This window comes from Epinephelus fuscoguttatus, linkage group LG17, assembly GCF_011397635.1.
Source record: "Epinephelus fuscoguttatus linkage group LG17, E.fuscoguttatus.final_Chr_v1".
NCBI lineage: Eukaryota > Metazoa > Chordata > Actinopteri > Perciformes > Serranidae > Epinephelus > Epinephelus fuscoguttatus.
In genome coordinates, this window is record NC_064768.1 from 34,428,299 (window position 1) to 34,572,477 (window position 144,179).

Genomic DNA, 144,179 nt, shown 5'->3' on the forward strand with positions numbered 1-144,179 from the left:
ATAGCCTGGGTGTACCCCACCTCTCGCCCAATGTCAGTTGGGATAGGCTCCAGCCCCCGAGAAGAACAGAGCCCAGTCCATAGTCCAAATAACCTGTAATAACCCTCTGTGATGTTACAACAGCAGGAGTGACCCACGACATTACACTTCAATAATGCTCTCTATGCATCAGGGCTCTGATCATTATTGATACACACAGCATGAAAGGACTAAATGTTAAACACGCACAGCGTTAACTCCACATAGTGTGATGTTTAAAGGCGCTGTATGTAAGAATGTGGCCAAAACGGTTACTGCACTCAAATTCAAAATACTGCCATGAGTCGTGTCTGCCCCCCCTCCCCTACAGATGCAAGGTTGCTGGACACGCTGGAGACTGATTTGTTTGCCCACAGCGGCTGCCGTGGCAGGGCCGCGTCGCCGCCTCCTTGATCTTTGGTTTTCCAGTGGACCGTTCAAGCAAGTCCGGCTTCTCTGCTGCTAACGCTGCTGCCGGGATACAGCTGAGAAGACTGCTAATGCTGCTTGCCGTGCTGCTGTAGCTCAGTCGTAACTGTAACCAATATGCTGAGACTCTACTGACTGTGTGACTGGTAGACGGCGGTGGGTGGCGCAACAGGCCAAAACACAAATTCTAAACATAAACATGATTTGCGGACCGCAAAAATTTTTTTTAGATGCAAATATTCTGGCTGTACTATTGTTGTCAGTGAGATCAGTATGTTATATGAACATTATTCCTTAGTCTCTGTGACATATTAGGAGGATTTTATGACTATTTGCTTTAGATTTCTTACATATAGCTCCTTTAACTAGCTGTAACTGGCACGACACTGCAGGTCTACACTCTGAATGATTTTACTCAGTTGAGCAGTGGGTTGACAGTATAGGCGCTCATCATGACTCATTTCTTACTAGTGCACAGCCGGTAGAGTACTTATCACACACATTTACTTCAGTCAATGCTTGTTATACTTCGCTGTGCTTATCTTGAAACAAAATACAGAGCAATTCACTCTCTGAAGCAGAGTCCTCATTGTGGTTTGCTTTTACGCAGTGGTTCCCATTCTTTTGGGCTTGTGATCACTCTTACAGGGCTTCTGCAGTTATTTTACACTACAAGGAATAGCTCAGTTTTAAAAAGGGGTTTTATGAGGTACTTATCCATACATAGTGTATTACATGAAGTAGATGTCAGACAGCAAGCCCACAGTTCAGAGAAGCAGGCTGGGGTCCGACATGGAAGCTGAGCAAATGTACTACTATGGACGGAGTCAGCTACAAAACATATTTTGCCACCTAAAAAAAAATCAATATCAGTTTAAGTGTTTGCTACATGTAGAATGTTTTCACTGCGTTACCTTACCGTTACACAGTGATTTCTAGTGGGAGAATAAAGCTGTTATATCGCTCTTTTCAAAGCCAGACTCCATTGAGAAAAACAATGATTTAACATTGCATTTAAACAGTTATTTTGTTTGTATTGTTGCGTGACCCTGGGATTTAAAAGGTTTGGTCTAGATTTATTAAAGTCACACAATAACACAAACAAACTAAAGTTACACAATAACAGACAACAAAAGTTAAAATGACTGTTTGTCAATGGAGTCTGGTGGCTTTAATGAGAGAACAGGCTTCCCCGTTGGAACATTCTGTCTGACAGAAAATCCAAACACCTAAAATACTCCCAATATAGCATACACTTACACTGATATTGATTTTTCTTTTTACGTAGGACTAGCTGGCTAGAATTAGTTTTGTTGCTGACCCCCATCCATAGCAGTACAGTGATTAGCTTCTGTGTGGGACTCCAGCCTGCTTCTCTAAACTATGGATTACTATAGACAATTACCCCATTAAAAATATATATAAACTATCCCTTTAATGCTTACAAGTCATGTTTAGCTGTCCGCTGCAGAGGTGTGGACTCGAGTCACGTGACTCAGACTGAAGTCCAACTCAAAAATCTGTTGACATTGGACTTGACAAAATCAAAAAAGAACTGCAACTCGACTTGGACTATAACACTAAATCCTTGTGACTATACTTGGACTTGAGCCTTTTAACTTAAAAATATAAAACGTATTTAAAAAGTGTGCCCATTTCCTGAATCGGCTAACATTAATGCTATTTGTTTCCAGCAAATCTACTATTACATCCCCAGATGATCCACTTTGTTCTGACCAATCTGACAGCATCCAATCAAGCTGGAGGAGACGCTTGTGTGCAAAAACTGCAGCTGGTCAACCAAATCAAAATTGCCGTGTGCAAAACATGCAGGTTGAAAATTACAAACGGAGACACACTAACTTCAAACAAACTGTGTATGTGTAAGTGTATGCAGTTCAGTGCAGCCAGGAATGCACAGATTTATACATTGGGGAGACAAAACAAGCTCCTTGGGTCAAGACTCGGCTGTCCACTTACACCTACAGGAGAAGGGACACTCCTTTGAGGACAGCAATGTGCACATCTTGGCCAGGGAGGAAAGATGGTTTGAAAGAGGAGTAAAAGAAGCCATCTACGTCAAGCTGGAACGACCATTGTTAAACAGAGGGGATGGCTTACGACACTACTTATCCCCCACCAACAATGCAGTCTTGGGATCCCTCCCCAGACGACTTCAAACCCATTCACCCCTGGTCCCACCTGACCCTAACGACTCACATGGTGACCTGAACGACTCTGAAACTAAGGGCTCACGTGACCCCTACGACTCTGCAAGGGTCCCCATGCACACAGGGTTTAAAGCCTGTAACTTCGTACCAGCCATTTAGAACAGAAGAAGCTTCTTGGATGAGAGGCGAAACATCTTCAAGAAATACAAGCAAGTCCAGTTGTCTACAGTATTAGCACTTATGATTACCATGACCTGGATGACTGAGAATCTTCACCGACAAGTTCAAACAAACTTGTTTTCACAAATAAATGCAAAATCTAAAAAGCATTCATGATTTTTGTTTATTTAATATATCAATTTTTTGTTGTTAAAATGGCATTAGATTTGGTGAAGAATGCATTATGACTTGAATGGACTTGAAACTCAAAGTTTAGGACTTAGGACTTGGCTAACCCTTGAATTGGATCTCAACTTGTGAATTGACTGCAAAGACTTGAGACTTAACTTACGACTTGCAAAACAATGACTTGGTCTTAGATCTGGTCTTCCGTGGTTCTGAGGGAGTATTGTAAAATAACTCAAGATGAAGTTATCAACATCAACACACTTAAAATGTTGCACAACCAACAGTTGCTAGAATGCTATTTGACCTGTACCGTCAGTGTGGTGTGTGCAACCTTTTGGCTGACTGTCCATCCAATCACAGCACTGGATGCTGAGCATTCATTATCAGTAATATAATTGCCAAAGATATCAACATGACTATAAGAGTTTCTGTGCGAATAAAGATATTTATTTCTCTAGCCATCACTTTAATCATCCTGTGATCCATCAGATGTACCTTGCCCCCATATTACTCTTGTCAAATAGACATTTGTGTCACTATCTTATGTTAAAATTCTGCATTTTAAACACAACATTCTTACAAATCCATAATGTACGGGACTTGACAATCATTTCTCTGCCACATTCTCATTTTATCTTGCTGCATTTGATTTTTTTTTTGCCCGGTGGGATCTCAACAAAGACGAAATACGTTGCAGACTGTATCTCCTTGAGTAAACATAATGCAGAATGAGTTGTGTCTATCCTGACATCATCTTAATGAAAATGTCTGTAGGGAAACAACAAATAGGGGCAGGCTAAGGCTAGGACTCTAGGAGGAGTAGACGGTGTGCAGATAGGCTGAGGCAGGGAAGGATAAGGCGAGCAGAGCTGAGCAGGGTCAGTGGAGGCGGTGTACAAGGCACATTAAGGCAGAGAAACACAGATCGACAGAGATGATGAGTAAGAGTGAGATAAAGCCAGGACGGGGAGGAACGGGAGGAGGAATGATGATCTCGTATGTGAAAATACTATTACAGGGCCGACCGAGCTTTTAATGTAGCAAAGAGATGCTGTTAATAAAAAAAGTAGCAGGTGGTTGAACATGCGTACTGATAATGTTAGGCTGCTCAGTGATATCAGCCAGGGCTCCACCAACGATGGGTTTTTAAGGCAAATTCTGATACAGAGCAGAAAATAACTGATGTTTTCTTCTGTCATTTTCTAGAAATATCTTGTTTCCCTGGAGTTTATTTGATCTCAGCCAGGGGCGATTCTAGGATCAGAGGTTTGGGGTGCTGAGCACCCAGAGAGCTGCCCGGCCAGGCAAGATAAATTTCACTGTTTTGTACATTTTAATTCAATTTCATTCCCACATTTGTGAAAGAAAAGCACAACACTTTTGGGAAAGTCTGTGACTAAACCATCAAATCTGATAAAGGTTATTTAAATGCTGAGCCACAGCAAAAGAGGAATGGATTGGAATCATAAAAGAAACATATCGTAACCCTAATTTCTGGGGGAAGACAACTCATTTTGATACAGCAGCTCCTCAACACACACATAAACAGTATGTATGTTTCTGGAGTAACCAGCCCCCTATAGTGAGTACCAAAAATACCAAAAACGGACCTTGGACTTATTTTTTGGACTTTTATTTAAAATGCAATGCACAACATGTAACATTAACACATTAACAGTAATTGACTTTTTCAGTGTTTGTCTCTGCCTTTTTCCTTCTTGTCTGTATTATAAATACATAAATAAAAATACACTTCAAAAAAGAAAAGTGCTTGAAATCTACAAAATAATAATAATAAATACACACAATAGGAGTTATAATGTTAACGGGCATCCAGTCAGTTAAGTAGTCAGCAGCACCTTGGCTTTAATATTAACCATAGACTGTATGATATTAACACATGCACATGACACAACAGCCAGCTTCTCTCATTCCAATTCAAACAGAGGACAGTGGTACTGACCACCTGTAACGTTTCCTAGCTAGAAAAAACATCAGCTAACTCCTACCTAACAACATAAACAGTGACCTACGATTAAATGCAGCAAAAATGAGGACTGGTAATGATAATAATGTGTTGGTATTGAGTGGTAGAAGTTAGGAAATGTGCCACATGTCCTGGTTTCAGCCAGGTACTTACACCACTACTGCACATGAAAGGCAGCGCATTGCTCTGTGCAGATAGAGCGCTCAGAGCCCAAGTCAGGGAAAGGTGGGAGGGATGGGGTGGATCAAACCATTTTTGAGGCAAGGGGGGGTGCTGTATTTTTGTTGTTAAAATATTACGTTGCAAACAGGTACTGTATGGTTTTGACACTTTTCTAGCTTGTTAAAAAGGGACATACAAAAAAAAAATAAAAAAATAAAATTTTAGGGGTGCTGGGATTCAATTTAGGGGTGCTTCACCCCCCAAAATGGTCTAGAAACGCCTATGTTCTCAGCAGTAGGTGATGTGAGAGCGGACACAAGGGTACGCCATCCGTCTTATTAGCAAAATGACCAAAATGTGTCTCCCTTGTCAACCTTCCATCAATGTCTGTTTGCAGGGTCTGGACCCAGACCTATAACCTATTAATCATTTAGAATTTTTACATTTTGAAGAAGCATATCAATTTTACCGGCACAGAGGCTGCACGGTGACATTTTCGGTACAAAATAGAACAGGCTGCAGTGAGAGTCTCTCTCCATGGGATATTTAAAAATAGCAGGTTTGTGCATTTAGTCCTTCTCAGGCAAGCTCAGGGGTTTAGTGTTGCTGTAGCCCACAGGAACAACACTCTACGATGCTTATTTGTCTCCAAGTGAGGATTAGAATATATACAGAGTTCACATAACCCTCTCAAAATTAATATATAAACGCTTAAAGATCCACTCATTACTAAATGTGTCTGTCATATGAAAAACTAAAGTGATGGTCAAAGTTGTCACAGTGAAATTTAAGGTGTGCTGATGGATTTACGTCGTCAACTAGTAACCAGTAACATTACAAGTTAACGTTCCACCTTAAAAGTCACCAGCAGTCGGCCCAGTGAATGAAGTTATTTTTTCTCAGACTCCAGCTGCTGTGAGAGGCAGCAAAACATCCTTTCATTTTATAGTTACAGTTTACTAATAAAACTCTCCACAGTATGAACAGTGGTTACATGAGCCTCAAAACCAGACACAACTCAGCCCTGAGCAGAGTGACCGTCCTCTATTGACCAATCAGACTGCAGTGTTCACAGCTCCACCTTTTAGTACCAGATCTGTGTGCTAGGTACCCCAACAGAGGGGGGACCAAACATGGGGACGGTACAGAACGTTCCATTGGTACCAGGGGCAGAAATCCCAGGGGGGACAGGGGGGACATGACTCCCCCTTCACTAAAGCTGTTCCCCCCTAGAATAATTTGAGACACAATTAATAATTTTTGAACAATGCAGTAGTATTTATTGAAAGCACAATGTAAGCGGTGCTCATTATAATAGCGCAATAATGTGCTATTTAAATCCTAAAAGATTTAGTTCCCCCCTCCCATTCCTAGTAGTGGTATATCCCACACTCTTTCCAACGGGCGGGGCTGCTTGGCAGCAGTAGCAGTGTGTGGCTGGACCCGCTGCCCACATCGCGCATCGCAGGGTAAGATGTTCACTCACACAGACACAGTTTAACTTACACAAGTTACAACACATCCCATTTACTGTTACAACAAGCCCCAGGCCCAGGCTGATCATATAAACTGTCTGCAACATTTCTCCTGCATTGTTCAAAAAGCCTACTCAATTACGAGTGCTGCTAAGCTAAAAGCTAACGATTAAGCTCAGTGCAGTCTAACCGACGAGGAGCGGTCATTACACGCGACTATTGCGCACGGTTGTGAGGTGCGCAGCGGCAGATCTCACAGCACACTGTTTATAAACCAGTTTACCAGTTTAATTGCAGGAAATGTTTAGTTTTAGTTTAGTTAGTATAGACATTCACTCTGCCTGTTGGAGAGATAGAGAGAAGATTAAAGCGTCAAATTGCGGTAAAAGATGCTGTATAAAAGACAGGCTACAACTTTTTTTCCTTGCCCCCCCCTGGAATTATTCTCTAAAATTTTACTCCCCCCAACTATGAAATGGGATTTTCGCCCCTGAATGGTACCATCCAAAACTTTTCACAGTGGAAACAGAAAAAAAGTGTACTGAACTGAACTTTACCATACTGGACCTCTTGGTGGAAACAGGGCTTTTAACACATCGAGCACAAAATCACAGCAGTATAGTTGGTACAGCAGCACTTCCTCTTGCGTGACATTGCTTGATTCTGCAAGTTGTTACATTATTAGTTTGGAGGCAACTTTTTTATACTAAAAATGTAAAAACTCAACTCACAACTTAACTTGACATAAAAACCAATTAAAATCAAGTCTTTCATGTTTATTATTTTACATTGAGTCAAAGTGGATTCAACGTAGCTTCTTTGATACGGATCAACAGAAAAAAAGTCTTTAGTTAAAGTGAGAATAACAGAGAGCGTGGAAAGGTCTCATTACTGCCCCTTGTCCTTGTGTCCTTATTCACCTTTTGCGTGCACTAGAATGAGAAAAGACGACACCAAACAAGAAAAACTTGACTCTATTTCACCAAGCTTTTCATAGAGAAGTATCAGGGCTACCAAGTTCAGAATAGCCAGTATTCACTGTCACCATTCAGTATCTAATACCTGACATTAGAGATGACTGCAGCTATTCATTTAAAGAGGCTAATAGTTCAGCTTTTATTGGTTTTGTAAAGGCAATCGCTTAACTATCTGAATGCAGAATTAAACCTGAATAAGTCTTAAACAGCTATGTTTTTTTAATTTGAACCAGAGTCAGGCCTTGTTTTTATGCACTAACAAAACACGGGTTAGTGACTTTGACACTAAACAGTCACTGAACTGAAAAAAAAATACATCAATGACAAAAAATCCAAAGGAAAAAAAAAGCAAAGGCCAAAGTGCAAAGTGTTAACTTAAATTCTATAGTATTTTTCTGCAAAACATCTTTGAATCTGACCATTTTCATGTCAAAAGCTTCAAGTATTCAGTATTTTTCCTTCAACGTTCTTCTATAGCGGGACTGAAAAGCCTTTCAAGCAACGTCTGATGTCTCCACTGACAGCCAGGCTGACAATGTTTAGACAATGTTAACTGCCCTTAATGGGTAAAATAGGACTAAACCACAAAGGGCTGCTGCTCTGCTCTCTGTGGGCTGAAATTCTCAGACATGTTGCACACTTGGCCCCACCCCAATCAGCAATGCCACAGCAAGCACTTTAAAACAGTTGCCAAGGCCAAAGCACCTGCTGGCATATGACAAGTTGAGGTGTGGCCACAGATTCAACATGTTTGAGCATTTTTTGGCACATACAGTACATGACAGCGTGGGTTTTCTATTAAATTCAGTGTTAAATTGGTTTTGCAGCCCTGCAGTGAAAAGTGAAAGCAGTCGTTAAGAGTAAAAACACAAGCAAGCACCTACGTATTTTTTAAAATTTTGGCTACAGCCCTGGTCTCCTTATAGCTCAGTGGACTGCCAGAATTTACACGAATTGCTGGCGATTTATTGGCAAAGGGATAAGTGCTTGGAATGTACTGAAAACAACTGATTAATTGGGATGACTTTGTGCCAATGAAACAGTGCCTAATAAAACTGTCCACAGTGTGATTTGTGGAATACCCAAAGAAATCAGGACATATATTCTGAGAGGAAATGTTAGTGTTTAGTTTTATAAATGCTTTATTTTACTGCTGCACTAAAGAAGAGTCCCTTTACTGTACTGTGGTATCTGTCCATAGTCCAGAGGCAGAATCCCAGCGCATGAGAAGAAACTATCTGCAAAGACTGATGCCACTTGTGGTAAATGGCAGTCAGCCTGTCCACACTGAAGTATCTTTTCAAATTTTCATATGCATAGTCATGAAATGTGGTACAGATATGTCTTGTGCCGAGAAGATTATCCCATGAGTCATTAGTGATTTGCTGACTTTTCCCGTAGCGCCACCAGCAGGTCAAAGGTTAAACGTATCCACTGAAATATCTAAACATCTGATGCATGGTCTTGAAAAATTTGGTTCAGACACTCAAGCTCCCCTGAAGATGGCTGGTGATAATTTTGGTGATCCCTTGACTTTTCAACAAGCACCATCATCAGGTTAAATTCTGATTTGTCTAAAACTTAAGGTATGACCTAATATGGCAAAACTATTGACATTCCCGTTAGCCTTAGCTCAGGCCCCCAAGAAGTGCGCCAATTTTATTAGTGGCCAAACAGTGGAATTACAACTTCCAAATCCATCTTGGATGCCACTGGGCCGAGAAAGACTTTTCCCTATAGACTTACATCATACACGTACATCCATTCCTCAGCTTTACTTTAGTTCTAATATCAAATGTTAGCATGCTAACAGGGTAAACTAGGAGATCCTGTTAAACCTCCTCAACATCAACATGTTAGCAAGGGGTGTTTTTGTATCAGAGGAAGTTTTTCATAGTTATAAGAACCACCTTCTTGTTGTGTCTGCACCGGAGGAACGAGGAAACATCATTATTCTTAAAATACCATTTTGAGGGACTTTTTTAGCTCCTATTTCAGGGATGGGATGGGCACCAATTTTTGATTATTGATGATTGATTGTTAAGGATTTTGATCGATCACAAATAATTTTGCTCGACAATCCCAATGTTTCCCCTACAATGCTACAGGCCTGGCTATCCGCCGTGCCTACGAGACCCTCTGTCGGACCTATGCCAGGCAAAAAATCATCAACAGACGGAGGCTCTCATCACTCTCCAAAGCCTCGGCTGCTTCCCTTGAGGCCTCTGAAAACACTACGCCATTGAAAGACGGAGGTTTCGCTGAAAACTGAAGCCTGCAACCTCTGGTTGGCAACGGTTGTAAACACCCAGGGGTGAACTGTGCATGCACGCCATTCTTCCTCTTTGGCCTAGGGGGTTGAAGCTCAAAACTGGGGCAACTGCGCTCTCTTGCGGCGACAGTCTGCACTGCACTCTTTTGTTTTCTCACTTTTGAAATACTTGCTTATCAATGAATCGATAATTGATTGTTAATTTTTTTGATGATCGAATAATGAATTTTGATCGTTTGCCCATCCCTAGTACGTACTCTCCCAGAACAAGAGAAACCATTAATGGCAAAAGTGTATGATGACAGGTTCAGACATAGTGTATGTTGATTGCAACAACTGCCATAAAACCCTGTTAGCCGTCTGAACATCAGACAACTTAAAATAAACACAAATGGACAGACCGTGAATTCCATGCTCTACTGGATATGGAACATGATTTTGACTCGTCAAAGCAAAAGTGGTGGCGCTAAACTAACTACTGGCGGTAAAAGCAGAAAAACTACTGTTGGATCTGATAACACCTATCGTCATCATGAGGCACATGCTAACATTAGCACTTATGTCAAAGCAGCGCTGTACCTAATGCTGTGTTTAGGTCATATCATTATGAGCAACCAAGTGGGTAAACGCATTTTGGATGATATCTCCTGCTTGGTTAAAAAACAATGTCAAAAAAGTATTGACAGAATGGCCTCAAATGCACCACCACTGGCAGTAACATCACAATAAAACACAATATTAATACAAATACAGTTGTAAATGGCAGCTACGGCCATGTACATACATGTTTGGAAATTGCTCTCAACTCCTCTGCACTTAAAGCCCAAACTATCTGCACCACCACTTGTGGTAAGTGAGAAAAACAGTTTTTGCAAAGTGACCCTTTCAAATGTGTCTGTAGTCACTTTAACCCATGAGTTCTCAGGAAATGAGGCGTAAAACTTCAGGAATGTTGCTATGGTTACCTGAAGTTTAAATGTACCCAAACATCTACAACACTCCAACAACCCAGTCATACACTGCAATAAAATACAATAAAAAATATATCAGTCTGAAAATATTTGCAAACCAGTACACTTGAACCCTGAGAAAGCCTCTCAGGTCATCCACGCCGCGCACGCTCCATCAGAGCCGCTTGGTAAAGTGTTGATATAAATGTTAAATAAGTGATGTCAAGCGGAGGAGGATGTTTTAGTGTCACGTCTCTGTAAGCATTGGTTTTTGTGTAGGTGTCAGCAAGCCAAGCATCTCTTCACTTGAAGCTGCATCACACATATTGATCAACAGCACTGTGTATCCAAAGAGGCCTACAGTGTGTGTGTATGTGTGTGTGTGTGTGTGTGTGTGTGTGTGTGTGTGTGTGTGTGTGTGTTTGTGTATGTGTGCGCATATTTTTCCCATGTAGCAGTCTCACAGTACAGCAGTGTAGGAGTAGCTAATCCAAATGCCTCAGTACTTATAGGAGATGACCCACAGTTAAGCAGCTAAAATCTCACCCACTTTTCAGGCACAGCACGTCGCTGCTGCTATTTGCTCCCACTATTGTGAAGAATAATAACTGATTGTTGGGTTTTATTGCGATTCAGCCCCCGTGATGAACCCCCCTTCAGGGATCGCTTCCAAAGTTGATTTATGCAAAATCTCTACGGAAAAGTCAACTAAATCCCGACTGGTGGATGTGCAGCTGTTTTTCTAAGAGGTGAAGCACGCTCCTGGAAGCGGTGTCAAGTCGAAGCAACTCTGAGCGGCGATGATAGAGGAAGTCTGTAATGAAGAGCAGATAAACAGAAGTGTGAATGGGAAGAGGAACTTTACAGGCAGAAACATTGCTTGATGTTTTTGCCTCTAAAATGAGTTGCTTTCAAACAGTGAGGAAGTGAGTATGTGTTCGTCTGGTTACTTGATTAAACTGGAAGAATGCCTAATTACATCAAGCACAGCTTGCTCGGATGAATATTTGTGTATCCAAATACACTGAGGCTACATCTGCAAGCTTTAGATAAAGATTTATCTGAGGAAATATGAAAAAGTAAATGTGATTCCAATTACCATCCGGAAGTGAGATCCTTACTTTCAGTCTGCAGTCGTACTTTTTGGACACTGTTCTTGTGACATGTTGCGATACAGTAAATGCAGTTTAATTTATGAGGAGGTATGAGTGTTCCAGCTGGACCGTGTCTTGCACTACACAGTTTGAAGTTTTTAGTCAACAATTTTAGTCTCCAAGTGAACAGAGCAGCAGGATGGAGGCTCAGGATGACTCAGCTACATCTAAATTTAATTCACTTCATAAAAAAGTGTCTGTTGCTGATTTTTTGTCCGACGCCATTTTTGAACAACATGCAGTCGAGGGTTTTTCACAGCCAGTTCCAAACATTGGTGGCTGGAAAGTCCTTGGTCTCTCAGAAAAGGTCAAAAGCTCCAGTATTTACAGGCTATAATGGTCAGTGAGAAAATGTGAGTATTTGTGGTCAGTCACACCAGAAAGTGGAACAGCAAGATTTATTTGCATGTCCATGAAAAATTGGTCCCAGAGGCATGGTGGTGTACTAACTACTTGTGTTGTGGCTGCTGTTTGTTGTGGCGAGTTTTATTTTTGACAAAATGAACACAAGTAAAGTTTTATTAAGAGAAGAGTTTTTGAAACTGGCTGGTGCAACACAGCGAAAATTAGAGCTTCTTCAAACTCTGTACCATCAAAGATCTGTTGAGACAGCAGTCAGGGGTGCAAATTTTAATCAAAAGTTGAACATGAGCGTTGCACAAATTTAATTTGTCTCCACAAGTGAATCAACTGATCACGGTGAGTCCTAGGAAACAACTTAACTTCAGTCTAGAATATCACAGTTAGTATAACTGCTAGTGAGACAAAGCCCTTAAATGTAAAGACACAACCCAGCCCACAAATTTTTGTGGCACTATCTTGGCAGGAAATGCAGCATTGTCTCGGTAAAAGACAACCACTTTTGTGGCACTGTCCCTGGTGGTAAAACAGCAATAGATCGCTGTACGAGACCCACGTCTAGTGACTAAAAAGCTGCTGGAAAAACAGCAGCAGGTCACTAAAACACAACTGGAGTTGTTGTTTGTTGGACAGTGATCTACGATGGTCTGCAGTCTGGCAGGCATCTCACCTGGGTGCCACGCCATCCACCATGCCCTCAACCTCCTGATGACAAAGACAGCTCATATACTTTATACTGACTAATAAACTTACTTTAGAAATATTGATATGATAGAAATGTAACGCATCTGTGGTTTGCCGAAATGTTCTTGTACTGGGCTGAACTTTGCTGTTTTTTAGGTATGAGCATTTACCAGTTTTGGTCCTACAAGTCTCTGCAACATGTAGCAGATGAAGATACTTAGTTTTAATTTGAACAATCAACCAGAGATAGCATGACAGCAGGGCATGACAGCTTAAAATATTAATAATGGACTATTTCCTACACTTTGAGATATACCATCCACGATAAAAAAAAAAAAAAAAAAAAAAAAAAAAAAATCATAAATTGGGACATTAAAATACCAGCTATGTAACCTACATGTGGCTGGGTTAAGACAAAATCAATCTGGAAATCCATCGGTAAAAAAGAAACAAAAAACCTTTACCTCTGGAGGCACAGCCCAGAGTTTTTCGACTAACGGAAGTGCAGGGGCCTCGGCGATCGCTCACGCCCTTCACTTCCAGCGGTGCCCCCAGGGAATCGCCTTGTTGTTTACAAATACTTCAGGTAGAAAACCAGCAGAGTTTAGCTGTATATCACATTTTTCACGTCACTATATCACTGTTTAGACTAATCTGATCTTTGTAAAGTCTATAGACAAAATGACTGAACAAACATTACTATTAATGTGTGCACGTTTTGTAATTAATAACATGATTATCGTAGATTAGCTGGGCTAACCGTTAGCTGTTAACGTTAGCCGTTAGCAGTGTCTATAATAACAACAGACTGTATAAAAATAAGGTAATAACTCATTAAACGGTCCATGAATAAAATATTTTTTCCAGCGGATATCTTAGATACAACATGATTGAGCTAGCAAAGCAGTTTTGTGTTGCTATGTGTGGTATTTATTCAGTTTTGGGAAATCACGATGTCTAGAAAGCATCAGTGGCTGCAGCTGACAGGGACAGTTAGCAAAGCTAACCTCAGGACGTCATCTGTTAAAAGCCCCCCGTTGTCGGATACGACATGAAACTATTCCAGTTAGCTCAATCATGTTGTAACTAAGACATCCGCAGGAAAAAAAAAATGTTCACGTTGACGAGACGGCGTTTTGGGTGGAGCGGTCGCTATGGACGCGGAGCTTGCTGTTTCTGTAGGTACACATTTCCTGCCCCACCAGTCGTCTTTCACACAGGGCTGCCGACAGATTCTATAATGTAAATTGCAGAATCTGTCTTGAGAGATTAAGGCAAAATAAACCCATTGGTTATGGTAAGGAAAAGATCATGTTTAGGGTCAAAACACCCACTTTCCACAGCCAGATCTCAGTATAAAACAACCACTCTTTATGGCATTATCCCCAGTGTAAAAATTGACAGGTCGCTAAAAAACAACCACATATGGTGCCTAAATAGAAGCTGGAAAGGGAGCAATGGGTCGCTAAAACATAAACAGTTTTGTTGTTTGTTAGTCTCAAACAGTGGTCTGCAGTAGTTTGCAATGGTCTGCAGACTGGCAGGCATCTTGCAGATGTCATGCCATCCACATCCCCTCCACCTCCAGCTCATATACCTTTAGATCACTTTAGAAATATGGGGCACTCAGTGGCTCAGTGGTTAGAGCGGGCATCCCATGCACAAAAGCACTGTCCTTGCCGCAGTTGCTGTGGGCTTGATTCCAGCCTGCGGCCCTTTGCTGCATGCCATCCCCTCTCTCTCTCCCCCTTTCATGCTTGAGACTGTCCCGTCTAATAGAGGCAAAAAACATTCCAAAAAATAATCTTTAAAAAATTATTAAAACATTATCCTCTGGCAACTGGGCTGAGACACCTACTTGAAGTGAATAAATTGCTCAACATCACCTCCACCCCTTCTCACTTGTCACTGTGGGCATGTCACGGCTTGAGAGTTTGTAGAATTGGTGGATGTAGAATTGTGTGTTTTTGCTTTCTCCCTTATCTGATGTCCCCTCAAATTTATCAAGCACTGATAGTGTCTAATAAGGCAAAATTGGCTTAATAGATTTTTGTCAAATTAACTCAAAACTCAAAAATTGTTGTATAATCATAAAACAACATAAAAACAATTATGTCAAGGTGACAAAGGGATGAGTTTCTGTGTCACGTGAAGATAAAGTTTTTTGTGTCATTTTGACAATCCGGGGCATTTGTGCGGACTTAACATTAACATTTTGTGTCATGGACAGATTGGGGTTTACAGTGCAGGCAGGAAACCACTGTTATGTCCAAATGGTGAATTCATGAGTTCTTCTCACCAACTATACGTGTAGTTTCTCTATTTTTCCTTCTTGTCTCTGTAGGTTAATAATATAAAATGGAGCCAAAAAGCTTCTGGAAATTTTTCATTCAAATTCAAACACTTGTTTTCAAGTTTTTGTTATTCTTACCATAGAGACCTGCCAATAGTGGATCTGACCCTGAGCCTGGTGCTCAGGGTCATTCAAAGTAAAACAGTGCATAATCTGGGGAGAATAAATGTGCTCAATAAAGTTTTTGCTAGTTCTGAGGTCACTCATTTTGATAGTTCTTGTGTTCAAAAGTTATGGAGGTCACCAAAAATGAATTATTCTCTGAGGACCCTGAATTATAGTTTGGCCATCTGGTGGAAAGATGTTGGCCAATGTGTTATGGTCTGGTCATATCAGCAGTTAAAATGTCTCAGCAATGTCTCAGGGTTATTTAGTTTGTTTCAGTTGAATCATTGAAATCAGCAGAATCACTCACATGGCTGAGGTAAATCTGTGCTAATTAAATCTGTGTTTTTTTATTGCTAAATTTCTATGCTGCCTCAAAATTTGGTGAACTGTGACGTGCAGTTGACCAATGGCAAACTGTCTTCACAGTCTATCCTTTGAGTCCAAAAGAAAGGAAGCTATCATAGCTTTGTTGTGTTGCCAGGCCAACAGGAAGTGCACCAGGCTTTGAAGCCAATTTTTGTAGTGGCCAAACAGAGGAATTACATCCATCATGTGATGCCATGTGACCCAAAAAACGCTTTTTTTCCTTAGACTTGAAGGACAAAAAAGATGTCTGTAAATCAATCGATACATTTTTTGAAGCCTCACAACCGTCTTAAAATGACTCGTTTCACTATCAGGGTTTGATCCGTTTGGTGTAATAACATTTGGAAGTCTGGAGGAGGTGCATGACTGAATCATTTTATGTACGATTATGTCAGCAGAGCCCTAGTCTGTAGAGTCTGTAGGCAAACCCCGGAGATCTTGCCTCCGGAAGAAGAGCGGAAGAGCCCTGGTTTCCGGTTGTTTGTAGTCCGCGTGATATTGACCAATCACGTTTGAGCCGGCTGCAGTTGTTGCCAGGTTAAACGGTCCGTGCAGTGAACTACCAAGATGGAACATAATTGGCGTCACTGCAAACTCTGAATCCATTGCAGTGGTTCAGCATATTTACTTATATATAAACAGAAGTCAGAAACGGAAATTCACCTCCTGCGCCCAAATCAAACCGGTATGCCAAAAAATCGAGGGTCTGCCCCCAGAGGCTGTATCGCTGTCTGCTGGAAGTCACACGCCAAATACAGCCAATGGGTTCTGAGAAGCTGCAGAAGACTGTTGCATTTACTCAACAATTGAATCAGAAAAGCAACACACTGCATCCAACAGCTCAGCTCTCCTACTTTATCTGTCTCTTTTCTCGCCAAGCAGAGGGATCCTCTCGAACACAAAACAAACCTTGAATGTGAAAAAACAGTTTACTTCAATACAAATATCAGAATGCGACATAAACGCTGACTGTTCTTTCACACAAGGACGTGTGGGTGAACTTTGCTGTGCCACTTTGTTGGCAATCCAATAAACCCCAAAGACTCCCATGCGACTGTCCTCGGAGATAATATATTCAAGGTTATTTGACCAACAGAGAGAAAAAGCTTATCTGTGGTGCTGTCCAGAAAATGCAGAATGATATACAGACTCATGCCTACATTACCAAATTACAATCAGCAGTTATTCTGAACACTTTGCACACAGGGAGGGTATGCACATCATATCATGTCAGCTCTGTCCTCTGGGAAGAGATTACTGCAGGGTCCGAGAGAAAATCAAAGGTCACAGCTGCTCCACTGAATGGATTTCCCAGGTTATTATCTGTTTGCATTCATTCTTGTCAAGATTCAAGGTCTTAAATCCCATAACGGACACAGAATCAGCAGCAGGGGGGAGAGGGAGAGTGTGTGTTTTCATCACGAAGCACTTCAGTCAATTAATGTCTTTGATGTCACATATCATGTTCCTTGTTATGCAAATAGTCCCTTGTTAGGAACACAATGAGCAGAATTTATCTGCCCGGATCTGGATGTCTGCAGTGAATACATAAAATGAGAAAGATTAAGGAGAAAATAAATAAATAAAAAGGGAAGGAGGTGTGAAAGTGAGAGATGGAGGAGGGGATAAATGTAGGGGAAATAAGGCAGCATATTTTCTCACAAAATGGAATGCTGTGAAATGCTCCACAATTTACCACTGAAATGATTTCCACTTCTCCTGGATATGCTCCCGGTTAGTCACTGATACCTTGTATAACACAGCTCCACAGGGATAAATTGGCGGAAGCAGATATTTTTATATACACTCTATCTGTTCTCACTTTTTTTTTAGAAAGTGTTGGAAATTGAAAACGGAGTTAAGATGTCACAGATCACCAAGTATGGCATGATCAGCTGAATGGGCCTGCACATGCTGTGCCTTGTATAACAAGATAGGTTGCTCAGACAGCCATTCCAATTTTGTAAGACCTAGGAGTGGAACTTCAGTCCACACATGTCATATGGAGATAAAGCTCCCGAACTTGTCACACATCTTTTCCTCATACTGACGTGGAACAGTCAGGTGGCACCAAAGCTACCAGAGATGCTAATTTTAGGATTAGCTGAGAGATGCGAGAGCTGGCCGGTGCAATACCTATTGGCAACAAGGACAGCTCAGTAAGACTAATGAAAGAATATTTCTGATTTACTACAACTTATCTTTGTAGTTTTGTAGTTTGTAGCTGACATTCATATAGGTAATATGGAAAACAGGCAGTGAAATGATTGGACAGGTTTTAAGATAACCCCTCCAGTTAGCCAACATCATATGGAGAAAATAAAGGCTAAGAAAATTTGTTTTTTTCTTCAATCCAAACTGTCTGAGAACATCCATCACAGGTTACACTCTAACTTCTGTGTTTAGCTGACCTGCTGAAGTTTTCCTGTGCAGTGAGGGGTTATCTCAGACATTAGAGTTATGCTAACATTCACATTTAAATCTAAGGGAAGTTAAGGTAACACTTCATAAGACAGCCCGCTTTTTAGAGTGTACCTCTCGCCCACTTTCCCGGGAGTTAGCGTATAACTCCCGGTCACTTATATGTCAAGTGACAGCATCGTTATACTCTAAATCCTGGGAAAGTATGTGGTAAGTGACTGGGAGGAATTATGCTCTAACTCCCGGGAAAGTACATCTAAGTTCCCGGGAGTTATACGCTAACTCCCAGGAAAGTGGGCGAGAGGTACACTCTAAAACGTGGGCTGTCTTATGAAGTGTTACCGAAGTTAAATGTTAAAGGTAATGTATGGGTGTATGCCACTGCTTTGCACTTTGGGGTTGACCCTACTGCTGGTGTTGGGATGGTGTTGTCACAGAAGTGTATCATCCACACTCTGGTACCCCCTAGTTAACACTGTAGCTCTGTCAGCACTGTTGCCGCTGATTAATGCTGTTTATGGAGTTATCAACATTAGCTGCAAGCCACCAGCACAACCACCTCCACATTGAGAACCATGTCCAAACAAACCATACGCTCTGTATTTCGTGTAGAGGCACTTTTAGCTCAGGAATTTGGGACATATTAGCACAATTTCATAGTTAACTTATTTAAGGGGGGAAACACACATAAAAGGCAATAACACTAGATCTTATAAAACGTTTTGGTGAAAGTTTGCCAACTTAATTGAACTGAATTGTAACCATGCATTGCACTCAGCAGCACACTCTTCCACCACACACAGATAATTTGCCAGCATCCCATTGATTGAGCATACTAATTATGGAGTTTCATTAATCTATTTCCATTCGCTCCTTAATGTAAAACATTTCTTTCATAAATTAGTTATAACACTGACCACATCATCGGCTCAAATTTACCTTTAGCCTACAGTTAACTTGCTAGCTAGTTAATTCACCCCATGGCACATATACTATATGTATTTATCAGTCTGCAGTTGAGCTTTTTAGCGCTCCAGCAAGAAGCTAATACCAGTAAAAAATAAATAAATAAATAAATAAATAATCTAAAAACAAACAAAAAAGCTCAGATAAACTCGCCTTGCAGCAACAAACAGAAGACAGAAAAGGTCAGCAAACAGCTGGTGAACATAGTTGAAGATTTGGCGGCTAAAGTTGGTGGAGACCACAACAGAGCTAAAAGGAGAGTTAAGGCCAAAAAATACCGGTGGCCAACACCGTGCGTCAAAAAAATATGCTAAATTATTTTCAATGTACAACCTCACACCAGTGGCAGCTAGACGCACTGTCTAATAGCACTTTACACCATTGTCGTATTTCCAGACTCGCCCACTCGCTCTCTGCTTGTACATACCAGCTCCCGTAGCAGCTCTTTGTCTCTGCTCCTGTGGCAGCTCAACTCCTCTCCTCACCATTGATGTATAAAGAGAACTCTGTAGCTGTTGCTGTGTCTCATGTGTGACAAAGAATGGAGGATGTTGAGAAATATCCTGAGCTAAACGTCGCACAGTTGTTTAGTCGATCGTCTCCTCAGGTGATAAATCAAGTTTAATTAGGGGCTGTCTACACATGATTTTAAGCTAATGCTGAGGTAGACGAGGTGCAGATCTTTCAGTAAAAGCAGCAATAACTTTGTGAGGTCACCTGTTGATGAGTTGTAGAGCGACTGTGGTGGTGCTGGTGTGTTTTCAGCTATACTCAACCTACATCCGAAATGTTTCCAGACACATATCTCTAAATAAATGCTAGAACTGCATCTATTGGAACGGTTTGCTAACACATTAGTTATATCAACTTTAACACCCTCAGTTGGGCGTATTAGATTCATCTGGCTAAAACTAATGTGACAGTTTTGCCGGAAGTCTTCCCTCCATGAATATTCAGATTCTGTTCGAACTGTTTTAGAGAGGTGTCGATTCCGCTGTATGGTCAATTTGGAGGATGCAGTTTGTGGTGCAGGTGGATTGTACTTGTGTTCCTATTATTTTGTACACCCCATTATTTCAATATGTGCGGGCTAAATAACAGAAACACCTCTCTGTATAATGCAATACAGTTCAACAGCACCACAAACTTTGATGGAAGTAGGATTTATTGCAGAAATGTTGCGTTATTTTTAGCGAGGTGCTTGAAATGACTTCCTGAGGTGAGGCAAATCCATGCTTCAAACATCCCCTTCCAAACTTTCCACTGTGGTTTTTACAGTCTGTGCAAAGCTGCTAAATGTCTCTGGTAATGAGAGCTCCCGAACAGGTGAGATAGATGTACTGCCACTTATACTGTAAATGTTGCAGGGAGGTCTGCCAAGGACAGAGAGACTTGATCTCTTGGGAATGTTCCCACTTCCTCGCAGGTACAACTCTGACACCTGAAATTAAGACTTGTTAACTCGACAGCTTCAAATCCACAGTCTACCACTCTTCCTCTGAGGCACATGTACAAGCTGCAACTCATACAGCGTGTGACGTGCTGCACAGGTACATACTGTACAATCATAGTGTGACTCCAGAGAGGATATCAGCTGAACTGTTTTTTCCTGATGCTACAGTATATCCACTGAACTGTCTTACACACCCACCAGCACAGATGCTTCATCACTTAGGCACTCTTCACGCTATAAAGAAAATTATCCACTTTACAAGGGCAAGCTGTATGTTATGCTAACACATGCCATGAAACATATGGCGCGTCAGGCTTTCCAGCACCTTCTACTTCACTCTCTGGGCTCTCTTTCTGCACATTTGACTTTAAATCACCCAGCAGCCCCTCTCCCTGTTCCCTTTTTATTTTCTGACTCTGAACTTTTGGGTTGTGACAAATTGATGGGGTTGCGGCGAAAGGCTTTCACAATGCTATAAGTTACGGCGGGCGAAGGCCTTAAAACAATAGGCCATTAGCATTTTTTCCCCCCCATCCATCAGCAGGCAGTGCCAGCCGCTGGCAGCCATTCATCACATCCGTGCCACCGAGCACGCAGGCCTCAGGCCCCCGCTGCACTGCTTATAAAGAGATGTATGAATACAACATGAACACGGTGGGCTAAGATAAAGACTAATACAACCCAATTCAACTGTGACCATGAAGATGAATGCGTTAAAAAAAAAAAAAAAAACAGTGACAACTTGAGTGATAGTTTTAATACGAGCAGTGAATAAGCAGCCTGCGTGGAGGTTAGCTTAGTGCGTTTATTGTCATGAAGTGTGACAATAATGTGATGTACTGTAAAGCCACTAAAAGCAGCTCTGTGCCCTCCCCAGGGTACAACGTCTTAGGAGGCTCCTTCACTCTGCTTTAATGCCCACTGTGTGATGCAGATGAAGTTCCCGACACAGCCGTGTGTTTGTGTCAGAGCTCAGTTCAGTCTGGGACTCTGAGCCAGCCGCTGCTAGAGCGCCTGTCCATTAAGCTAGCTCTTGGGAGAGACTAAAAATTAACCTTAATGGACACTATTCTCTTTGAATACTAACAAGGGGCTCTTTACTAAGTACCACTGTGTCTCTCCCACAGTGTGTTTGGCTATTCTTATTTATTTATTTCACCACAGAGGAGTTAATGTATGAGAGTCACCGAGCTGACAGGCAGCCTCTACAAGCGAGCGACTCCGCCGAGGCCGCTCACTCACGAACCCGCCTCTCCTCGCCATCCCTCTTTCCTGCTGAGCAGCTCTCCATAAATGCCAATTAGCAAAAATTTAAAACCAATTAGAGCTGCTTTGTGCTCAGTAAATCTGATTATTAAAAGCCATGTACATCTTCTGTGCAATCAGCGCCTGATGCTGTACTACAGACAGACTCCCATGCCAAACCTATCAGTCTGCCATCCAAGCCACTGACTGCTTCACTACCCTCGGTCCCCCTCGCCTTCTAATCTGACTATAATGACATTTGCGTAAGGCAATGAACAGTGTTGTGCCACGCTTTTTCGAGACTCCGCCACCCACCACACACATCACAGACGTTTTTACGACTCCTGGGTATAATATTTCCTTCATTTGCATAATGATGTCCCCTGTTTATTATAAACCTGTGCATCCATCTCACTAAGGCCCATTGAACAAGCACTGGATTTGTACAAAATTAGAATGCAAAAAGGAATGTATTACTGTTGCACTACCAGTGATGAGCCAATAAACTACCTGTCCCCCTCCTTCCCCCCATATCCCCAGCAACTAGAAGCAATATGCACCGCAGTCACACACCTACGCAACACTTAAACAAAAAAGATGTCATAAATCAAACTTCTGGAATAAAGTTTTCAGCAGAGGCAGAGGCTATAAACAGGTAGCATTATAAATGTTGCAATCAGCAAGTTAAACTGTTTTCTGACATTGTTGCTGAGCTGTTGATGTGACCGAAAGTTAAGGCTGACTTTCTTCGGGGATTTGAAAAAAACAGATCCTGCCGTCCCGCATCTATAGAGGCCTTTCACAGTTAAATCAATAGATGAATTTATTATGTGAATGAATAATCCATCTGAGCGTTAAATCTTTCTCTCAGAGGAGCAGTGAAGCCTCTGACCATGCAAGGGCATTTTTGGGGGGGTTAGGATCATAATCCATCCACTGAATACTTCTAAGAGCAGCAGCTTAATTTATTCACACAGCAATTAAGATGCACACCAGAGACATATCTTTTTATGCATGGCAGCTATAGTTTTGATAGCACTTTATCAAATGCCACTGCAAAATAAGAACACTTTTGATTATACAAAGAAAATGGCATTCCCTCATGAAATATTAATGCCAGTGTTCTATCTTTGTCCCTTTAGCTGGGTCTGAATATCAACTTTTTGGCACTCAGGCCATGATAGTATGCGCCACAGGGCCCGCTCTCTCCTCCCACGGCATTTAAATTAGATTACTGGCAAGATAAATTCGACTGAGTCTGTAACGAAATGCGCTGTGACGAATGCTGACTCAGGTGGCCACAAGCAAATCAAGACAAAAATCACCATTGCACTTCAGACCTAACGCTCCCTTATTTTATTTTCCTTTCTGTGCCAGCGTACTCTGATGCTGGCTTCTTATGGGAATGAAATTGCAGCATTTTGATTGGATTGAGATCACCCTGCACTGGTCATTTAACATTCTTACTACCTAAAAGTTTTTCTCACAGTGCCAACTTCTGCCTCCCCAGAGGGAGGGACACCTCAGGGAAAGCATTTCATGGTTAGAATATATTACATTTCGGCATACTGTACCAGGAAAATATCCCCAATGTAATAGTATATGATTAAAATTCAAGGTGTCGAAGAAAATATTCCCCCGGGAATTCTACTCCAGAATGGATCTACACACAGAGGGATTTCGAGGTCTCAGCAGGGATATTTTACTTGCCTATTGTGAAATGCATCAACTGTGGCCGTAATCTCAAGATTCACAGCCCGTGAAAGAGCTGCCATTTCAAGCAGAAGTCATCTGTTCACATACACGTAACAAGGTGTGAAATGTCTATGAAGCTGTAGAGACGTCTATGGAAAAGTACCAAGGGTCTCTTTTAACCAGGGGAAACAAATTAACACCACCTGATAATGGATTACATGAGCAGTGTGTAAACACAGCACATCTATTGCACCATCTTATTAAATAGTTTGAAAAATCTAACAAGGATGCTTTCAACAAAGTACTTGTCAGATTGTCTTATAGTGTCTGAAACTCTCTTCTCTCATGGCTTTTTCAAGGGCGGAATTGGAGAGCCGCATTCAATCCTGCAATGGGCATCAATGGGCAAGATTTGAAGTACTCCTTCAAACTCTTTTTTTCAGTCATAACTACCTCTATCGCTTTCCATGTGTACAACCAACCCCAACATTTAGCTATTGACAACGATTGTATTGAAACTGTAAATGAATATAAATATTTGGGCACGGTCATTGATAACAAACTGACGTGGAACTGAAACACAAATGCTATATATAGTAAAGGACTGCAACGAATATACTTTATGCGGAAGCTTAGACAGTTTGGTGTTGACAAACATATTATGCTTCTGTTCTATCGTTCCTTTCTAGAGAGTATTTTGACTTTTTGTTTTATTGCCTGGTTTTCTTCACTTTCAGTTGTCAATAAGAACAAACTTAATAAGATTGTCAACATGTCCAGCAAGATTGCGGGTCAGAAGCAGCGCAACATGACAGAGCTCTGTGAGTCCCGGGTAGCGGGAAAGGGACGGGCAATCCTCGCTGATGTATTATATCCTCTGCATGGCGAGTATGAATTATTACCATCAGGATGGAGGTACAGAGTGCGGCCTCTTAAGACTTCCTGTGCCCAGAGGTCCTTCATACCTTTTAGCATAACCCTGTTAAACAGAATGGGTGAACCTGGGTGATGCTATGTGGGCACTTTGGTTGTTTTGTTTGTTGTATTGTTTGATGGATGTTTAAACTGTCTTTATTGTAATGTCCAATGTTATGAATTGTCTGAGGGTTTTGTGTGCAGTGTCAAGTGTTTGTGTTGTGGTGTCTTCATTGTAATGTTTTATGTATCTTTTTCTGTTTTTCTGACGGCCACAGACACAAGAAAAATTTCTGAAAGGACAATAAACAATATATCTATCTAACAAAAAGCAACACCATGACTGTCTTCAAGGACAGACAGGACAAAGATGTTACTCCTTTTCATATGATTAATCCACGTGGCAACCTCCTGGTCTGAAAAGTGAAGCCAATGCAGTAGTGCTAAAAACTGCAGTTCCTCAAATGGCCACTTGAGGCTGGCTACTTAAGCGAGTCGATCCTCAGACTCTTAAAATGCCAAACTGTACAGCAGAAATAAACATGTTGACAGATTGGTACAAAAAACTGTTTTGGCTTCAAAACAGGAGTTCACAAACCAATGGGTGATGTCATGATAGCTACATCCATCTGACAACGTTGGTTAGTTAATGTAAACACGTAAAAATCGTTATTTCTGTTTGTTTTTAGTCAATGAAAGCTGAATGAAGTTTTTCCCAGTAAATACATTTTGTTTTCATGCTAGCAACAATTAGCATTTGCATTTTCACAGTTTACCATAACTGTGAATGCACCATGCTAACAAAGCTAGCAGCTAGCATCAGGGTTAGTGCAACCCTCTCGTTTAAATATGGTCGACTCTGGCTCCAAAAATCCAAGATGATGACGGCCAAAACGCAAAACTCAAGGCTTCACAAGAGTCCACAAATCAGTGGGTGATGTCCATCATTTAACAGTCGATGGATTAATCGCATCTTGCACGCCCTTATGATGTTCGACACTATCAAATATGTTCTTTCAGAACAGATACCCATAGATTTGCCTTTAGACACGTTTGGACGATACTTCAAAATAACTACTTTGAATACTGAGAGCTTGAAGTTACAATGAAACAGAAGTTATGAATGAATTAATTAGACCTCAATAAAATTATTTAGAAATGCAAACAAAGTTTTCACCGACTGAAATTCAAACACCTCATACTATGAAACTGCTCTGCTTGCCACTCACTATCTAATGGTCAAGTGCAGTTTTATTTGATAGGCAGGTTAGCTCGTCATCCCAAATCACATCAGATACATTTATGTAACCTTTCCCAAGTTCAAGATGAGTTACTGATTTTTTTTATTTTTATTTTAATTGGACGAGAGAGGGATCTTGTCATAAAAAATACTGACACACATTTACCATGAGATAAGCGATAAAAGAACAATTAACACTGGGACACAAGATTAGCATTTATGAAATTAAATTTTCATTTTGCAGTGTTATGGGAGAGACATCTTGAAAGAAAAAATCTAGAGCTGAATTTATAATGTTTCATTTGACTTCCACCTCACATACAGACTGTCCGCCCAGGAAAACTGACAGCATATGTATCTTCTACAAAGTTCCAGAGTCACAAGTACAACACAGTAATTCATTTTAAGGAGTCACAAGCCAAAAAGGATGAATTGCACTGGTACTGGTACTTAGTGTGCCTCAGTAATTGCCCCAAAAGATCTGTTTTATTCACGCAGCAAAGCCCTTTAGTGGCGTTATAAATTATGAGTCTGCAGAGGGAGAAGTTTAAGGTGGTTGGGGTGGTCAACAAGACATGGAATTTCTTAGAAATCAATACATAATTAGCAGAAGCATTTCAGGTGTGAGAATTTTCACACTTTCATATCAGTGCAAATTGATTACTTTTGGGGGTTTGGGACTTTTTTGGATGAAATCACTTTGGACTGAGATGTGCATTTGTCACTATTTTTTAAAAACTTGTAGAGGAAATGATTTATAGGACAGAATGGTATTTAATACTGGCAAAATATAGTTTCAGCCCTATGTAATCCCATGAGGCAGTTCCTCTTTCTATTTTAAACAGTAAGACAAATGATAAAGCACACCAAGAGACATGCCGTCACAATGCCAGACATTCCCGTCACTTGCTGCAGGGGGCAGTAGTTGGACATGGTTACACAGCTGAGCCCTGTTTTAAATCTCCAACACTCTCCAACTGCAGCAGTCAAAGCCTTCTCATCTGAAGGTAAGATGAGATCCCATGATTCAATCACGGCACATTGATATCCACCGCAAAGTAGTTATTTTGCTCCTTGTTTGCTGCGAGTGCTCTTATTTGTTTCCATGTCACAGACACATAAAGCCATTAGTGTCATCACCACTGTTTGACATCTGTATAAGGAGATTCTTGTGAGTGACTGATGTAGTTAGCCTTTTAGAGGATTGTACAACTGCAGGGAGATAATAGTGACTAGGGTGAGAACTATGATTAGGGATGCTGTAGTCATTCTTCCAGACTGTTGCTTGGGATCATGTCTTGTGAACTGAATTACACTCAAAAGATGCGTCATTGAGCTGGGGGTCCCACTAGAGACCTCTCAAGCACTGAAAGATCCACTGATTTGGTGATTAAATCATTCATTGCAAAGCACTATGGGAGCTGTGCTTTGAATGTGCTGTCATAGACAAGAGTGGAGCTGTCGTAGAAACAAATTCAGCAGGTTTTTAGGGAACAAAAAAAGTGCCATATTGGCTCCATGCTCTGCTGTGAGAAAGGCTCACTGAGTGAAATAATCTAATTCTTCACACACCAGTATCCACTGGTGACCATCTGCAACTGGTTGAAAAAAATCGCACAAATTGTTGTGTTGGCTCGTAGAAAAGCATCTCCATTCCTTTTTCCAGTTCATCGCCTTTTGTTTCCATCTGTACGCTAACATAGTGATGTGCTCGTTCAAAATGAATGGTCCGCAGGCTCGGCTTGCTGAGCTTGTTAGAGGATTTCTGCAACTTTGTGACCGATCAAACTACCGTCTGAATCCTCACAGTCCCTCAGCTGTCTTTGTGCCTTTGCTCTTTCAGCACAGCTTTTTTGATGCTCTCTGACTTTTGTCACCAATGCTTCCCAATGGCTATGCTTATCTCTTTAATCTTCCTGCTTCCTTTGTGGTGTGGGGGACATAAATAAAAAGTTACAGCACACTAGAAAATCCGTATATGTGCTGAACTGTGTGTCTGTGTCGTCCATTGGTGAGGATACCTTTGCACCGAGCTGTACAGCAGTGTAGCGCTGCCTCCGCCAGCTAGTCAACACCACCCACTGAGGTGTAACATGAGTGCTTCAGGGAGCTCATCCTATCAGTCATCTCACAACCACAGCCCTGCCATCCCATCATGAGACTCTCAGCTCTGCTCCATGCTTGGCTCCCCCATCAATGCAAAGTTGCCCATGTAGAAAAGTCTACTGATAGAGGAGACTTGCAGGGTGACTTCTGATTTATTACCCTATCCTGTAAGAGCTGCTGTCAGAAAGTCGTCACAAACACATGCCTCTGTTTCTCCTCATCTCTGTGCTCCCATTCCATCTCATCTCTTTCCTTACATTTGATCACATTTCAGCTTATTCTTTTAATCCTCCCATTTTCCCTCTCCTCTCTGTCCCCTTTTTTCCTTTCACCACACGATGCTCCCTGGCTGCTGCCTGATTAGGAAATCTGATCCCACCATCCTACACAATGTTACTCTTAAGCAGACATCTTCTCTCCCCAGAAATAAGACCGCATACACACTCTGCATAACCCGACTTTGACAGCGCTGTCTGCTGGATAAGTGCATGCATGCTGGAATAACTTGCACTTAGCCTTGTAATTATGCAATGGACAGTAATAATTTACTGTTTGAGAGTAGAGAGGGGGATAGGGGTCACTGAGCTAGGTGCTGTCACTGCCCTAAGATGAATGCACTACACTGCACTGTGTGCACTGATAAAATGTTAGATCCATCCCTCTGTTCTCACCTCTTTTGCTGCTTGTATTTCAGACAGCATACCGAGCAGCACTCAGATTGTAGGTACAAGGTTCTGCATACATCTACAGGCCCTTAATCTTTATAAAGAGATAGCTGCATAGTATGTGTGGAGAATCTGTAGGCAGCGGTACAAGATTTTGGTATCAGTAGTGTTCAATGCGTAGGATTCATACTAAAAATATATGTACTAACAAAAGCCAGGAATGGCATGAGCCAAAACATATTCAGCAGTGTCTACAATCAGGCTTCCACCTCACCATCTGTGTCGTCAAAATGTTCGTAAGCAGGGGTCAAACTTTCTCCCATCAAGCCTGTTTTTATAGATCACAACTTCTGCGTGGGAAGTGGCGTACGCCTCCTTCAGGCCTCGTTTTGAGCTTAAGCAATGTTTATAAATGAGACCCCTGGTTTCTGCCTGTATGCCAAACAGTATGGACGTAACTGGCAGGTAAATAGTGGACAGCAAAAAAAGCGGCAGCCCTGGCCGAAATGCAATGCCGGAACGAATCGGCTATCATCTGAAAACAATGAAGATTTTTATTAGCTTTTCTTATGAATATATCTGCATTCATGTGCAGGAAAGGTTTATTGAGATTAGCTAAAATTACCGGCACATGGAAGAAGAGGTTGTGGCCCGAATATGTGCTGGCTCTCTTGGAATTCCTGTAACACTGGTCGTTTCCCCCCCGAGGCTTATTGTTGTCTGACCGACAGCAGATGGGTTCCATTGACAGCCCCTGGGTGTAGAATGGGAAATTTGTTTTACTGTGGTGGCCCCTTGTGGTAGTCACTATGGTATTGTAAGCATAGGTTTGAGCAGCTGTTGATTATAAATGCCTGGGGAGAGCGTGCACAGTTTTGTGATGTCAGAGAAAAGCGACGTTGTGGTGGTACGGTGGTCAGTTTCTGGCCTTTGAGAGTTAATGAATGGAGGCGTTGTTCCTGGCGCTCCAAGACTACAAGTTTGTGACTTTTTGTTTATGAATGTTTCCATCCAAAAGTGATTTGAATCATTGGGAAATGCACATTAAAAGAAATACGAATCCTGTGTGTTTCCATTAAATGTACGGACTTTGGTGAAAACTATGAACTTGCGCAAGTTTTCCACAAGAACCGGAAACAAAACAAGTCTCGCATTCTTCTTCTACGTTTTCTGGCGGTTGGCAACCAGCTTGTAAATGCATTACCGCCTTCCCGACCCGGAGTGTGAGGTGCGAGAGAGTGACGCTAAGTCAGACTTAATTCGAACATAACTGTTTCCATCCCCCGTTTTGTGAATCAACATTTTTTTGAATCAACCAAAACCCGGCTAAAGCAAGCGTATTTTAGTTTGTGCGAATCAGGGGATTTTAATTCGAATTTTGGCGTTTCCATCATAATTTTCCGATGCAATACTTCTAGATGCGCATCTAAACAGGCTGATAGAAACATGGCTAGTATCTTTGTCACTGTGTCACTATACTGTTGATACTGTAGCGTCCGAGATGTATGGGGCTTCAAACAGGCTGCAACCCATGAAACCCTTTCCAACAGGCATTTGCTACATAAATGTGATGTGATGGCTATATATCTGAATAAGAGCAAGGGCCACCTTAGGCCACCATGTTAGGTCTAACCTGAGGCTGAATTATTAAACAAAAGACTGCCCCTGGGCCCTGGACCCGTGGGAACCCCAAAAAACGCAGGTTGGTTTTGAAAATTGGATTCACTGTAATTTTGTTAGGGGATCTGAGACAAGTAGCTTACTACGGGAGGAAGCTTGTGTCAAAAACTAGCTTATTATTCTAACTTACACAGTGATCGCTTGGTGCATATTCCTAATAAAGCTGTGTTTGATTCATGAGTGTCAAACTTGTTTTAATTCATGGGCCTCATAAAGCCTAATGTGATCTCAATTAGACTGGACCTAAAAAAAACGCTGCATAATAACCTATAAATAACAACACCTCCATTTTCTCCCCTTTTTTTTAGCGTGAAGACGCACATTCTGAAAACATGAATGCTTTTTTTGTACTTTATACATTACAACACAGAACAAAAGGTTGATCACCTATGTAATTTCATAGACAAGACACTGATGGGAATACATGTCAAGTACAGGATCAACAATCCCACATATACACAATCCACTTTTCCCAAAATTTCAAGAATTGTCAGTCTTTTGATTCAGTGAAAAGGTTATACTCTCCATCGTTTGGACTACTGTCATAATGCCCACCTAGTCGGTTTTTGTTGGAGGCTCGGGCTGCAGCCACCTTCGCGTTACAGCTCTCTTACTGGTTGCTAATAATATCTTCAATAAATATTTGTCTCGTGCCAATAGATGAGGTGCAATATTGCCCAAGTATATCGTGGAAAAAGAACAGTCAATTACATCACCAAAAATGCTACCTAAAAAAAAAAAAAAATCACTTTTTTTTAGACCATGAGTATCTGAGATTTTTTGAAAGCTATCCAATTCGCCTTTTGAGGTAATTGAACAGAAAGAGGTAATGCCCCCCCGTACCACTGCTTAAACCTCTGGCTTGAAGTCAGGGTCAAAAGCTACCCATCTCAGCAGTCTAGACCGTCTTTCAAGTGATAGTGATTTGCATTCCTTAAACCAGATCCTAAGAGGGACTTTAGTCCATTGGTTTAACCTATCTGAATACTGCTCATTTAAACATTTGCTTCCCAATACAAATTGTAAAGGTATGTCTGTGTTTCCACCTTGCTATATATTCTGTGTTACAGCAGCATGCTAGAGATCTTAATTGTGCAGCCTTATAGTAATGTGTTAAGCATGGCAAAGATCTACACCTGAAAACATGAATGCTTTTAGAGATGATGAAAAGCCTGAGATTTCTGAAGAAAAATAAGTGTAATTTCAAAAATATGTCTGTTTGTTTTCCAGCTTCAGTGAGTCCACTACACACATGTGCATATATTTCCACTCCTGTGTGTTAATGCTGGTGTCACCAAACTAAAGTGAAAGCTATCGAGGAGGCAGGTTAAGGTGTCGCCTGCCTTGCAGACCATTTAGAAATCAAACATTTTGGCAGTGCCTCAGCAATAAGGTCCTACCAACATTGTTTTAAGACAGAAGTCTGATACAGCTGCTGATTGACAACATTTTGCACAGTTCAGTATCTTTAAATATGACCACAGTAAGTTCTCATTGTTTTGTCAGAGACCTGTATTCTGGTCCGGATTGAAAAGCCTCTGAAGCACCATTTTACATGAAGCAGCTTCTCACTGTTTAACTTAGTCCTGAAACCTGGCAACTCTCAGAGTTCACAAGTGCATCAGTATTAGGTGTGCAAAGTCATCCAGTGGTTCTGGCCCGAGTGCCGTATATTTGACAACGTTTGAGTTATTGATCTGATGCAATATGATTTTTTTGCAAACTGCTGCTGGGCAGCCAACAATAAAATAGACTCTGCAAAAACAGGCTGCAGTGTACCAACCTCAAAAAGCTCAAAGGATCTTAATCAAGTATTGGCATATGTCAAATAGAAAGATATGATGCCATTCCAATAGTTGAATTTAAGATTGCTTAAATGTTTGTTTTTCACTTGGAAGTATGTTCACTTAAAATAAAAAGACTAGAAGTATCTAGAAGTATCGCATTGGAAAATTAAAAAAAAATTAAAAATTAAAATTCGGATTAAAATCCCCTGATTCGCACAAACTAAAATACTCTCACTTTAGTCGGGTTTTGGTTGATTCGAAAAAATTGTGATTCGCAAAACGGGGGATGGAAACAGTTATGTTCGAATTAAGTCTGACGTAGCGCACCTCCCTCCATGGTGATATCCACACTCCGGGTCGGGAAGGCGGTAATGCATTTACAAGCTGGTTGCCAACTGCCGGAAAACGTAGAAAAAGAAGAATGTGAGACTTGTTTTGTTTCGGCGGAAAACTTGTGTGAGTTCATAGATTTCACCAAAGTCCGTACATTTAATGGAAACACACAGGATTCGTATTTCTTTTAATGCGCATTTCCCAATGATTCGAATCACTTTTGGATGGAGACATAGCTTGTGACACAATAAAAACAATGTTTCTGATCAAAATATGAGTCCAGTATATTTACAAATTAAGAGTTTTAAGCATATTTTAATCATTACCAGGATAACATCGTGAATAAAATTATTTTTTGGCCAGGATAATTGTGATATGAAATTTTCATATTGTCCCATGACTAATTCCAGTGTATAAGTAGTGGCTATAACGCATTGGATATAACGGGAACTTGGATGAGACAGGGTACATACAGAGAGAGAGGGCTGAGTGGGAAACTGTTCTCTCTAATGCTGGGTTCAGATTATCCCATAATTTTGTCTGTTACGATGGGTCATTGCATCAGATTAGGCCGGGGGTTCTCAACCTATTTTAATTTAAAGCCAACTTCTGATTGTTAAAAAAAATCTTGGGACCACCTCAAGTTAATGAGAAAAAATAAATAAAAAAATAAAAAATCCCAAGATTACAAAAAAAAGTAGACACACTCGACAAGTGGCAATCGCATAGCTAGCTTTCAAAGTGGCTTTTGACCGAGTTGTTACATGACATCTTTATCTCTAGTGCCTCGTCTCTTCTCCCAAGGCAATATTCTTTTATTTTCTCAACACATCTCTCTGATTTGTGTTTAAGTGCATCTGGAGCTCGATGCTTTTAGCACCTCATTTGACGGGATTTCATCACATCAACACACCTGCGTTACATCCTGCCATTATGACTCCTTTTCACACTTGACAACATAAATATTGTTAAGGGCTCCCTTGTGTTTCCTGTTGGAGTGTTGCCTATGCAACAGAATAGCAATTAAAAGGTCTATTCAGTGTCAAAGTTCCTCATTACATATTTTAGAGATTTTACTGGCGCAGGGTTGCCTCCCAGATCATGTTTTTGTTTCAAAGATGGATCCATTTTGTGTTGCTGCATCCGAGAGAGAAGGTTAGCTAACAATGGCAAAACATGTTGGTCTCTACCTGATAATGTTTCAACATTCATATGTAACTGGTCATTAAAATTTTGCGCACTCGTTGGCGCTCTGAGGCCCACCAGTCACTGGATTAGGTGTTACAGTGTCAGAAATTCTCGCCGTGACTCAGTCACGAGACATGACAACTACTTGTTCGTCCCTGACCAATCAAAGCTTGCCATCATTCACGAAACGTGTGTCAGTGGTAAGGAAACAGGAATTACAAGAATCAAGAATCAACGTCTTCTGCACTGCCAGATAATGAAGACAGGCAGCAGAATTTGCTGTATAATAAATGATAACGATGATAACAAAAACATTTATCAGGGGGCATACTGTGAGAAGCAAGGGCTCACCTTGATCATTAATTTGGCAAATTCATTTTAATGCAGCCTGTGAGGGAGCAGAAACATATTTTCTTAATTGATATCATGACCTCTGAACGGCAAAAACCCCCCAGCGTAACTATCACGACATATTCCATACCTAAAAACAAAGCGACTTTTTCTACAAATCAAAACTTGTATTGTACTGTCAGAATAATTTAAAAGATATTGTAATAGCATAAAAAAAATCCATTGCCATGCCCTCTTTTAGTCAGCTGGCATGAACACAAACACCAACTAGTTCTTATTTGCTTTGTCACACCCCCAGCATCTGATAACAATGCACAGGGCACCATTTAGCGTCTCTATATGATGCACAGCTGAAACACATTGTAACATGTGGTTAATGTGTTGAAACAGTTGCGGTTAGCTTCAGGCAACAAAACTACTTGGTAAGGTTTAGAAGTACACTTGTTTCATAACATTATGTGACGTAAATATAGGACGTAGGTATGCTGCCACTCTGAAGTCCCTGGAATCTGTACATAGCTATAACACCTGTGATTTGTATCCTAAGGATGGGTGGCCCTCTCTCTGTGTAAGTCATGAAGGACACTAAGTTTTATTTATTTATAAAGCTTTTATTGGTCTTTTACCTTCTTATATCAGTTGAAGGCTTTCTTGTAATGTGGGCTCTTACCAAACATGGTCTAGTGATTGGATTACACTCCAAGTGCCAGCTGTTTTTACCGAACTTGGAAAATCCAGTTTTTCATATTGTGCACCAGCAACATGGAACAACACGCAGAACAGTTTACTTGTTGTTGCCACTTTTATGTACGTTTATCTTTGTGCTTTTATTCTATATTGTTTTACTCAGCTACATTGTAAATGAGGTCTCTACCGCAATGTATTTCTGAGTTAAAATAAAGGTTGACTTAAAGTTACGTAACGTTACGTTAAGGCAACACTGACTTTTGGTTTCACACATGATACAGACTGTGGTCTCTCTGGGTAAAAGTCTGGCTTTGCTTGGCGTGGCGATCTTTAACAACCTTGGATTGAAAACCAGCTGCAAGCACCTCCTTCACATATATCCGCACACACCTGATGTCTTTGCTAACTTTCAGTCTCCTAGGGTGAAAAATGTGGCCATCAAAGGGCGGGGGATTTTTGAGGACCGACCAACCGACTGACAAACCAACAGAGAGAGCTGCTGGTTGCAGCTAAAAAATGAAAGAATTACCCTGACACTCTATTATCATTAAACCCAGAATACTACGACTGCTACCACTTCTGCTCTTACTAATAATAAACATATGAATGTTCATGTGGAATCTCATTAAAATGTATCTGGGCAATCACTTCTAGTCAAGTGTTTTCAGTGACAACCACGAGGGTGATTATAATAAATGTGTAATCAAACAAACCGTATCATATCAAGGGACTGAACATACGGCGTCAAGAGAATGAACAATAGGATTTTCATGGGAAAAAAAGAGGCTCACAGTCTTTGAAAAATCAGCTCATTCCATTATTCCATTATTCATCGTTAGACATGTTTCTCATCTGTTATCACATTTTTTCTTTAAAGTCCAGTATCTGCCAAACGTGATTTGGTTTCATGAACAAACTCGTACGTTCAAGTGGGTAGCTATTATGTATTCCTCTGAACACAACTCACATTGTCATCACCAAAATCCTGAATACATCCAAAAACAAATTCTGTCTTTGAAGAGCAGCTTCTCAGTTTATGTAACCTACTTGGTGAATAAAAGCGGATTTTTATTCAGATTCTGAAGCAGCAGCAGCAGCAGACACCTGTGCTGGTGATCAGGCAGTGGTAATGTGTACCAGACAGCGACCAGTGGGCCGAGAGGAGGGGATTAACTTCACTTTGGAGAGGAGGAGTAACTGTCATTTAAGGATTTGTGGAGGGATATCTATATTTCCACTGCTAAGCTCTCGGTGAAGTGTCAAAGGGAAAATATCCTACCTTTTTTGACGACTCTGGGCTGTGCTCGTGACAAAGGAGAGCACATTCCCACTGCCAGAAACACTGGAGGTCAAACTGAAATCAGTCATTCTGCCCACACAATGTCCAAGGACAGATCTGCTGTTTTGCCTAGTCTACACTCTCCCCGCAGCTCTTGTACAGCAGCAATCAATCACATATGGATTGACGGCATTTGATTGACACCCACAATTAATTGATGTTTTCGGGTCTGTTTTCGCTCCAACGATGCTCACGAGTCGTTGGAGTTCGGCAAGTCAAAATCAAGTCTTAAGTCTCTTATGGTTGTAACGAGCGTTCTATCGACTGAAGCACTCAGTGCAGCCTGCTTATAACACTGCACAGCTTTATCTAAGGAATTCAAAGCATGTTTTATGTTATTGTCACTCCTTCATCTATTAACATACAGTATCAGCACTGCCGAGTTGTTTGGTGTGTCATCTCTTTGAACAGGCTAGTGGAATGCAACATATATACATATATAAAGCAACACAGTAAGAGCTTTCCTTTAAAGTTAATAACTGTGTTTTGCCCCGATAAACAGATACAGACTAACGCTACTCAGGATAACAGGAAATGATGTCACATTATTACTCATGCAATAATAACTGTAATCTTTTTTCAGTAACAGTTGCGCCAGTACATGTGTGTAGTGTAATTACAATGGGTCTCCAGCTGAGACAGCTTACTATAATCTACTGTAAAGTAACATATCCTTCAAGCCTCTCAAACCCATTGTAGTGGCAACTCATCAGACTGACTCACAGTTACATCAGGCTAACAACAACATCACTGCCAGGTAGATGACTGGCAATTATTTTCAGTTGCAGGGGTGTGTGAAACTGGCAAACTATTTATTTCTGTTGCCACTTTCAGCCCTAAGTGCAGCATCTAACCCTATGGGTCCTAGGCCTTTCTGGGGTATTTTTACTGCCTTCACTTTTAAGCTCATATCACAGTCATTATAAAGGCTACATACGCATGCTGTATCTTGTTTTTTCAAGGCAGTCTGGGCCATCCAGATTTGCCATGTCCATGTCCTTCTATGTGCCCGTATTTTATATTAATTTTTATATCAATGAAAAAAACGAATTCGTGTGACTAAATTCTTACATTTTTATATCTATGTCACCAGAGCAAGTTGGAAGTTGACTTATTCTACCATATATGAAGAGGGGAGACTCTCTGGAATCTGGCAATGTAAGAACCATGATGCTGGGACATTCTGTCACTTCACAGCTGTCCAAAACATGTGGTTTGTGCCAGGCGGACATGATTGCCAGTATTTTTTCATTATTGCAAGAAATTCCATTCACAAGTCAAAAATGTGTTTTATCTGAATGAAACATGCAATATTTATATCTAAGATCATAGAAAAATAGTAATAATATTATTCCTCATTATATGAATAAGATCTGTATAATGGATTGTAAAGAAATTTGTCAGGTTTTTATTTTGTAGACAACTGATCTGTATTTATAGCATGATGGGATGACAGCACAATGATGTGTGTGGTATCCCTGGAAAGCTCTGCTCCTGCGCTTTCATGTGACATGCGTGGCATTTCTGTGCGACCCTGCATTCGTGAGTAATCCATCCAAGAGTAATGTGTGTGCAAAGCTGTAAGACAGCTCTGTTATACATCATTTTAGTGTAACTTTATCATTTTTTTTCACTGTGAAAACATTGGACTACCGACAGGTGCTTGGTCTTCTCAGAAAGCTACGGTTCCGCTGTTTCATGTGATATGCGTGGCTTCTCGCTATGGGAACTGCCCATTGGTCCGACATCCCATTATTCCGACCATATTAAACCCATTGTTCCGAAGTCCTGTTGTTCTGAAATCATCATGATGCCCTGTGTTTAAGGTCTGGTTAGGTTTAGGCACAAAAACCACTTGGTTAGGGTCAGGAAAAGATCATGGTGTGGGTTAAAATGAAAAAGAAAGTGGCAAACACATAAGCTGTGAGCCTGCTTCGCCTCAAGCCTTTCCCAGCTGACCCAGAGCCGGTCGCGGCGCACCATCAAGGCAGAAATACGCCCGCCGGGAGCCGTTCAGCACCGCGGAGAGCTCCCCACACAACCCCGACCCCAGAGTTAATAACAGGAGGTTATGGTGTTTCATTCTCTCCTCTCTATGGCACTTGTATCTCGACCAGTTGCCTACTTTTGTTGCGTTTGCTGATCCTCTATGGTACACAAATACAGTATTGCCTAGTATAATCACATAACGGAACAACAGGACGTCGGACCAATGGCATGGACCCCTCGCTATGATGCAGACCTGTTTCTGCTGCACTTTATTTGGAATATCATTTTCCTCTTTATCCTTTACTAACAAATTGAGGCAGCAGATCAACAACTGCCCTGTTTCCACCGAGCAGTCATCAAACAATCCCTTAATGATTATAACAATAATTTAAATTTAAAGTCTCAAGTCTCAAGCATGCAAATAAGGTGTGACTCGAGTCCAAGTTGCAACTCGAGTCCTCATCTCTGGTTCAAGCTCATTTGGGTTTCAGTGTGGACATAAGGTGCTAAAACAAAACATTCAGTACAATGAGGCTCTCTTTATGGCTTTCCTTGACAGTTTTCTGTGGTCATAAAATGCTGCTTCCAAATTGAAAAGCAGAAAATGATGTTGTTAAGACGGCCGAGCACCGCAAGCCTTATTCTGAATTGACAATTACTTAATGTTTCCTTTGAGGCAAGCAGATGACTTCACAGAATGACAGAGTTGTGGTGTGTGAATTTATACTTCAGCAAAGCTAATGAGGGCTTGTGCGTGTTGTGGTGAGGGGTTGGGGTGGGGAGGTGTGTATTAATACAGCATGCAGTCATGCAGTAATTCCAACAAACCCCATAAACCTCTGTTACAGATTAAGTCACTCCCCTTGTCAGAGAGGCATTTCCTCCAGGGCTCAACAGATCATTTGCTTGTTCCTCTCTGCGGGCAAACATGTATGAATGAAATGGGTCTAATTACCGTCATCAGCGTCATCATCATTTGTAGTTGATTAACTGGGTGCTAATGCCTCAGAATGTCTGTCACACACATCTGTGATAGCAGCTATTTTTTGATGGCCCGGTACACTCTATCATGTCGCTGGCTGCGCTGCCTGCCGCTCACTGAATATCATCACGAGCTAATCAGAGAGCAAATGCCAACTGACCAGAAAATGAAGCACGAACAATGGAGTCCATTCCTGTAGCAAGCATGTCTTTCAGAGCTTCAGCCAATGTGACCCTCCTGACTCGCGCTCGGAGACCACCAACAGGTCGGTGTGTCTTCTGCGACTTCTATCACAGGCTCCGCTTTGTTCATGCACGCAGGCTAAAGGTCGCTGATGAATTAGAGTGCAGCGACAGGTTTTTCATGTTGCACCCTATTGTGCCAGAGTCGCGTCGAGGAGTGTGTGGCTGCTGCCAGCGCACTCAGATGAGCTTTAAAAGCCCCTGCTGTCGCTGTAATCAGTCTCAGCTGTCCTCTGGAGCCTCTTTTGAGTACTCGTTGCTGCTTTTCTTACTATCTCATCAAGGGTGTCAAGGGTCCAGGCTGTCTATATCCTCTCACATTTTTTTTTTTGATGAAACCATCCACTGACGTGTACAGGTGGCAGATACTATGCCTCTCCGGGGCAAAGGTTTTCACTCATTTCCTGCATGACTCTGGGAGTTCACGCCATTGAGGGTACTCAGAGTTTACCAGCGAGCTGCATCATCTGTTAGCAGGCCTCGCAACGCTACAGAACTTTTCTCACAGCCTTTTGGCCTAACAGAGTTTACTGGGCTTGTGTTCAAGTCATAGATCAGTAGATTAATACTGTAGAAAACAGCTTTCCTCCACAGTGTGGTGTTGATCCCTTGGGTGACTTTGCCTGATCCTCGTCTGTGTCATTGCCAGCAAATGAAAGCCCCTCAGAGCCAATGGAGCTATGCGACTGTCAAAACTCTCCCCTGTGCAACACACGATCTTCTACAGCCGTTGCTTTGCCATATGTTAAAGCAAAACGTAGGCAACACGCTGCTGAGTTTGCCATGATTTGAGCCCTAGGGAGAGAGGTGGCAGTGGAGATAGTGTCCTGTTGTCACCAACATATGGCTCCTGTGGCTTCGTCTGATGGCTTCCATTGTTGTAGAGTTTCACTGTACAACACCAGACTCCAAAGGATGCAGCACTGGTTTGTTTTAAGGCCTGGCAGCATCTTTAGTGAAAGTGAAACTGATTAAAAGGACCTAATGATCCTTTCCAACATAATCCCTTTATCTCCACTGTGCTTGAAGTAAGTCTCATGTGATCGCTATTGAGATGTGTGTGGCTTTAGACTTCAAACAGACACTATGAATCAAAGGATTAGTAAATAGCTACTGCCAGATAACTCACCATTTTGTGCAAAGCAGAAATAGGACATCCAGAGCCGTGATAGAGTCTGCAGACACACACTTGCTTTAGCTGAAACTGCCCCTGCTTCCCTCACAACATTAGGATGATTGTTAGCATGCTAGCGCCCTCCTCACTTTGTATTCCTGTGTGTGCCCCATATTGCAGAGAGGAGTGTTGCTGGGTAATGCAATCCTGGATGGCCACTCCTATTAATCACTTCCTCTCGAGGAAGAGGGTTCATTAGGAAGCGATTCTCTTAATGGAGACTGGAATGGCCCATAGTTTAAGTGGTGCAGAGTCAGGGCAGAGGAGCTAAATCCGTCTGCTCGGTGTCAGCTCTGAGCAGGAGTGGAGGGGCTGCTCTCTGGGGTCCTGCTAAATGACGTTATCTATGGGTGCAGGGACCACTCACATAAATAAGCCTGGAGGTGGTCCACTCGGCACAAAGCACTCCAGCTCTGCAGGTGAAAGAAAGGCCCCTGCGCTGCCATCCTCTGCTGAGCTGCGAGGATTAGATCACTTACAGGAAGGAAAAATATTTAACACAAGAAATATGACAAATTAATCTCATCGGGTAATGCGGGTGTCTCGGTGACAAATGTCGACAGAATACCTGAGCGGGGCAAGTAATTATACCCAAATGAACTTGTCAGAGCTTGTAGGGAGACTATCACTTGAGTTAGTATCAGCTTTACACGACTCGTCTGCTGGAAGATGACGGCTCCTGGCCCAGAGACAAACGAGTTCCTAGAGTGCTCGTACGCTGACAAAATGATAATATGTTGCCTCTGCTGCAGCACGGCTTTCTGTTGTGCCACTTGGTCCTGACACCACTTCAAATAACATGCAGTGAATTTTAGGTGGAGCTAAGAAAGAAACATTCTGCTGCTTAGCGATGATGGAAAGTTGCACCTCTGCCTGTTTTCCCTCCGAGCTGCCAAGTAATCCTTTATTATCTTCTTAGGAAGGGTTACAGTTCATATGCATTTACCGCGACATCAGTCCTATATCAACCTCCACTCAGACAGTGAGCTGTGTGAGGTGAAAAGGACAGGTGGATGACAGTGTTATATAAAACAACAGGAAGTTATTTATTTATTTTGGCCCACTTAGAGCAGCAGCAGCGGCTGTGACACACAGCTCACGGATGCTGTTAAGGCACTTTAAAACTCTTAGTGCTTGATTGCTGCCATTTGTGTCAAAAATCTTGCTCCTTCTCAGAGTCGTAACTCAGTCATATCCAAACACACAGACACAATACACACGATGTCTTCTCTTGCATGAATAAACATCAATAAATCATGAAATAAAGATGCTCCTTCTAACTACACAACTTGCTTAAGAATCATCACTTTTTAGAGTTTTCTTGTAATCTAATGATAGTTGTCAGTGCCTACATGGGTACAGACTATCATCTAAAAAAGAAGCCACTGTAGCCACCATGACATCACCCATTGGTTGTGGACTACTGTTTTGAAACCTTGAGTTTGACATCATGGTAGACGCCATCTTGGATTTCAGGAACCAGAAGTGACCATATTTAGACAAGAGGGTGGAGCTGAGGCAAGAGGTACTGGGCTCTAGTGATGCCATGCACACAGCCTGTCACTCAAAGTGGCCACGCCCGTAATTATTTGTAATTTTAAGCCCTAATAACATTTAATCAGGCGAGTTGTGTAAGATTCAGAGACCAAAACTGTTTTTGTACCAGGCTGTAAATATGTTTTATGCGACTCTAAAGTTGGGCATTTTAACATAAGGGTCTTTGGGGATTAAATTACTGTTAGAGCCAGCCCCAAGTGGCCATTCAAGGAACTGCAGTTTTTGGCATTTCCTCATTGGCTTCACTTTTCAGCTTCAGAGGCTGCCGCTTTGTCAAAACAGAATGTTGTGTGTGTGTGTTTGTGTGTGTGTGTGTTTGTGTGTGTGTGTGTGTTGTCATGTCATTAACGCCACCTTAGAGAAGGGTGCCAGTGATTGTATGTGTTATCATGTCCAGTGCGTTTCCATTCATATACATATGACAAATCCTGTTCTGCTATTGCACCCTAGGGCTGCCTGTAAGCAGCGGGGATAAGGAGCTGTTCCCCAGTTTGTTTTTTCCTTGTCCTTGTAATAGACATATATATATATGTGTAATGTATCTTTATCTATATCATCACACTATTATTAATATAAGCAGGGGATTTTAATACAAAGTGGTAACCACTCACCCTGGAAATCCAGAGTTCTCGCGAGAGCACAATTTGAATTTGCTCAGCGAGTCACTCTGGCAATCAGTAATGATGCTCATTACCCATGCCGTTGGAGCCGAGCTGCACCAATCACATCGGTGTATCTGATACAGGCGGGCCAGAGGCGAGCTAAACAGATGACAACAGCGCTGCGAAAGTCCGGAATCAGTCAGTAAACATTGCAAGATGGCTACGGATGAACACCAGGTGTTTGAAACAGCTTTGGCCGCTACAATGAACGAGTTAGACTTGGCTTTTTCTCTAAAAGAGGAACAGAAGACGGCGCTCGAGTCTTTCCTTTGCAAGAAGGACGTTTTTGCTGTTTTGCCTACCGGATACGGCAAGAGTCTAATCTACCAGTTAGCTCCGCTGGTAGCGCTCTGGATACATCACCCCGTGTATTGTTCTGATTGGTCGTAGTGTTATCCAATTGCGTGCAGTGATATTTTCAAATGCATGCTTGGTGCCGCCCCTCGAGTTGGGCCATTTGCATTACTCTATGCCAGACCCTAAATCTTTCTAGATTTGGGTCTGGATTTCCAGGCTAGTAACCACTGTGTGTGAATGCATGAATAGGTCAGACCTACAGCACTGGATTTGAAATGAACTTAGTACGTCTGAGATCGTTTTGGTTAAAGTTAGAAAAAGCAGTGAAATAAGTAACTTATTACTCTTCACAGAAAGAAATATTGTAAAGGAACTTATTACTTTAAAATGAAGGCAACAGTAGTATGTAATTTATTACATTTTGAGAGTAACTTGTGCGATACTGGGCTCAAGTTGTATCTCAGGGTATTGTAGTTCCAGAACTTACAGCATCATTATCTCCCGTCATAAAGATGATGTCGATGTCACCAGTCATGGTGATCTCAAATACATCTACCTAAAAGAATCCAATGTGAAGTCATCAAAACTTGTCTGGCTGGCTTTATCAACACATGATGTTTCATGGATTTTTTTTCCTTTTTGATGAAACCATCCATTGGTAGAGTCTGATGCTTCACTGAGCCAAAGGTTTTCACTCATTTCCTGCGTGATTCTCCGAGGTCATCATATCTGACAATTCCTACAGCACATACACCAAGCAATGAAACAATATCCTAGGGCCTCTCTCAAAGTATCTGTACCCACCAGGCTTTTGTTGGGAGGTGTAGTAGAAGAAGAAGCATCAGTTAATCAAAATCAAAGAAGCAACATCACACTATCAAATAATCTGTTAGTGTCCGTCAGTGTCAGCATCAGTCAGTATTGTCAATTTTCTTTTTTATATAATTATTACTAATGTATGAATATGTTAAATAATCTATAATTTGATGTTATATTTGGTCGAGATGCCTCTAATTTCAAACTACTTCCTGTACCAATGGGCCGTGTAAATTGCAACAATGCATACCATTATATAAACTGATCCTTTGTTTTCAATGTAAAATCTTAATGTGAAACGTAACTGTAGCTGTTAAATAACTGAAGCAGAGCAGAAATATAAAAGTCACATAAAATGAAATTACTCAGGTAAGTGCAAGTACCTAAAAATTGTACTTAAGTCCAGTACTTGAGTACATGTACTTTTCACCACAATATTCCAAAAAACATCAGCATGTGCTTAAAAACAAACGATAGATTATTTTCGAACAGATGTGTGAATACATGGGGAAAATAAAACGAGCAGTATTGGGGAGTAGTAATGGTACATGCAGCTAAGACACCAGCTTCATTGGTTTTCCTCGAAGCAGTCAGATAGCATAGTTATTTTAAGGTAGCGTTCAGAACAACAGTAGCCCTGCGTTAAAAAACCTGGTGTCTAATAAGTCTGAACTTATTATTCTGTTACTCCAAGTTGACTTCCTGTCAGCGGGATGAGAGTCAGCGCCTCCAAATCTGAGGCCGTGGTTCTCTGCCGCAAACCGGTGGATTGCCCTCTCCGGGTTGGGGGAGTGTTTCTTCCTCAAGTGACGGAGTTCAAGTATCTCGGGGTCTTGTTAACGAGTGAGGGAAGAATGAAGTGTGAGATGGATCGGTGGTTTGGTGCAGCTTCTGCAGTGATGCGGGCGCTGCACCGGTCCATTGTGGTGAAGACGGAGCTGAGCCAGAAGGCGCAGCTTTAGATTTACTGGTCCATCTACGTCCCGACCCTCACCTATGGTCATGAGCTCTGGGTAGTGACCGAAAGAATGAGATTGCGGATACAAGTGGTGGAAATGAGTTTCAATTGTGGGGTGGCTGGGCTCAGCCTTAGAGATAGAGTAAGAAGCTCGGACATATGGAGGGAGCTCGGAGTAGAGCCGCTGCTCATTCGCATCGAAAGGGGTCAGTTGAGGTGGTTTGGCCATCTGGTCAGGATGCCTCCTGGGCGCCTCCCGCTCTAGATGTTTTAGGAACGTCCCACTGGTAGGAGGCCCCGGGGCAGACCCAGAACACACTGGAGGGATTACATATCTCATCTGGCCTGGGAACACCTTGGGGTCCCCCAGGAGGAGCTGGAAAGTGTTGCTGGGGAGAGGGACGTCTGGGGTGTGAAGCAGATGAAAATGGATGGATGGAACCAGAGGTGAGTGCAAAAATTGTGCCCACATTTTTTTTATTTCTTAATGTTTTTGGTCATTCAACAAAACATCAAACAAAAGGAAAAATGATCCATAGATCTCATGCTAACAGTATGTCTGTAGGAGGGGTACCACCTCTAGTTCATCTTAGGGTTCCTTTGTGCTCAACCTTAGATACTGTACCTATGCACACACAGATGGAGCCTCCTGTTCATACTCTGTGTTCATTTTGTCCGATTTGTGCACTTTTTCTGAAAGCTGATGGATACAGATGAAACAGTGCCACCGGTGATCATGGGGGCAGTGTAGCGTTGTAGCAAGATACGACCGTAGGAGACAACAAAGACTTTTTAAAAAATGGCAGAACATAAAGAAATGTTAATAGTGAAAAGAATTCTCATTCCAAGTCACGACCTATCTAATGGCCTCACAGCCTGCCACCATCTATAACACTGCCTCTGTTTAAAGATGAATGTATGAAACTTGACATGCCCTTGAGTGTCATCTATTGGCTGTATCTATACTATCATAATGGATGTGTATGTGTATGTGTATGTGGGCAGTGACATAAACAATGTTTGAAATGGATGTATCTATTTTTGTATGTAAAGGGAGAATAAATGAGCCCTTAATGGGTTCATCAACGAGTGATCATCACAGTGGGAGCACTACAGCCAGAGAAAATGAGAGGCAAAAGCCACTCAGGGCCCAGTACAAAATTCTTTTCTTGTTTCTAAGCTAAATTATTTGTGTTGATTTCTCCTAAGCTCATGTTGTAGTTTGTGATTTTTCTTGGGGGTAGGGGTTCAGGTGCAGGGACAGCTTGCCCAGAGCACTGAAAATGTTAGGCATGGCACTGTGTCCTGTATCGGATCTCACTGTCTCACTACAGTACACCCAACAAACGCATTGTTTAAATGCACAAACATGCTTTAAATATGAAACACCAACTTGAAAAAAGAGCATGACAGGATGCCGACAAAAAGTGTAACTTTACTTGATAATTGTGTAAATGAATTCTGTGCCATTGATTTATCTGTGAAAGTACACCACAGACTGCAGCCTCTGACGAGATTATTTTGATTTGTGATAAATTACACCCAAGACAATGACTAGATTTTCTTTCGTTGTAAAAATAAAGTGGATGTTCTTTGCTATTTTCAACAACAGTGTAGAGTCATGTGGTATCTAAAAATATTGGGCTTGTTCTTTGAATACACACATTACACAAACCCTACTCCCTGTGGTCTCTGAAACCTCAATTTTCTATCTCCCTGCGTCTCTTTGTGAAATATCAACGTCTAGGGGCCGGCACAATTACAACAAACATCACACAAAATAAAGTAATCCAATACACTAGCCCTTAAATCAAAGTGTGATGATAATAATAATAATACTTGTGAAGCTTGTGAATGTTCACACTGTGAATGAGGCACCTCATTTCCCCCCGTACCGCACTGGGCTGCGTTATCTTGCACATCCGTGCTAATTCATCTACTGGATAAACTAACAGGAGTTATTCCGCTGTGAGAAACACCTTCATCACTTTTATCCCTCTGTGTGTTATTTGCTGTTTACTTTGCGCTAAGGTGTGCAAGGATGGCAAAGCTTATATTCACCTCAAATCTCTTTTCAGTCAATTCCAGCAAATATTAATGTTTTCGTAATAAGTGTTCGAGGGAGTTCAGAGGCGTCCGACGGAATAAACAACAAGCGCTGGAACAAAAGCTCATTCTGCAGGGTGTACAGCACAGAAAAGCTTCCTCTGTACTTCCAAAATGCTGAAGGCGAGTTTTGGATGTGTCCTCTACTCTGTCCATAACCTCATCAGGCTAAATAATTGTTGCAGTGCAAAGAGAAGATTACCTGGAGGTGAAAAATGTCCTTTCTCTTCCTGTGGTTTTTCTTCCATTCTTTCAGTTCTTTTTCTGAAAAAGACTGTTGCCATGTCCTTTTCCAACTAATGAGACAAGACTGAAACACAAACTTTCCTTTTCGATTGTCTCACACCCCAGAGGCCTCCTTCCTTTAGAGTGTCACAAGTCATTATTATAGGCGGAAAAATAACTTTAATTACTGCAGGCAGGATTGATTTGATTTTCTTTATTTTCGTCTTGCGCACACCAAGTGCCCTAGCCTCAAGGGCTTATTAGACACCAAGAGTACAGTTGCAATGTTTCATTTCATTGCAGAATTACAGGTTGTTTTAGAGCTCCGTCTTAAAATACTTTGCCTTCACTCCCGAACTTGGCAAATAAAATCTGCCTCAAAAAAGGTTTCCTAAAGCATAACTCAAGTTTCTCAGGGTCACGCTGTCAAACCCAAGATTTATTTCTGCATCCTTTATGAGGAATGGTCAAAAGGCTCATTCTAAGGGCTAGAAAAGAATGCATTAAATGCTATTGTCTGATTCTGCATATTGATTCCTAGCTAATGGCCAAAACTGTCTACTACATACTATAGTATGAGACATCTTGTTTCCAAAGGGCACGTTTTGTCACTTGAGGAGTGCCCATATTGGAAGGATGCATTCCTCTGGGGAGAAGGAATGTGCTCAATACATTTAATTTCAATATTTCTTGTATTTGAGTGTGTGTGTTCGGCCTGGTGGAGCAAGGAAGGTTTGAGGTTATGAGGTAAGCAAAATGTCTGGATTCATCCTCAGGGGTCCATGATTTTGTAAGACAAAAGGAACAGCCTTTAATAAATTCAACCGTATGATTATCGTTAAACTTAGTGATGATATTAAACCACAACTGAATACTTAAAGCTGCACTATTCAATATTTTTATACTAACAACAATTAAAAGAACTTTGTGTAATGTAAAAGTGATGGCTCATTAGAGGTTTTCTTGTTCACGATAATACCGGTATAATTTTAATATAACAAAACATTCATAACATGATATTTCGATTTGTTGACATTGACGTTATACTGTTACCCATGGCAACAACAAGCATGGCTGACAGTGAAATTATTACCGACTCCGCTGTGGTTCCAAAAACAGGAGCAGCTTCAGTAGTGTGGAATAAACTGTGGCGTCCTGAATGTTTTATGAACAGCCCCGGACTTCTCAGACTCTTTTAGTGACTTACCGCTCAGAGGGAACTCAGTCAGCGGCTCCTCTGGCAGCAGCACAGCGTCTCTCCCTCTCCTCAGTCAGTGTCGTCAAGTGATTTTGTCATAAACCTTTGGTAATGTAAACCTACGTGATGCTTGTGGCTCATCAAAAAAATTACATATATGTGAATGCGCGATAGTTGTGGAATCATAACAGATGATTTATATATAGAGATCCGAGGGGACATTTTTTGTATTTGGGAGCTGTTTAAATATGTAATATGTGGTATATTTTATTTAGTTGAGCTATTAATATTGTAACAGAATCTGAATCTCACTCTGAGTTGCTGTTGTTGTTCACAAACTAAAGAAATGAGATTATTTTTGTTTATTTTTTACTGAATATTTAAAGTCAAACTGTAAAACTAGATCACTTATTGTGTTGCAATTCCATGTTCTTAAATTAATATATATATAGGTGTTTTTTTTACTAATATTTTTAGTCACTTCTTGAAGCCCTGAAATATCCTGATATTATTTTAGGGCCATATTGCCCACCCCTATCACTCACTGTGACGAACCCACAGAGAATTGTCACCCCTCGCTCCATTTCCTCTCCGGTCTACAGAACATTTTCAGCTCTTTCGGCTTATTATTTTTATTTTACTGGACATAACTTGTTTAGTCTTATCGCTCTCATCAACCTGGTTTCACAAGAAAAGCTCTGATAGGACCCGCTATACACTACCTGTTCTGCACCAAACGGCAGACAAAGTTGGGAACTAGGTGGTGGGCACAGTGGAGCAGAGATTAAACTTAGATTCTAACCATTTTGAATGTTATCACTTAATGGAAAGGGCATTATCAGTGGTTATTAGCCTCATAGATATGGGTTAGAAGGGGCCCGTACACCTACCAGTAACTTTAGAGGGCGTTATCATTCCATTAAATGGCCTTTATAAGAAACTAACTGACTTCTTAACCTCAAGACTCACTCCATCTCATGCAATTCGGTTTGAAAAATAAATCATTCAACTGAAATGGCTAACTACAATGCCATTTAAAAGATACATGAAAGGAGACAACAGCAGTGCTGTGGGGGCTGTATTTTTTGGCTTGTGAAAAGCATTTGATGCAGTAAATCACAATGGTTTCCTCTCGCAACTCCAATTTTAATTTAATGTAATGTGGTAATGCATTTACAGATGGAGTCTCATCTGACTAAAAGAAAAAAGTCCAGCGGAGTTGCAAACCTGACCTCGGTGTTTGTTGAATGCTTTTTTTTATGTCCTGCAAGGCTCAATTTTAGGACCTCTTTTTTTAGTTCATATGTTCACGACCTGCCACTTGTACGCCCTGAGGTCGAAACCTAAATACATGCAGATAAACTGTCATTGATGGATACTCGAAAGACAGACATGAAGTGGCCGTCAAATTAACACCAGTGATGGCCAAATTTCTAATTGGCTACAAGAGTCTTGCCTGACACTTGAGGAAAAAGTCAACCAGATATTATTGCATTAGCTTGTATAATTAGCTGACAGAATTATATATTTTAAAGGACTATTATAAATATTATTGAGCAGAATTTTGTTATAAAATGCAGTTTCATGTATGTCTAGCTTTTATATGTTCTCTGTCTATGCACACCTGTTTGCTGCCATGCACTCGTGTGTGTATGCGCGTGATCTAAGACAATACAGATAAGTTTGGACAACAATCATCCTGTCACCACGGGGATTTACCTATCTGCCCTTTCCCTTATACAACTGGCAGAAAAAATTCCAGCCTAGCCCTCGTTGTCATGGAAACCCTTAACATGCTTTTGGTTGCCCTTGATGCTCCTTGCCTCAGTCCACAACAAAGCAAACTCAGTAGAATTTGGAAATCAATATGAGCAGCAGGCAGCAGGCATAGCCGTGCGGCGTCGGACGGCTGTGGCCGTGGTTGAAATTCACCGTCAGTATCTGTGTGGCTGTTTGAAAATGCATCGAATAATGGGAATTAAGGGTGCGCCAATCTGTCCAGCTTAGCAGAGTGCCTGAAAGAGATGGGACAGAGGGGAGGGAGGGAGGGAGAAAAGTGACACGTTGACAATTTTCAAATGCAGCTCTCTCCAGTCAATCAGCCCAGGGACAAACTTTGATGCGACTTTACTCTGGGATAACATGCCAGCCAATTTGGATGCCGCTCAAAAGGAAGATTCAGCCGCTTCTTGTTTCGCCGGCGTTAACACCTTTAAAGAGCCTCTCTAATGCATCCATCTCTCTCTCTTCCAATATCTCTAACCTTGACATGAGAGGGCTCCCCATCTCCCCACAAAGCACCTGATTGAATCCCAATGTGAAAGAGTTAGCGAAAGCACACACTTTGTATCCTGCCTGTAGACTCTTGATTGGATCGTCAGAGGCTAACCCTGTTTCTCATCCCACGAGCTCAATCACCATTGTCTGATTGGTGATCTTAACCCCTGCGACCTCCCTGAGATGAACTGTACCACCGCAGAGCGTGGGCGGCCTCACACTGCCCCATCTTTTCTGTCTTTCGCACAAAGCGCCCTTCCACAACAAAAAGTTTCAAGGACCCGTGGAGAAGACTTTAAAGAGCTGTGCTCAGAGCTCTCAGGTAGCTTTGTGAAACACATTTGTTTCATTCACAAACACCCACTTTCTCTGACGAGAGCTCGCTGGGGGGGAAGCACCGGGGGAGGCATTTTGATCGTCTGCCACTGGATTGTTGATGCTCCGGGAGCTTTGTGAGACTGTGTCAATGCGGGCCAGAATATGAAGGGTGCTCCTGCAGCTCTTCTTCCATCAGAGGGAGCAAACACAAAAAGAATAAAGAGTGCTCTTTTTTAATAGATCAATCAGCAACAATTAAGTATACCTGACAAAAACAAGCAGAAGAATACGGATTTCAACTGCCTGATGACAAAAACCTGCAGCATAAAAATCAGAAAGAGCGAAACCAGGTCTGTATTTTTTGGATCATGTGTACAAGAGAGCTCAGTATGAGAGGCGGGTTTAAGCAATTCACAGCAGGGTTGAAAAATGCTGCCTGTGTGGTTTCACATAGGAAAGGAAACATAAAAACAGATTTTCAGTAAGAGATAAACAACTTTGTGAAGTGAGGGAAGACTCGGCAGCACAAGATGAAAACAGCCCTCAGGTGCTGTTTGACCAGGTGCAGCGGTACACTGTGTTGAGAAAAGCTGCCGTGTTTACTTCTTCGTGGAGGCATTAGAGCCTTCGCCTCCACATACTGTGTCCCAGTTAAAGTGGATACCAGCTCAGGTCAAGGGCTGAGTTCGGGAAACAAACACACACACACTCACACACACATGCTTCATTACAAAATGAGTGAGCAGCTACCTGCTTCTCTGCTTTGTCTCCAGCTCATGATTGTTTGTAATGACTCACTGATCTCACATTATTAGGGCTGCAACTCATGACTTGTTTTTTTTTTTTTTGTAGATTTATTCGGACTGATCTTTTGGTCAGCACAAAACCAAAAGATATTCATTTCACAAAAGTGAAGAAAAGCAGCAAATATTCAAATGTTAGAAACTGGAGCCTGTGAATTTAATTTTAGTTAATTTTTTGTCAATCAACTAATCGCTTGAGCTCTAATAATTATTTTTCAAATAGATGCTATATTAGATTTTTGAGTACTGCATTACAATAATTAATCACCGAAGCAGTCATGACTCATTCATGTGAACAACCTTGGATTGTCTGGATGTGAGAAATCTCTTTCGCTGGAGTTTATCCCCCCAGCATGACACTTACGCTGTTGTTTAGCTAAGTCAAGGTCGACAACCTTTACTTTCAAATGAGACATTTTTAGCAAAATAATAATAACAAAATCTGTCTGAACTGCTGCTGCAAAACATATTTGAGCCTTAAAATGAAGGTAATACATCCTATCACGAATAAAGGTCTAAATGAGCAGTCACTGTTATGTGTTACCTCAAGGTGGCTCCTCTGCAGTGAGCTATTTATGAGTAGTTGGTACACTAACTTTGCAGTGTTTGCGGTGAAAGTAAACCTGTCCACACACATAAAATTCTCTATTTTCCTCTGAGACTTTTCCTTTTGAAAGACAGCACTTTTCATGCTCAGACTGGAAGTTTCTCTCTCACCCTGCCTATCATACCACTGCTCCTCATATTAAATATGGTTCTTTCTCTGCTGTAGTTCTTTCTTGCTGCCGTCGTGCACGCCCTCCACCTCCCCATCACCACCTTGTTATTACAGATTCATCAGCCTCATACGCCTCAGCAGTAATCAGCCTCAGAGTCATCAGCCACCACCACCACCTGCGTCTGGATCAGATCAGATCAGATTTCCCTTGATCACAAAATATCTCCCTCTGGTGTCCAAACGCCAAAGATTTCTGTTAATTCTTAATCAGCACAAATCATCTGTTAATCTGTACACTCATATTCTGTGTTAAACATTATCTCTACGTCATTCTTCTGTCTCTCCTGATTGAACTTAATGTCAGCAAAATTTTGGGAAACAGGCACCAGGCCGTAGACGTATGACATACATTTTAGTTGACGAAATATTAAAACTCGTTATAAAATTCGGTGTATTCACCTTATTTTTCACGGAAACACAGAGGCAAAACAGAACGCAGCCAGCTTCCGTTTTTTTGTGCAACACTTCCGGTCCAGCACTCTTGACCACTGTGTAAATGGGAATCGCCTTGTTATATATCACATTTTTCACGTCACTCTATCACCGTTTAGACAAATCTGATGTTTGTAAAGTCTATAAACACAATGATTGAACAAACATTACTATTTCTGTGTGCACGTTTTGTAATTAATAACATGGTTATCGTAGATTAGCTGGGCTAACTGTTAGCTGTTAGCCGTTAGCGGTGTCTGTAATAACTCAATAACGATCAACGGTCCGTGAAAAAATTTTTTTTTTTCATTTTTGTCTTAGTTACAGCATGATTGAGCTAACTGGAGTAGTTTAATGTCGTATCCGACAACGGGAGGCTTTTAACAGATGACGTCCTGATGTTAGCTTTGCTGCTGCTGTTAGCTGTCCCTGTCAGCTGCAGCCACTGATGCTCTCTAGATATCGTGATTTCCCAAAACTGAATAAATACCACACATAGCAACACAAAACTGCTTTGCTAGCTCAATCATGTTGTAACGGCTGGAAGGTTGATGCGTACATGCTGATTCAGGTGCTATCAGAGCCGATCCGTGCATCACTATGGCTTAACGATCAACTCAGTCAATAAAAACAACCTGTCCTGTGTTAGGAGTGTATGTCGCCGACAGAAAGAAAGAAAGAAAGAAAGAAAAGAAAAAAAGAAAAGCAGCGTACACCTCACATATTTATTTCTCACAGTTACGCAAACGTTTGGCTGGCATGCAGAAGCACTGTCTGTGTGTCGCGGGTGCGAGCCGCAGCTTCGGCTGCTCAGGTAGAGAGGCTTAGCCCGGTGTGTTTTTTCGCTGATTCAGTTCTGCAGGTTCTCTGCTGGTACATTGGAGACGGGGATCAAGCAGTTTGTCTCACTCGGGATAGATTGTGCTTTTATTTGGTTCATAGTTTTTGAATGACGTGTGACTTATTCACGTTTAGAGGGAATTATTTTTTCCAGCAATTACCAGATAACGGAAACGTGGGCATAGTTATCTATATAAAATACACAGACTAACTAACTAACTGATTGACTAACATAAACAACTGAAAATTGAAAAAAATTAGCTTGCACCGTTAGCTCCTGCAAGGGAAAGTGGCTGACCGGAAGTCACACACAAAAACGCGGAAGTTGATCACTGTTTACTTCCGTGTTTGAAAATAAAGTGAATAGGCTACACATTTTTAGTATTGGAGAATGTAATGGTCCCTTTAGACCTACAACAATGATGAAAAACTGTTAAAAAGCAACATATTAATTTCCGTTAAAATGTTAAATCAAACTGGAAAAAGACGGTGAAGCCTCAAACAAAAAAGCTGAAGACATGGCTATGGCGCTGCTGCCTGGTAATTGGCTAGTACTTCTGGATGATATCAAGAGGCTTCGCTCAGTTTTCCGTCACCGTTGCAAACTACTTAGGAGCAAGTTCTATTATGGGTCAAACGATGGGGTTAAGGATGGCTTAAATGACCACTGTGACCGACTGGTGAGCACCAAGGGTCCTCTTTCACTCCCTTCAGGAAAGCACTGTATGATCAGCAGACAGAAGCAACAGCTGCACTTCTGTGGGCGTCCATTTCATTGTCGGGGGGGGGGGGGGGGGTCATATAAATGGAACCAACATGGTCAAATGTATTTAATAATTATATTAAAAGTAATAATATTGTTTAGAACAGCAGCATCCCTTAATCAATACATAAAGGTTTTTAATATGTTCAACCTGCATTACCAAGAATGACCACTAAGTGGCAGTGTACATCAAATATGGGCATTGTTTCTCTTATTCAATCACAAAGAAGATAGCTTCATTTTGAATTTATCTTGTCATCATTTATTTATATGGTCATTCATTGTGTCAAGTGTCACTCATTTTATGTCTGCTACGCAAATTCAACACAGTACCAACACTGTCGTCTCTACTTTATTTCCTGTCTAAATCAAACAGGGTGCTTTTAAACACAAGCTTATCAGACTTACCTGAGACTCTGTGACCCTGTCTGACTGTCTCTGCCTCTCTGTGCCTGGCTTTGTTCTCTGTGCTTCCTTTGCCTAATGACACCGTTATGAAACATTTCCAAAAGCACTCCAGGACTTTTTTTTAAAGATTTCATTAAATTGCCTTTCATATTACAGGGTCTCTCTACTTACTTGGCATTTGGGTGCACTGAAAAATTATCGGATGTCGGTTTTTCTTTTTCATGCCATTTTTGCTGACCTAAATGGCCAATAAGTTAAACACCCACACACACACACACACACACAACCACACCATGCTGGTTATTTACAGTAGTAGGAGAGAGGCAACACCTGTTAACAGAATTAAAGCTAATGCATGCCTGATTGGATTTAATTTTCTCAAAGAAGCAGATTTATTTGTTTTGCTGTCAGTGTAAAAAAAGACACTCACATCTCTATCAAGGCTGCCAGAGACTTTTTTTCAAAGATTAAAATAACGTGTTTGCTGTCTTCATATATTGAAAAGATTATGAACAAGATCGCACCATGGCAACGACTTTAAATGCAGGAAAAATAGTTTAATAGTTTTCTCTTTCGTAAACACACGTCTGTAAATTGTAACTAAAATTGGTCAAAAATCATTTGAGTTTGAATGATTTTTAGTGGCTGGGCTGTTTGTATGACTGCTTCGTTCACACAGAAGATTCAACCACGAAGTAACAAAGTGAACAAAACGCTGTCTCGTTACAAGTGGTTTTATTCTGTTGAAAATCAGAAATAAATAAAGGTGTCCGACATGCCTCTTGTTTTTTCCAAAGGATATCCGCCTATGATTGGGTGTCTTTCCATGAGGATTTTAAGGTAAAATGAAGGTAAAATTATTATTTCATTACACCAGAGTTTGCCAAAGATTTTCACCACTTGTACTGCGGAGAAGATGTAGAGCAGTGACTTTTAAAAAAGATAAGTTATTCATGCAGCATTGACGTGGCCTCCTGTGGAGATAAACTGCTAGCTTTCACCCACATCTTTGTTCATTCTAATCTACTTTGTGGAACTCGACCAAATTGAACTATCATGCTGCTGATTCTGATTAACAGGAACTTTCAAACAGCAAAATGTTAATGTCTAAAATCTGCATCGTTGGGTTCTTCTAAATGCTTTGCTCGATCTGTTATCTTTAGCCTATAATCCCTGAAGGCAGAACAAATGAACATACAAGTTCCGAAGAAAGGAGCCACCCTCAATGAGAGATAAAGTTTTGGTTATATAGGGAAAGCCTTTGTGTTTTCTTATTCTTATGTGGGATAGATAGAATGTTTTGGGGAATTATCCCTCGGCAGCTCTCTCTCTCTTTTTTTTTTTTTTAAATGTGTGTTATCCATATAGCTTGTCCCCATGAATTAAGGGCCCTGTATGTCTTTTAATATCGCTAACATAGGTGATGTTGATGGGAGTCATCTAGTGAGGTTTTTAACTTTGAATGTGTCAGATGTATTATTTCTACAAGAAGCTTCAAATTGGAAGACCATCCTAGACTCGTAAAATATAGGTTCGTCAAAGCTTTCACTGCACATTTACTTGCATGTCCAGGGGTGAAACAGACTGATCACCAAGAGAATACAGTTTATAGCATCTGACGTCAGTGACTCCACTGGCTGTTGTTTTTAGACCTCTTTCTTATGAAACCTGTCATCTTCGTAAACGTTCATGCTCCTAATCAGGAGTTCTGAACTCTGCTATTGATCCACTGTTTGATAGGTCTAGTTCCAAGGGATCATCTTCTGGTGAGGCAAAGACCTTTCCACTGTCAGTGGAATAAAACTATTAAATGGAGCCTTGGAGACTTCTGAACCTATTTGTAGTTCTCTTTTCTTTAATGTTCACCACTTCTTTTCCAGACTAAATTATTTGTTTTTGGCTGCGGTAGTAGACATATGTACATATCAGTGGCTGCTGCTGGTCTTTCAAACAGGGGAAGCTCACTTTAAGTTCATAAAATAGTGTCATAAAATGTGTCATATTGTAGCGAGACAGTAACTTATAAAAAGAACATTTAACTGAAGCCGTTTTTCAACCACATTCATGCCATAGAACCACAGCAAAACACACCTCAAAGATTTTCACCGTTTTAAACACCTGAACTGTGTTTAAAACGGTGAAAATGAACTATATCGCTTATGGAAATAAGGAAATCTGGATGGAACTCTGTCAGAAGTCTCCACTCGCAAATATCCACATGGGACTGAGCTCGACATGTGACGATGCCGTTGTGTATTTCCAAAGCGTTGTCAGGCACAAAGGGGTTCAGCCTTTTAGACAGTTCCTCCAATCATCATGCAGACACCGAGCGTCCTCTCCCGTCTACCGCTCCATTAGGTCCCAGGGAAGCTGAGCCTCCCTGGAAGTGACGATTTTGTCGCATTTATCCAATGACCAATGTCCACCGTGCTGACACGAGAATGTATGACAGGGAGGTCGCATTTGAAATCTGGTGATAAACAGCTGACGTTTGAACATCATAGTCATGATGTGAAACGCATCCTAGCGCACGTTTAATGCAATGTAAATTCTTATTTTAATGTAAATTCAATAGTGCATATTTGACCATTTCTTCTATGAAATTTTAGGGGAAGTTCAGCCTCCCTTGTTGTCTCAGAGCAATCGCCCCTGGTACATATGAACCACCTCCTAGGACACTTAACCCCCCTCTGCTTTACAATAACAACTTTGTCAGTTTCGTGTCAACTAACAGAGATGCATTCTTTGAGAATATTGTACCTTGTACTATGGGAGCCTACCTAAGTTTTATCACAATCCATTCAGATCTAAAGAAGCAATACTCTCAGTCACCCACTGCTGAACTTTATAAAAACTGGGCTGATTTGCAAACAAAATTTGATCTTCTATCTATAAACCAATCAAAACAACTGGGGGCATGTGGTCTTTATTATAAATATGCTGTCAAAGCAAGCTGGCTTAAGGCTCACCAGCTAAGGGTTGAAGCCTCATCATGACTTATTCCCCGCACCAAATTGTAACTAAGCCATTTCACACGAGAGGAAGTGCTGTTGTAATGAATATGAGTACGGCTGTGATTTGGTCATTGGTACGAGGCCTCAGGCCTAGCAGTAATCACCTTATCAATTTTAGAAAACAACACAAAAACATAGGACACTGTAATGTATTATGTAACCTGTATGGTACCAATCCTTCAATAAAACATACAGTATAATGTAAGTATAGTGTATAGAAAGAGGGGATTTGGGTTTGAAAAGAGAAGAGACATAATGTGTGCCAACATGATGTGTGGGATACTGGTCACTGACATGCAGGGGCATAAAACCCAGTGCAGCACACACAGCAACAGTAGTTCAAGTTTCATGGCCTAATGCCACAGTGGTATATAATCAGGCTGCACAGCAGAATTACACACAGACACAACTGCTTGATATACACCTACCTTAGGCTGTATTGTTTCCATGCACTAAAGGAGACTTATACCCATGCATGGCCACTACAGTTAATAACTACAAGACCTGATTATGTGATTAAAATGAGTGATTTTACTGTTGATAGAAAAACAAACAAACAAACCAAAACATACATTTGTGGATGGTGACAGGCAGTGTACATTCCCCAAGAACCACACCAGTACTTTCCGTTGCTGTACGCTGGTACTGACCATAAATTGTGTTCTGCATAAAGCTGCATAAAACATGAATGTAATTCCTCGGGATGCTGTGCCTCCAGGCGCCAGCATGACTGGACTAGAGTTGAGTTTTTCCCTTACAAAACATATACCACTAAAATAAACAACAAAACAAGGGCGAACCACTACTGCACGGGGGCCCCCTGGTGGTTAGGGGGCCCACTGCATATATGGAAAAACAGCCCTGCTCAAAAAGCAGCACTCAAAATGACTGTAACGCATGACTGTGTTTCAGTAATGAGATGAGATGTACCTCGGGGAAATCCTCCAACCCAAACAACCACATAGGTTGTTTTTTCCTACCCTCTAACACAACCCACAGGAATGTTTGCCTGTAGGTCTATTTGGTACATTTCACTCCACTTGTTGCTGCAAACACACCGTCCCTCCTGGTTTGTCATGTCCAGCACCATGCTATCAAATTTCCCTGGGAGACACAGCTCAATATTGGACTTTGCCTTCAACATAAGACACCACACATCTCATTGGGACCTGGGGGCACCTCTCTGTCTCTGCTCTCAACATGCGTCATCTGTCACTGATGGACAATCACAGCATATTGATAGGAAACTATCTTCCATCTCAGCAGGTTTATCTTCCTCATCATTTCATTCTTCCTCCTCATCTGCTGAAGCATGAACGTGATCATGTTTAGTGGTGTCCTCTTCCTCTGACCTTCTACTTCTGCCGGTTCCTCCTGGTCTCTTACTTCCTCAACAGAGTTTGAAATTAATGCAAGAGTTTGTGATACAGTATAGAGCCTCTTCATTGTGCTGCCATAGACAAAAATGTAACAGTTTTTCAGCTATTGTTGTTGTCTTGTCCCCGTTTTAGTAAAGGCACATCAAAGGTGTGCTAACAACAGGTTCACTCAGCTGTAGCTTTGAAGTTTGAAGATGGTAGTATATGTAACTACCCATGTTATTTTGGGGCTATCAGATGAAAGAAACCTGTTTTCCTGATATAAAAACATTTAAAATCAGGTCAAATTTGAGTCAGGAACAGAAAGGTTATTATGATTTTGTCTGTTTGTGTGCCTTTCGAAAACAAGGCAAAGGAACTATAAATGGAAAATAACAAAATGTCCGATACAAACAGAAGCTGCTCCTGTGGAAAGACTATCATATGTTCAATTACTTACGCTGACCCGATGTAAAATTGGTATAGGTAAGGTTTTGCCCACTAAGATGGTACCGATATATGGCCTGGCCCATGGACTATTGGGATTAGGAAAAGATCATGGTTTGGTTTAAAATAAGAACAAATGTTTCCACAACTTAAGTTAAGTACGCAAGTTAACGTAAGTACATTACAGTCTGTCATGTTACGTACACAAGTTGAAATAACTCAACGGTGACATTTGATTTCAAAAGGGACACAAACAGCAGCCTCCTGGGTAAAAGTCCTGTGTTTGTTTGACCCATCCACCCGACCTCTTCCCTACCCAGACCTTTGTTGCATATACTACAGCACCTGGTTTCCCGGTTTAAATATTAATAATTACTATGGCCACTAGAGGTCGCCACCTAAAATTGAGCATAGCTACATCAGCTGATCTCAAACAGCCCAGTCAATTGATGGAGCAGCTGATTGGTGGAAGGGAGTCCTTTCTATGCAACCAATTGGCGAATCACATTCAGGGCGCTGTATTCAAACTGCTCTGGCATGCCTACTGTTGCTGTTAGCAACCCACCTCCACCCCAGCTCCTCCATTTCATGCTGTGTCTGACTTATCAGTGTCATTTCTGTTTGTCATTTATGCTGCTCTGTTCTGTTCCCAGGGGGGGTTTGCTGCTGCTCTCCTTAGACTTTCCATGTAGGCGCATGGAAGGGCAGGGACTGGAAATAAAGTTTTCTTTGACTAAAGTGGTCCTGACTGAAATAAACATACATATGGGTTGTAATAAGCTGTTTTAAAGAACCTATGATGTCATTTTTGAGGGGAAGACAGTCTCCACTGAGTCACGTTCTCATTCACTGGCTTTTGTTTCAGGATGAGCTCGACTCAGGAAACAATGCTCTTACCTAATCAAATTCTCTTTCCATGCTGACCTTTATCAGATAGCAGAAAGTGTAGGAGCGGACAGGAAATAAGTGGAGAGACAGAGGGATATAAAATGTAACAATGGGCCCCAGCTGGAATCAAACAGGGAGATTGCATTTTTGTAGTGTGCGTCATAAACTTTTAGCTATCAGGACACCCCTAGGAATCACTTCTGCAATAACAAATGCAAAAAATAATAATTGGATTTCTTTTTAAATCACCGTGGTTATGCATAATACAATTCTTATGATGGCTCTGTGTATATACAGGTACAGCTATAATAAGCATAAACAATACAGCCACTGTTTTAACAAAAGCAGCATCAGAGCCATAAAGTCTATAAAAACAATTTGGCATCATCTCAGCTACCTTTAAGTACATCTTTTCCCATTCCACAGTGCAGTGTACCCACAGCGACGCCACAGCGCACATACTTACTGGGACTGGCTCTCTGACAAAGAAAAAAACAAGTTGAATCAACTCTCATATCAGCTGCTGTTTTGTTATCACCAAATCAGTTTTCCATGAAAGCCTTTTTCCTCCTCCTGACCTCCTGCCATCACGAAACACCAGGGCCTCTGAATGAAATTCTGCCACAGTTGCAGGGGGAGTACAACCAGGAGATAACATGGTGCAATAGTTATGAGTGAAAGCTTGGCTGACTGGTTAACAGGAGCTCACAAACTTGTATTCCTGCAGTGCCACTAGAACTAGCGGTTTTGCAACCCTTTCAAAATCCTGTTATTGATCTTAATATTCATAAAACATGAATAAAGGGACTGTATGAAAATGATTTTATTGAAGAAGGATAGTATTGACATTACTAATTCATCACAGGGTTAGAGGTGGAGTCATTAACCCCAGTTCAGAGCACAGATTCACGATGAGACGAAACCATTTGAGAACGTTGCAGAGAAAACATCTGAGCTTGACTCAAGCCGGCTGATGATGTCACCTGCAACTCAGGTGGTTTTAGAATTTAAAGCTCATCACCTGTTCCTATATCTAATCGGCTTGTAGTGAAGTCTGCTGGTCAAGTCAAAATGACCATAGACGGTGTGTTAGCTTTCTGCAGCAGGTGCTCTGTACCCGCCGAGCCCTCTGTTTCCGTCCCCACGGTATGCTAGTGTCGTATGGTGGGTCACTGCTACAAATGGGACTGTAGCCAGTATCTCACTATCACTATCCTCATTCATATTTTAAGAGGCTACAAATTATATTCAGCCACAAAATAAGCCTGAAAAGCTGAAATCAGAATGGAAGTACAGAGAGTTGTTGTATAGAGATGATACACATCTAGATGCATTGGTGTGCAGCGGTAGGGTTTAAGAACGTTGCAGAACGGTGCTTTGCAAGTAGCTGCCTGTCGTCTTCGCAAACCTTGTGTCTGACCTGGGCTTTAAGCTTGGGTCCCCTATATTAAAGGGAAAAAAATAGGCAGTATGAACTGTTAATACTGTTTTCAGTCAACTGCTATTTTTCTACTTCAACTGTTTTTTGTTAAACTAACGTAATTCTCCCATGTCTGTTCTCACCATCGCCCACATTCAGGTGAGGTAACACTCAATAAACACTTCCCTCTTCATGAGGAATGTCTCAAATTAAAAAAGAAGAAACATATTTTGGTTGGGATGATTATCCTATTAGAATGATTTATGTGTGTCTACAAGTTTTCTGTTCCACCCCGTCACACTCATGTACAACTATTTCTGCACTAAAAAACCTTACTGCTCCTTTATAGCTCTAGTGTGTGGGATTAAGAGGCGTTTAGTGATGAGGTTGCAGACTGCAACTTCGCTTGTGTGCCACCCGTATAGGAGAACTATGGAAGCCGATGCGAAAACACGAATGGCCCGGCTGCAGAGACACGCTGGGCATGGTAGAAGAGGACCCGCTCTGTGTAAACAGCTCATTATAAGATAATGAGAGCACAACAATTCTTAGTTCCAGGTGATCATACGAGCCAGTCTTGTCCTGAAGTTGCTGAATAGATGGCAGTGACTTCTGCGTCAGATGCCAATGAAAAAAGCCGTCCTTTCGTGTCGGCATGATACACGGCCTGGCACCATCAGTGTGTAATGGTGCCTGACAGCGTAGGGATTTACCTGGGGACCTCTAATTTGTAATTTGTAATAACTGCAGAGGTAATGTGTGATTTTAATCCTGTGCAAATCTGCTATGTTGGTAACTTGTCAACAACAAAATCCACCACCCATTTACCTACCATATTTCACCAAACAAACAGGTTGTGTGATAATATCCGTCCTGTGTGAATTGACGTCTCAGTGATCTGGGTCGTATTTAGGTTTTGTGTTTTCTCTGCATCTTATTTCCGCCTCGGAGGCTGCGTTGGTAATCGTCAATCAAAGTTTTGACAGCATTTTTGGGTGCAGGAAGCTCATCTCGCTAAACAGCATGGAGACCCGCAAGCTCAAATCAATCAGATGAGCGACATCTTAAAAAATGATAAGATAGATAACGTGACAGTGTGTGTGGTGCAATCGGTTCTGTTTGTTTAATCAACATTTAAAAGAAAAGCAGTAGGTTACCTCTGTACATTTCTGTTTTGTGTAGAGTGGAGTTATAAATGACTGTGTGTACACATCATACCGAGGGATAATGTCAGGAAATTTAAGTACAACCGCATGAAACACAGACATGGGGGGCAATGTCGCAATCACATGTGGTCCCCAGGCCAGTTGTTTTTATCAGTGAACCTTGTGAGTCGTAACAGAATCGTAATAGACCATTTGCACACTAACCGCAAAATACGTAGACGACGCGTAACATGATTTCCTGTCATTCGTAAACACATATTGAAAGAAATGGAGACGGAGAGAGTTTTCTCAACAAGCTTAATGGTTTTACCAAAAAGTCCCATTTTCAGATGTGGTAAGAGCTGTCGAGCATAACTGTAGCACGAAAGGGAACAAACTGGATAAAGGATATAAATTCTTCTATGAAGAATTCGTCCATAATTATCAAGGTAAGTAAAGATAGTACAGAGATATCAGGTTAACTGTTATTGAACTGTTAGCTAGAATAACAATTCATTAGCGAGTCTACTATAAGACCTAGTTTATGTATAGTGTAAGTATTAGAGGATATGGACGTCCTTACTAAAGCATCATAGTCTGTTTCGAATGAAGCAATATGGCATCAATTTGTTGTGTTTATGGTTGTTCAAGTGAAAGTCTTCAATAATATTGGGAGCGTATCTATGTTTCCAGGGTTCTATGTTTGCTGGGTTCTATGTTCCCCACTTAACCCTGCAAAAAAGGTTCTATGTTCCTTGCGTACACAAAAAAGGTTCTATGTTTCCCGGGTTCTATGTTGCCTGCTCAACCAAGTGGGAAACATAGAACCCTTTATGGGTAAGCGGGGAACACAGAAGCTTTTTTGCAGGGTTAAGTGGGGAACATAGAACCCGGGAAACACAGAACCCTGGAAACATAGGGATGACCCCATCAAATGTACTCGACGGACAGGTGTTTGTGAGAGCTAGCTAACAAGTAAATGGAGAAAAGGGATCCTTACAACAACTGCTAGCTTTAAACTTGTTCCTTGCTTCCGCCATTTTCCATAGGATATTAGTTGTTACGATAGAGAGAGGAAATCGCTGACTATGAAGCCGAATTTTGTACTGTTAGCTTTGTCAAATGTTGCTGTTGTCCCTGGTTTTATGAGAGGACGAAAAGGTCGCTAGCTGCTAGGCTAATTTATATGATGTAAAATCCCATAGGCTTGTGCTAATATCGTTAGCATGTTGTACTTGTGGGGAAAATGTGTCCAGATAAAGACAAGTGTTTGTCAATGAATTATAGTGAAGCCAGTTTGTGTACTTGTGTTTGAAATGTTCTCTATTAAGCCATGTTTAATGTGTGTTTAATGTGTGTTTTGAACCAACTAAACTTTGATATAATTTTCTTTCACATGTTGTGCAGCTGTATATTTTCAAACAGAATAACACAGGAAATAAAATCTGTGTCTTCACATTTTATTGTGATCACAGTCACAAGAGCTTATGACATCTGAAATGTGGCTTTGACTTGCAATTGAAAACAGGGAGCCCATTTTGTAGAAAATACCGATATATATATCATGTCTCGCCAGTCAGCCTGCAAATACCAAGATATGAATTTTTGACAATATGGCCCAGCCCTACTTTCTAGCCTTAGCTACACTTACAATTTACCCTGTCTTTGGGAAGATACGCCATTACCAATTTTATGGGGTGTAACGGAAAACTAATATAACGTGTAGTGTAACAAATTACTACTGGCAGGGAGTTTTAAGTACAGTAATATAATTAGGCCTACTTTTAAAAAGAGTGCGAGTAATAAGTAATTATTAATATTTTTAGAGTAACGAGCCCAACATTGGCTGTGGACCACAGAGAGAATTTCAGCCATATTACTTTAGATATTTCCATCCTGTCACATTCCAACATGTCACAGGCTGATATATATTTAAAAAAAATTAGTGAGGGTCTTGTATATTCTTCATGCTATGAAATACAGAATTCTACATTTGGTTATAATCCAAACTTTCTGATCTCATCAGTTTCAATTTTTTGACCTGGTTACAGTCACTGTGTGTTGATTTAGAGCACACTCAATGACATCAGCCAGTCTTTATGAACCTCTGTCACTGGGAGGAGGAATTAAAGGAGTCATCTGACAGAAACTTCTAGTGAAGAGGTCGTACATCACACTTCTAAATGAGGAAGAGGGGAGTAAAGTGTTTAATTACGGTCATTAATTGCTGAGTCATTGGAGCTGCAGATACATATATTATGATGATATGCTATCATCATGACTGAGTATAAGTCTTATTTATTGTGATTTTTAATTATGTTTATTTTCTTTAACTGCAAGAGCTAAATTTCCTCACATGAAGGTTTCAAAGTATTTTTATCCTGTGCAGTTACCTCATCCCACAGTCACATGAATCAGGTGTCAGAAGTGCTGGACAAAGATGTAAGGAGAATAATGTCCGGATGGAGCGTTTTACTTGTCTGCATGAGCCATTGATCACTTGAACGTGATTTTCAAGGCAAATCTCTCCCCGGGGATGATTAAATACAATTGCCTTTCCTTCCTCCAAATCTCAAGTATGTGTAGCTAAACACGCCACCAGGCAATGAAAGCTGGCAGTATGAATGATGGTCATTACTCTCACTACCGAAGCTGCAAATGCCTCATTCCAGGAAGGAGCCGTATGGTGAGCATCCTTAATGACTGTTCAGGAGCAGGAATTCATATATTTACCCTCGGTGTGATTAAATTGCAGTGCTGGCGAGGCATCAGACAGAGTAGTTGTTTACCTAACAATGCATTAAACCTATATGTACAATCAATCTACCCAATTCTGTAACACAGACAGAACACCTTTTTTTGGGTTTGAAAATGCAAAACACCTTCTCCAACATCAGGACTGGATGTTCTAAAACACCCGAGAGGAGGCAGGGGGATTACACATGAATGTATTTTGCATTTTGCATTGAGGTGATTTTTCAGCCTGCTATGCCTGCCTGCCATTTTTTTTTCTCCGTGAGACATTAAATTGATGTTGGAAAGGCAATAAAGCTGGGTACTTTTCCTGGCACACCAACATCCCATGGAGTGAATCTGACAGACATGTGAGAGATGGGAGAATAGCTGGTTGCTGGCTGCAAAGATCTGAGCTGCTTTTCCTCCCTGCGATTTAGCAGGATGTTCAATTGTTTTCAACAAATACTGCACCATTTGTCATCACTTATCAAACCAATTACCATCAATGTAAGGGAGAGCAGTACACATCCTGAGAAAATAATGCATGGGAAAATGAGATGCAACATTGCTTATGCTTTTCTGATTTAGATTTAAACAGATTTAGACTTTTTTTTAACTTATACTCCAGCCTTTTAAAAGCTCAGACAAACTGTTCAGACGCCTGTTTGGAGACTTTAGAGAACTCTTACTGACAGAAACTCAGTGATGGTGATGTTGAATGTATAATTTTGTTTACTGTAATACAATCCATAATGTTAAAATGGTGAGTAACATTTGGATCAGCATCTGCAGACTGTATTGCCAGCCTTACACATAAAGACTTTTCAAGCGATTTCACTGTCGTAGACAAATGTCATGTGTCATAACAGAGACATGAGGGTTTTACTTCAGTTGGTGCACACTCCCATGATCTCAATCGTTTGGTGTAACGTGGTTATAAAACAAAGTCTTTTTTTCATCTTTACTCTCAACATGTTTCCTGTTACGGTGAGTTTTCAGTCTTGCCACATGCAAACACTGAAATACAACGGCATGAACATTGTCAACAACCAATACCTGCACTCTCTCCGGCACCAAACAGGAAGCAGCAAACCATGTAAACAGCAAACATGGAGGGGACTCCGGGGCGCAGGAATGTGATCAAGTCTTGGTTCTCTTGTAGTGTAGAGAAGGATAAGAAACTGGTGGAGTTGTGAAGTGAACAAGAGTCTGTGTTTACCAGCGTGTATGTGATTCACCATCCAGCACTTATCTTAGTGAGAAATGTTAACTTTTGAAACTGTTCGCCTCTCATTCCTGCGATCTCTTCCCACTCAAATAGTGCAGCTAACCAATGGAGGGTTGTTGCAAGTTGAGGTGACAAAGTCAAAAATGTAATATTTGTATTTTCCGTAACTGCTTATCTGGGGGGCTGGAGTCTATCCCAGCTGACACTGGGCGACAGACAGGGTGCACCCTGGACAGGTCGCCAGGCCATCACAGGGCAATATGTTTATGGATTATATCGATGACTAATTTACAATAATACTGTCCACATATGATGCCTTTAATCTTGTGTTTATAGAGTTATGTATTTTGCGGACACTTACAGTAAGTAATTGTTAATATGTCATATTTCTTAAAGGGAGTTGGGTTAATATTTTTCACCAGGAGCAGGATGGAAAACAATTTTAAAGGAATCTAGCTGCAGTCTTGCAAAAAAGTGACCCTGCAAGAAAATCTTATATCTTGACACAATTTGGTGTTATTTTGTCAATATTTGCATATTTTTATGCACAACTTCTGCTTTGGGAGAGCACCGATGGTGTCCAGCCAGTAAGATAAGTTTTATTTGTCAAACAGAGTTACAAAATCATGTATCATCTTTTGATTTCAGTAATTTATTTCAGTTCAGTCAGTGAAAGAATTTGTTGCACGGTCACTGTTTGTCAGGTCAGTGATAACATCACTTTCAAAGGGGAAATCCAAGTGATGTCACTTGAGTCAGCCTTGGCTGAGGCTGAGGACTACATATTTGAAAGAAAAAAATATATAATACAGAGGTTGGAAAGAAGTGAGTTTACCAGATCTCTGTAACCCTCTCCTTGCCTGTGATGCAGGTCACATTAGCTGCTGCTGTTAGAACACACTCTGACGGTAAAACGATGAGTGATGGTATTACCAGTCATTACATCTTGGTGTTGCAGGATGAATTCTGTTTATCTCAACTTCTGTCTTATTTTTGGAGTAAAGTTGGGCATCATTTCTATCAGTTATGATAAGCTTAGTTTAACTGGATCATCTTTTCAAAATTTTGCCTCACAGCAAGAGGGTTTCAGGGTCAAATCCAAGGGTTGGAGCCCTTCTGTGCGGATTTTGCATGTTCTCTCCGTGTCAGTGTGGGTTTCCTCCAGGTACTCCAGCTTCCTCCCACAGTCCAAAGACATGCAGGTTAACTGGTGACTCTAAATTGTCCGTAGGTGTGAATGTGAGTGTGAATGGTTGTCTGTCTCTATGTGTCAGCCCTGTGATAGTCTGGTGACCTGTCCAGGGTGAACCCCACCTCTCGCCCAGTGTCAGCTGGGATCGATCGAGGCCCCCTGTGACCCAGACTACTATAAGCGGTTATGGATAATGACAAGTTTGGCCATTTCTTTCACAGCTGACAGTAGTGAGATGCCAGGAAATGAAGATAAAGACAGATGGGGAATGCGGCCCAGTTGCTACAAAAAAATGTTTTTGCAAACCACAGATACGTTAAATTTGTACATTTCTTATGAATAATAACGTTTTTAAAGAGAAGTGGTTCTGACCACATGAACATGAGCTGTACTGATATTGATATGTATTATGAACGTGTAAAAAAATAACACGAACCTACAAACAAGCAGACAGACAGAAAGAAGTATTTACAAATAATGAAAAGCAACTGTCAGTGTAGTTAGTTTGATTTACACATTCGAAAAGGAGTGGCAGGAAGTATGAACTTATTATATCCACCTCTTCTTCGTTGACAGATTCCTTATGTAGATAAACATATACCTTAGACTTTTCTAAATATGCCATTGTTATTACCTTTAAACTTTGTCATACAAAAACAACCCATCAATGCAAATAATATTAAGTACCATGTATTGATCTTACAAAAACCTGTCTTAGTATATGATGTAAATGACCAATTATCTGTGACTTACAAGTATAAACCAGTCCCAATGTATGATATATATAACACCAATTGTCTTTGCCTTACAAAAAAAATTATAACAATATTAATGTTACATGAATATGAGTTTAATATGCGAATATGAGTTTGTCATCAGGAAGTGGAGGGGATGATGGATGGCCTGACACGTAGGAAAGATGTCTGCCACGCTGCAGACTGCCGTTTGAGACCAACAAACAACAAAACCCGTTGTTTTATCAGCAACCTGTTGCTGTGTGTCCACCAGAGATGGTGCCACAAAAGTGGATGTTTTTCACCAAAACACTGTTACGTTTCCAGCTGGAATAGTGCCATGAAAAGCAGGTCTTATAAGCCAAAACACAATCTTTTTCTGACTATAACTAAGTGGTTTTTGTGCCTAAACCCAACCATGCGTCAACCATAGCATTGTTGAAGCCACTCAGGCTAAACTTCACAAGTCTACGTCAGTGTGGTAAATCACAAACAAAAAACTGGTATATAACCCATGATAAATGTTTACCACAGACTGTTTGGGTGAAAATATATAATTTTCTTTCCACTTTGGTTTCTCTTACAGATCATTTTGGCTAACTTGAAGGTTTGTTTACTGTCTGTCTGCCTGTCTGATTGTCTTCTGCAGTGTAACCACGTTCTCAGCAATAACACTTCCCAGCACAAAGAAGGTTTGTTTGTGAAGCTTAAAGCATTGAAAAAAGTACATTTAAAAAATTCTCCAGACAGAAACAAGCTGTGGCCACTTAGGATGATCCACAGAACTCACACAGACATCCGGCACCAGCACGGCAGCTCCATAAACAATCTTTACATCCATATAAGCAAAGAAGAAAACTTCATCACTTGCAACTCATCGCTGACTTCTTCTGACTTTCCCTGGAGATTGATTCTTGGCAGCTAACATATGATATTGCAGCAGTTAGGTCAGCGATGTAAAAATGTCAAGTATCGATTTGTGGAGTTTATGATCTCTGATGATATGAAACTGTTGAGGTTAGACTGTTTGAGCTGCAGAGAAAACTTTAAAATCTCTGTCCAAAGGCTTGTGCCTGTCTGAGCATCTCCGTGATTTAGAAGTGCAGTTTGTTTTGACTTTATGAAGAGCAACAACCCTGTCCTTCTTGTAAGGAGGCCACGCAGACAGAGGAAAACATTGTTGGCACTTGGATTTTTACTACTTGAGAAATACAGATGCCATTTTTAGTTGATGAATTTCTTTGCATCTCACAACAAATATTCTGTACTTGCAGTATGGCCCCACTGTCTGTGTGTGCCTCTGTGCATGTTTATGCATGTGTTTATTTGGATTGGAGCGCTTAATTGGATTTATGATGCACTGCTGAGCGAAACGCCGCCATCTCCACAAATGACGTCCACCGTCGGCACTGGGTTTGGACCCGGTTTCCTCTCACAGCCCATCTGCACCTCTCATCCTCTCCAAAAGCCATTATAATCCCACCAATCCCACAGCCTCTCACCATGACTGCCTCCTTTCTGGCAGCCCTGCCCTCCACATTAGGATTTGGAACTGGGCTGGAGGCTCCTTTTCCCCCCATTACCATCTCTGAGAAAGCTGATTCCCTCCTGTCAGTGTGCCTTTTCCTCGTCACTGCTGGTAAATGCATTAGAGGCCCGGCTGCTGGGGCCGAGGGAGCCGGCTTTGGGGAGGTGGGTGGTAATTCAGTCACAGGCCATACTGGAAGAGGCTGTTTTTATTGGCCCTTGGGGGCCTCTTTCAGCTTTTGTCCGCACTCATGTGCCATTACAGAAAAAACACCCAAAAGTGAAGACAAATTACCAGTGGTTTTCTGTAAAATGTGATCTCACAGCTGAGGCTGGTGGGCAGGGAAGAAAAATATTAAAAACTAAGCTGATAAGAGGTGTTGTGTAAAAGCATGCGTGGGGGGATGTGTACAACAGCCATACTTCCTCCATGCATCACTTAGTCTTGACTATAGGTGGGTAGCAACAGTTTACATTTATACTATAACAAGTCCTTAAGTCACTTCTTCAAAGTATACCATGCAGGATTTTAATAAACAAAACAAAAAACAATGTATATACTAATCCCTTTTATAATTCCTTCTGATCACTAGAAGTGTGTGGTGGTGTATTTATCTGCAGAGACTCTGCCCTCTGCCTGTATTTTCTGATAATCTCCGCCAGACGTAAGCCTGGAGGGGATCATGTGTTTGGTTGTGTGTTGTGAGTGTGTGAGTGTGTATATCCGTCTGTCTGCTGCTAATCTCTCAAACTACCGGACCAATCAGCCTCATTCTGTGTGAACATGACAGACTGTACACTCAAGGGCCTCTCATGGTTGCGGTGACTCATAATTGCTGAGAAACCTGCTTTATTAATTGTTTTAAACCTTCATTGAGTGCTGACTCCTCATTTCTCTTCACTTCGTCTCAGCTAAAAACAACAAGCTTTGAAACATGCATGAAAAATTTGGTCTTACTTTGAACTCCAGCATCTGCAGATTAATTCCACACCTGACATGTTACAATCCTCTGAAGTTAAGTATGATATGAGATGAATAAGCTGTTTGTTTTGTTACCTTTGCTGCCATCTTAACTGTAAGGGAGCCGTGACGGACAAGGCAGCGCTCTGCAGTCCAGCTGCGACCTGGATTTGCTCTGTTCTCCACATGGCGTGATACCAAAGCGTGAGGGTTTCAGAAGCAGAGCGTTTTGCCTGCCAAGTTTTCTAGACTTTAACTCAGTTTTCTTCTATATTTGTGCTCCTACCATAACTGAGTAAGTTGGCAGTTAAATGGTTTCCTTTTTTTGTTGATTTTAGTTTTGGTTTATTTTTGTTATTTCCTACTTTGTTGTGCTGTAGCTTACTGACAAAGTCCATTTCTGGCTGTTTTTCAGTTATTTAGAACACACTCATTCATATAATTATGTTGTATCTGTATCTCACATACAATATCTGGCAGCAGGAGAAGTGGATCTGCTCTGTGAAACATGCCACGGATCTTTAAAAATAGACAAGGTTTTCTGAAACGTGTTGCCGCACATCTGCTGACAATTACGAGTTCGTCCTGTGTGGTGTAAACCTGCACTCTGCTGACTGTATTTTTCTGGTGTTCTTATTTTGCTGTGTTCGGGACATTCCTGAGGTTGGGACTTTATAAAAAGGTAGTCAAACAGGTTTCAGCCCGTAAGCACCATGCATTCAAGGCGAAGTTATGAACATGGCAGATATGACGCAGATAAAAGGTAAATACAACGCGTCAAAACAACATAGCTGGGGTTGGCTTTCAGTTTCATTAGTGATACTGTTCATAAACAGGAGCCAAGCATTGCGACACAGTATAGTACCATTTCACACCTGCCTCATTTGAACCAGACTTTTTAGCTTCTTAGTTAAATCATGCTTGCGAAGCCTTCCCTGGACCAAACAGCCAGGGTCTGACAGAACAACACATTCATGTTGATAAGTGACCTCATCACTTATACGATGTTTGGTCATGGACTTTGCATGTCGACATATGACGTGAAAGGCACTCTGGATGCACTGACTGTTAACGTTCTGCCTGTCACATGCATCGTCTATTTTCACAATACAGTTCTGTTTTCACAGGAAATTTAATGTTTACACATTGTCTCTTTCAAAATAAACACACTACGTCGGTATAACAGTGCAAATTGACAATCTTTTTTCCTTCAACAACAAACACGTGGTTACGTTTTGCCAACACACACACGGTCGGTTTTAGGCAACGAAAGCACCCTCCTAGGTGAAAGTCGGTGGTTGATGGACTCATCCACCACCCCTCCACCCATTGTACTCAGACTTTTGCTGCCTTTACTTACGACCAATGGCGTATCATGTTGACTTGGATGGACAGCTTTTTTGTCTGACGCCAGAAGTCACTGCCCAAGCGCCAGATAACAATGACTTCAGAGTAAGACCGGGCTGAACAAAAAGAGATGGTCTCAATTCAGATCAAACTGAACCATGGTTTGGTTTGTTTCTGGTGTCAAAACTTTTTTTTGGCTCGTTCGAACAGACGGACATGTAAGACTGGAGCAGAGGAGAAATTAGCAGTAAAGCTGTACATTGATAGCAAATGTACAGTGTAGGTTTTAATTTGTCTACAAACATTACAACATAACAAGATGAACCGCAGAAGCACATGGTGAGAGGAGGGGACGACGAGGTACCAGGCAGCAGAGCGTGTGAACAAAGCATTCAATGTGCTTAGTTCTCGCAAGAGCACAATTTGAATTTGCTCAGCGAGTCACTCTGGCAATCAGTAATGATGCTCATTACTCATGCCGTTGGAGCCGAGCTGCACCAATCACATTGGTGTATCTGATACAGGCGGGCCAGAGGCGAGCTAAACAAATGACAACAGCGCTGCGGATGTCCGGAATCAGTCAGTAAACATTGCAAGATGGCTACGGATGAACACCAGTTGTTTGAAACGGCTTTGGCCGCTACAATGAACGAGTTAGACTGGGCTTTTTCTCTAAAAGAGGAACAGAAGACGGCACTCGAGTCTTTCCTTTGCAGGACGTTTTTGCTGTTTTGTCAACCGGATACGGCAAGAGTCTAATCTACCAGTTAGCTCCGTGATATGTCACCTCGTGTTTTATTCTGATTGGTCGTAGTGTTATCCAATTGCGTGCAGTGATATTTTCAAATGCATGCTTGGTGCCGCCCCTCGAGTTGGGCCATTTGCATTACTCTATGCCAGACCCTAAATCTTTCTAGATTTGTGTCTGGATTTCCAGGCTAGCTCACGTAGGTAATGACGACGAAATGTTGGTTTGTCATGTCCACTTCCATATCTGCAATATAAAACCAAAACGAACCAAATCAAGTGTTTACAATGTAACGCAAACGCCAACCTTGGTTTGAACTTTGGTTCAGACATTCAGGTGTGAAAAAGCCCTCGGTGTTTTTGTATCACACATTTTACTCATGAAACATCTCTACTTCTACTCATTGTAAAACACTCCTTGTGCTACTTTTATTTACCTTCTTTATGCTTGGATTTTCTGGTGGTCTGCTGATCCTAAGTCTGCTGTGTCTCTCTGTTTTCACATGTTCACAGTAGAATAATGGATGAGGCTACAGCTGGAAAGTCAGACCAGACACAGCATCCCTGACCTCGATCTTTCTGTTTTTCTCTGTCGGAGCACGGCTTTTAAACAGGAGCGAGAAGATCATGCACAGCTCAGACAACAGCTAGCTCTGGCTGTGAAGGCTGGTCTGAGGTCAGTGCATGAGAGCACCGCGTTGACAGTGAACTGAAAGAGAGCAGCCAGTCTGTCCACAGACACTATGTTTATGCCAAGAAGTTTATACTTGGGCCTGAATCTAAATGTTCTCAGTTTAGACAGAATATTTGACTTTTTGAGCCGGTGGTTATAAAGTATCAGCACTTTTACTTGAGTGTAGTTTTCACCTCTGCTCGTGACTTGGCCTAAAAAAGTCTTTAACCTAACAGCTTTAATCTTAATCAATTCACAGTATAGCAGAGTAAAGTCTTTCATTTTCAGCACAGCACTGCAGGATTAATCCAGCACCGGCAGATAAAAATGGCCGAGCAGCAGCAGCAGCAGCAGCAGCAGCAGTGGTGTTATTCCCTGGTTGCACTCTGGTGTGGACAGTATTTAGCAGCTACAGTATTCTGTCCTGTGTATGGACGTTTCGTGTCAGTCTCTTCTTATAATGTCAGTCCAGAGATGTGTGGATCCGCTCAGATGTGTGTTGCTCTCTCTGGCTGATCGGCAGCCAGTTATCATTTACTGAGGTGCAGCTCGTCTCTCAGCAACAGCCCTCCTCGTCACACATTTACTGTCAGCCCAGCGGGGAGCGGAGTGATTCCACATGATTACAGTGGGCTGAATCCCTCAGAGTACTGTGGGTGGGATCACACCTACAGTTTGTTTTCTTGTGAAATTTAAAAACATGATAGAAAGATGTGTGGTAAGTGAAGATGGCATCAATGTGCTCTTGTTTTGAGTAAAGCGAGGTTTGAGTGGGCTTTGTCAGAAACAACAGAAAGGCAATGAGACAAGATGCTTAATCATTTTCTGATGACTCATTTCTGTTAATATCAGACCACCCCGCTTTCACATTACATCATTATTACAGCTGACCAGTAGCTTACCAAGGCTTTGTTCAAGTTCTCCCCTCTGATTGCCATGATGGAAATCAGTCTGATAATTCTCTAGTGCGTCCCTAACCCTAATTTCATTAGCATAAATGCTTTAGAGTTTAAGTTTATTACTAAGAATAGAGGTGATGGGGCCTTGGCTTTGGAGCCGGGTTCCACAGAGATGCCAGAATTACTCATCATCTGTACTTATCATTTAGGTTATTTGTTTGCTGTAATTTGTTTTCCTATTGGCGGACTTTACTTGTATAGTTTTGTATAAATATGGGTATAGAATTCTGTGTTCATTCTCTCTTACCTGTAAAACACTTCAGACCTGGTGTTAACATGTGTCACGGGTGACCTGATCAAAAGTGGAGAGCTTTAAATCTGTCTGTCGAACCAATGGCGTCTTCTCTCCCTCCCACCGTGACAAAACATCCCAGATATGGCTGCTGTCACCTTGCCCTGGTGATGTCATTTGGAGCCAGAGTCTTCAGAGTAGTGATCTCTGCGTTTTTGAGTTCCTGCCCATACACCTGTCCAAACAATTGTGAGCAGGGCCATTTTTGAGAGCACACTGATTGGCACACATCATGATGTCAGCCCTCTTTTTATAGCATCAAATGACTAACATAGAGAGAGTGGGCTTTATGATCTTGGGGTGATCAACATGTTTTAACTTTACATTTGGGAACTCTTGTGTTATCCATCCTTATTATACAGTATGATAAAAATGAGGTCATGATTGACAGCTGTGTGTGCCAAACGGTGTGCTCGCAATAATGGCACTGCTCACGTTTGGTTGGATGGGCAGGAACTTGATACCAGAGCAAGATAGCAGCTGCCATTTCCAAGATAATCGGGCTGCGTTCAGAATCCCATACCTTTTATTTTACTTCTAGTAGACACTGCAGCTGCCCTTACGAAGTACCTCCTGTTGCATGCAGTGTGCGACAATAGGGTCATACTGTTTCATCATAACATTGCACTCTAAACTTTGACCCTCTTGCTCATATATCTGTTACCTTGGAGATCAAACAAAACGCCATGCGCAGAGCTCACTAGAGATGGACGTCAACCCAGAGAGCTCTGTTGCTGTTAGTTTGCAATATAGTTTTAACTTTTTAAGTATTAACTGCAAACTTTGTAGATTCTAACATATGTATATTCACAACAATAAAATTACATTCCTTGTTGTTATTTCTATTTTTTGTTGTTTATAATATTTTCAATTATTTTGCTCATTTAACAATTGATATTACTGCGTATCATTACTATGTGACTGCTCATCAGTCACTCTAATGTGCTGTCATTCATCATCGTGGCTTCTGACGGTTGTCAAAATGAGCTGTCAAGCTGTCAACTGTTTGCGGCTTAGTTGATGTGACACATCTTCCGATACGCAGAGGATTGTGGGCCAGAATAGCCAGAAAACATGCTGACTTGCATACTGCAAAATGCAGCTGGATGCATATTGTATTGGGACACACTAAATCTTTTTCTGGAATACTACATAGTTGGTATTATTGGTACTGGAACACACAGTTTGGCTTTATTTTAGCACAGTGGGAGGTAGTGGAGATGCGTTGTCCATCTCTACATATAGTCTATGGTATATACCTGGCATGAGAATGAGTCTCAAAATGAGTCTTGTGATCTGATCTCGCAGAAATGATTCCCCTGGTTACTTGCATCCGCTCTATATGCAAATAACCAGGGGAATCATTTCTGTTTGTAAAGACTACATGCCTTTTTGTTGTTGTTTTAAACTGACAACAGGTTTGTCTGGCTATACACACTTCTACAACCATTTAGTATTTAAAATAGATGAGATCTTACCTCACTAAAGGGCACAGAGCACATTGATTGGCCAGCCCCTCCTCGGATGTCTCTCACTGTATGTTCACACCAGAAGCTTCCAAAGAGGAAAAGTCTCTCGCGGACGCCCAAGAAGCACACTGTCAAAAATATTTGTGGCAGCTTTGGTCGCTCTAGTCGCTCATCACGTGAATCACTGAACGTTCGATCATGCTTGTCAATTTAAAGGAGCCACAAAGCGGACTACTGGCTTGAAAGCAGCGTAGTTGCTGCTTGCTGTTGTCCAGTCAGAAAGCTCATAGTTGGCCTACAGAAAGTTATGTTTGGTCAATGAAAACAGAAAACGTATGTCATCCCATTCAAACCAAGCAAGGAAGACTTTCATGCTACATCGCAACATTAGCCTGCAATTCTCTCCTCTATTACTAACATTACACACTTTAAAACTCACCAGACCAACCAACTACCTCCGCGATGCGTTCCCAAGCCTCATTCTTTTTATTCTGGTCTCTGTAACCGAACAGCGACACATTATAAAGGACTGAGTGGGCGCGAACGTAAGTAGTAAACTTCTCGATATCCATTGTCGGAACAAGTGTGCTGTAGGAACCAAAGTTACATGGCTTGTTCTCTGGGACCCGCTTCATCGAAGTACGTCAGCATGCCGATTGGTTGTCGCCGAACCTCGTCAGAACTCATTACCATAAAGTTAAACGAGTTTTAACTCCCCTCTGGACCCGCTCCAGTTGCTTTGGTTGCCCAAGACATGAGGCTGACGACCAGGTCGCCCAAGTTGCCCATGTCGCTGGGCTCTCATTGAAAATGAATGACTTCCGCCATTTTGGAAGCTCTGGTCACTGTTGGTTTGAACGTACAGTCAGAGTATGAGCTCTGCGCAGTTGGTCAGAGATCCAGTCACCCAGGGTGCATGTTAATAGCAGGTGTAAACAGGGTCTTTGTCAACGAAACAATCTCCACTCAAGGTCCACTTACTCACTTGTTCTGGAGCTTTCAGCAGTATCGCACAGTGTTCAAGACCAGATGACGTTTGCCCAGACCTTGTAAACAAACTTCATCTGCTAATGAAGACCCTGTGATATGGTCAAAAGCACCAGAACAAGTAAACAAGTGGACCTTTAATAGAGGTGTTTTGTATGATGTCAAGAACGACCAACTGAGCAATGAATCAACTTTGATATCATTGGTTATAATTGGTGATATATACGGTCTGTGTACATGCACTGCAATATGCACATTACTGGTACACACAGTCACAAGGGGCTTTGTGGTACGTACTGCACTGCATATGTATTTCTATGTGTGTGTGTCTGTGTTGCGGGGATTAATGCCATCAGCTATTAGTCAAGAGAAAAGATTCAGTGGATAGTTTTGACTGCAAAGTAGTGGAAGATATGAGCCACAACATTATAAGATACAGCAAATAACAGCAGGAGAACAGAGCAGCAGAAGACCAACACAAAAGAAAGAAAATATGTATGATAAAATATGCAAATGATGCAATCTGTGCACAGAAACAAAAAATGACAAATCACAAGATATTGAGATCTAAAGCACACTCTGTTAGTCTCTAACTGCAAAATAAGCAGCCTGTTCCACCAGTTTATTTGGACTTTCATGGCTCTGACATATTAGACTAATTTGAGAGTATAAGAAATACTTTAGTCGGAAAAATAAGCAATAGCTCCATGTGTGAGAGAGAAATGATGTTCCAGTTAAACACTCATTACAACCAAGGCTCTGGAATTTCTATGTAATCCACTGCTTTTAAACCAACGTACTGTAGCAATACACCATATGAACTGTCACAACTGATACTAATTATGCTCAACAGACACTGCTGCACAATATATACAGTGTGCCTGTGGTATATGGTGTGCACACATGTATCTAAAATGTTTTTTCTGATCTAGATCTAAACACTTCAGGCTCATGGTGTGACGGTATGATGTGAAATTACTTTTGAGTATAACTACAATGTTTTCAGAATTACATTGGGTTGGTGAGATAATTATGTTCAGTGACAGCATTTCTTTGAGTTAATTAAATGCTACGTTCATGCGCTATGCTGAAATCACAGGGAGGTTGGTTGTACAAAGTGGACATAAAAAGTGCACGGCTGTGACAGCACAATCCAGACTTTACATCTACACTCCTGTCTGGTGAGGTTTAGGCAACAAAAGCACTTTGGTTAAGGAAAGGCAAAGACTGTGATGTTGATTAAATTTCAATCAAAAAAAATTGCTACAGGTGGATGGTGTATTTAAAGACTGCACATAAAATGTGTTTTCAGTGAACATTTTGCTGATACATTTAGTAGGAAAGAGTTGTCTTCAATGTAACACTTTACAGTTGTAACCAGAGTTGGGTATAATGCGTTACAAAGTAACGCGTTAGAGTACTTTGATTGATGAACTTTGATGAACGAGTAACCTAATGTGTTAGTTTGTTGTTTGAGTAATCAAATACTGAAGTACATTTTCCAACAAGACATTCTTTCACGGCGTGTGTGATGTCATCGGGTTATTGTTGTCCTGTTTTTATTACTTCGACTATTATTTGAGTCACTGCCAGAACTGTGTCTGTTCCATAGACTGTATAAAAATATGTGCCAGCCGACATGTTGATGTAGTCACCTAAAAGCACCAGCAGATGGCAGGAGCTACCTTTGAAGTGCCATATGTAAACTATCAAGCTACTGTATCTTCCACAGGAAGTTCTGACAAATGTTTCAGAATAAAAACCTATTTAGAAAATGGAGGGATTCTCTTGGCCGAGGTTATAAGGGGCTTTTAATTTGAAACAAGTGTTGAGTTTGAAATGACAGTGCAATATGTTAACTTCACAAAGACAACGGAGCGGATAAAAAGTAAATATATAAACACACAGAGGGATTAATAAATAACGGACCGTCTATAATGTAGTTTGTTTCAAATGAAGCTGGGAGCCTCTGCAGTTGTGGTGAGTAAAAGCCCCGCCGCTATTTCATTCATTCATTCATTCATCTTCTAACCGCTTCATCCTCTTGAGGGTCGCGGGGGGGCTGGAGCCTATCCCAGCTGACATCGGGCGAGAGGCAGGGTACACCCTGGACAGGTCGCCAGACTATCGCAGGGCTGACACATAGAGACACACAACCATTCACGCTCACATTCACACCTATGGACAATTTAGAGTTACCCCAATCTGCATGTCTTTGGACTGTGGGAGGAAGCCGGAGTGCCCGGAGAGAACCCATGCTGACACAGGGAGAACATGCAAACTCCACACAGAAGGGCTCCCACGCCCGGGATCGAACCGGCAACCCTCTTGCTGTGAGGCGAGAGTGCTAACCACCACACCACCGTGCCGCCCCCCGCCGCTATTTGTTAATGTTATTTCTTTATGTCCGAAGGTGAGGATGTACCATTGTTTGCTAGCTTGATGCTAATGACAGTAGCGTTAACTCAGCGGGTTGACAAAGTGCCTCTGCTGTTTCACACCATCATTTCCCCCTTTTACTCTGTGTGGTAACATCCCTAGAGGAAATATGAAAAATGCTGGGGTGTTGTTGTCATACAGTTGTCTACGGCAGCAGATCGTTCTGTGTTTCTACTGGTCAAAGTGACGGCTGTGATGGGAGAACTGGATCTCAGAGAAGGGCAAGTGGTCCATAACTTTAATTTTGGAGACAAAAAAATGTAGGCTTAGAGCCCTGTGGTCCATTGCCCAATAGGAAATGTAGAATACTCAAAAGTACTTTAAAAAGGGCTTGAGTTACTTTTCTCAAGGACTAACGCAGTAAAGTAACTAGTTACTTTTTTAGAAAGTAACGCAGTAACTTACTTTGATTACTTTTAAAGTAACCCTTACCCAACACTGGTTGTAACACGTTTTCTCTTGCTACAATATTGTCATCATGATGTCACCATGTCGGCATGTGGCCAGTGTAGGACTAAACATTTTTGAGAAACAGGAGACGTCCACTCTGAGGTAAATTTGCTGGAAAACCTATTCAGCACAAACTAAGATAAACTTACCCCCAATTTCCACATACTCCATCTGTGCCGCGCACTGTGTAGCAGATACGCTCCCATTCTAGTGAACAGCTTCATTTCCACAGCGTGCGCCGCTTCGTCGGAGATACGCGCCACGTCTATTTTTCAGCGACTGCGCATCTATAGCACGTGAAGCCCCGTCAGCTCAGATCGCACCAAACCGTAAACAGAACGCACACAGCATCCGGTAAATTTCAAAATGCAACACAATGCGCGGACTACGGATTGTAAACTCTCAAAAATTTTCAAAAATCACGTCACATCCTGTCACACAAGTTGTCAGTCAGTGCAAGGGTCCTAGGAAAGACGGACGAGGAGAAACTCATAGTTGAAGTGGAAAACCATAGTATGACACCACACATGCTTTCTACAAGGATACAAACTGAAATGAGAAGACGTGGTGTGAAACTGCAGGAGTTTTGGGAGTGAATGGTGTTTTTATCGTGTGATTTCACAGTTCCCGCGTGAGCTTGCGGCTCCGCTATGTGGCGCTCCAGAAACACATCCAGTAGGCGAGGGTACGCGCCGTCAGTTGCTGCGCGGTGCAGATGGAGTATGTGGAAATTGCGGTATATTTCTTTCGAATATAGAGTTGTGTTTGTAGACTCCCAAGTCAGTCTTTAGACTACAGATTGATGTCTTTCTCCCTGATTTTGTGTTTAGATGGGCGGATACAATTTCAGAGTTTAAAAAAACTCCCTACGTTGCAGAACCAATAGTAAATCCGCAGGGCGGTCCTTTGGTGGCTCGCTGAGCTCTTGTGCTCGTAAACATAGTCCGACTGCGTTAAAAGTTTTAAACAAAGTCGCTGTAAGTCCTTCGTTTCCACAATCTTGTTGACTGAGCACACGTTTGATAAAACAGAGTTAAATCTCTCGGCATCCATTTTCAAGCTCTCTGTGTGTTTGTTTCCTTGCGGACAAGAAAAGGGGGAGCGCACATTTCCGGGACGGCGTGTCCTTTTCAAAAATGCAAGAGGCGTTGCTTTGACAATGACTTTGTGTCCTAACATAACGTCTCCCTCAAATGTACGCATATTTGTTACTGAACGTAATATCTAAGAGACAGGGTTGGCACTGCAGAAATGTTCGAGAATAAATGAAGACATTTCTCTGACTACAAGAACATTTCATTTTGGTTGTCCCAGATTTGCAAAAGATTTAGTTCAGGAAGGTTACATATGTTGGGGTCAACGTATATTTAAATTCGGGCTTCACATGGCGGCACCAAAATGTTGGGATCAATATATTAGGCCTCACCAAGGGGCAACCCATATGTAGGGATTTAATTGGCTATCGGAAATAATTAATAGTTATTATTAATAATTAATAATTATGTTAGATAATGTGACTTAATTAACATTAAATCACCTCGTGGGGCACCATTCCTCTAAAGGGAAAAATGATAGCCAGTTACAGATATCAGTCTCATAAAATACACCAAACTATTAATTTGGAGTTTTGATTAATAATTAAATTAATGACAACAACCAAAATTAACAGTAACGCCTGAAGGATTTCGGAGTTCTTGACGCAGCAGAGGTTGACTATTTATTCACTCTTGTGCAACATTAAACAGACAGCAGGTATGATTCCAAAGAATTATATTTATTCACAAACTAGCAAAGCAAACCAAAGCACACAAATTCTAACTAACTATATGCAAGCTTGGTGTGTATACGTGTGTGTGTGTGTGTGTGTGTGTGTGTGTGTGTGTGTGCGCGCGCACGTGAGAGAGAGAGAAAAGAGAAAGACAAAGGCGGGTGTGGTGATCAAGGAGCCATTTGGCCTACAAAACCAAACAACAGACAACAGAGAACTACAAGATGGCCAAATCAAAGCTGGCTTCAGATCAGGGGAGGTGTTTGTCTGACCGTGTAGTCAGGACAAAGACAAAGGAAAAAAAGCGGGAACTTTGAAATGCCTGTTTGGGTGTAGCTCTGTTGAAAGCCTGTTTATTAATGAGTCTATGTGAATGTGACGTGTGTTGCAAACGGTCTGGATTAGTACAGAGATTGTTTAGTTGTGTCTGTTTGTGAACAGTATTCGCAAACTAAACACTTAGCTTTGGCGATACCAACTAATCAATGACCTAACTGCAATCTATCACAACAATAACTCAATGGCAGCATTAAATCACACACAACAAGTTAAACAGTCTTGCTTAGCCTGTAAAGCTGTGATAAGCTATACCCAGTTGTTACATTACCGATCCTTGAGTGGATGGGAGAAAGAGTCACTTGGTGGTGTACTGCTTTGTTAGCTGGCAAAAGAAGGCTGGGAAGGTGGTTCCAGCTGCAGTCTTTGTTACGTCCTTTGTTCCAAAGGTGAAACTCCGAGGAACCTGGTCGCTCAGGGTTTAGCAGAGTTAGACGCTGGGTGCTAACTCACTTAGTTCTCTTTGTTGCCGGAAAGCTAGTTGCAAACCTTGTGTTTGCCCCTCTACCTTTCTGTTTCAGGTTAGAGAGTCTGTGATCAATTGCCCCACCTTTGATGGTTCAGGGCAAGGATCTGAGCATCTGGGCTGGTCCAGGCCCAGCCAGAAAAAGGTGTGAGCTGCTACACAGCTGTAGAGCAAGAGCTGTGAGCTGTTGTAGCTCCAGAGCAAGAGAGATCTGTTGGAAGGGAGCAGATCTTCTACAGGCCTGTGACATCAGTCACATGTCACTGTAAAAGTCCTGTCCAATCAAGTTGTGAAACTTGTGTCTCACTGAGGTGTGAGGTGAGACCTCCTGTGGAGATGGGTGTCACCTAGCTCTCTTTGTTTGAAGACAAAGAGCATGCAGAGGAAAAAGCCTTTAAATGTCCAGTGATGATTTTACCAAATGATAAATCATCTGTGGTCCTGTGAATCCCAACATATAAATGGTTGTGTAAATAAAATAGTAAATGAAAGCTTATGAATCAATGTGAGAATTAATATTGCACTGTAAAGAGCATAATGTTCAGATGCTGAGGAGATTTTATTGAGGTTATGTGAAAAAACAATTCTAAGAATTTCTTGATAGATGTTTTACTTTTATCCTGAAATAAAAAGAGGGATCTCAGATTTTCTGGTTTTAACCTGTCTTTCTATAAATCTAACTTCAAACACAGTATTCACATTTTAATCTATTTTTTATTGTCTTTTCCTGACTCAAATTCTCCCCAGAATCCAGCAAATGCTGTCTTCAGACTAGAAATCAGTTGTGCTGATGGCTACGATGGTAGCCCTGAATCTTCTGCCATCACTAGATTCAGATGATGTATCACAGACAGACTGGCATATATGCTATAAAGGTCTTTTAAACAGCCTTGTAACACTACAACATGTAACAACCTCGACAGCGTTGTGGCAACAACCTGGAGAACTTGGAGTGTTTGTTTGTGCCTTTTTGTATTGAACATGCAGTTATATGAACAGGGTATAATTGAAAATGTATATTCAATTTTATTTCAATTTTCAATTCAATTTTATTTATAAAGCCCAATATCACAAATCACAATTTGCCTCACAGGGCTTTACAGCATATGACATCCCTCTGTCCTTATGACCCTCGCAGCGGATAAGGAAAAACTCCCCAAAAAAACCCTTTAACGGGGAAAAAAAACGGTAGAAACCTCAGGAAGAGCAACTGAGGAGGGATCCCTCTTCCAGGACGGACAGACGTGCAATAGATGTCGTACAGAACAGATCAGCATAACAAATTAAAAGTACACATGACACAATGAGACAGAGAAAGAAAGAGAGAGAGAGAGAGAGAGAGAGAGAGAGAGAGAGATGCAGGTAATGACAGTAGCTTACAACAACATTATTGAAAGTAATAATATTATAGTTATAGTTCTGGCTACTGCGGTACAATATGTTGAAAGTATGTATTAATATCTGGCAGTATACAAGTGTGACAATAGTCATATGTGTATAATAACAGTAGAAGTATGACTAATGACTAATGATGGCAGCAGCAGGAGGCATCTGGCAGGACCACGGCAGCAGCACAACCACACCGTCATGCTGTCCAGGCACCGCTGCCAGACTATTTAACCTGAGAGACAGTGGAGCACAAAGGCTCCGGAGAAGAAGCCGAGTTAGTGACATCCAGAATGGCCGAGTTAGCAAGATGCAGTAATAGAATACGAGAGAGAGAGAGAGAGAGAGAAGGAGAGAAGGTGCCCGGTGTATTATAGGGGGGTCCTCCGGCAGACTAGGCCTAAGTCAGCCTAACTAGGGGCTGGTACGGGCAAGCCTGAGCCAGCCCTAACTATAAGCTTTATCAAAGAGGAAAGTCTTAAGTCTAGTCTTAAATGTGAAGACGGTGTCTGCCTCCCGGACCGTAACAGGAAGATGATTCCACAGGAGAGGAGCCTGATAGCTGAAGGCTCTGGCTCCTGATCTACTTTTGGAGACTTTAGGGACCACGAGTAACCCTGCGTTCTCAGAGCGCAGAGTTCTGGTAGGATAATAAGGCACTATGAGCTCTCTAAGATATGATGGAGCTTGACCATTTAGAGCTTTATAAGTTAACAGTAGGATTTTAAATTCAATTCTGGATTTTACAGGGAGCCAGTGCAGAGAAGCTAAAACAGGAGAAATATGATCTCGTTTCTTAGTTCCTGTTAGTACACGTGCTGCTGCATTCTGAATTAGCTGGAGAGTTTTTAAGGACTTACTAGAGCTACCTGATAATAGAGAGTTACAGTAATCCAGCCTTGAGGTAACAAAAGCATGGACCAATTTTTCTGTTTTGGTCAGGTTAGGCCTAATTTTCTCAATATTACGCAGATGAAAAAATGCAGTCCGTGAGGTTTGTTTTAAATGAGAATTAAAAGACAAATCTTGATCAAATATTACTCCGAGGTTTCTTACGGTAGTGCTAGAGGCCAGAGCAATGCCATCTAGAGAAACTATGTCATCAGATAAAGAGTCTCTGAGTTGTTTGGGGCCAAGAACAATAACTTCAGTTTTGTCTGAATTTAACATCAGGAAATTGGTGCTCATCCAGGTTTTTATGTCTTTAAGGCAGTTATGGAGTTTAGTTAATTGATTACTTTCTTCTGGCTTCATCGATAAATACAACTGTGTATCATCAACATAACAATGGAAATGTACAGAGTGATTTCTAATGATGTTACCTAAGGAAGCATATATAGAGTAAATAGGACTGGTCCGAGCACAGAACCTTGGAACTCCAAAACAAACTTTGATGTAAGGACGATTCATTATGAATGTGAACAAACTGAAAACGATCAGATAAATAAGATTTAAACCAGCTCAGTGCAGAACCTTTTAGGCCAATTAAGTGATCCAGTCTCTGCAGTAGAATTTGATGGTCAATTGTGTCAAACGCCGCACTAAGATCTAATAAAACAAGTACAGAGACAAGTCCTTTGTCTGAAGCAATCAGAAGGTCATTTGTAATTTTAACTAGTGCTGTCTCACTGCTATGATGCACTCTAAATCCTGACTGAAATTCCTCAAATAGATTATTATCATGGAGAAAATCACACAGCTGGTCTGCGACTACTTTCTCAAGGATCTCTGACATAAATGGAAGATTAGATATTGGTCTATAATTGGCTAACACCTCTGGATCCAGGGTGGGCTTTTTTAGTAGAGGTTTAATTACAGCTACCTTAAAAGACTGTGGTACATAGCCTGTTAATAAGGATATATTGATCATATCTAATATATGAGTGTTAACTAAAGGAAAGACCTCCTTAAGTAGCCTAGTTGGGATGGGGTCTAAGAGACACGTTGATGATTTAGATGAAGAAATCAATGCGGTCAATTCTTGAAGAGAAATTGGGGAGAAGCAATCTAAATATATATTAGGTTTTACAGCTGTGTTTGAGGTTAGATAGGTACTATCTGAGGACAGGAGGTCATGAATTTTGCCTCTAATAGTTAGAATTTTGTCATTAAAAAAGCTCATAAAATCATTACTGCTAAGGGCTAAAGGAATACAAGGCTCAATAGAGCTCTGACTCTCAGTCAGCCTGGCTACAGTGCTGAAAAGAAACCTGGGGTTGTTCTTATTGTCTTCTATTAATGCTGAGTAATAGTTTGCTCTGGCATTGCGGAGGCCCTCTTATAAGTTTTGAGACTGTCTGTCCAGATTAAAGCGAGATTCTTCCAGTTTGGTTAATCGCCAATTCCTTTCAAATTTTCGCAATATTTGTTTTAACTTACGGGTTTGAGAGTTATACCAAGGAGCGAACTTTCTTTGCTTTTTTAACTTCTTTTTAAGAGGAGCTACAGAGTCAAGTGTTGTTTGCAGCGAGCCTACAGCGCTATCGACAAAATGATCAAAGTCGATACAGGAAACCTCTGTTACTGAGGGACTTGATATTGAATTTAATGGAGTAATCTTTTCCTTAAATTTTGCGACAGCACTATCTGATAAACATCTAGTATAGTAACTGTTGCTGAGTGGCGGTAATCGAGTAAAAAGAAATCAAAAGTAATCAGATAATGATCCGATAGCGAGGATTCTGTGGAAAGACTTTTAGATTATCAATTTCAATTCCATACGTCAGAACTAGATCGAGGGTATGGTTAAAACAGTGAGTGGGTTCATGTACACCCTGACTGAAGCCAATGGAGTCTAATAATGAGATAAACGCGGTAGCCAGGGAGTCATTATCAACGTCGACATGAATGTTAAAATCGCCTACAATAATAACTTTATCTGATTTAAGAACTAAACTGGATAAAAACTCTGAGAATTCAGATACAAATTCAGAATACGGGCCAGGAGCATGGTACACTATAACAAATAAAAGTGGCTGTGAGGTTTTCCAGGTCGGATGTAAAAGACTAAGAACGAGGCTTTCAAATGAATTATAATCTAGTTTAGGTTTAGGGCTGATTAACAGGCTAGAGTTAAAAATGGCTGCAACTCCCCCTCCTCGGCAGCTGCCTCGAGGAATGTGGGTATTATTATGACTGGGAGGAGTGGATTCATTTAGACTAACATATTCATCCGGACACAGCCAGGTTTCAGTGAGACTGAGTAAATCAATATGATTATCTGATATTAATTCGTTTACTAACACTGCTTTAGACGATAGAGACCTGATATTTAACAGTCCGCATTTAATTCTCCTGTTTTGTCTTTCTGTCACAGAAGAGGTTTTAATTTTTATGAGGTTGTTATGCACAACTCCTCTTTGTTTAATTTTAGATTTAAATAATTTAGGTGGTCGGGGGACAGACACCGTTTGTATAAAACTATGAAAACTATGGCTGGGTAACTGAACTAGAAGCTCAGAGAGGTGTATAGGACTGCGACTCTGAGTCCTGGTCTCAACTCTGGGTTGTCAGGGATTTAAATTACTAATAAAGTTTGCCAGGTTCCTAGAAATGAGAGCAGCTCCATCCAAAGTGGGATGAATGCCGTCTCTCCTAATAAGACCAGGTTTTCCCCAGAAAGTTTGCCAATTATTAACGAAACCTACATCGTTTGCTGGACACCACTTGGACAGCCAGCGATTAAATGATGACATGCGGCTAAACATGTCATCAGTGGTCAGATTTGGGAGGGGTCCAGAGAAAACTACGGAGTCCGACATCGTTTTTGCGTATTCACACACCGAGGCAATATTAATTTTAGTGACCTCCGATTGGCGTAACCGGGTGTCATTGACGCCGACGTGAATAACAATCTTACTGAATCTACGTTTAGCTTTAGCCAGCAGTTTTAACTTTGATTCAATGTCGCCTGCTCTGGCCCCAAGGATACATTTGACTATGGTCGCTGGTGTTGCTAACTTCACGTTTCTCAGAATAGAGCTGCCAATAACCAGAGGTTTATCCTCAGCAGGTGTGTCGCTGAGTGGGGAAAAGCGGTTGGAAACGTGAACAGGCTGGTGGTGAGCCGTGGGCTTCGGCTTGGAGCTGTGCTTCTGGTGAACCGTAACCCAACCTCCCGGCTGAACGGGAGTTACCGGAGGACAGTTAGCAGAGGCTAAGGCTATGCTATGTGGCTCCGCACCGGCTACAGGGGGCTGGCTAACTACCGCAGCTACTGAATGGTTTTCCATGGTGCGGAGCCGCACTTCTAATTCACTAAGCCTCGCCTCCAACGCAGCAAATAAGCTACACTTATTACAATTACCACTGTCGCTAAAGGAGGCAGAGGCATAACTGAACATTTGGCACACCGAGCAAGAAAGAGCAGAGGGAGAAGCCATCCCTAACTTTAAAGCTAATGTAGCTACCAAGGCTAGTAACGTGCAAACAACAGCTAAGAGATTAGCGAGAAAGTCGTACAAAGGAGGAGAGCTATAAGTGCTTAAACAGAACTAGTGTGGGTTAAGACTTGAAGTAGACGTTAAAGCAACGTTAAAGCAACTGAAGTGAGAAAACAGGCTACTAGAATTCACCAGAGCAGTAAAGAGACGCTGTCACAGAAACACCGGAAATGACACAACTCGCTTACCGCAATACGTCAGCACGTCAGGCAAGGTATATATAGCAAGGTTACATCAATACTATTATTTTCTCCCACAATTCTACGAGTAAGTAATCTAAGCTCTGCACACACATGCACACACACAGGTGTATCCACTTGTGCTGGCTGATTAGACCTCTGCTCAGAGATAAATGGGCCTTTTTCACAGAGGACATTTTAACTTGTCATTGTAGGAAAAGCTCAGGTGAAATAAATTTTGTTAAGGATGGCTCAGTTCCATCAAGTCTCCCTGTGAGCCAGGGGTGTCCAAACTTTTCTGAATTGAAGCCAGATTACAAAGTGTAAAAATACCTGTGGACCAGCTGTTTCTGGCATCATGTGGGTTCTTTAAAAAAATAAAATACTAATGAGACTAATTGTATGCCTCTTTGCTGTGGCCATGTCCGTTACCTGGCAACAAACGTCTGTTGTTAGGGAACCGTACGTTTGCTTGTTTACCACCTGTTTATGAAAACACATTAGTTTCACTTGTGAAGTTCCCACTTGGTGCATGTCTCAAACTGTCTGAAGGTCTTGCTTGATTAACTCATACTGTGTGGCCAGACATACATAGTATATTTTGAATGATAAGCTAATCAGGCTAATTTTGGCCTGCAGCAAATGGTCCACAGGCCACAATTAGCCTCGGGGCCAGACTTTGGACACGCCCACCCTCGGTCATGCCAGGGAACCAGCATACACAATACCAGGACCCTGGAAAGAGCTCATCTAAATGGAGGGCATCCCCTTTTCCATGTAATCAATTACACCTGTGCTTTCCCTGCTCTGATAAGTTAAAATTAAAGAATGATAAATCAAGCAAATCAAGTATGATAAGTAAAAAGACCTGTGTGGGTGTGTAGAGCCTTGTCAGTTGGTCAGGCAGCACTGTATTAATCCCAGTGAGGAATTTCACAGTGTGCATCCAAAGATGGATTACCTGCTGAGCCAAGCAGGCAACTGCCCCGTGGGCCCCAGATCCAAGGGCCCCAAAAGTCCTCAGTAGTGGTTTTGGTGATGAGATTAACGACACATTTGTCAGGAAATTTGCGCCACTATATTGGGCCAATCAAACAGGTGCAAGCACATGTTCCTGGTAGATTACTTTTTAAAATGAACATTGAATTTGTCACTGTTTACATCACAATGAAATTACTGCTACTGTGATAACTGTCCAGAGTAGTAAAATCCTGTCTCTCTCTATAAAGCTCTCTGCAGGCTGCTGGTGTCGGATAAACCATTAAACTCATGGATCTATTACTCACACCGGCCTTAATGGATTGAAATTCATGTCTTACCCCTTCCTAAAACAATGAAAGCCCTTGTATTGTTTTAACACAACACTTTCTGTCTGAACATCTGCTAATGCAGGTTTTGCACTACCTAAGCACCATCATGGCCATACACTGTGCTCAGGTGGCACATCTAAAGTTTGGTTTAAAGGAACACTGTGTAAGATTTAGGGGAATTTTGTTGCGTAAAGTAGTGAGAACTGCAGATTGCACCAAGCTGAGTTCCTTCAGTGTTCATTGTTAAGGAGGTTTTTAACAGGAGCTGAGTTATCTGCAGAGGTCTGTTGCTCTCCAAACGGATCAGGTGATTAAAACCGGTAAAAACTCTGAAAAAAGCACTTTCGAGTTACAAATCAGTGTTTCTCCGATGCTGTTTGGCCTTTCAGAGACGGGCCGCTGGCCTAGAACTTGCTAATGTGTGCTCACCTTCTTTCCCTGATAACTTAAGATCCAAATGTTCAGGAGGTTTCTGCCAGGAGCTGAATTATCTGCAGAGGTCTCTTATTCTCTGGAACAAACAGACATGGTTAGGAAAGCATGATATTGGATGCCAGTATCTGGAATGCCAACATGTAACATTTGACCGATAACTGATGCTGATAACGATAAATCCACTTTTTTCCTACCTAACTAATGTTAGTGATCATCAGGTCTCTTCTGTAGTGGAATTAACATCATATTATACATGCATACTCTTATCCTGTTGGCCCAGCAGCAGATGGAGACATGAAATGCACTGTTCAGTGTATGTAATACTCATTCATAGTGCAAAATAAGAAAAAGCATGTTGGCAGTTTCTGACCAACTGACCAATACTGATCATGTGCCGATATTATCGTGCATCCCTAGACCCTGTGATTTAGACCAGTAAAAAGCTGTTTCATGTTAAAAAAAAAAGAAAACAGTCTTCCTGAGTTACACACTATAAATATTTCAACCTTACACCTGTTTGGAGTTTGTTATCCATCCAGACTGTTGTACATCTTGTTTCTATTCTTTGTCACATATTTTATTGCATATTTTTCATTTTCTTTCACTTAATGCATGTTTGTTACAGTTTATAACAATTCTTACTTTGTTTCACTGATGTTTTCTTTCATTTTATTTGGGATTTGCTACTAGATATGTGAGTCTCATAGTATACATTTACTTCATTTTGATTTGCACTTTCTTCCAATGTGGTTGTTGTCCAGTAGTACCCTGATGAAGACTCTCTAGTTGAAATGTGTTGGTTTATCCATGTATTAAAGGCGCTGTATGTAAGAATGTGGCCAAAAGTTACTGCACTCAAATTAAAAAAAACTGCTGTGAGTCGTGTCCGCCCCCCCTCCCCTACAGATTTGAGGTTGCTGGACAGCATCACGCTGAAGCAGGGGTCGCGTTAACCGGATATTCCCCGTCACTGACCGTTTTTTTTACAACAGTGACCGGAAAATCTGAAGGCCGTCAGTCATTTTGACCGGTTACAATTACCACCCCTGCCCACTTGGCGGCGGAGTGCACAGTCAGTGGTTTAAGTTCACACTGCAGAGAAAAAGTCATTCATCTGCTTCATGTAGCGTTGTTGACATAACGCCCTGGACACACCGGACGCGGAACTAAAGCACAGCGCCCAGCAGCGGAGACAGTTTTCAGTCAGCGCCCACGTTAACCTATCTGACTGTCCACACAGGCCGCTGAGCAGAGCGGAGCGCCCGCGGAGGCAGTGCTTCAGTTCGGCGTCGGGTCTCTTTTTCACGGGAGCCGCGAGCGCTTCTGTCAAGCTGGATCGAGCGGATCGTACCAAACAGGAAGTCGGACACAGAAAAGACGAGAGAATCTGGCCAATTTTCAAAATAAAATAACAACAGCACACACTGAGGAACGTGAGGAGAAAATACCATGTTTATAATTTAAAAAAACACAACAGTGCATAACCAAACACATTTTTCAATACGCTAATCACCTCATCACAATTTTAATTTTGTGTCACCGAGTCTACAGACATAACTACATAACGCCCTGGACACACCGGATGTGTTAGTGACACGTTAGTGCCGTCCGGTGTGTCCTGGGCGAAGCCTAATGGCACGGGTGTGTGGATGTCTGTTCATCTTTTCGTTCATGTCCTTATTAATGCACACTTTATAACTTGCTTGTTGGATTTATTAAAAACGAACGAATGAAAACTAAATGTCTTTGAATATCTTTATTATCATTTAAAAACGAAAATTAAAATGACCGGAAAAATAGATTATGACCGGATTTTTATGACCCTGTCAGTCAAAATGACTGGCGACGAAAAAGTCTAGGGCAACGTCTGCCCATGGGACTGGTTTGTTTGCCCACGGGCGGCTGCCGTGGCAGGGCCGCGTCGCCGTATCCTTGATCTTCGGTTTTCTAGCGGACCGTTGGAGCAAGTCCGGCTTCTCTGCTGCTAACGCTGCTGCCAAGATACAGTTGAGGAGGCTGCTAATGCTGTGTACTGGGACACTGCTGATGCTGCTTGCCGTGCTGCTGTAGCTCAGTCGTAACTTTAAGTGATGCTGAGACTCTACTGACTGTGTGACTGGTGGACGGCGGTGGGTGGCGCAACAGGCCAAAACAGAAATTCAAAACATAAACATGATTTGCAGACCGCAAAAAAAAACGGAAACACATCTCGTCTTATTTTCAGTACAGTAAAGGAGACACACTCATTTTACATTCCACATTTGCCAATGTCTCGCCCTAAATCCTACACACTGGTACTTTAACACAATAAACTGACACAAAGTAAACCTGGGCCAGTTAGCATTATGCAACTTTCATAAAGCATTATGTGGTGAGCATAAGAGTACTGGTTGGTTTCTGGGTCATGTATAGAAGCTGCCATGTGAAGTGTACTGTCTACGCTGTGCTTAATAGGAACTTGGAGGTTACAGGGGACATACATAATACACAGAGGGCGGTAGGTGGGGGGTCAACAGGGGCCCAAGAGCAAATGCTTTTTCCTCTGTGCCTCCCAACAGATTAACCTTGTCATGAATGTGTCCTATAGTCAAGTGACTTTACCATACAAACAAGTATTAGATGCACGCACTAGCAGCAATCAATGTTTTCAGTGTCATTTTTTTTTTTTCATAAACTAACAGTGAAACCCGTCTATGTATTATTTTGCTAGTCTTATCACAAGGTTAATACAGTATCATGAATGGAAACACTACTTAAAGATAATTGTTTGGTGCAAGGTTTCTTAGATTAATAGAGCTATTGTCGGGGTTTTAATGCAGCTTTTTTAAATGTTTTCTCAACACAGTGAAGGCGTCCCTGTATTTAAAAAATGTGTTTTAAATAAAGCACTTTTGGTGAAATGTTTTGTCCACCTGGAACAGACATGTCAACACCCCAGGCAAAATCCATTCATTACCCACTCTGACTCCCTCTTCTCTCATTTATTTTTCCAATCCGAGATGCATGCGATGAAGTCGTATCAATCATTCAGATGTGTCAACTCTGTACACACACCCCTCAGGCATGATATACATATATCAAACATTCTTCCAAGCAATATTCGCTGGGGTTATCCAGCGGGAGGGGGAGGAGGTATACAAACTCAGACGTTGTCAAAAAAAAATAGCTCATGGATATCAACATCACGGCCTTTGCGTGGCTTTGAAGTGTCCTTTGAATGAAAGATATTTGTCTCACACTCCTGTTGCAATCTCATCGAACCACATGGCGCTGGCCTTCATCTGTCCCCCTGATGCAGTATTGTGCCGAAATGGCTGCGTGAAGAAAAACAGAAAAACCCTGCACACCAATTAATACCTAAAGGGCCTCTCACAGAGTTCCCCTCCCCTTCAATTACTGCAGTGTGTGCTTCGACTGCAACGCTGTCTACCTGCGGAGAGTGTTAGATGTCCTCTTGAGCAAACTGCCTGCTTATTTCACCACACTTTATGTATGCGGGGTTCTGCAGGTAGCAAGTGTAAATTAATTTAAGTTTACAGAAAAGTTTGTTTTATGAACGGTTGGGGCATGCTTAAAACAAAGTGCAAAGGGTCCTCCAAACATGTATAAAGACAAAAGTGTTGTTTCAAATAGCTCAGTGGATGGCTAGACTAAAATATCTAAATTTAAAAAATGGTGGATGGATTGCCTTGACATTTTTTTCTACATACATTCATGGTCCCAAGAGGATGAATCCTACAGACTTTGAGGAACCCCTGGCTTTCCATCTACCTTCATCAGCAGGTCCAAGTTTTTACATATCCTGTTAAATATATTAAAATCTACTGGTTCGCAAGTATATTCACACCAACTCCAGTGTGCACACGGCGAGAGTAGAGAGGGAGAGACGCTGTGCTGCTTCCGGAGGAGTCGCTGAATGAATTCTGAGTCTGAGAAGTCTGAGGCTGTTCATAAAACATTCAGGACGCCACAATTTATTCCACACTACTGAAGCTGCTCCTCTTTTTGGAACCACCCTGGAGTCGCTAATTATTTTGCTTTCAGCCATACTCTTGCCATGAGTAAGAGTATAATGTCAATATGTCAACAAGTCGAAATATCATGAATATCAGCATATTAATTTTTGATTTGATATTAAAAAATTATACCCGTATTATCATGAACAAGATGATATGGCACACCCCTACTGCCAAGCTGCAGACCACTGTTCGAGACCAGAATTTATTTTTTTGTTTTAGCATATCAGTGATTTGTTTCCAGCAGCTTTTTTGCCTCCAAACACAGTAGTTTTTTAGGGTCCCGTTGCTGTTTTTCAACCAAGGATAGAGCCATAAAAAGCAGTTGTTTTTTTATTGAGACATAGCTGCTTCTTCTCCAAAAGTGGGTATTGTAAGCCAAAACATCTTTTCTGGACTATAACTGAGTGGTTTTTGTGACTAAACTAATCACACCTTACCCCCAGCATTGTTGAAACATACATAACTGCTACATAATTATGCGCAAATGTTCCATGGTTTGCAGAAACATGCAATGCCAACAATTTTTCTGACAAGTGGGTTGTATTTATTGTGTTTTTTAACAGTTCTGATGCACTAAAGATTTCTAAACTAAGCACAAGGCATAAGCAGCAGCATGTCATTCTGAGGTGCATCCTCAAAGTAACAAAAAGCCCCTCAGTTTTTCTTCCTTTTTGGTCAGGAAAACAATCTAAAAAAAAAAACCCATCAGCAGTTCATTTTCCAAGTTGGAATGTACTCTATAAACTACACTTGTGTATCGCATGCCAATCTTAAGGCCCGTGGGCTGGATCTCGCCTGCAATGAATTTTTATCCTCCAGAAAGTGAATCTGCTGAAGCTGTTTCTCTGAGCTGCAGAAGAATGAATAAAACAGGAAATCTCTGCTGAAGAGAGACAATTCCAAAAGAGGTGGGAGACTGAGTACTTAAAGACTAGCCAGTGTGTCTCATTTGCTATTAGACCCTTATGTATTTGATGATGTGCCATTTCGCTCAGCGTCGGGGGCTAAGCAGATTCCATGGAACCAGGAAGAAATCACCATGAGAGAGGAAATCTGTTATGCGACCGGGCTTTTATGTTTCCCAATTTACTGCACAGGAAAGTAAAACAGATGCAATACACATCATGATTATGCATGATGCCGTGAAAGCCTTGCATGTGAGAACAGTCTGCTGGAAAGCCAAATGCGACGTGAAAACTTTACTCAGCTCCCATTTTGTCAGCCTGCAGCAAATGTGCACACCATCACAACTCTCCCCTCAAGGTTGAGGAACTCAATTTTTAAATTTTTTACACATTCATTTGGAGCTGACGCAGAGAGCCTGGCAGAGTACTGACAGGAAGTACTGAATGAATTACATTTCAGAGCGAGAGTTTTCCCCTTTCATCCCCTGCATGATGCCACAGCTCCTCCTATGCACTGAGACTACTTGGAAGCAAATGCATGTGGGAACAAATGTTCTCTGTGATAAGGATCAAGGAATCTATTCATAGGTCCAGTTGCAAAGACAGAACACCCTTTGAGTTCAAGGATAAATGAACTTGCATTAAAAGAAAAGGTGCTAGGTGAAAAGTGGGAGCAAACAGGTCAAGATGTGAGGTAGAGGTGTCAATGAAACTCCTTTGGGGAAAAGGTTTTTCATCGCAGCAGGTCGGAAACAGGATTCTGAAAGGCAGAAATCTTAGCGCCAAGAAGAGAATCACCAATCAGTCAATCAGTTAAAGGAAAGCACATGTAAATGTCCCTGTATTTCTCCCCTTAAGAGGTTTTCTCCGAACAGCTGCTGTTATAAATCCGCAGTCGTCTCCAAAGTCCAGCTGACACAGCGTGAAGCTCTCTCATATCTCGTCTGTCACCTGAATTGTCTTGCAGCATAGCAGCATTCGACAAACCGCAGCTTCTTCATTTGTTTTCTCTGATCTCGTTCAGCCATAACAAGCCAAAAGTTACAAATGTCTTTTCGGCCCAGTGGTGATGACTTGCCATGCTGTGTCACAAGTGTCAAAAAGAAAACAAAATAAAAATGCAGCTTGTTGCTTCGGGGAAAGACGCTGTGAGTGCATTTTGGAATACAAAAAGTCACTATAAACTTGAACGATTGGCAAGTAATGACTTCCTGAAAAGCTTTCAGTAGTCTATGATACGGATATTTGCAAGGTAATACTGTAAAATCAGCTAACCAAAAACTATTGGTACAATAAAGTTAATGGGCCACAAAAGAATCAAAGTCCACTTACTAGCTCTTTTGTCTGGAGTTCCTAATCGCATTTTAACTGCACCATGGATGGAGTTTGCTCAGTTGTCATCATGTGACTGAAGCATGGATCACTGGTCACGTGAAATCAAGTGGTTATATATATATAATCAAAATCCCTGACAACTAAGCAAAATCCATTGTCTGATGAAGATCACAAGATGCTGTTGAAAACTGCTAATAAGTGGACCTACGATTAAACCTGCATTAACTCATTTTTGGCCTCTCGTGGGCAGCTGAACAAACAATAACTGGGACTCCATGCAAATCACAGCCATGCTGATATTCAGTAAAACTTGAGTTCGATATTGCGGCAGGAGAAGTCTCATGGATTTTGTGGCATCTGGTGGTGAGGATTGCAGATTGCAGATTGCAACCAGCTGAATTATCTGCAGAGGTATTTTCCTCCACAAAATAAACACACAAGGTGATTAAAACCAGTCAGAACACTGAATAAAGCAGTTCAACACTACAAATTAGTGTTTCTTGCTTGCTGTAGATGGGACGCTAGCTCAGCACCTGTAAATGTGTGCTTAACTATTTTCTCTGATTGCTCAAGATCCAGACGCTCAGTAGGTTTTAACGGGAGCTGAATTATCCGCAAGTCTCTATCTCTCCATCACAAACCACCAGGTGATTTAAATTGGAAAAACAACACTGAATAAAAGCATTAAAAATCTGTGGTTTTCTAGTGCTATGTGGCTCATCGTGAAGGGGCTGCTAGCTACACTGGCTGATGTGAAAACGCCAAAATGCGAAAGGCCCTCGCCCTGGCCTGTGTTTGGTTCGTCCGTTTTGGGCTACTTTAAAAAAAAAACATGGCGGTGCAACATGGAAGATTCTGTGGACGAGGACCCGCTTCCAGTCCCCCAGGAAGTGTGCCAGGCTTTGAGGCTAATTCTTGTAGTGGCCAAACAGTGGTACTGCAATTTCCGGAGTTCGTCATGTGATGCCTTTGGACTCAAAGAAACTTTTTCCCATTCACTTACATTGGGAAAGAGATGTCTGTACATGCATGAAGTTTTTTGAGCATCTAACCCCCATGAAATGATCTGTTGCCATATCAGGATTTAATTAATTTTATAGGATTAATGATCTGATAATATTTGGAAAGTCAACAAGAGCCGCACAGTTAAATAATTTTATCCCCAATTATTTTAATGGAGCGCTAAACCGAAAGCAACCGGCTTGACGTTGGTAGTCTCTAGTCTCGTCTCTAGCCTGCTCTATGGGTCCAATGATGCAGAAAAAGCACCGCTGAATTCCATACCGTCGAGATAGATTATTTTTTTCGCTACATGTGCCACTGAGCAACTTTCACAGGAATGAACAAGGTACCGCCTTCAACGCTGTATCCAGGTCTCTTAGTACATCTATGTCCGCTTCCTGTGAAGATGTAAACGGCACTTTTTAAGGAAACAGCAACACAAATCCTAATTTCCAGTGATTATACACAGAAGAAACCCTCTATATGTAGTATTCTGTCAATATATCCCCCTACATCCACCACACTGGACCTTTAAATAATTGATATTTAAATAAACTGATATAGTCAACATGTTGGCAGATAGTTGCCTGTTTGAATGTTGCCACATTCAGCAGATTCATTTGGAGCTGTGCTTCTGGCCAAAGGGCAAACTCAAGTGCAATATTTACTGCTTTTAAGCTCTGTTTATGATTTCCACCAACTCCTTAGAAACACATTGCCAGCTACTTGTTAAATTTGGCTTGTTTTTGTCAAACTACTTTTTACATAATGAACTTTGCTGCGCTGAATCAAACAGCCAAAGTAAAAGTTCATAAAGTGCTGGCAGAGCAGCATGTGTCTAAGGTGTCCAATGATTTTATCGGCTCTGCTGAAATACTGCAGGATCATTTGGCATGTGTGGCTCATTCACTGATTCTTCAGACACAGCTTCAGCTTTCAGGTAAAGTCAAAATGGATGCCACTTTTATGAATGATGCGGTCACCATTTTTTGAAATCAGTGAAAAAACCCATGGCCATCTAAGACCTGTGGTATTATATTATTGCTTTTAAAAACTTTGAATTGATGGTTATGGGTTAGAGGACCTGATATATCAGAGTATCTGCGCCTTTATATCTCACACTGTGCTTTTCACCTCTTCTGCAGACCTTTTAAATTTACCAAAAGTGGCTAATGTAAGGCACAGCATGTCAGCTCTTTGCTTTTATGTCTAAAACTGATGCTGCCACTATGGAACATTATAGAGACACACTCTTGGTCTCTTTAGAAAAAGATTTTTATTACATGCATCACTGCCTCTGCTTTTACTTAAGGCTGCAATTGTCACCTTTTCTATTAGCCATTTTTATGTTTACGTTGATCATTTACTTTGTAGTTTCCGGTCGTAACCACAGCTTTAATTAACAAAACGGAGATTTTACTTAGCTTTTTGGACAAACAATGTAGCTGTAGTTTGTGGTGCTGATGCATTTTTTTTTTTTTGCATTATAATGTGTTTACACAATTTTGTCCACCTTATTTATACCATGAGGGCAGGCTATATTTTAGGGGCACCTCTCGATGTAGCGTACACTGATGTTGTCCACATGCTTAAATCTCAAGTCTCCACTTAAAGTCCAGATGAAAGGGTATTTCAAGAGTATCTAGTGTCAGTATTGTGCCGTATTTCAAGATAAAACATGATAGGCAGGTGGGTTATAACATCGGGAGGAATTTGATTTGACTGTTTAAAAGATGGCATGTCATAAAAGTGAGGCCCTGACGGAGTACACAGACGGGATAGTAGTATCCATCAGGTAAAGAAAGACGAAGTCCATCGTATGCTTCATGTGAAAACGAAAATGTCTATAACATCATCTGGAGCTGTCACTGATACCACTTTCCTCAAACTGAATAAATTCTAGCCAGTAGGCTGTGACCAGGGCGTTTTGGGGAAACAAAGACACACCGAAGTAGCATGCTGCTGCGAGCTAGCTAGCTTGACCTTAGTACTGTGTGTCAAAAAGTGGCATATTGATTGATGGGTGTACATCATGATGTCACTGATAGAAATTGAATGGTACTAGCTTAACTAAGAACACATCATATATATGTTCACATCACATCATATTTTGTTGACAGAAAGAAAACATGATTGGATGTTGATAAGAGTATGGAGGAACTGCTACATTTTGCGTATACTTGTAAACGGGTGCATAACATGGCTGCGTATGTGATCTAAAAGGGTTAAAAAGCATTTTTCATTTCATTTTGACTTCATACTTGTTAAAGAAGTAATGAGTTGACTAGCTAATGTAGCTATTGGCAGAAATAGCTCAGCTAGAGCTGAAACAATTATCAGTTAATTGAACAGAAAATAAATTGGGGATGATTTTGGTAATTAAGTATTTTTCCAAGTAAAAAAAAGAAGCAATTTAAATGACTTTAGGAAATAGTGATGGGAGGTTTTGACTACACATTATAAAATGAGAACATAATGGGCAGAATAACTACTAATGAAAATGATTTCCTATCATTTTATATCATTATATTTGAGTAACAGCCCTAAAAGAAGAAAAAAAGGCAATGACCCAAAAAGTTTGTGCTGTTTGTGGTTGCCAGTGAGCTGGCCAGGCTTTACCAGTATGAACTGATGTTTCTTCATGCTAAACCAGAAATGAAATGCACCCACAGCAAAAATGGATTTGTGGTATTTGATATAGAGTGCATAAAACATGGACAAACAACTGATTGCCAGAATTGGATAGACAGAACACGCATCCGCACTGTCCTATTCATATTTTATAAAGTTTTGGCATTTGTATAAATGAGCTACTTTCTATCATAGACATAAAATTGAGTTTCACACCAGCCCATTCTCATCCTCATGTCATTAAATCCCAATGCTTTGTCAGGCCCCCTAGGATCATAGTGATGCCAAAGGCACCCCTTGGCATCTTTATGAGACACACTGGGCTTTCAGCTTACTTCTATGTAAACCAATCTGTGGCAATACTTGACGCTGAAAACAGCCGATGATTTATAGAGAGCAAGAAAGTCGGCGCAGGACAGGAGAGATGGAGATGGATGAGTCAAACATGACATTCACCCAGAGGACCGCTGTTCATGTGCCATTTAAAACCAAAAACTCAGTGGTGTTCAAATGTAATGTTACATAACTTGTGTACAAGGGGTGTAAATTACAAGTTTCATCACAGAGCAACAACAATATGATATCTGCTGATATCACAGAGACTGCCATGATACGATTATGATTCCATTTAATTCAGGCGCAGGAGATGATATCAGTAAATATCGTCATTGTTTTCTTAGCTGCTGACCATTGTCTGTGTGGAGCTAGGTCCACTAGCATTGTTTGAATGTTTAGAAAGGAGGAGTGCTTGGATAGAAATGGTGACAAAGATGTTCCATGTGAATTTCAAAATAAGAGCAGATCTTAAAGATGACAATGTGTATGGCTGTTTTCACTTTGCTCTGATAATATTATACTGTCATTCAAGAAATTAATATGCCGAATCCAGGGGTGATTGCTCTAAGACAACGAGGGAGGCTGAACTTCACCTAAAATTTCATAGAAGAACTGGTCAAATATGCACTATTGAATTTACATTAAAATAAGAATTTACATTGCATTAAATGTGCACTAGGATGCGTTTCACATCATGACTATGATGTTCAAACGTCAGCTGTTTATCACCAGTTTTCAAACGCGACCTCCCTGTCATACATTCTCGTGTCAGCACGGTGGACGCGGAGCCTCCAAGCATTCCTATGAGACAACGCTGAGCAGGTTTTTTCATGCAGCAAAGCGAGACGGTCATTGGATAAATACGACAAAATCGTCACTTCCAGGGAGGCTCAGCTTCCCTGGGACCTAATGGAGCGGTAGGCAGGAGAGGACGCTCGGTGTCTGTATGATGATTGGAGGAATTGTCTAAAAGGCTGAACCCCTTTATGATTGACAGCGCTTTGGAAATACACACTGGCATCGTCACATTTCGGGCTCAGTCCCATGCAGATATTTACGAGTGGAGTCTTCTGACAGAGTGCCGTCCGGAGTTCCTTATTTCCATAAGCAATATAGTTCATTTTCACCGTTTTAGACACAGTTCAGGTGTTTAAAACCATCTGAAAATCTTTGAGGTGTGTTTTGCTGTGGTTCTATGGCATGATTAAATGTTCCTTTTATAAGTCACTGCCTCGCTACAATATGACTAATTTTATGATGTAAACTTAAAGTGAGCTTCCCCTGTTTGAAAGACCAGCAGCCGCCACTGGCTGAATCATATCAATGTATCGTTACACCTGTTACTTACCTAGATCCTGTGAGAAACCAAAGGTTCCACTGTAACTTAACATCATGTTGTTGTACATATGGTTGTCACTAGGGCTGCCCCCTAAAGGTCGACCAAACGTTAGTCGACCACAAAGGTCATTAGTCGGCAAGATTTTATCGGTCACGTAGTCGCAAAAAAACAAAATGTGAAACTCTATTAGAAGCTGTCAAAACAAATCAAAACCTATATGACTGGACCATGTGGTAATTTGATTTGAAAGGGCAGATACAGGAAGAGGCAGACAGACAGGAGTCACATTAGTTCACATTCAGTCTGATAAACACAGAAAAATTGATCATGTTAGTGCAGGGCTACCCAGAGCTCTACATCTGTCCCAGACGATAGGCCTACACACTTATAAACAGCTCCTGGAAGAAGATCAGCTCTGCACTCAGGATTTCAGGTAAATAAGCTATATGGTGCTTGTTAGAAATGCAACCTACTGCCGCGCTCTTGAAAGCTGACACAGAAAAGGCACAGGAGTAGCACCAAGCGCCCAACCTCATGTTTTCCAGGTGGTTAAACACGCTGCATGTGTACGGCCTCTAATTTCCAGGGCTGGTACCTGCGGTTATTCCACAGGCTAGTTAATAACATGTCGGGCAGGAAATCCAAAGTGTGGGATCATTTTGAGAAGGTGAAGGACGAACCCAAGGTGATATGTAAACTCCTCTTCATTGGTCGACTACAAACATGACGTATCATCTGAAACATGGAAGTAGCTACATGCCCATTAGCCCACAGCGTCATTAACAGGCGGCTCGCTCAGTGTGTGACGTGCACTTGGAGATAAAATATAGGCCTATATTAATGAAGGTTCATTGGTCCTAAATGATGACTATTGGTCGACTAGGAAAATTCTTGGTCGAGGGCAGCCCAAGTTAGTGATGCATTTATATCATGTTACATTGTTGCTACATAACAAACATACTTATTTTAAGTCAAAACATGATTTTTTTGTCTAAACCTAATCAAGGACTTTTGTTGCCTAAACCTCACCATGAGTGCTCGACATTAACCACGTCTTACAATATGTTTCAGCTCTGCATCACACAGAGATGCTAAAGGCTGCCGTGTGCATTGCTATGAGACGCCAAGGGACGTGACAAAGTGTCGCTATCTGACAACCAGGGAATGAGAACGGGTTGTTCACACATAGACAGTTTTATAATTTGACACTGTACTGCTCTATCTGCAAAATATGTAAAGAGTGACTGTACACCTGGTCTGCGGATGTGCAGAGTAGCATTTACTGGGTCAAACTGATCAAGCTCATGCATAATGGAACTCATTTGCATGTAAAATTTCTGACAAACATTGCACAACTCCAGAAAGTTAGTCCTCCACTCAGCAGAGCAGCTCAGAGCTGTAAATCAGCATGACGGTTTGTACAAGAGCTTCAGTTCTCTACAGTGTCTTTAAAAGGGAGCTGCTTGTGCTCTTGTTCCTTCGCTAGAATATGTCTTTTATTAGCTGTTATAACATAATGTATTTGATATCTTTCCTCTCTCAAAGTTCTGACACTTAAAACCTTTCGAAGAGCTCAACAAACGTGCTATAAAGAAATCTCACATCATGCTTTAAACTAAATGCTGACTGCCTTCATGTACACATAAAAAAGTCCCAAACACTCAGCCTCAGTATACTCATTTATCTTTAAACAGCAGCAGTGTAAGACTTCTGCTTCCTTCTGTTGTGCAGTATAAGAGAAACCCCTCCTTAAAAGCACAGAATATGCTAAAGACTTCTCTAACCTAACAAGTAAAGCATCTACGCAGTATCAATAGTTGTGAGAATGACCTTCAGAGATACACAAATCATATTATAACTTCAAAGGCTTGATCAAGCTTCATGAATGATTCATGAGTCCTCGCCATGCTACATAAATGATGCCAGAAGTTGTGCAGCAGTCGTCTGAGTGTGCCAGACTTAAATCCAGTCACATTCCACAATACACATGCACAGCCCTCCAATAAAATGTGTTAATGGATGCAAACTGCCTACAGATTTTTTTTCGGAGTCATAAAGCTTTAGGCATTACAGCATAAAATATTTCATTCAAGGTGAGATCTAATTTTCTTTGGTGTCACTGCCTCGTGCATCGAATCCACCGGCTCGACAAATATTGATGGTAGCATGCAGGGGCATTTCTCCTAATTAAATAGCAGCCGTGTAAGTTAGCTAAGCTATGTAGATTCTGTACATTTATACCCTTTTGAGGAATGAAACAGCTTCAAGCAAGCAAGCTAATTTGATTGACCTTTGAGTCTTTTTATCGATCGATGAATAGATTTGGAGTAAATTAACATTCAGCTCTCATCTCGCTGTTAATGACAAAGGATATGTTTGTGTTACTCCCCTCCAGTAGTGGGTCTGTACACGGGAGCATATTTTAATGACACTTTCCTTTTTGCCGCAGTGAGCGTTTGTTTGTATTCCATGGTCTTACACAACATTAATCAGCAGCAAACTGAAAGGATACAAGGCTGGAGCAGCGATGGTTTCTGTGTCGCTGTCTTAGGGAGCATACTCACCTTTAAACTCAATTACTTTATCAAAATGCTTATTGAGGTTCGCGAAGCATCAATCAGCAACAAACCAGGGAAATTGTAATTGCATGATAGAGCAGAGCAAGGTTACAAGGCTGTTAATTCTCTACTCGATGAAAACAAACTTTAAACAGACCTGGGCTGTAATGTGTGATGCAGTGGCTCTGTTTAAAACATTTTTGTCTAAAATAACTGTCTGTACATTGAGATCTCTGTATTAACAGCAGTAACTCTGATCTAAAAGCATGGAAATACAAGGTTCGATCAGATGATGCCATCGTGATAACACAATATGACCTAAGAAACGTGACCTAACAACCTAACAAGTGTTGCAGGCTGGTGTCTGTGCAATCTGTAAAAGACAGATCACACAAGTAGAAACACCACTCTGTCTTGTTTTGATATAAAAACAGAAAGAGGATTGTGCTTTTTAGGGGTGGAGATCTTAAGACTTTGAATTGGCCTTACAATTACATTGAGAATGTATTCTAAATGGAAAAGTCTTGATTTATACAGCAGCAAAGAGAACACTAATTCAGTGTATTTTTAAACATAAACTAAAGACGCATATATTAAATTTGTTTTTTTATTTAGAACATTTAAAAATGGTAATAATAATAATAATAATAATAATAGAACAAAATAAAATACAAAAAAACCCTACAAAACAGAGATAAACAAGAAGTCATTAACAGACTTACGATGAGAAATATAAATTCACATTTTGTGTCTGCAAAGGAGTTGGAGGCAGCAACATGCTTGTCTAGTCCAACCCCCAATCCCAAACTATCCCATCACTAAGCAGACTATTACATAAATACACTCAACGACACATTTACACCACTGCACTTCTTAATACCCGAGAATCAATATTATCCTGTGTATAAAATTATGATTTTATGGTTTCACTATTTATTTATTTATGTTATTATTATCATCCTTATTCATTTTACTTTTTTTTATTAATATCTTATGTTTGATCATTGTGATTTATTTTATTCTATTTTATCATTTTAACATTTTACTTTTCTATTATCCTTTATGTCACTTTTCTCAACACTTGTTAAGCATTTCGGTTTGTTTGAAAGGTGCCGCAGAAATAAAGTCTGATTGATTATAGATAGAAACCTACATTGAGGTCATTCCTACATATCATGCCACTTTTAAATATATTTATTATCTCAGTAAATGCGGGCTGACATTTCTGATTCCTAAATGTAGATAACCTTTAAAGTTTTCTGAAGTTGACTTCAAAGTAAAAAACTGATAAAAGTCTTTTAAAATAAAAGGACGTACTCTCTGTCTCAATCTGTTGTTCAATCATATGATTCAGTAATGTCTTTTGAAATTACAATCTGGAAAATCTCTGTTTCCTTCTCTTTGGCAGCACCTATGGCGAAAAGCTGTAATTGCAGTGTGGTTGTTGGCAGACTGAGGCTTGAAACCTGTTTTATGAGTCCTGCAAGTGGCAAAATTAAAGGGTTACCACAGCATAACCACATTGTGCGTGTTTATGCATGCGCACAAATGTGTGTTTTGGTGTGTGAGTGAGTCCCCTTGTGATTTGTCCCAGGAATGTCACCACAGTAGGGCCGCCCCCTAATAGTCGAACAAACGTTAGTGGATCAGAAAGGTAATTAGTCGGCAGGATTTCATTGGTTGCTTAGTTGCAGAAAACAAAACAAACAAACATAAAACTTTATAAGGAGCTGCGCCTTGTTAAAATAAATCAAAACCTATATGACAGGACCATGTGTGACTTTAATTTGAAAGGACAGACACAGGAAGTGTCCACGCTCAGCAGTCAGACAGGAGTCAGGTTAATTTCCAGGGCTGGTACCTGCGGTTATTCCACAGGCTAGTTAATAACATGTCGGGCAGGAAATCCAAAGTGTGGGATCATTTTGAGAAGGTGAAGGACGAACCCAAGGTGATATGTAAACTCATCTTCATTGGTCGACTACAAACATGACGTATCATCTGAAACATGGAAGTAGCTACATGCCCATTAGCCCACAGCGTCATTAACAGGCGGCTCGCTCAGTGTGTGACGTGCACTTGTAGATAAAATATAGGCCTATATTAATGAAGGTTCATTAGTACGGTTTTGTATTTCTCTGTAATGTAGCACAGTGTTAACAATGTTACTGATACTATTCTTTCTCACACCTTCAACTCAAACTACCAAAATATATCATTCAATCATTAAATTTATATTGCAAACATGTGGGCGACTAGTCGACTAATGGCCCTCAATGATGACTATTGGTCGACTGGGAAAACTTTTAGTCAGGGGCAGCCCTACACCACAGACACCCAGTTCACAATAAAGCAAATGCAAGGGCTCAATCAACATTGTGTAACAGAATGTGGTAATAAATGGTGACTTAAAGGTCCAGTGTGTTGGATTTAGCGTAATATACTGGCAGAAATGCAATATAATATTCAGAACTTCATTTTCATTAGTGTATAATCACCTGAAACTAAGAATCATTGGATTTTCCTGAGCCTATATACGGAGCGGGTCCTCTCCCACCAAGTTCGCCATGTTGTGTCTACAGTAGCCCAGAACAGACAAACCAAACACTGACTCTAGATAGGGCTATACCTGTTGCGTTGGTTTCTGTAGTTCTCCTACACGCTTGACACACGGGAGAAGTCTGAGTTTGTTGCAATCTGCAGCCTCACCACTAGATGGCAGTGAATCCTACACACTAAACCTTTAATAAACATTTATTTAAATTAAAATCTTTGAGATTATTACTTTAAATTCTAATTTCTTCAATGTAAAGTAACATTAGTTTGTTTGTCTGGTACAATCTTCCCAAATCAATTCTTGTATAATTTAATATTTTTTTGCAGCACTGGGTTTGATCTTCTTCTTGTCAATCATGACTCAAACACTGAAAATAGTTCCACCACATGTTCTGCTTGCACAGATACGTCTGCTCTAAGCATGTCACACCGTTCAGTGCACACACGTGCTGCGCTTGTCTTGTCGCTGTGGCTATGAATAAAACAGACAGCACTTGTCAGCGTCCAGATGTTGAGGCTGACGGCTAAGGCAAGATGGAAGATTATGGTGAGCAAGATTAATAAAAAGGAAAAAAAAAATAGAAAGTAAACCCAAACATGATTAATACCAATTAGCTGTTTCTGTTCAAGTGAACGGTTTATCAGAGGAAGAGTCTGTTGTGTTCATAAATAACGATGTCAGGGTGAATAGATAGGCTGCCTGAAGGGGTCTTCACTCCTGCTGCTGAGGATGCTAACGAGCACAACACGTTCTCTACATGTTCAGCTATATAACACTGTGATACCTATACTGATTACTGGGGTTAGAGAATTCTAGATGTGTTTTCATCTTTGAATATGTTCAAAGTATGTCAATTTGATGATTGGTGCATATGTAGGTAGAAAATGGAGGGTCAGTAATTACATTACATCGCCTACAGGTGAAGAAGTCTGGCTCAAAGAGCCACTGATGCAAAATGCTTGAGAGATGTCTGGAGAGCAACGGTGGAGATTTACTGATTATTAGCCAAAACTAACAGATACAAATTCTCCTTCATACCCTCTGCCATCTCACTGCTTAACTCTGTACAGTACAGGTAGCATCATCATTAGTTCATATTTATTCAAGTATGCGTTTTTATTTATTTAGTTACGACCGATTTTATGTGACTGTTGCCTTGTGTGTGTCAACCTTGTTGTTGTCATTGTTGTTTGATGCTGTTGTTTTTTATTGCTACTGCGGCAGAATCAATTGCCCCTCAGGGACAAATAAAGGTCTTGAATCTTGAATCTTGAATCTAATTTAATTCCATTAATTCAATTACAGCTCACGAGTTAACGGAGCTGATGGGATTATATTTTACAGGCGTTGTACCTTGTATACTTCCATGTGAGAAATAAATGATTGGTTGATGTAACTTATGCATGCAGACATAACACATTCTGTCTCATACGAATTTAATTTAAACCAAAATGCACCTATTCTCAGTTGTTTTTTCTTGCTTCTTTCTTGCTTCACATGACCACTGGCTAATATTAGCTGATGCTGGTAAATTTTAACTGGTTATTGTTGCATGAATGACATTACTATGGAGGTTTGCTGACGTTCAGCCATCTCTAATTGTGCTGCTGTACATTGTTTATAAGGAAAAGGAAAATAAATATCTCTTCTTTTCCAGGACATATTACAGTATCCATGGAGGCATTAACTCCGTCCCTGAGCAAACTCAGAGCCTTCTTTTAAATCAATCCTCAAAACATATTTTACAGGATGGCCTCTTTTTTCAGTAAATCTCTTGTTTGTCTGACACTCTGTTTTATCAGGTCTTATGTTCTATATTTCTGTCTTGACTGTATTTTACAATATAAAATTGTCCTTTAAGGCACTTTATACCTGTTTTGAAAGAGCTTTCCAAATAAAGTTTACATATAGCAACTACATCGACTTTCTTTCACGGAAAAAGACGTCCTTTGACGTCGGCATAATACGTGGCCCGTTTGCCATTATAGTTTAACGGCTCTCGGTGGCATCAGGGGGAAACACGGGGGGCACAAGAGTGAAAGTTAAGGTGGTGAAAGTGAGAGTCGGGTGGGCAGGATGGGTGGTGGATGGGTGCAACAAACACCAACCTTCAACTGGGAGAGCAGTGTTCACGTCCTGTAAGACTAGAACACCAAACCCTGTTCTTTTTTCCTAAACCTATACGTGCTTTTGTTGCCGAAACCCAACCATGCGTGTGAATTACTGAAGGAAAGAAAAAGTAAATTATCGGTGTTATACCGATATAGTGCAACATTTATTTTGAAAGAGACTGTCTGTACATGTTAAATTCCCTGTGGAAACAGAAGTGTATTTTTAAAGAAGACAACACATGTGACAGGGTACCTTGCGCGTCGTATCTGGACATGGAAAGTCCATAACCAAACGTTGATATGTGACAAGGTCAGAGTGAGAATGTGTTAGTACTACACTTGATTGTGGACCATATTAATTGTAAGCTAACACCTCCTCACTTTAATGCCAGTGTGGTTATTTGATTCTTTCAAATGTGATTTCAGTGTGACCATATATACCATAACACGTACCCTATCATTCCCTGTTTCTCCTGTTCAGATGTCTGTATACAGCATATCTGCACATGCTCTTTGTTAAACCCTTAGAAAGACTTTAGGCTAAAATGTACTCAGTTTAAAATAAATATTGGTTTTCAAAGTACAACAATTGTTGCTGGAGTTTATATTTTCAAGGCTGCCTCCCTTCTTCTAGACAGTGAAGCTGTGCCAGAACTGCAACTTGACTCCTACAACTTTATATCAGAGCACAGAAATCTGTGTCACTTGGAATCAAATAGGGGGCATCTGAGCTACTCATCAGTTCAGCTGATAATACCTGCGGTGCATCCATGCATGAAATGGCTCGCTCGTCCGTGCATCACTGGTTTATACCTGACACTGACAGTGTGTACCTAGACAAGGGTGGAGTGTCTGCGCATGATAATGTAGTCACGGATGGGATCAATGGCTGAGTCACTTATGATATTCAGTGCTTATAATATGTGAGGAGGAGAAGTCTCCTGATCATCTGGATGTGGCATTATCACACCGGGGAGAAGAGCTGCTTGATGACCTTTTTCACACAACTACAGTTATTCAACAGCAGCTAACTTTATTTGTTACAGTGCTTTTCTAACAAATACAACACAGCACAGCACATCAAATGATAAAAACCTCAAGGTTATCAAAGAATTAACTGGTACAACGAAAAGAAAGCTGCCTTTGAACAGCAAGTTGTGGCTGGGCGTTGACAAAAAAGAAGCGGAGGAAAGCAAATGCGACATGCAGAAGGGTCCATGAGCAGAACTGCCCACATCAAGGTTATTATTAAACCTTTAAGTCATGTGTCTCTAACTGACATAGCACAATGTCTGCAGAGGTATAAGATTCTTTCCCTCTGCAACACATGAATCGTGGACTCAACATATGGGTCATGATCTCACACCCTTTACCACACATGGCACATTGTGAACATGCCGAGCTACCTCGAGAGATGGGAAAATCCGAGGTGGCTTCACACTTGTCTGTGGCTCAGGAGGTGAAGCCGTCTTCTACTAATCAGACAGAAGTGGTTTGATCTCTGCTCCCAGCAGTCTAGGTGTCAAAGTGTCGGCAATGAATGGTTATCGCTCCCGATGAGCAGGTGGCACCTCGTATATATGTGTGAATGGGTGGGTGGGGCTTGTGTTAAGACTTTCAGTGATCGTTAAGACTAGAAAAGCACTACATAAATGCAGTCTATTTAACATTTACACTGAGACTTAAAGAGGCAACAGATAGGATTCTTTTTTTTTAGCTTAGCGCCACCTAGCATCAGTGGTGTTGTGTCGCACTGTCGCAACGACCAAATTGACCGTGGGGATCAGAGGTAATCAATAAAATGTAGGCTGAAAAGCCACCAGTATGCCTCTATGTATATGTAGAATGAGAAGGTGTGTGGACACTCTACTAAATAAATGAGTAAAGAGACCGAGCAACAATTATCAGATTTATCTGAAGAAAAAACAAATAGTAATGCAAATAATTATAGCAGAATGCACAGTACCAGTTCAAACAACTCACAGTAAATTATACCAATATGTACAGTATCAGTACAAACAACAGTAGACACAGTGGAATTATACCAATATGCACATGTAAACAGTCCCGATTCAAGAATGAACGGTACCGTATGGAAACGATGCGGCCGGTTGGAGCTCAAATTGAATGGGAAACAAAGTTCAGTGTTCAGCTGGGCGTAACTTAGCTTGGCGATGTCCGTCGATAGCTGCCTCCGTGAGAAGAGAACAGAAGGGGGGGGGGTATCACTGTCCGAGGGCTGCCATAGAATGGCAGCGAGGATGTCAGCCGACCAACACTCACGACCCGGTCCCTGGTTGCGGCGATTTGCGATGCTGGCCAGCTAGGAATGAACTAGCAGCCAGTATAGTACAGTCCTATCTCGTCTAGCTAACATGTAGCCGTGTTACTTACTGATCCTTTAGAAAGAAATCTAGCTGGACATCGGTTTTGAAGCCTCTTTGGCCACAGAGCTCCCTCCATCTCTTGAACGCCTGACTGAGGTTTACTCTTGTTTTTCCTCTGCTTTTATCACTCTCCTTTTTGCTCTTCTTTGCCTCCTCAGACAGAGGAGCTCCTTTTCTTTCACTAGGCCGTTTTTCACTTGTCTCCAAACTTTGTCTGTCTGCCATTGTGCTCCTGACTCAACTATCTCATGCCCAACTCCTCATAAAGACCAGCTCCAGTCCCTGATTAGCTGACCGACCAATTTCGCCATACATGACATGTTTCCTGCCGTAAAGCAGATTTTTTCTGCGAAATGTCAGCACCGGTGGAAGAAGCTTATTGCACAGCCACTAAGTAACCTATGTAAATGCTGACAATCTGATTTTACTGTGGCCACTACCATGTGCAACCCACATTATTTTCATAATTATATATTTAGGAAAAGATGCTATCTGTTGCCTCTTTATGCTGAAAACACACTGACGCCACTGCAGCAAGGCACGTCATGTGACACATGTCAAGTGCTGCCCCTAGCACACACTGGTTGCGTCACGCTGCAGCTCGTCAACAGATGACCACGCAAAGTTACTACTTTTGCTGACAGATCTGTACTTCTTCCATCATATCTGAAAACACCTCCAGGCTGACTGACAGTACAACAACGTGAAGCTCCAGTAAAATACACCCCACCAAAGGTGAGCCCTCCTCAGCCACAGATGTCGGCTGTAGTGCTACACTGGCTTAACAACCAAAACTGGATTTTAATCGTGGACAGCTGCAGCTACAAAGAAGACATGAAGCTTGTGGCTGGATATGTGGTGGATGAAATGTTGCCCCATGAGTGACTTATATGGAAGATATAAGCTACATTCCCAGGGCTTTTTGCATCTTATTGTGTCCAAAGTCAGAAGAAAAGAAAAAGCTTTTAGGTTCTCTGCACCTACGGCATGGAACAATCTGCAAAGCCTCAAAACTTGGTAACCTTGAATGGGTTTAAACTATGGTGAAATCTATTGAGTCCAGGCTGTCTGCTTGCAACTGTTTTATCTGATTATTCTGTCACTCAAATCTCTGTGCTTTCATGTGAATTTCATTTGTTGTTGAATCTCTGTGCTGCTGCTATTCTTGGCCAGGTCTCACTTGAAAAGGAGATCTTTGGCCTCAGTGGGACAAACAAAAGGTACAAAAAGGCTAATAAGAATAATATAAAACTAAAGTGTTCAAGTTTCCATCCAAATCTATCTTAACTTTTACTGAATTTCCAGGAAATTAGCAAAAGAAAATACTGATTGATGCATCTTTCTATCCCCAACTGTTACGTGCACTGCTAATATTAAGAGGATGCAGTGAGAAGATGTAATTAAAGCCCCTGTCAAAACTTAAACACACATAAATTACGTGGATAACACAGTTAATTGGAGAAATGTCTCCTCATCGCTCCACACACATCTGATGTTTTTGTCAGCTCTAATATGTTTGGTCTCGTCCGTGGAAACCTGAGTTAGTCACATGCTTGGGAATGACATTGAAAATTGAAACACTTTATGTCCCCTGCTAAGATCTTGTGTAGTAACAAGAACACCACTGCTTTCTCAGGCTGAGATCAACTTACAAATTGTCTGGCTTGTACTTGTGCTATAGGGCCTTCTTTAAAGATTTCCATATGATCTTCAGCAGTAATGGAGGCACTTTTTTTCCCACTCGCCTACAAAGGAAACACAACTCTATCTTTTTTATTTTGTTGCCCTTAAAACATATGAGTGAAATGGCATGATGAGAGGCCTGGGGAGATTTTTGACAGAGACTCAGAGCAGAGCTAATGGCCCATTAAGCGGAAAAGGCTGCTTTTGATGTGACTGAAAGAGGAAAGAGAGAAACATGCAAGTGCTGCAGAGAACAGAGGCATAAAAGAGACAGAGGGGAAGGTGAAAACAATACCACAGAGCAATCATTTCCTCAACATCATCTGCTTACAGATCAGGCGCGCAGTACAAAGAGTGGCTTGGATCAGCGCTGACACTCGGTGGTTTTAAAATCTTGTTATCTGCTCCATAGTTTTGATGTGTTGATGAGCTTTGACTGAGCCCGCGCACATTTTCAATCCTCAAGTTGTGTTCCCCGCACTGGCAGCATTTAAAGCATTGTCTCACATCAAACATTGCTCACAGCATGTGATAATTATCATGGATATGTCAACGCTGTATTGTTGCACGTGTCAGACTTATGGTTCAGCAGAGCACAATTCGTTGCCTCCGTTCCTTTTATGGTGCTCGTACCCACATGCTGCAGTTGGGTAGTCCATGCATAAGTAATGCTTTGACACAGACATACAGAGTGAGACGTGGACAGCTGATCATGTGTGCATGAAAATGAGAAGCTAGATGATGCAGCTAATGGCAATATCACGCTACATATCAGTGGAATCGTTCTATGTCCCTGATAGCACCGTTTATTGGTGTTGGTGCTCTTCCAGTTGACTGATCCCCCATCAGTTTTAGTCTCATGATCCGCCTTTGCTCAACAACCTAAAAAAGCTTCCAGACAGGCTAATCAAATGTTTGATGAATAATTGAGTTTATCATTGTGGCTTATCACATTTTAAATCTCTTTGTTTCGTTTCTTGGTTTGAATATCTTGACTATCTAAATTGTTAAATCTGTGGGATTTAATGAAATGTAGAGTTGTCTACCATATTTTGTTCAGTGACTGATATCAGTTAATTCTGTATTTAAAGATTTTTGATAAAACACAAGTTAATAATCATACATGTTAATTGTAAAATATCTGGAATTTCAGATGGTGCTCATCATAAATTCACCAACACAAACACACACAGCAGCTGAGCTCAGATCCTGTTCATGAATCACAGGTGTTACTGCCACTTAACAAACTGTTCTTATGACGATCACATGATAAAACTTGTCATTTATCTCATACAGCTTTTAAATTATAAGGGATAATGGAAAACAATGCAAGTGGGTTGCTTCCTATTAAAGGCTCACAAGCATAACATGTTAAATATCACTACTTTAAACTACATTTAAGTACCAGGGACTCCAGGGAAATCTGTAATGTACGGCTTGAATGATTAATCACATTCAAAATGACGTCACAACGTAAAAAGAAAATTTTCAGATCACCAAAGTTGCAATAAAACAAAGAAACAAAAAAAAACAACAAAAAAAAAACACCTGGTCCTGCAGGCTTCACAAGCACACACGCTGCCTCACGCTCAGCTGGTCTGGAAGCTGAAGCGGGAACGATTAACAACATGTTCACAATGAGGCGAGTTATAGAGCTACAGTCAGTGTGCACTTTGGTTTATCTGACGTGTTACAATACTGACTGGAGATCTGTGACGTTCACATTTATTTTTATACCTCCTACCATAACCAGAGGTATTACGTTTTCAGGGTGTCCATCCCATTCTTGTGAACGTGATATCTCCATAATGTCCTGAGGGAATTTCTTCAAATTTGGCACAAATGCCCACTTGGACTGAAGAATAAACTGATTCGATTTTGGTGGTCAAAGGTCAAGGTCAACGTGGCCTCACAAATCGTGTTTGTGGCCATAACTCAAGAGTTCGTACCCTAATTATAACAAGAGTTCACACAAAAGTCAAATTGGATAAAATATTGAAGTGATGACATTTCATATCAAAAGGTCAAAGGTCAGCTTCACTGTGACATCATAATATTCTGCATAAAACACTTCATGCTGATTTGGTGATACTAATCTTGTATGGATGTTCTGTGCTGCCGGGAGGAAGATGTGTGTGAAGCATCCATGTTTTCACAGTCAAGGATACAATGCAGTCCAGGTTGAAAATATGTTTTTCAATTCATGGATCAATTCATCTAATGTCAACATAACAGGCCCGGCCTACATGACACAGCAGTGTATATGTTGACTGTAGCCGATGTTGTGTTGGTTATAGTATTGAAGGATTTATTGCTTATGCATAGTAAACACACAAAAGAGAAGCCACTATTGAACTGCAGTTGTAATATTAGTTTACATAATCTCACAATTACGATATTTTCCCTTAAAGTCTAACTCTTATGTAATGACTGAGGAGGTACAACTGCACGGTAGCTCTAGTTGTGGGAGCTGTGGTGCATTAACTAACTTCTTTGGGTCAAGATTCAAGGCTACTTACCTACTACAAAATCTGAGCTTTCTGATTCCATCTGCATCAATTTACATTTTCATTTCTCATCGGCAAAAGTCTTTGGACTCTTCAAATGCTGTGTTGCATGTAGCCTAAAATATGAGCACTGATACCAATGCCATTATTGATTCTGCCTATTGCAGATTTTTTTTTATTTTCATCAATGCCCATATTGATTTTCTTTGTGGAAAAAAGAAAGCCTGCACAGGTTTTCCGCAGCACAAAATATCTATACAATCAGCACAGTTTTGAGATAGACAACCGAAATTAGTTTCACAAATTCAGTTTTTGACCAAATGTCTCCCCTTCTGTTTCTGACACGTTGAATAATGGTCAGGAAAATATTTTTGCAGAACATCATGATGTCACAGTGAAGCTGACCTTTGGCCTTTTGACATAAATCATCACCACTTTATTGTTTTATCCTACTTGATATTAGTATGAAATTTTGTCATATTCAGCCTATGGATTCTTGAGCTATGGTCGAAAACCTTTGGCCTTTAGTCACCAAATTCTAACCAGTTCATTCTTGAATCCAAGTGGATGTTTGTGCCAAATTTGAGAAAATTCCTTCAGAGTCCTCTTGAGATATTGCTTTCACAAAATGAGATGGACACAAGGTCAAACTGATCCTGACCTCTGACCACCAAATTCTAATCTGTTCATCCTTGAATTCAAGTAGTTGCTTGTGCCAGATTTTAAAAAATATTCCCTCAAGGTGTGATACTGTGTTCACGGAAATGTGGTGGACAAGGTTACAATGACCTTGAACGCTGACCACCAAAATCTAATCAGTTATTGTTGAGTCCATGTGAGCATTTATGCCCAATTTAAAAAAAAAAAAAAATCCCTCAAGGCCTTCTTGAGATTTTGTGTTCACAGGAATTAGTTGGACAAAGCCACAGAGACCTTGACCTTTGACCCAAAATTCTGAACAGTCCATTGTTGAGTCCAGGTGGACATTTTATGCCAAATTTGAAGGAATTCTCTTAAGGCAATTTTTAGATATCATGTTCACAAGACTGGGATGAACAGATAAACACACAGACGGGCAACCCAAAAACATAATGCGTTCAGCTGCAGCTCTGGCCGGCGTGGAGAAAGGGCATATATGTGACTTAAGTTTGCAAAAGCTGCACTGTCTGGCCGTTTTTTCTTTTTAGATAAACAAAAAACCTGCTAAGCCTGCCTGCATGACGTTAATGTTATCATAACATGGGATATTTACCCTCGGTAATGGACGTGCTGCTCGGTTGGGAAGCAGTGGCGTTCGTGCCCAGAATGTCAAATACACAGCGTTCCTGGAATTCAAAGATGTGTATTGCTGGTTTTTCCACCCTTACTTGAAATGATAATTTTAGAAACATTACATCGGCACTGTTGTCATCTTTCTCATGACATGAAGCCACACAGGCTATTTCTTTGTCTCCACCAAGACACTTTCCTGTTGCACATTTCCAGCAGAGTAGACGTAGGATGGTTTGGTGTTATTGTTTTTTAATGTGCAACTTTCAGAAAAACATGCCAGCATAAGTTTGGTGGCGTATGAATCCAGTGGATTGGAAAATTTGGAACGTGTTCTCAACCATTTGTTTTTGACATTTGTTTATTGCCCATTCGTCTGTGCTATTTACTCTCGTCTGTACTTTGTCTTTGAGTGCTACTGTATAACATTCAGAATTCTCTATGTCCACAACAGAAATGCAACATTGTCTTTGTTCATGTCTTTTCCATCTTCCAGCCTTTTGTCCAGTTTGTAAACCCACTTCTCTTGTTCATGGTCACAGGGGTTCTTGAACCAATCTCAGCATGCACTGAGCATGAGTACGGGAAACATCCTAAACAGATCTATCATGATGCTGGTCTAGCACTGACTGAACAAACTCCACAGTACATTTGTGTTGCTCCAGCTCATGCACTGCCAAGCTGTGCATAGCTGATCAAAGGATTTCTTATTACTGCTGTATCCAAACCATTAAAATTCTCTTGAAATAAGAAAAAGCGTGACAGAGGAACACAAGACAAATGTATATTGTGTGCCAATTTGCCGAAAGATGCTGTTTCTTACTTCTTTATAACAAATGGGGCTGTAGCCTTTATCTTATTTGAGTCCCTTTATAACAAATAATTTACGCAACAGGTCTTTTCAAACACTCGTAAGATGCTCTTGACCTTCATTTGCATTTTCTGTCATGTGGAGTCTGAATATGACGCATTCACACTCTTTTGATGACCACACACAGCTGACATTTACCTGCTTCCCTTTTTCAGCATCTCTGGATTCAGAACTAAATCCCCCATTTTTTTCCTGCAGGTTTTTTTTTTTTAAAATCTGGATATACCATATGGAGTTTTGAATCAAAGCAACCAATCATAACTCATGGTGATGTAACAATACATATATACGGGCATAAAAGGCTCAGCAGATACAGTGTTGAGGGCGAGCACTGATTTATATCAAAAGAGAAACATGTCTTGAACATACATTGATGTAGATTCAACATACCCAGAGGAGCCTGTATAGACAGCACATTTCACAGAGGCAGAGGTAATCACGTGGAATGGAATCACATGTGGGACTAAATGAAAAAGAAAAAAAGGACTGATGCGAGGCGAGGAAGTTATTTTGGGCAGAAAGAAGGGGAGAAGAGCAAAGAGGTGCATCACAGAGAGAAAAGGGAGAGATGATGGATTGAACATGAGAAGATAATGAGGAATGAAATACTGTTCAACAAAATGTCATCTCTCAGACAGTGGTCTGGGGAGCATTGCTGCCATTTCACTGAGATTGTTACTCCAGATGAATTTCACCTACAAAGACATCAATTCCTCGGGTGCAGCATTTCCTGGATTTCGCGGCGATAGAGGCAGGCTTTGAAAACCCGGCTTTGAAAGCGGACAGAGTGTCAGCTCCAATGAGGCTGCATTGGCATTGAGATGAAGGTTGAATAGGAAGAGAGCGCACATATATCTTTAGATCACGACTGCTTGCTATGAACATTTCTTATTAATGTGGATATTCAGATCTCAAAGGGGGAAAAATGCCACTGTGGCCGTCTAGCATCGTGGATGCCTGTGGCAAAAACTGATGAACCTAAACACACAGATAATTTGCTAAGGTGTTTTGAAAGGTTATCTGTGACTCTGGTTAACCAGGATACAGCAGCTATGTTTTTCTGTGGGATCACACTTTTGAGCCAAGATCTTAAAGAGCAGGATTTTTTCAGCAGGGACAGTTCTATCTAAAGTACTTTTCCAGTGCTGGTTTTTAAAGGCCAGTGGATGTCCGAGGTCAAAGAGAAGGCCAACAAGCTGTCAATTAAAGGCGGTAAAAGGAGTTGTACGTGCTATTTCCTTGTGTGACTTTGAAAATCTAACAAAAGTATGTACAAACAAGGCAAAGTCAGCGAAAGGTCTAGGAAAGCACACAACCACCACAATACTACCACAATTTAAAAGCTGAGATGTTCCATTTTAAAGGTTCAAAGCAGGGGTCAAATAACTGGTTTGTCCTCTCTGGTGGTAAGGAGGAAGAAATTACAAGCAAAAATTACGGGCTGTCTTCTGAACGAAACAGGGTCCTCTACCAACACAGGGAGGGAATTGGAGAACACCTACTAAGCACCAGGATGTCACGTCCCTGTAATATTGTTTATATGCTTTTCCTTAAAACGCTGTGACCTTCCATTAACTTCAAATTCAAGCTTCAGAGGCAGCGCACATGTAATCTTTGAAAATATGAAAGAGTGCAAAATGCTACGACAGGTCGCGTCTCAGCAGGCTGCAATTATTTTCACACTACTTGAATTTGCAATAAATCATCACGCAGGGCATTTAAAGACAAGTTTTACTTTTACATTAGCACAAAAGTATCCATTAATTGAGGTAAGTTAAGGTATAAAGGCAAGAAATATCAGATAGGATATGCATGCTGTGCAGGAAGTTTATATGCAAAGAGCAGTAACTATCCTACAGAGGAAGTGAGGCTGAGGAAAAAGGGTTTAAGAAAATGGACAGATTACTTTATAGATATTAAATGTATCTCAGATTTTATTGGTGTCTGTCCTGTCCTTAACATTTCTATTGAAATCACTATTACTTAGCTGACAGTCTACCAAGAAGGGCCACTAGGTGGCGTTTTAACCTTTCTATGTTGCAGGACGATGCTTTCTGTCGCCAACGTAAATGTGATTAAACAAGTTTATCTCTGTAAATAGTCTGTTGATGATCCGCTGATTGTGTGAGATTCCATAAAAGGCTATATTAGGAATTTTACAACATCTTATGCTTCAGGAGTTAATAAAGCAAGACTGAGAAAAATACAAGAATTAGAACACAAAATATCTGTTACTCAAGTGTCTCAGCAAAGGCAGTTTTCTTACACATGTGCAATATTATTACTAAACTTAAAGCAGAATTAAAAACAATACTTTCACAAAAGGAAGAATTCGCAATTAACAAATAAAGAGTTAACCACTATATAACTGGTAATAGACCAAACTGCCTGCTTGCAAGCAAACTGACCTCTAATGATCACTCAGCGGACATAGCAACAATACTATCAGAGACAGGAGATCTGCTTTCAGACCTTGACCTTATAAATCAGAGATTTGTTCGCTATTATAAAAATTTAAATGCTTCAGAGAGCAAGGCAACAGCCATATATATAAGCCCTTTTTAAACAGGAATTGTGCAAATTTTCAGGAAAGCCCAATCAGTCTTCTTACAGCATTGGCAGTATAAAAACAAAATCTCGGAGTGCAGCAAAATGCCACTTACCTACTTTTGTTTATCCAGAATGCACCTTTTTCGGGGCAATGGGGGGCGTGAGCAAGTAACAAAACATGTAGCTCAGCATGTGACGTAAACAGTGACGTGGGAGGGAAGCTGGTCAGTCCTTCGCCGATTCTCTCATAAGTCGGCCCTTTCTTCACCATCTTTGTCATCTGATGGTTAATGGCCTCTTTGCTTGCGAGGACAAGGAGGGCGCGCAATTCCTTGTCTCCCCAGTTGCTCATCTTTACAGTGTCTGTCAGGTTTGCGTTTCCCTCTTGCTACTAGCTGCTCGCTAATTCCTGCTATCAGCTGTTTCCTGTTTATCATCAACAGCTCCTCCCACAAGTCCTCGACAGCCCCTCCCGTGGCGGAAGGGCGCCTCGTTCTTTTTAAACCAAAAAGGTTCCACCAATATGTCTACCCTACGAGGTGGAAAATTGGACACATCGGATCAACTCGCTAATCCGGCTCTGTGTGTCTAAACGCTCGCAGCTTGCCGGCAAAACAGCCCAACATTCGACAAAAATCTGGCAGTGTAAAAGGGGCTATAGAGTCCTTTTTAGAGAAATTGAAGCTTTTGTGATGTGTGATTTGGGTCCACCATTACTTGCAATTATAAATACAGCTTTAGAAGTAGGAGCATTTGATGTGGGATTGCCCTCCTGTCAAGAAATTCTGGGCAGATATAACAACTTTCTTATCCAAAGCAAACCAAATTCAATTAGCTTACACCCCACAACTTATATTTTTAAAAGATGACACTTAATTTAATATGGCAATCAATCAGCGGCGCCTCTGGCTTACAGGTTATACTGCTGAAAAAAAGTTGCTCACTTTGAGATGGCAACAGCCTCATGCTCTCCCACTGAGTCAGTGGATAGCTACTGTACTGGATATCCTGGCAATGAACTGAATGGAGCTACTTCAGATACAATTAAGGCCTGGAAGGTACACATAGATACTATAAATGATATGATATCTTCATAAGGAGAAATTCAGTTATGTGTATGTATATGTTATATATATTTATGTGTGTAATATTACCATTTTCCTATTTGTTTATTAATTTATCATTATTATAATTATTATTATTATTATTATTATTATTAGTAGTAGTAGTAGTAGTAGTATTTATTTATTTATTTATTTAATATTTTTCAACTTAGACCCCCCTATTTTCCCTGCTCTTTCTGTCTAAATGACGACCAGATTGTTATTTTATGTCTGACAACATTACAGATAGGACCCTACAAAGGAAAAAATTCCTTACCTTTCACTGGCTCATTTGTTGTAGTGACCAAGTTTTGCTCGAGGAGAAGTCTTGTGCTGAAATCTCGGGAGGGTTGACCTGTTGCAGGGGACACAACAGTGGAAAAGTTAGCCAGAGTTGGAGAGAGGAGTGCTGGAAAGAGTGCATTGTGGTGGAGTGCAGAAGTGTAGCTTATTCTTATCTAAATGATTTCTGATGCCATGGCTGAATGTTTAGCTGATTTTGAAAATATGGAAAAGTCACTGAGATCTCAGAATGAGACTTCTCCTTGGGAGACTTGATTACGCATTGACAAACAGACCAGGTTAGTGAAAGGTAAAGAAAAATGTTTCATTTCTCTGTAGGGTCTTTTCCATAATGTTGTCAGACACAATAACAATCTGAGCCTGTCAGTGGCAAAAACAAGCGCTTTTAGTGGACGCAAATTAAAGGGGTAGAATTGAAGGTTACACGTGTTGTTGGGATGGCGGAGGGAGTAGATTGATTAAGAGCTCTGATGTGATTTTGAGGAGTAATTCTAATTATCTTTTATCAATAAAGCCTAATTAATTAGGGGTAACACAGTATCTGAAATGGTAAATTGTCTAGTGCTGCAACTAGAGTGGGAAAGTTTATAGAACTGTTAGTACAATGACAACCTGTCCAGGGTCCAGTACCCTTTCTCTTCCCCAGTGTATGTGGAAACAGGTTCCAATACCCCCCATGACCATAAACACGATATGCAGGGCTAGGAAATGGATAGATGGATGAATGGGAAAAGTGGCTTTAATAAAATGAATGGATGGAGGGAGAGGTGGACGGATGAATAACATGCATAAGTAGGTTAGAAAATATATTAATGGAGTAAGACAGCTGGATGGAGCAGACATAGAAAATGAATGCCTGAATGAAAAGATTTATGGATGGATGGACTGATGAATCATTTAATGGATGACTGGAACAGGTGTAGGGAGTAGATGATGGATATATGAATGGAGTATGCATAAACGACAACTTACAATTAATCACAGACAACACAGAGGTTCTTATAATTGCTTCAGATAGAATAGCTTCAAATATTGCCCAGTATTGGCTCCCTTTCTTCAGCTGTACAGTCAAATCTTGGTGTTATTTTTGATCAGGCCATGTATTCTGATCATCACATTAAATCACACAATGTTTTATATGTTTTATATAACTAAGAACTATTGCAAAGCTCAGGTCTGTGGTGTCTCCACCTGAGCTACAGATGCTTTTGTGTCTCCCCGTCTGGACTACTGTAATTCTCCCTTTACTTGTCTGATTAAATCTTCTCTGAGTTGTCTTCAAATTATCCAGAACACTGCTGCTTGGCTGTTAACCAGGTGCAGCAGGTCAACCCACATCACTCCCATTTTAGTTTCTTTACACTGGCTTCTCATCAGGTTTAGGATTAATTTCAAGATACTTGTTCTCACGTATAGAGCCCTCCATTGCCAGGCACCTGCATACATCAGTGATCTCCTCCATCTATATATTGTCAGTAGGTCCCTTAAGTCTTCTGAGCAGGATCTACTGGCTGTGCCCTGTTCAAAACAAAAGGTGATCGTGCCTTTGAAGTAGTGGCTCAGACACTACACTATCTTCCATTAGGTCTGAAGTCTCTTGAGAAGTTTTTTAAAAAAAACAACTGAAAACCCATCTTTTCAAAATGGAATTTCTTACTGGGTCCTCAGTAGCTTATATTTGCTCTATGTTTTATGGTCTTTTCATTTACTTTCCTTTAGATGCTTTGTTTAAATTGTAATATTGCCTTTGTTTTTATTGACTGCATGTTTTATTGTTTGATTGTTTTATTGTACTTGTGCAGCACTTTGTGGATTATTATATATTATTATTATTATTATTATCATTGTAAAAATGGAGGGATGGAGATGGAACAGAATGTTTAAGGATGAATGGATGGAGGCATAGAAATGGATATAAAAATGTATAGATTGATGGGTAGGTGGAAGGATGGATAAATGATGGATAGATGGATGGATGGATGGATGGAGACATAGAAATGGATATAAAAATGTATAGATTGATGGGTAGGTGGAAGGATGGATAAATGATGGATGGATGGATGGATGGAGACATAGACATGGATATAAAAATGTATAGATTGATGGGTAGGTGGAAGGATGGATAAATGATGGATAGATGGATGGATGGATGGATGGAGACATAGACATGGATATAAAAATGTATAGATTGATGGGTAGGTGGAAGGATGGATAAATGATGGATAGATGGATGGATGGATGGATGGAGACATAGACATGGATATAAAAATGTATAGATTGATGGGTAGGTGGAAGGATGGATAAATGATGGATAGATGGATGGATGGATGGATGGAGACATAGACATGGATATAAAAATGTATAGATTGATGGGTAGGTGGATGGATGGATGGAGGGATAAACATGGATATAAAATGTATAGATTGATGAGTAGTTGTAAGGATGGATGGATGGATGGATGGAGGCATAGACACAGATATAAAAATGTATGATTGATGGGTAGGTGGAAGGATGGATAAATTATGGATAAATGATGGATGAATGGATGGATGGATGGAAGGATGGATGATGGATGGATGGATGGATGGAGACATAAACATGGATATAAAATGTAAAGATTGATTGGTGAGTGGAAGGATGGATAAATGATGGATGGATAGATAAATTATAGATGAATGGAAGGTGGATAAATGGATGGATGGATGGATGAGGCATAAACATGGATATGAAATGTATTGATTGATGGGTTCCATGTTCATTAGGAGCACGATTAAAATAAACTGTGAATACTGTTCGGTTATTCACTGCACCTCATACGGAGCACAGCGCGTACTCTGGTCACCGAGCTGCACAACACCAGGTATACAGTGAAAGTGAAACATAACCGTTTTCTTCTGTTTGCATTGACTGGCCTTTGCAGCAGCTGCTCCTCTCATCGATCGATCTGACCTGATCAGCTCTGATCGAGTTTGGATTGTGGGCTGGATAACTCAAACTTCACAACCTGCTGCTGAGGGGACAAAAAAAAAAACAAAAAAACAAAAAAACAAACAAACAAAAAAACTGTGCTGCATTCAGGGACCTGCAAAGCCTTGAATTTTGACACCTCCCCCTCCCTCTAGAAAATGAATGTCTTATTGTACAGATGGATGGATGTACCTAATTAGTGCTTGATGCATAGCACTAACATGGAAATAATAGTGGATCTTTATTTGAGGGCAGGCTTTGTTATTGACACATGTGATAATGTATGAATTATCACAAATGTGACAGTCTTTCACACTCACTCCCACATACATTAACATCTTCCAGCCATCTTGACAGAAACGAAGCACTGATCAATTTGTTCCCCAAACCCCCACTTCAACCTAACACAAGATGCAAATGAGCAGGCAAACAGTTCATTATTTTTAATCCTTCATCTTATTTTGGGGGAAATCGTGTTTGCTGAACAATGAAATACTTATTAGCGCCACAGACAAAGGACATTGTGATTGACAGGATTATATTTAAACAAAGCCAGTGGTTAATCACTTCTCCCCGCACGAGGGCACACAGCCTGGTATTTGTTCTCTATCTCTAATTAAACCGAATTACATTCCATAACACGTTGTAAAACCTGGGGTGCGATTCAGACCTCAAAACAAACTACTGCGGAACTTTTTCAAAGAAATGAGGGGCTCACATGGGTAACAGCTCAACTCATGGACAATATGTCATAAAATACAGAGAGCCATTGTTTTTGGAATATCAGTCCGCTCCTCAGCCAAACCTGTCCATCACTGTCACTATGAATATTTAATATGGAAAAAGAACCTGTGCCTAATGTGCTCAGTATGTGTGTACATGTGTTTCATAAAGCCTATTATTATTCTACTATGTAAAAGTTACAATATGCAAGATTCTCCAAAAAAACAATCTATAGACTCACACAAAAGTAATCCCTGTGGAGGTGTATTGTATCTGCAGAGACCCTGCCCCCTGCCTGTAATTTCTTTTTATTTCTTGGACATCTTTATACTTACAGAACTTTGCACTGGTATAACTTTGTCTGTAAAGCCATCCTTGGTTAGCTGCCCTGAATTATTCACTTACATGTCACGTGAACAGTGTTGCCATGGCCTAAGCTCCCAGAGCTTCATCACTCTCTCCATCCCCTCAGTCCAAACAGAATTTGATAAAAAAGCCTTCTGCTACCCTGCCCCCTCAACCTGGAACACGCTACAGCAGGAAGTAAAGCTGTCCAGTATGATTCCCACAGGGGATTTTAAACTTCTTTTAAGAAACCAGGAGATTGCATCTGTGGGGGTCTGTTCTTGTACACAATTTTAAAACTTCCACTTTAGTTTTTCTCTTGACATTTTATTTTGTCTTTGTATGAATGTCCTGATTGTCTGTAACTTTATGTTGTATGTTGTTCTGTCTTGACCAGGACTCTTAAAAATGAGACCATGCGTCTCAATGAGATCACGTTTCAATAAAGGTTAAAAAACAATTGACGTTTTCCGCACAGCACACAAGGAAAGTCAGGACTTCATTAAAAGGCAGCAACCAGGTGCCAGAACGTAAGCAGCACGCATCCAAGAGGAAGCCATGGAAATCACAGACACAATCAGAAAACTAGAATTACCACCGTGCGGTTGTATGTCTCTGCAAACCTGTCAAGTTGCAGTTACAGTTTACATGTCTGTCCACACTAGTATGTAACCATGACTAGGGATGCACCGAAATGAAAATTTGTGGCCGAAGTCGAAGCCGAATAATATTAAACGCTATGTTGTCACGGTACCAAAATTGGGACCCACGGTACGATACCAGTGAAAGTATCACGGTTCTGAGTAGTATCAGGATACCACAGCAAAAATGAGGCAGATGTGCCTTTTGTCATTTATAAAAAGATAAATCACTTTTCTATAATACATCAATGATATTTCAATGGAATAAATTACTTACTGACTTATTCATACTTCAAAAACAGCATCAATAGGTGATTAACACAGGGGGGATCAAAATAAAATAAATAAATAAAATAAAAATCAACCAGCCACCCTCCTCCCCTGACAACTAAAGAACAGTCCCTAAAGTGCGCTGAGGTTTGTGGAAATGTGAACTGCTCATTTCTCCTCTGACACATCACATACCTGTGTTCGGCTGGCTCGGCTGTTCAGGTACTTCTGGGCAGTCCACACGCCAAGAAGAGGCCGCCATATTTGACAGGAATACATTACTGTCTGTGTCTGTGACCCCTGTTCAACCCACAATCAGTGGGATTCGCCTTTCGTTTCTGCTGCTAGTTGATATCTGTAGGCTGCTCACACAGCGTGCTGAATGATTTAAGCCTATTTTGCTCGCTCAAAACTATTTTTAGTCACAAATGCGAGTGCGGTGACGGATGGATCGCCACACTGCCGACATTTTACTCCGCCCGTCACAGCACGCTGTTTGATTGCGTTATCAAAACACGCCGCTATTATTCGGCCTTGCTTTTAACTTATTCCACCGAATACCGAATGTGTGTTTTTTTGCAATATTCGGCCGAATATATTCGGTTACCGAATATTCGGTGCATCCCTAGCCATGACAGTTGACAATGTTTGGACATTACTGCAAGAAACTACATATTCTTAAACATGGATGCTTCACAGACATGTTCAACCCGGCAACACAGAAGATGTATACAGCACAATTTCAAGGTGGGCAACAATTCAATATCTGACCTAATGTTTCACCTTCTGTTTCCTGAGTTATGGTGTTGAATGATGGCAAGAAATGTGTTTTGCTGAACATTATGATGTCACTGTGAAGCTGACCTTTGATCTTCTGGACATAAAATGTCATCATTTCATATTTTTTTTTAACATTTGTTTGAAACTTTGTCACAACTAGTGTACAGATTCTTGAGTGATGACCAAAAAGCATGTTCTGTGAGGTTACAGTTACCTTTAAGCCCCAAAATCTAATCAGTTTATTTTTAAGTCCAGATGGACGTCCGTGCCAAAGTTGAAAAAATTCCCTTCAGGCTTTCTTGAGATATCGCATTTATGAGATGGTGACAGAAAAGGTCACAGTAACCTTGACCTTTGACCACCAACATTTAATCAGTTCATCCTTGAGTCCAAACTTTCCTCGTGTTTTTGAGATATCGTGTTCACAAGAATGAGATGGACAAGGTTACAGTGACAGTGACTTAATCTTGACCTTTAACCTTAACCACCAAAATCTACTCAGTTTATCTTTGAGTCCGAGCGGATGTTTACGCCAAATTTCGGTGACTCCCTTGGGGCTTTCTTGAGACATACGGACTGACAACCCGAAAACATAACGCTTTCAGCCATCACAAGCATGGAGGCAAAAAAACACACATATAGAGAGACAAAACGCCAAGCAGACGGAGCTGGGGTTCACTTTCACTGGCAGTATTGCTTACAAAAAGTTAACAATTCCTAAGGTCACAAGTATCATAGAATTAGGATGGACTGTAAAGCATAGAGGGGAGGTTTTACAACATGACAGGGTTCCTACATATTTTCCAGTTCAAAATTCTAAACTTCTCCAGACACAAATTTCCAAAACTTCTCAGCAGAATTTTCACACCATATTGGAAATCTAGTATAAAGAGCTGGATGTTTATTATGTAAATAAACCAGATGTTAAAATGTATGTTACATTATGTCTATGTATACTATCATGTTGCCAAATAATTGTCAGAAGATTGTAGCCTGCTACTGTAGCTCTTACAAATCAACTAACACAGCCTTGTTTATTCACTATGCCCACGGATAAGTCGATAAGTGCAGCCAAAATGGTCAACAAATCCAAAAACAATGGTTCATAAGATATCTTACAAATATGCACCTGCAATGGTTTGTATGATATCTAGCAAATTAGCACTCTGCGAATGATATTATAAAGTTCACAGGGGGAGTGTAACCTATGGGTAAGTACACCTAAACCAGGCCAGCACTGATAGGCTCAGGAAGAGCTTCTACCCACCAGCCACAAGGATCCTAAATGCAGACCTTGACCTTGTATAAATGCACTTCAAAGATATTGATGCATTTATATCAAACTAATTTGGTTGCGGCATTCTCTCAGTGGTTAACATTTTGGTTGCAAAAAGAAACCTGCTCTGCTTTTAGAAACCCTGAATTCAACATTTTAGAAAACAGAAAAGGTGCAATAGTCTGGAAAAACAAATATTCTTACAAACTCTCTTTTTCCCCATACTTTAAAGTGCTAAAATCAAACTCCATACTTTGACCTTTAAGGGTTTTTTTTTTTTTTTACCTCTCCTGCACAATCTATGCTATGTTTGTTGCTGTCCACTTCTTTTTTTTTGGTTTCCTTCCTTTCGTGCTAATAAAGTAAACACAATACTGGGAAACAGAACCGTCCAGACAGGGTTATGAGACAGTGGCATGACTCAGTGTGTCATGGCCCTTAAATGCAGCCGGGCATTTATTAATTTTTTTTCATTATCAAGCTTTGCAGTAATAGACTAAAATGGCCAGTCTCTCCCAGTGAAGTGGCTTCCTTTATAATTATTTCAGCGCTATTGTCAGAGATGATTTATGTAACCTTTTGTTACTCACCATCAACAACAATATTCTCAGCTACTCCTTTTAATAATTTCCTTCCTCCAACTATCATAATATTTATGATCATCATTTTAAAAAAAGAATGACCTCCAACATTCTGTAACCTACAGCAATATCAGATTGGAAGCACATTTGAAACATATGGAAATAATCAAGTTCCATGATACTTTATATTTCTGGAACATGTTATACCTGTAAGTACATGGACTCAATGACCGTGAAATTGAACTGTGTGCATTTCACCATTCAAGCCCAAGACAGTGATCTACTTTCTTTGTAATAAATGTTAATCTTGCTTTAATCCTGGATTGATTTTGACTTAACTGACAAACCTTTGGTGCTCAGGAAATGAATGTCTTTGTGCTACTCATTTGTTTGGATAAACAGTGGTGCTGGGTTATGATCATATGAAGCAAAGTGGTGATATAGAGATTAAAAACAACGCCACAGGTTTACAGATGATCTTAAGAAATAGCAGCATTAAAGCTCCATATGACAAGAAAAGCCTATCTATATTACGGTCATACACCAAGGTACTGGACAAATTTCACCTGATGATGGCGCCAGTAGGGATCCCCAAAGTTATTCCAGTTTATGCCGAGGGGAGCATGAATGATAATTTTGATTTTATTGTCCCAGAGGGAGATTTGGTTTCACAGCCAATACAGCACAGTAACATACAGATACGGACAATTCATAAAATCTTCATGAATACATTCATAACCCTTCCAGTATCCCAGCTCTCAGCAGCATCAGCGAGGCAGTTTGTTCAGGGCTGCGATGGCACAAGGGACAAAACTCCTGCTGACGCGAGCTGTCCTCTATTTTCAAGTCCCGTATCTGCGACCAGATGGGAGTAATGTGAAGTGTTGATTGAGGGGGTGATCAGTGCCGTTTGCTATTGTGAGTGCTAGGCATGGGATGGCTCTGTGGTTCAAGTCTGAGAGATTGGATTTGGGTGGGAAGGCAGATGAGTTTGGGGGCTGTGTGTGTTTTTTTTGATGAAGATGGTTAACATAGTGAAGAAGCAGGGGGAATGGTATAACTAGATGGGTTGAATTATGCTTTTGTAAGGCAACACCAGAGGGTGGGGGCAACAGGGGTGCTCTGAGTTTGCATATGACATGGGATCTTTGCCAGGATCTTTTATGGATGGAGGTCAGGTTGAGTCCAGTGTGAGATGTGTTTGATGTGCTAATGACTATTGCAGTTGGTCTGTCTATGTTCAGCTGCAGGAAGTTGTCAGTGCACCATTGTGCTAAGGGGAAAAGTGAGTTTTAATAGGCTGTAACAGGGTTATCTGTAGTCACTGAGAAGTGAGAGTATGGCAGTGTTATCAAAGTTTTTAAAATATGTGGTGATGGGTAAAGGGCTGGTACAATCATTTGTGCACAGGTGTAAAGGAAGGGACTGAGGACACAGCTCTGGCTGTGCGTTTTTGGACAGAACTGAGATGTGCGTTATTAACTAAAAATACAGGAATTTTCGCAAGATGTCTTAAAAAAGTTTCTTTGGAAATAATTAATCATTCTATTTACCATTCCATCTTCAAATTGCTGGTGTGATTTTGCAGGAGAGTGCATCTGTATCGAAAAACAACCAACCTGAAAAATGACTTTTTCTTCTCAAGACTTTTCTGAAGGAGATGAGGGAAAATTAGGCAGTTTAATACACTGGCTGACGCTGCATGACACCACTTTATCTATATAATACTCCTCTATCAATGCAGGCCAAGTGAATGATCTAAAATGTTTTATTAATTATGAAAGTTGCTTTCTCTAAAATAAGGGGGCTCCCCTCCTGTTCATGCTCATTTTCAGGTTGTGGTTGACTTCTAGCGGTTTATGCTTAAGTTGTTATCGGACAGACATCTGTAGATTAACGCTAGTGCTCATGTAACCTTTCCACCCTCGCAGCTCCGAACCATTGTTTAACTCTAGCTTTAGCAACGTAAACATGCTAAAGCTAATAACGGGTAACTAGCAAAAAACAACTGTCTTGTCTGTGAACCTTGACAGTTATTAATGAGCTGAATGTGATACTTATGTTAAATGACGTTGCTGTTAATCCATGTTTTATGGCTGTTTGAAGAAGTTTTCCTTCAGGACTTTAAGCCAGACACACCTGAAATTTTAGCAAAAAGATGAGAGTTTGGTTTAAAATGAAAATATTTCTTTCAGAAGGGGCTCTCTGGCAAAGAAGGTTAACTTATACCATGTGCTGTTTTATATGTTAGTGGAATCAATCTGAAGTCAACTTTATTACACTTAAGCAGTTACAATTACTTATTTATTAATGTGTTTTTTTTTTTACCTTTAAAAGTAAAAAGAAAGGGGTGGCAGTTTCTTTTGTAACAGGCATATAATATTGTCTTTTGATCGCAGGCCCCTAAATCGCATTGAATTGAAATGGCATCATGGCAGCCTTTCTAATATCAGCAAATATTGTATCATTTTCCAAAGATTCAATTTAATATCGTATCACGATAAGACTGGTGATTTACACCTGTTTTCAGGCTAATTCAAGTAGCTTTAGCCTGGCTTGTAGCTGGCAACCAGCTTTTAGAGTCCAGCAACACTGTGGTGAAGAACGGTTGGAAGATGCTGTGATATCATTTCATTAAACGGGCTTTATGTAATCTGTGCAGACAACGCAAAAAATGGCCCTTTTTACAATTGTTATACTGGAACCTGAGCTTATTTGGCACTTTTAATTGACTACTGTAGTTACAGAAAAGCATGTGCTTTACACTCACACTCACATGCAGGAGTCTCATATCGGACAACAAACACCGCAAGACAAAATCACAGACAGACACACAGCCTGTGGTCTGTTGCTGATGAAAATGGGAATGTGAGCTCCCCAAAATGTAAAAAAATAAAATAAAATGGAATTGAAACCACGAATTTCAATCTCATGGTGGTGTAGGGGGAAAACATCACCCAAGTAATTAGGATGCATTGCTCGGAACCATGGAAGTCTGCACCAAATTTCCAATCAATCTGCTTAATAGTCGATGAGGTGTTTTGGTAAAAGCAAGAAATCTCAAACTGCTGATGGTGTTAAAGGAAAAGAGAGGATGAAATAGCTCATCAAAAGCAGGATGGATTGCCCTGAAATTAGGCACAAAGTGGCTGCCAGACCGCCCAAACAACAGACCAACATTGCCTTCCCTACAGCCATTAGCATGGCTTAAATCTTAAATTACCAGTATTAAAATACAAATTTGGTTTGGCGAAGGAAGTCCTTTTCTCTAGCAGAGTTTTCACTGAAATCATCTATACGCACAAATAGTGACAAGCCACACTGGGTCCTGAGGAGGATGGCTAACTTGCTTAAGAACAATTATAAATATTTTAGTCTGTTGACAGCAGTGAGGGCCTTCTATGAATAAAAGCAGCTCCTAAAATAAATAACTTCAGAGCCAAATTATAAAAACATATTTTGGGTCGGAATCCACTGACTTCACTTCTGTTTATCAGTTCTGAATGCCACACAAGAGGCTTAATTTGTACAGTGAACAGTGGAGGATAATGGGCGACAGGCAGGTGACTAATAGAGCTCCTTCACCAAGATGACTACCGCAGCAAGCAGCCCCTAAAATGATACAGTGACAGAAGCCTTCAGATCAAATCTATTGATATTCAGTGTTGCCATGTATGGAGCATTCATCACTCGCACTGATATAGTTACCTATTCATCACCCCATATGTGCTTATTATAACGAGTCATTTCCCACAGAAGTACACACTTATTCTGTGAATATGACAATTTGATAGGAAATGTGAGGTAAGAAAAGCTAAACCCAGGATGATATGCTCAACAGGTACAGAACATTATTTCTTTGTGAGAATCAATCTCCTGGTGATTCTAATGCGGTGGCCATGATGTGCTCTCTTTACTTTTCGGGAATGATCAGCGGGGAGGTTACCTCCAATCATTTTGTTGCCGCTCAACACCACAAGAATTCATGACACGCTCAATTGAAACTTTCCATCTGTGAATATTCCGCACCATCAAAAGCTGCTCGCAGGAGGGGCTTCGATAAAGTCTGTACACCTGCTTCTCACCATTTTACACTGGAAGAGTTTCTTTGTTCAGTATCTGCACACTGAAATACCGACTCTCAGTCAGGTCGGCTCTAAATAAATAGACTAAATGTTCAATGGAAATGTTTTACATCAGAGATGCTCAGAGGCTCCCAGATCTCTGAGTAGATGCACATTAGACACCAGGTTCCGCCACATCATTTGATAAGATTTTGTCTCTGTGAGCCCACATGGGAAATTTATTTCCTGATGATTCAGTTTTTAATTGTACAACAGCCTACACTTTATGTGAGAAGACCATTAGAGAAGGGCTAGATACTAATGACACTGAAAGTGATGATTAGAATTCCTACACACTCTCTAAATGTCCCTTTGCAGGAGACTTTCAAATGACATTCTTTGTCTCACTCGTTTCTGTGTTGCTCTGTTCATAAAAGTTATTAAATCATCAATATAGTTATGTGCCAACACTTTGTCAAGCCCCTCAGCGTCTCACAGTGACGCACAGGGCACTCTCTGGTGTATCTATGTGACACAGCTGAAACACATTGAAACACATCTTTAATATCTCAGGTGAGCGATGTCTGGGCACGACGACCATTAAACTGCAGAGCATCACATTAAAACAACACTGACTTTGATTTCACATGAAGCATAGGTAAGTAAGTGATAATACATTACATTGATCAAATGCTGACTTTGTGTTTCACACCTGACATTAAAGCCTTGTTTTGTTTGATGCAGACTTTTTTACTCTTAATAGTACATAAGTTGCTCTCAGCATCAAGTATATCCATGGATGGGTTTACATCTGAGTTAGTTGAAAGTGTGTCTCAAAAAGACACCAAAGGGTGCCGGTGGGATCAATATCACATGTTGAAGGGTGTGAAAAAGCATCTATATTTGATGCCCTGAGGATGATAGTGGCAGGTCTGACTTACATTTAATCTAGGTAACAGAGGAAGTAGAGGTTTTCATAGGTCTAAAAATTTTAGACAAAAAGGCCCCATGGAAAGCGTACGAGAACCAAGAGAACCGATCAGAATGAGACCCAAAGAGAGTCACATTTGTTCCTAAGTAGACCTGTGGTAATTATCCTGTGTCTAGACCTCAAATGTTCGTGCAACGCTGAAGCAACTGTCAATGTCTATACCACTTCCGTCTTGTCCACGTATTTCAAAACGTCATTCGTTAAAAAGGAGCAGCCAAACTTTCTGTGCAGCTGTGGCATTAAATGTACAGTGTAGGTTGCAGTTTGCTCATGAATAAACACTGCAGCTCCTCAATACCTTGGAAGTGCCCATGTCTTGCTTCCTAGCTGCTGGGCAAAAGTGATGGGAGAACTTGTGGGATTGCAAACTAGAGAAGTGTGCTCTGCTCTCTGGCTCTGTCCAGAGACGGATAAATATATTTATTCTATGTTTCTTTAATAGGCTTGCACTTAGGTGTGTACTGTCCAAAAAAATAGACCTGAAGCGGGGTAAATTGACCCACACTATATGAGGCCTTTCCAATCTTCCCATCACTCAAAGTACTTAAACGCCACATGTCACATTGACCCATTCACACATTGGTGGCCAAGGCGACCATTTAAGGCAGCCACCTGCTACTCAGCTTAAATATTTACACGCAGTCACACACAGAGCTATCAGGAGCACTTTAGGGTTCAGTATATTGCCCAAGGATACTCTGAAATGCAGACTGGAAGAGCCAGGGATTGAACTTCCGATTTTCCGTGGATGACCCACTGTGCCTCATGGGCCACAGTTCAGGTACCGTTCACATCCATGACATGCAGCTGAGAAGTGAGCCTGCACAAAGCCAGTGCAGACAGCTGTGTTGATTAAATTGAAATTGCATCCACTGCTTAAGACATGCGAGAGAAAAACTTGTTTGATATGCTTGCGGATGGACCCCGAACACTGCTACTACACTCAAATAATGAGCAGCGGTGATTCAAAAGAGTAGCAGTACATGTCCTGGTAATCAATGCAATAGTTTTCACAGTTCACACTTGCCTCTAAAAACCCATTTTCCTCCTGCAATGATTGATGCACCACACAATCAAAGCTGATGGCGAGTCTCCTTGGATCCCCTAAGGTATTAGGCACATTGACACACCAAAGACCTGCAGGGATAGAGCAGTACCCTACCCAATCCCAGTTACCAATGATGCAGGTTTGACCTGTGTCACTGTATCCTGGATCAAATGCAGTGTGAAATTAATCTCTCCATCACTTTCCAGGGGACCCCTTGGAACTTTGTCAAAGCCTTCTTGGGTCCTTATTGCAGTCTGAAAAGCCTAATACAGCCTTTCCAAACTGTCTCGGTTTCCTAAGCTTTCATCCATCAATGTACTTTCTCATAGAGGGTTTCTTTTATTAGCTTCCCTGATACTGGGGTCCTCTGTCTATCAAAGATAACCCTAGCCTTACCCTATGTACTGTAATATTTGGTGGTAAAATTACCACTCATAAGTATAACCAAGAAAAAGCAATAATTGTTGCATTTCAGTCAGCCATGTCAAATAAGTTATATGTGAATATTTAAGGACGTATGTGGTATATGTCTAAGATTTGGACTTGCCCCCCCTCTCCACAAGGATAGATTGAGTCCTGCAGAGCAAAGATTGGGGTGTGATGACAATAAATGCGGCCCTTAGGGAACACAGACACAGAGCCTGCAGGTGAATGATGAGGTGGAGGTAAGGCTTATAGTATGAAGTACCATATGAGCAGCAGCAGCAGGTGGTTCGGGTGAGCAGTATGGTAGCTCCCATGAAGTTTTGATGGCTTTGGGAATTAAATGGTGCCAAATAAACCATTCCAAAAATGGTTAAAATGGAGAGGTGCTCAACACAACACCTATTTAGCTCAGGATCACACTGACAACACAGGACACTCCCTTTTTTCATTGCCCGTCCACTTATTTTCTCCTGGGGTCACAAATTCCCACGTATTTCTCCCAATTTAGGGCAAATGTTCACAGCTTTTTTTCCTTTTTGTTATGACAACGTGTTACTGGCGATGTACAGCGTGTTTAAGTCAAGCTCTACAACTCTGAAAGTGTACCCTTTTTTTCCCCATTGCGGCTTGGAGAAGAGCGCAATCAGGCCTGCATTAGTTGGGAATGGCTGCCTGTGGACACCTCATCTCCGTGGGTAAGTCAGATGTGATGCCACAGCAGGGTTTGAGGGATACCCTGGGGGTTTTGCTGGGGGAATCATACTTGCCCTCCTCTGCCGGTGGGTTACCCAGTTCCACCTGTCTTCCAGAGACCGTAAGCCTTCCATTTCACCTCACTAAGGCATCAAGGGCCCAGGGGTGTGTGGGCCAGAGAAGACAACTGGCTGTGAGTCCTTGTCGGGTAAGTCTACATCCTGGCCCTCTCCTCCTAGTACACTGTTGGAGTGCATGAACCAAAAACTAGACCAAATTTAAGGTAACAACAAAACATGCTGATGCAGTGTACCGATTATTTTGCTGTTTTCGTTCTTTTGTTATTTTCATTCTTTAAAAGTCACCAGTAGTCTGTAAAACTGAACCTTCTCTAGGGAACGAACCCACACCCCTCGTTTTGGTTTCAAAATTCCTCCCTACTTTCTAAGTCTTAAGGTTGGTAAGTATACCCAAAATATGTAGAGAAAACACAGTAAAAGAGCACTCCCTAGACTGAGCACTGCACCCCTACTGTTGGATGATGGACTGTCCAAAAAAGAATTACTGCCCCACTGTTGTATGTCTTCATGCACTAGTCAATGGATGCTTCACACGCCATGAGTCAATGTGGACGTTTGTGCCAAATATGAAGAATGGGACATGAATGGTTCACAAGAATGGGACAGATGTACGTACGGACTACCCGAAAACATAATGCCTCCAGCTACGCCTACCACCAGCGTGGAGGCATAAAAAAGAGTCCAAATTGATTGTCTATGTTCATTCATTAATTTTCTGTAACCACTTACCCTGTTAGGGGTCACAGGGGGGCTGGAGCCTATCCTAGCTGTCGTTGGGCGAGAGGCAGGGTGCACCCTGGACAGGTTGCCAGACTATCACAAGGCTGACACATAGAGACAGACAACCATTCACGCTCACATTCACACCTACGGACCATTTAGAGTCACCAATTTACCTAACCTGCACAGAGGGAACAAACTCCGCACAGAAGGGCTCCCCAGCCCTGGAGTTCAAACCCCCCACCCTGGGTTTGAACCAGGAACCCTCTTGCTGTGAGGTGACAACGCTAACCACTGCATCACTGTGCCGCCACCGTCTTTGTTATTCCACACATTCCTCTTCCTTGTCAAAACCTGGCGCCTCCAGATTTATTTTCGCCATCAAACTTGAGGTTTTCAGATCCAACTGATGCAAACTCATCAGTCTTTTTTCCAGACTTTACACAGCTCCCTCTGAGGACACTAAAGGCTTTATAAAACTTGTTTTAACAAATGCAGTGGTAATCCCCAAAACCTGTAAACAGACAAAGTATTCAAATACAATATCAGAATTGCCATATTTAGTTTTTAATGATTACAGCCTAAATGATAACAAATGTAATAAGAAATGTTTTACTGCTGTTCTGAAATCCAAAGTGTTTCATGATGATAAAACAAGGTTGTTTATACAAGTGCCTGATTTGGAAACTTAATCTATTATGGATAAAGCACATTCTAAATTTATTACATGGCCTATTTCCCCTAAGGTCAAAAAACCCATTTCAAAATAATTCATCAGGTTTACCAAGCTGTAAAATTTCTGTTTAAAAAAACGAAAAAAGCTTCACATTTTAAGTGGACCCTTGTGCCTTTTGTCATGTGACAGACACATCAAAGAACACATTTATCTCATGCCCTGTGTCGAAAAGATTTTGCTGGATATGAAGAAGCTGGATATCGTTTCAGATAAATGACATTCCAACTTGTGACATTTTTCAAATTCTTTTTTTATACGGATGATTTAAACTTATCTTTTTCTGACATGATAAATGTGATCATTCTCATGGGTAAATATACTCGAAATGGAAAGCCTTCCTTCATTTGGTTTATAAATGATCTCAAAATGTTCTTAGAAAAATATATTTTAGTAAAACAGTAAGAGGGATTTGTGTCCATAAATCATTTGTCTTGTCACTTTGATTGATGCCCCTTCTATTTGAAGCCTTTGCTCCCCTTTCTGTGTTCCTATACAGGGCCGCTGCTAACCACTTTGGTGCCCCCAAACTTTGGTACCCTCTTCCTCTCAAAAACAAACCTGTAAAAGCACCAAAAAAAGGCAGTTTTCAAAAAAAAAGAAGAAAAAAAAACCCAAAACCTTTTTCTGACTCTGTCACAGAGGGGCTGGTAACTACAGTGGCTGACGCAAAAACACAAATGGCCCAATGACATTATGCCCTTAACATACAGTTATGTAATTAACATTAAAGCCGCTACAAGGAACTTTTAACTGGATATGCAAAAGTCTCTCGTTTCTGCTGATGCCTGTGCGTGACCTACAACAGCAAATGAAACCATTGGTGTGAAGATAAGCTATTTCTATACAGTGTATATCCATACCTTTAGGAAACTGTCTCCGGGTCCGCCCCAGGTCGCTTCCAGGATGAAATGATTTACGGCACTCAGACAGCACACGTCATCTTACCTAGCTGCTTACATTTATAGTGACTCTTATAAATAGTCGCTATTCCTCCTCCTCGACCCAACGTCTGCAGGGAGTTAAAATAGCAGCAATCATCGGGTAAAAGTTCTGTGAAAGCACTGGACTCACCAACAGTCAGCCACGTCTCAGTCACACAGAGAAAATCCAATCCTCGGGAAGTCAGGAAATCCTTCAGGATAAACGTTTTGTTCGCTAACGATCTAGCATTTACCAGCCCAATCCTGGCAGGAGCCGGTGGGTCCACGGCGTTAGATGTCTGGGGAGCCACACACAGAGGCCGCAGGTTGCGCAGATTCACCCCGCGCCAGCGGGGACGAGGAGAGCAGGGGCCGCGGGGCTGGAACACCTCATCCTGGCCGACGACAGGTACCAGCCAGGTGTCGACAGGGTCCAGTGGTGCCGAGAAATAAAGAGGCGAGGCACCGCTCCATACTCAGTCCAAGAAGCCGTGGAAGTGCTCGCCAAACAGGCCTTCAGCCTTACCAGCTGACTGCTGCGTTTACCCCGGGGGCAGTGGCGCTTACGCTGGAGAGGTGGAGCTGGGGCGCGGCAGAGGTGAGCTGGGGGCAAAGTTTTCCCGTCTTGTTGTTTCATTCATCCCCAAAACAAACACATGCGCGAGCCAGGTAAGCATCTTTACGACAATACGTGCCAGAGCTCATGGGAAATGTAGGCTTCATTCCGGCAAAACACTACCGCTTTTGTCCACAGGGTCGCCAAAATCAACTCAAAAAGAAAGTTCCTTGTAGGGGCTTTAAGATACAGAGGTTATGTTTAAAAGTTACTGTGGTTAGCTATAGGAAAAGAAGCACGTACCTTGAAGTTGCTCAGAGTACACACAAAGCTCACATAGATCCAAACATGTGACTTCAGGATAAAGTCCTTGTAGAAAATCTGGCGTTGTGACCTATCCACCTCTCTAACCTACCTCCTTACAAGCATTCAGGACTTCTTCCTTGTTTACTTGTCAGCGCATTGGTCATGTGGTCGCAGCCTTTTAAAATCCATGGGATATGGACGAATTTGGGTGCACTGCTGTTCGTAGGAAATCATTTTAAAAAATTGTGAGAACTGCCTGCTGTGCAACATGGCGAAGACCCGCTCCCTATAAAGATATAAACTGCTAATTTAGAGGTAACAAAAACACAGCAATTCTATTTTCAGGTGATTATACACTAAAGAAAATACACTTATTATATCATATTCAATTTCTGCCAATATATCTTTCTAAATCTACACACTGTACCTTTAATATTTTCTATTATTGCTAAAAGAAATAGGGAATCATCAGGCCAGCACAAGTAAATTACATATAATTACAAATTAGTCAGTGCTTATGGAGTAATTCCTTTGGAAAAGTGTTCTGTTTGGCTGGTGTGACTGCCGTATTATGAGTTTTTGTGTAAAAAGGTTTGGGGCTACACACTCATTTCAGCGTATTCAAATTTTCTTTCATCTCGTTATCTTCCCCACCGCTCATATTCACGACTCCCGTAATGTGTAATAGGAGCCATGACTTCTGGTTGATCAGCAGAAATAGCAAAGGCTGAAGCCTTCAAACCGGCAGTTGTGTGCTGAAGTGCGCAGCTAACGATAAGGTATGAGTTCCAATAAGAGTGCAACATATGAGAACTATAGCGGCTAATGGGCTGAAACAAAAGCAGTGGAGTCACTTTAGATGCGAACAGAAGGAAAACAGAGGGAGAGTGAACACTTGATGGGGTCTACAAACAGTCTGATGAGACACAACTCTTGCTATAACTGTGTCCATGAAAACTGGCATTCCCTACAATTTGCCACAACATTAGTTCCATTACAATAGAGTGGAGGTAATGGCATTGATAATTAGATTGTTTAGATGTATAAAAGTAGTGGCCAGAGGGTACATGAGTAAATTCTTTATGCAGAAGTGATTTTTATAGGTGGAGTGGAAAGGGATGACAGCCAGACATCTCTGGCACTGTAAAGGATCACTCTTTTCTTTCTGTCCTCATTGCAGAGACAGCCTGGAAAATCTGTTTTAAACAGAGCTGATGGCAATCAATTGACACTCATGGGTGAGCCAAGGTGTCTTTAAAGTGATGACAGTATTAGGATTTAAATCATTAACTTTAGAGAAATCAATAACCCCATAAAAGATATATAGGACATTAAAATCTGACTTAGTGAGGCAATAAAGATTTCACTAAAGTTACCCTAAAGTACAGAACATGTAGGTAGAGTAATACATTCACATTTCCAGCATGCCTTTCCTTCCTCAGGCTAAAGTCTTTTCATTTTCAGAAATTCCACTGACACTGTGAGCTGACATTTCTTAAGACCAATCAAAGAGTTTCTGAGGTACAACAAATAATCTTTTTTTTCTGCAGTGCTGTTTAATGTTCTGGATGATTACCTCTGTTCCAGCAGTCTGTGCTGACATGTTTAGCCAGTGCATCTATTTTCCCATGCTGAGAGGGTAAAGACTTAAAGGGGTTTGGAGGACTGGATTAACTGAGAGGCAAATGGGCTGTGATGGGATGTGATGAGCCAATGAAAACAGCAAGCGCTGCGGAGGCAGCGACTGTCGGATAGAAGCTCCTCCGGGACTGACTGTGCATTAGTGCATCCTCAGTGGTTAATGCGTCCCTCTGTCTGCATAGGTAGATAGCTCTGCGAGTAAAGCACTGTGTTTGTATCCTCGTGACGAAGAAGTCTTGTCTTTCTGGATCACTTGTTAAGCCCTCAACATATGCATTACCTCAGGGAGACATACACTCCTCCAGACAGTGAGTTATGTATAAATAGAGCATAATGCTTGCAGATAGGGACGATAGGTTCAGTCCCTGTTGGTGGAAAGTTGGAACAGGCACTACGAGTGATTTAAGTGGCTTTGAATATTGTGTGAGGAGCTAAATGCACTGGTTTAAGCATCAGAGAAAGAGACGGTGTCCTGGGATTGTGACACATATAAGAGGCACCTATAGTTAGCAGTAAGAGAGGGCGCCGCAGTGAGGGAGCATTATATGGGTAAAGCAGATCCATCATGTTGTCAAACAAATGCAGTTTACTTCTTGCTTCCATTGTTACAGCACTTAAGGTTGGAAAGCACGATACATCAGTGCAGAGCAGCATCTGAGTAGAGTTCTATGTCAGGAGGAAAATAACAGGATGTGATTTAGATCCATTTACAGAAAATCTCAGGTGTAACTGGTTACCATTCTGCCATTCTCCATCCTCCCAGATCACAGTTTAGTCATTTTAACTCTTTTGCCCTGCGTGCTGCCTCAAAGTGATTCACTGCCTCTAATAGAAAACCAATGGGAGATGACTGCTCCACCCAGCTTGCCATACTCAATCTAGTTGTACAGCATCATAGTAATTGTAAATCAATATGCTCTCAATTAGGGAGACAGAGGCAGGGGCGGGGGTTTTAAAAAATTGGTATGAGTTTGTTTTCTTGTAGCTTCATAACTATAGAAATTCCCATTTAAATCAACACAGCAGGATGGTCGGAGTGGCAGCCATTTTTATGGGCACCATTGCCATTGCAATCACTGTATCAAAATGCCATACAAACGTCCTTATAAGAAGACTGTCTTGCAGCAAGTCGCAAACTCAATGAGGTGAGGTTTTGCATTAAAGACCAAATGAGCAGTGGAGTATGCTTTCACATCTGCAATTCATTACTTTTAAAATGTTACTGTAAGTGTTATTTATCTGTTTCTGTTGTTGCCATTAATTGCATGTTTGTAAGAACATGATTATTGTAGCTGCCTCCGAAGAATGAATGAGAGGCAGAGAGGGACACTGGGGATAAACAGATCAGCATATTCTTCCATCTAACTCTGAGAATTAAAAGTTGTTTTAACCAGACCAGAGTTTTTAATCATTATAACAGCAGACTAACTAACTAGATGACAAGCAAGACTAACTAAAACCACTTTTCAACAGTCATGGGCTGGCTTGGCTTCACACAACTTCTAATACGGTTGATAGCAAACATTAAACTGTAAAATAAAGCAGATATCGAAAGTAAAAACAGGACGCAGAAGAGAAACTAAACTCCAAACCACCGAGATTCAGTTAGAAGCTACAAACATGCTTATTTGGGTGGAAGAACGGGGGTCGTCAGGGGTAGGCTACGGTTGGCGAGACATCACTGCTACCCGCTTGAGGGCGGTAGGCCCAGCTTTTGAACCTATTCCCAAGAAGGTCCATCTCCGGTGCGGCTTGGCGTGACACAGCGTGTCTAAACTGACAATGGAAACACAAATCTGCGGCCAAAAGTGTTTTGGTGGATTTTATTTGGTTTCTGTCGAGTTAGACTGAGGTTTCTGAAAACAACGGATATATTTGCAAATTTCATACATTACGTTTCTAAA